This window comes from Lissotriton helveticus, chromosome 6 (genome assembly GCF_964261635.1).
Source record: "Lissotriton helveticus chromosome 6, aLisHel1.1, whole genome shotgun sequence".
Classification (NCBI taxonomy): domain Eukaryota; kingdom Metazoa; phylum Chordata; class Amphibia; order Caudata; family Salamandridae; genus Lissotriton; species Lissotriton helveticus.
In genome coordinates, this window is record NC_136067.1 from 1415037722 (window position 1) to 1415181900 (window position 144179).

General features: G+C 47.3%; 1 protein-coding gene across 1 annotated transcript; it reads right to left on the minus strand.

The window, feature by feature from the left end:
- Positions 1 to 16563: 16563 nt before the first annotated feature.
- Positions 16564 to 117668, minus strand: LOC144761773 (uncharacterized). Its single transcript, XM_078647018.1, has 7 exons — positions 117500 to 117668; positions 103259 to 103385; positions 88836 to 88946; positions 55890 to 55994; positions 55336 to 55446; positions 19140 to 19226; positions 16564 to 17817 (listed from the first exon to the last, which is right to left on the minus strand). Exons 1-7 carry the CDS (start codon positions 117521 to 117523, stop codon positions 17189 to 17191), a joined length of 1194 nt encoding a protein of 397 aa, XP_078503144.1. The 5' UTR covers positions 117524 to 117668; the 3' UTR covers positions 16564 to 17188.
- Positions 117669 to 144179: the final 26511 nt, after the last annotated feature.

Genomic DNA, 144179 nt, shown 5'->3' on the forward strand with positions numbered 1-144179 from the left:
GCTTGACTACGATCGATTGTTTTAGAGGCTATTGTCATGCTATGCCATAGAACATTTTAATCTCTGGGTTTGACTATGATTAGTAATGGTGTGCTGTTTTCCTATCATGCAGAATACGGCCCACACAAACAACTGCTCCTCATTGCATGCATTTTTCTACAAATTGCACCGTTGGTTCGAACATAAGATGTTTACGAGGCCGCTGATAAGCCCGTTTGAAACAGTTTTGTTTCCCTTGGTTTCCATGGCACCCTGTTATGACGTACTTCCATTCACATGTGTCCTCACATATCGATAGCATGGCGGTCCAAACAGTGATCACATATGGTGTGTCACATGACTCGCCAAGCCAATCAGCACGGCTTTTTCTGAACAACTGCGGTCTGAGCGGGCGGACCAATCAGTGACCACATTTGGTGTGCCACATGACCCGCCAAGCTAATCAACACGGCCCTTTTAAACAATTGCGGTCTGAGCCGCCGGTACCTCCCCAGTCGGTTCAGATACCGGCTTAGAAGTACCGACGGACACGTAAGCTTGCGGTGATTGTGTCTGTGATAGAGAGGCTCCAGGGTCGACTCTATCATCCATGTTTGTCATTTGTACACACTTGGCTTTACAGTCTCTCTGACAGGGGGATTTATTTATTTTAAAGTGACATGCTGCTCGTTGTTTGGTATGTTTGAACGCCGAACACGGGTGAACAAACACACGAGACATTAATATACTTCAACGTCTGGCTGTCACGAATCACGCTGTTTCCGTTTGCAATTAAACGGAGGTTTCAACACCATCTACGGCGTTCTTTTGAATAGGAAGGGGAAGTCCTGTTTGAATGTCCTTTTGAATATTAAATAGCTCCCACTGGGGGCATGTCACTGTGTAGGTGAGCTTTCATTGAAGAAAGGCATGTTATCGATTTTCGTTTACTTGCCCCTTATAGAGCGGTGCTTCACTCTACTCCTGAGCCACTACCAGGTGGGGTGAGGTCGTCACTTCTTACAAGTTATGGTAAGATTTATGCAATTTTCTTTCATTGGGCATATAATTTATATATCCTGAAATGTCAATCAACTACACTACGTGCATGAGTGATAAAAGTCAGCACTGGGGGCTTGACTACGCTAAGGCTTATATTCAATAGACCTAGCGATATTGTGTGTTTATGTATGTGTTGCAGCCTCTCCGGTACTTAACCTCTTTTTTCTGACTCTTTTAGTGAAATACATGACCAGTAAGAACAGACAAAACTCATCACCTAGAAATTGCAGGTGATCTCTGTACTCATCCCTATATCTGGTGTCTTATTGCCTTTTTTCACTTATTATTTCTTTTTATGATTGCAGTAGCAATATTTGTTGTTGGGTCCTGAAGAAAGCAAGGACAAACTTGTCCATCAATTGCTGAAACATGTCGACCTGGTACCATATCTAGACAGCTAATCTTTTCAAACTGTCTTAACAAATTTTTAATATTGGCGGAGTGAGTATCATCCGAATAAATTTTGTTCAGTACTCCCTCATCCAATTTTAACACACTTCTTCTTCTTATTTTTTCACTCGTTTTTTGCACTGCACCAAATCAGTCACATCACGCTTTACCACTCACTAGTTTCAGAGGAGTGGTACACCATACTACTTGTCATTTCAGTTAAGGGGACCATTTACCACCTTGGTTTCCTCTATTCTGAGAATAAAACATCAGGGTAGATGGTTTCGAAGGAATCCCAAATGATGAAGGGCGGTTCCGAATGGTGACTGATGGGTATCTTTGACCATCTGCTAGGGTGTCATTGATTACCATTCTTTGTAGTCAGTTAGAAAGTTCTGTTTTGAGCGGTTGCATACACTGTAAACTCACTTTTTCTATAGACCCTCTGGCACTCTTTTGTTGTTATGTATCTGTTGGGAATGTTCTCAGAGCTTGGTCTTTAAATATTCCCTTGGGTCCCATTTGATCGTAGTGTTGTTGTTGCCAACAGGTTATAAACAGATAAATAAAATTCACAATATGTATATATATACGTGGCTGTGGTTAAAAACTAACACTTCAGATTGCAAGCAGATTCCTGTGGCAGGAGTCTTACCTAATGCAGATGGAACCTGGAGCCCAAAGGGTACAAACGGGGCCTTGCAACAGGCGCTGAAACCACTGTGCTTTCTTTCGTATAGTAAGCAGAGCCTGAGAGTTGTAAGGTGCAAACAGATTCCCACCCACAGGTCTATCTCGCTGTGAGCGGAGGGCGTCTTGCAGGTCATTGCACTTCTCTGACACAAGCCCACAACCCTCCAAGCTAGCTTATTATGGACAGAGTATGAGTAACGGCCTATCTTAGAGGCTGCCAGGGATCCGCGTGTAGGTTGTCAGTGACCTGTATTCCTGCAGTGTGTCTTTAAAGCTGGCCATCGGGTGGTGTTACCTACTGTACTCTTTCCTTTGCAAAGGCAAAGATGGGGTAAACTGCCAGGTGTGGGCAGAGTCCAAGGAGTACCCAAGAAGCCCCCCTCCCCAAAAAATCTGTTATTCTCAAAAAGCGCCTTCCTTATTGATACGTCCTTACCCTGACTTCTAGTGCGAAAGTGATTCAGCACCCACGCTAATGTGCTGCATGGCTAAATACATATACCATTGCCAATGCTTGTCTGCCTTGTTTGTGCTTAGTGGTCAAGTCAAAACATTTTCACATCTGGCATCTTTCACCTTCTACCTGGAGGAATGGGGTGTTTTAGACTTTACCATTTTGGATGTCTCAGATTCGTTTTGTACCCTTTTATCTTTGATCGTTGAGGCTGTCGATGTTGACAACTTTCCTCTCTCTTCTTTATCTTGCTTTATGGATTCTTTACCTGTCAAGTGCCTCAGATTATAAGTTTCCACCCTGAGCGGTAAATCTTCCAACATCGAGGACTTCACTTCTTCTTTTGATGTTTTATCTTTGGTGACGGACACCTTAGGTGCAATTCACCAAGGCACTTATGTGTAGTAGTGCCCCCATAGTACTACTTCTCATACTCATAAATGCAGAGCTCAAGTGTTGATGCGTTGACCGGAGAGTGCAAGAGTGTACACATTTAGGTCTGGTTCTCTAGTGTAAATGTGGAAGTGACAAGGGGGAGTGGATGGGAAATAGGGATAGCTTCTTCAAATCATGAGAAGGGATGGGAAAATTAAGGAGTGTCACATGGAGAGTCATAACAATACAAACTCACAACTATGAAAGGGTAATTTCAATTCACAAATGTCATACCCACATTTACTCAAGCAATACTTTGGGACGAAAAGCTCAAATGTAATTCTGGAAAGACTTGGAGTAAGTCATAAAGTACGCAAGGTCACTTACAGCTGTTATAAGAGAATCACATGGAAATCAGTGGTAAAAGGAAATAACAATTCCAGAAGAAAAACTTAGACTTTCACTAAAAGAAAATTATAATATAAAATTTTTAAAATAATTTTACACATTGCAAACAATCAAACCAGTTAAGTTGTAAAAAGGTTAAAACTGTTTAAAAATGTAAAAAGTAAAACATATTTTTGACATTTCAGACATCTACACAAACTCTATTGTAAAAATTTAAGCATAACAGAAGAACTAGAAAACTTTTTAAACTAATGAGTAAAAAGTGACATCTCACATTCAACACCACTCTACACACTCACTCAAAGACATATCACGGTACTTTGCATGTCCTAAACACAAAGATAATGAAATAACACAATTGTAGCCGACATAGGTCTCCTCAACATCAACAGAGTGTGAATTGCAGTTAGGTGCTTCCACTTGTATTATTTTTCTCGGGTGACGCCCGTATGTGCATCCTCTCAGATTAATTTCCTAAGGTGGTGCTTGTTTCCCTATTGTTTTCAATTTGTAGTTCTGAAAGGCACAGGTGGGTATGGTCGCCTATGCAATGTCGTGCTACATTTGGGTGATTTACACCTAAAATAGGCCTGTGAAGTTAATAGTGAACCGCATCTAGGTGGAAATTTACAATATGTGTAGGCTTAAATGTACATGTGGAAAGATCTCCACCCGTAGATTTACCTTTCTGAACAGCGTTTTCTATGTTTGGAAGTAGTGTAGGGGTCAGGGAGTTTGGACGTCATCTCTGGAAGAGATGGCAAAATTGCCTTGGTAAACTACTGAGTGTCCTCTACCTTGGAATGGATGTATGACGTTACAACGCATACTTTTACAACGACTACCATTACAACGAATTTTTTACAACGCAAAAACTTTTACAACGCATACCATTACAACGCAGGATTTTACAACGCAAGTACCTTTACAACGCATACCATTACAACGTAAGTATTGGTAAGTATATAATATTTTTTAATATAAATTATTTTAAATTATTAAAATATAATTACATTTTATTTAATTTTATTTAATTAATTTAATTGAAATATAATTGTAATTTATTTTTACAAATTAACCCTGTATCCCAAAAACCCAAAACTGACCCTGAACCCTAAAAATATTTTTTTTAATTTAAATTAATTTAAATTATTAAAATATAATAATTTTGTATTTAATTACATTTAAATAATTTAATTTAAATATAATTTTATTTTATTTTTACAAATTAACCCTGTACCCCAAAAACCCAAAACTGTCCCTGAACCCTAAAAATACCCCTTTACCCAAAAACCCAAAACTGACCCTGAACCCTAAAAGTACCCCTTTACCCAAAAACCCAAAACTGACCCTGAACCCTAAAAATACCCCTTTACCCAAAAACCCAAAATTGACCCTGAACCCTAAAAATACCCCTTTACCCAAAAACTGAAAACTGACCCTGAACCCTAAAAATACCCCTTTACCCAAAAACCCAAAACTGACCCTGAACCCTAAAAATACCCCTTTACCCAAAAACTGAAAACTGACCCTGAACCCTAAAAATACCCCTTTACCCAAAAACTAAAAACTGACCCTGAACCCTAAAAATACCCCTTTACCCAAAAACTGAAAACTGACCCTGAACCCTAAAAATACCCCTTTACCCAAAAACTGAAAACTGACCCTGAACCCTAAAAATACCCCTTTACCCAAAAACTGAAAACTGACCCTGAACCCTAAAAATACCCCTTTACCCAAAAACTGAAAACTGACCCTAAACCCTAAAAATACCCCTTTACCCAAAAACTGAAAACTGACCCTGAACCCTAAAAATACCCCTTTACCCACAAACTGAAAACTGACCCTGAACCCTAAAAATACCCCTTTACCCAAAAACTGAAAACTGACCCTAAACCCTAAAAATACCCCTTTACCCAAAAACTGAAAACTGACCCTGAACCCTAAAAATACCCCTTTACCCAAAAACTGAAAACTGACCCTAAACCCTAAAAATACCCCTTTACCCAAAAACCCAAACATATAATATTTTAAAAATAATTATATACTTACCAATACTTACGTTGTAATGGTATGCGTTGTAAAGGTACTTGCGTTGTAAAATCCTGCATTGTAATGGTATGCGTTGTAAAAGTTTTTGCGTTGTAAAAATTTCGTTGTAATGGTAGTTCGTTGTAAAAGTTGCGTTGTAATGGTTGTTTCCCCCTTGGAATTCATGCCTTGTCCTCTCTGAGTCTCTACTGTCATCATGATATGCTTCTCTGCAGAGAAACCAATTTCCAACATCCTTGGACCTTTTTTATTAACTATGGACGTGTAGTTGATGTTCCATTTTTGACCAGAGAGCTACTATAATATTTGGCTATGGCCTTTGAAACAACTTAAGCTGTCTTGCCAGACTATTATTGCTCCAATACATAGTCTATGTAACCGGAGGGGCCAAGACACAGTGGACTTCATCCATTGGTCTGTTAATTGCCAGTCACATTTTGCCCCTCAAAGAATACGGAATTGAACAATGAGTCAGCCTACTTTACAAGCTGGCTCCATTCATTTTGAGTGACTGCAGAAAGCATGTGCACAGGTTGCACAGCCATTTACATACAGTTCCTTTATTTTCCTTGTTAAATCAGGTTTAAAGTGTACTTTTTTGTATCATTTATTTTTAAATTAACTTTAAATGCTAAATATGTATTTAGCCTGCAATTGTGGTGCCTAGTTAGATGGTGATTTATATTCCATCTCCTGGTTATAATTGCTTTTTGAAAGAGTTTAAGTTGTGTTGTAACACTGTAGCTGCCTGCAGTTTGAGTGCTTAGTACGTTTGTGATTTAATCTTGCCTGCTTCCCAAACAGTAATAATATTAATAATAAAATGCACAGCACAACTGAAAGTATTATTATTTTTAAAATTGCCACGTGTGAATGTTTTTTAACTTATTGCAAGCATGTGGGGGCAATATGTAGGTGGTAACATTTTTTTAGGTCTCGGCTAGACAGCCCTTGTGCTGTCTCTTCGAGACATGTTGTATATACTTTGTGGGCTTACAGCCTGTCCATAGGCTTCCCATTTGGAGACTCCATCGTCACTCTTCTATTCTCTCTTGAATTTACCATACCTCTTTGCTACAAGGTGCTTAGTACTTTACCGCCTTAGATTTAACTGCAGCTTATCACCAGATAAAGATGTATTCAGATTCCAAAAACGACAAAACTTTTAGAACACTGCATGGGACCTACTGCTTTGTGTGCATGTAATTTGGCTTAGTATCAGCCATTGCAGTTTTTCAGCGTGTAATGTACCCTATTTGTGGGAGTGTGCAAGGTGTCAAATCCTTTCAAGATGACATTCAGGTTTAAGGCGATAGTAAGAAGGCACACGATGGAAGGGACAGGAAGATCTTAAGTATATTGAGGGAGAATGTATTGAAACTTAAACTAAGTAGTTGGGAAAGGGAAATGGTCACTTATTATGCAACTTTTCAGAGCTCTCAGGTCTACACATAGCCTGACATCACCTGAATGTTTCTAATCTACAACAATGGGTGCCCATTCAGAGTTCAGAGAGAAATGTTCCAGTACTGGGTTCTTCCTCATCTCTGACTTCCAGCCATCGCACATGGCATCAGTTACCTGTTGTAGAACAAAATCACCAGCAACAACACTACTCTTCTCCTCTTGCAGCAAACATCCCTCTGTAACACTGTATACTTTCACTTGCTCATCTTTCTCCAGATCACCCTCCTCAACCAAGGAGCTGAGCCTCTAAAGGCAATCAGCAATTGTGTTCCTTAGACCTGGAACATAGTATACTTCGAAACAAAACTCCAGGAGACCCATGATCTATTTGCAGATGTGATGGAAATCATGTCAAGACCCTTCTTGTTGAGCACTTCAACTAACGGTTTGTGATCTGTACAAATTGTAAATTGCCTTCCCCACACAAAATGCTTACATCCCTTAATCAACCAACAGTCGTAGCGTACTTCACCTCCACGTAACGACCTGGAAATGTTCGTAAAGAGTCTAAGTACACTACCCCAGACTCCCTTCGCATTACAATGGCACCAAAGCCCTTCGTGCTAGTATCAGTCATTAAAAAGCATTTCTTGGAGGGATCAAAAAAACTTACATTAGCTGCATTCCCTAGTTCCCCTTTGATTTCTGTGAACTTCCTTTCTTAAGCAATCCCCTCATATTCATCGTTTTCTAAGCTAAATTCGGCAGTAGCTTTGCATGGAATTCCACCATACCTATTAATGATAACAGCTCATCCTTTTTTCTTCGGACTATGCAGACTCATTGTTATCAAGCAAGTCTTTCTTTGTGTAAACTCCTTCAGCATTAACTCCATGACCCAAGTACTCCATTTCCATCCCCCAAACCCAAAGAAAGATGCGGGGCTTCGACCCAGCTGGAACACACACACCCATCTTCCGGTGCCAGGATCGTACACACCAAGGCCAGGTATGGCCCTTCTTGTGCACACACACTGTGTGCACCACGGGCACACAAATATTTATGAGCACAGCCTATCTTTGGCGATATCTGTACCTTGAATTGCAATAAACTGTATTGTGCTGTGTAGCACTATCTTAAATTGAAATGTGTTGTGGTGTATTGCGTTATTGTATATGCTACTGCATTGCTTAGTATTATTTTGTATTTTTTGTATTAGAATTGCTTGAGTTATATTGGATTGCATTTAGAGTGGATTGCAGTGTGTCTAAGTGCATTGGCATGTTTTGTGTTCAGTTGCACGGCACAGCCTTATTTTGCATCGTTTATTGTATTGCATTGTACAGTTGTGTCTTGTATTGCCATGAATTGCAGCAGGTGCAATAAAATCGGGGTCCAGAACACACTACTATATTTTACTACCCAACAGCAGTCAAGGGCCATTTTTCTTTGCTTGTTTAGAAAATGAAAGTGGTCTGGCTACTTGTCCAAAAAGACATATCTCTTATTTCTCCGGCCCTCTTTCAGAAGTCTCTTTGTTCACTATGGAGGTATGAAATGCATTAAACAACCCTCTGTGGACGCTAAATCTTAATTTTTTTTTTACATCTTTAAGCCCTTATCCTCAGTTGCCAAACCCCTACTTGCTTTCAGTAGAAAACTGTATGAAACTGCTCAGGCTTCTTTGCTAATGGACCCTCAAACTTAAACTGAAAAACTGAATGTTTTTTGCCTCCAGCAGACATGCCCTTCATACCCCACATGCCTTCTGGGCCATCATACCCATGCCCTTTTTGGAAGTGGAAAAGCTAACTTTCCTCAATCTTCCAGACTACATAAAAAAGCCCTGGCATGGTCAGATCTTGAACAGTGGTGACCCTTGACCCGGTCACTCCACTACCGCACGGCCCCCATGTGCCCGGATTCTGCTGCCGCTGCCTGCTTGGCCCTCTTGCTGCCGCCTCTCCTTAGGGCCCCTGCTCTCCAGGCTTGCCCTCGCTCTCCAGGCTTGCCCTCGCTCTCCCCGCTCCGCTTTCCCGTTCTTTCCAACCCCCCCTCTGCTCCCCGCCGCTGCCCTTCTGCGGCCCCGCCCCCTTCTCCTGTCTCCCGCTCCCCATTCGCCGCCCCGCTCCCGCCTCCCAGCTGCTCCTCCCTCCCCCACCGCCATAAATGGCGGGGACCGCGCGGCACTGAGCTGCGACCCTTGACCCGGTCACTCCACTACCGCACGGCCCCCGTGTGCCCAGATTTTGCTGCCGCTGCCTGCTTGGCCCTCTTGCTGCCGCCTCTCCTTAGGGCCCCTGCTCTCCAGGCTTGCCCTCGCTCTCCAGGCTTGCCCTCGCTCTCCAGGCTTGCCCTCGCTCTCCCCCGCTCCGCTTTCCCGCTCTTTCCAACCCCCCCTCTGCTCCTCCCCTCTGCTCCTCACCGCTGCTCTCCTGCGGCCTTCTCCTGTCTCCCGCTCCCCATTTGCCGCCCCGCTCCCGCCTCCCAGCTGCCCCTCCCTCCCACTTTACCATAAATGGCGGGGACCGCGCGTACGCGCAGCGGGCGCACCGATTGTGCGCCAAAGGCAAGCCCGTCGACGCCCGTCGACGCCCGTCCACGCCTGGACCGCGCCCAGCGCCAGAACCCCTGGACCCCGCCAGAGCCAGCCAACCCGACTGAGCTACAACGCCGCCACCCTCCACGCACTCAACACCGGCCGACATCCAGCCTGCTACCAAGCCACCCCGAAACGCACCCACGGAGCCTTCACCTGCCACGCCTGCTTCACCTGCACTCGGTCCTGCACCGCGCCAGCCAAAACAGCCGCCAACAACAACCACCTCAAGTGCATCCTGCTCAACACCCGCTCCATCCACAGGCACGCCGTCGAACTATGGGTCCTCCTGGATAAAACGGCACCAGACGTCGCCTTCTTCACGGAAACCTGGATGAACGCCTCCTCAGCCCCCGACATCGCCATTGCCATCCCGGACGGCTACAAGATCATCCGGAGGGACCACGTCAACCAGACCGGAGGTGGCATCGCCATCGCCCACAGAAACACTATCCGCATCACGACCAACACCGACGACACCCTCGCCACCGCAGAGCACCTGCACTTCCAGATTCACACCGACCCCAAGACCACACTCGGAGGAACCCTCATCTACAGACCCCCGGGACGACGCTCACACTTCAGCAAAGCCATCGCAGACTTCATCAGCCCGCTCGCCCTCGCCTCCCCAGACTACATCCTCCTTGGAGACCTCAACTTCCACCTGGAGAACGACCAGGACAACAACACCACCGCCCTACTAGACAACCTCGCCAACCTCGGATTCAAGCAACTGGTCAACACCCCCACCCATTACGCCGGCCACACGCTCGACCCGTCTTCTCCTCCAGCAACCACATTTCCTTCAGCCACACCACCGAGCTCCACTGGACCGACCACAGCTGCGCACTCTTCAACTTCAGGAAAACAACGACCCACCACCACCCTCAACAAACCCCCCCGAAGATGCTGGAGCAAGATCACCACCGACCGACTCACCACCTCCTTGAGCCTAAACCCTCCCACCAACACCACGGACCCCATTGAAGGAGCCCGCAACCTCACACAGTGGATCACCGACTGCGCCGACACCCTTGCTCCACTGAAAAACCCTCCCAGCAACCTCAACAGCAAACAAGCCGCATGGTTCACCAACGATCTCAAAGACTCCAAGAAATCCTGCTGTGACCTCGAGAAAGCCTGGCGCCACAAACAGTCAACGGAAAACATGACATCCCTCAAGAACGCCACCCGCAAACACCACCAGCTGATCATCACCACCAAAAGGTCATCCTTCAGAGAACGACTGGACAACAACACCCACAACAGCAAGGAACTCTTCAACGTCGTGAAAGAGCTCTCCAACCCCAACAACAATGACATCACGCCTTCTCAAGATCTCTGCAACTCTCTGGCCACCTTTTTTCACCGTAAGATCGTCAACATACACAACAGCTTCGGCGCTCAGAACTCGTACCCCACCACCGAACCTACACCCCCCACCACCACCCTGTGCGCCTGGACTCAGGTCAGCACGGAAGATACCACCCACACTATGAACACCATCCACTCGGGCTCCCCAGCCGATCCCTGCCCACACCACATCTTCAACAAGGCCCACTCCATCATCGCACCCAAACTTCGGGACATCATCAACAACTCCTTCATATCCGCCCCCTTCCCGGAGAGCTGGAAGCACGCAGAGATCAGCGCCCTCCTGAAGAAACCCACCGCAGACCCCTCAGACCTCAAGAACTTCCGCCCCATCTCGCTCCTCCCCTTCCCTGCAAAAGTCATTGAGAAAACCGTCAACAAACAGCTGACAGCCTTCCTGGAGACGAACGGCTCCCTCGACCCATCGCAGTCCGGATTCCGAGCTAACCACAGCACCGAGACCGCCCTCATCGCGGCCACCGACGACATCCGGACCCTGCTGGACAATGGAGAAACCGCCGCACTCATCCTGCTCGACCTTTCGGCCGCGTTCGACACGGTCTGCCACCGCACCCTGACAACCCGCCTCCGCCACGCCAGGATCCAAGGAAAGGCCCTGGAATGGATCACTTCCTTCCTCTCCGACAGAACCCAAAGAGTCCGTCTCCCGCCCTTCCTCGCAGAAGCCACCAAGATCATCTGCGGCGTACCTCAAGGCTCCTCGCTCAGCCCCACCCTCTTCAACGTCTACATGAGCCCCCTCGCAGCCATCACACGCAAGCACAACCTCAACATCATCTCCTACGCCGACGATACCCAACTGATCCTCTCCCTCACCAACGACCCCACCTCCGCCAGAGCCAGCTTCCAGGACGGAATGAAAGACATCGCAGACTGGATGAAGCTCAGCCGCCTGAAACTGAACTCAGACAAGACGGAAGTCCTCATCCTCGGCCCATCCATCTCCGCCTGGGACGACTCCTGGTGGCCCCCTGCTCTGGGCCCCCCACCCAAACCCACGGACCACGCACGCAACCTGGGCTTCATCCTTGACTCCTCCCTCACGATGGCCAGGCAAGTAAACGCCATTACCTCCTCCTGCTTCAACACACTCTGCATGCTCCGTAAGATCTTCCGCTGGATCCCCACTGGAACCAGGAAAACGGTCACCCAGGCCCTTGTCACCAGCCGCCTGGACTACGGGAACGCCCTCTAAGCTGGGACCACCGCCAAACTACAGAAAAAACTCCAGCGCATCCAGAACGCCTCAGCACGACTAGTCTTGGACATCCCCCGACACAGCCACATCTCCGCCCACCTGAGGGACCTGCACTGGCTCCCCGTCAGCAAGAGGATCACGTTCAGACTCCTCACCCACGCACACAAGGCTCTCCACGACTTGGGCCCCGAATACCTCAACAACCGCCTCACGTTCTACACGCCAACCCGCCAGCTCCGCTCCGCCAGCCTCGCCCTCGCCACCATCCCACGGATCCGCAGAACCACCACCGGAGGAAGATCCTTCACCTACCTGGCGGCCAAGACCTGGAACACCCTCCCCACCCACCTACGACTCACCCAGGACCATCTCTCCTTCAGGAAGCAACTCAAGAACTGGCTATTCGAGCAGTAGCAGCGCCCCCCCCCAGCGCCTTGAGACCCTAGCGAGTGAGTAGCGCGCTTTACAAATGTTCTTGATTGATTGATGTAGAATAGCAGTCCCCGTGGCTCAATCATACCACTACACTCTACTCTGCACCGCACCACTCCACTCTATGCCATTTAACGCTACGCCTCTCTTCTCTAACGTGTCCCACTCTACTGCATGCCAATGCACTCCTCAACACCACTCCAATCTAGGCCACGCCGATCTACTCTACACAACTCCACTCTACGCCACTGTACTCTATGCCACTCTGCAACACTGCACTCCATGCCAATGCACTTTACTCTGTAAAACTCAACTTTATGACTGCAATATACGGGAATCCACTGTCCGCCACTCTAATCTACTCTGCACCACTGCACTCTACATCACTTTACTCTATGCCACTGTACACAATTGCACTCCACCCTGCACCACTCAACTCTATGCCCTTTCACTCTACTCTGAAACAATCTAGTCGATACAACACTGCACTCTACTCTAAACCACTCTATTCTTAACCAATGTACTCTATGCCTCTATTCTACTCCACTCTACACCACTGCACTCTGACACTACTCTGCAACACTGCACTCTCCGCTACTGAACTCTAATCCACTCCAGTCTGCGCTACTCCTGTCAATCAATCATGCAGTACTTGTATAGCCCTGCTTATTACCCGTGTGGGTATCCAGGCACTGGGCTGTGGGTTCACTTGGAGAGCCAGCTCTTGAGTCCCTTCCTGAAGTACGTCAGCTAGGTCAAAGTTTGGAGGTGGAGGGAGAAGACATCCCAGTACTTGGTAGCAAGGTGAGAAAAGCAGCATCCTACGGTGTGTCAGTGGCGGATGCGTGGTATCTGTGCGAGGTGAGCGGAGGTTTCTGGAGGGTTGGTGGATGTTCAGGCGGCGGTTCATGTATGCAAGTCCTTGGTCATGGAGGGCTTTGTAGGTATGGGTCAGCAGTTTAAATTGGCATCTTTCCTGGATTGGGAGGCAGTGGAGGTCTCTCAGGTGCTGGGCAATGTGGGTCCTTTTGAGGGCTCCACTGTATGCTAACTCCACTCTAAGCCACCCTACTCTGCGCCACTCTACTCTGTGCCACTTCACTCTGCAGCACTCCACTCTACTAAGCCCTACTCTAATCTACGCCACAGCATTCTATGATACCGCATTGTATGCCGTTGCACTCAATGCCAATAATTTTTAGATATACTGAATGCCAGCCACACTAGTGTACAATACAGCTAAAACATATTGGCAAAGCCACAGGCAAGGCATATTGGGTCTGCCAATGCTGGTCTTTTGTCGGCAGACGCTTGTTATAAAGAATGTACGTAATGTTGTTGCTAATACTTGTTTCTCATTGTTTTAAGCTTGATAAAACAACACGAATCACAGTCTTTAGATTTGTGATCTTTTGCCGCACAAAACATGCAAACAGAGTGTTCATCATTTTAAGCAAACTTTGTGCTGCAATTGGGAAATTTCATGAAAATACGAACATGCATCTTGTACAATGCAATGGAACAAATTCTCCGACCTGGTTAGAGCTCCTAAAAGCCTTATCATTCAATTAGTAGACATTGCCTCATAGCAATACGTGTTGAGTTCAAATCTTTACCAAATGTTGATGTCAACAGTTTTCCAACTTTCCACACAGCTATCAAAAACTATCTTCAAACCCTATGGCAGGAAAACAGAATCCAAAAGAAAGGCCACATTTTAGGGGACTGTGGGCTTCTGGCTGTCATAGAAAGCAATATTAACACTTATGGCCATCACCCAAAAGGAAAACTTTAAAGTAATACAATATTCAAGACCCATGCACTAAATGGCAGAAAATTCCACAGCATGTGGCTCTAGACGAGGTTCCAGCAACAAGAATTGTGTATTGTTAGACATTACAGTAACAAGATGTTTGCCGGGCATCAATCTGGCAGAGAAAGTGCTTTGAAACCTTCAATGTCATGACATCGGTCTTGAGGACACATGCTTTTCTGAGCAAGATCTTCACTTAATTGCATTTCCACAAACATATGTTGAGCTTAATTCATTTTGTACCCTTTTCTTGGGGGTGAACAATTATGCTGGATGGACTACAACAAAGTCTAATATGGAAGTGACCTGGCCACATAACGCTGGCAGTCATGGCCTATGATGCTCCAGTGGCCACAGAACGTTTCCTCCAATTTTTCAGTGACAATGCCCATTAGGATTAGACATTCAACCTGACTCTTTTCCCTTGAAATCATGAGTGTCAATGTAAGGTAACAAAGCCCATCTGCTTAGATTGATTTAAAGCCTGAAATGACGGACAGAGAAAAAGTCTTTCCCACGAATACCCGTGTTTAACTAAGTCTTAACCACCACAAGCTCCAATGATCTGCATAAATAAGTCACATCCTAAGGGTCTCTCTGGCAAGGTAAAACGCTTATACTCTGACGGACTGTTCTATACAATAGCAACATTTTCTCAAAATGGGAAATCTTGACTGCATATGAAGGATGGTCCTTGCAGTGCTAAAAAAAAGCCTAAAGCAGCATTGGTATTTCGTTAGGTCTAATCCAGCAAAAATATTCAATTGTCTAGCAGAGGGAGCCTGGAAACAGTGTCAGAAGAACTCATTCAGATCCTTTGCAAATCTAAGCTCTCCCAATGGAACTAAATCCAAATAGTTTTGTCTCTGTTTCATCAGTTACCAACATCTAAGTGAACAGGGACCAGAGGTTAACGTATTTTCCAGTTCCATAAAAACAGCAACTCAGCAATTAATTTTCTCTTCGTGTCAGGCAAAAGAGCAGGAAAGAGAGGGAAGGCCATCTTATTTTCATCTACATCAAATCTTTTGTCTAACACTGGAATTATTTTATCTGGAATAAAAAGTCCTGGGGAGGAAGGAGTGCCTACTGAGGACATTACAACGTCTCTATGTTCTCTTTCCTGTCTAAGTTAAGAGCAAATGTCAGGAAATATAAGAGTGAGAACATTCTGCTTCGGTGAGTAGTGACCTGTTGACTGTCACTTTCCATCATTGCTGCTCACATGCTGACACACACACAAACAAGTGCATTGCTCGAGATAAGAGTAAGAAAACTGACAGTAAATTCCCAGCCAATAAGTGGATTATTAAATATTATAATATTACTCAAAAAGTGATACCAGCCACCATTTTAACCAGCTAGGAAGTATGTATATGACACAAATATGCAAAATCATCATGTGTCTCTTTCCTGGCCTACAGAGTGAAGTGTTGTAATTTAGATCAAAACTCCTGCATTAAAAGAATCACAAAGACATAACATTTTTGAAATAATCTGTAAGGACACAAAATGAAAACAATCCTCTTATTATTTTTCCAGTATGACCTTTAGAGTTGTCTCTTTTGGTATCCACTGAGCCAGCAGACCTCGATTCTACTACCAAGAAAATGCACAGTAAATGATGAACTTACAATGGATCAGGATACAACAATATTTGCTGGGGCCCTTCAATGATTCCCTCACTATCACCATCCAACAGTTTCCTTCAACTCTCCACAGCCTGTCTCTCACATGTCTTTCATTTGTTTTATAGCACCTATCATACCAGTGTAGGGTGTTGGAGCACTTTACATAACACACAGATACAGAGACAATGAACCATACATGAGTAAATCGGTCTATAGAAAATGTTAGGAGACAAAGGGGGCTACAAGCTGTAGGATTCATGTCATCCATACTGGTAGGCATTTTTTTGAGAGTGCTTGGTCTGGAGAAGCACACACTCAGTATTCAGAACGTAACACAGTGGTTAGGGTTGGCTTTACTAATAAAATTGATCTTTATCCAAATAAACCCTTCTTAGCAACATTAGGATAATGAAAGACTCTGAAAAAAAACCCATAACTTCTAGCCTGTACCGAGTATTTTGCATGCAGCTCTTTGATGACAGTTCAAGGCTCACTGTGCTAGATTATGATTGAAACTTATGAACTGCACAGTAACAAAATGGTCTCTTTGCAAAAGCAGTAACCCACTGAGCTATGCACATAAAATACTGTTCTATGATCTGCATGATGCACATCCTTTGCAGCAGGCATATTAACCCTCTGTGCTACCTTACATGAATCAAAACTGCCAATAGATAAAACTTATCATGACACTTTTATTGTTGCTTGATAACTACTAGATATACAAGGAACTCTGCAGCGGGTGCTTTCAGAACTGCTGCACTGCTATAAAGCTAGCCCCCAGTAACAGAACTTGCCCCCCACATGTCCAATCTCCTGGGTAAATGCCCGATGCCTGGTACGGCCAGTCTGGCCTTGCTTAGTTTAAAAGAGTTCCTGAAAGGAACAGCATCATCTCATCAGAATCAGAGAAAGTTTCTTACCAGTTTAAATGTTTATGTGATTTGACAGAAAACAGATGAAGGGACATTCCATCACAATGGTTAGAAAATAATTGCACACTTAATAAATGAACATCTTGGGGACAGGGATAAGACCAAAGTAGTTATTAAGGTCAACACTAGTTTACTAACAATGTTTGTGTTTTCATCCAGGGTTTTCTCCTTGGTATCTTCTCCAACATATTCTCTACTGTACCAAAATATTTATGGTTTGAGCAAAATTCTTCTCATCCACAGTACATAGGCATCATTTTTATACAAATATTTGTTTATCGCTTTTACTGACCACTTTGCACACCGATGGTTTTCTCATGTTCACCAAATTTATGTTTTCCCTCCTGGATGTGCTGCACGTAATCTCAGGAAAAACGTGCCATTTTGGGTTTCTTTTCAGAATTTATATCATGCATTTTCTGGTGATTTCTAAGATTTCCTTTCAAACTAAACCATTTTCCACATTCTAAGCATTGATAGGGTCTTTCTCCTGAATGTGATCTCTGGTGCCTGATAAGATCTCCATTCTGAATGAAGCTTTTCTCACATTCTGTGCACTGAAAGGGTCTCTCTCCAGTATGTGTTCTTTGATGTCTAATAACACTTTTCTTTGCACTGAAGCTTTTTGGGCACTGATTACAGTAATATCGTGCACTTTTTTGCTCCATGTCAGGCTGATTTGGAAGATTATTCAAATATCTCTGATGATTATCATGTTCAGTAAATCTATCTTTTAACCCTACTGTGGCGTAATCCTTATTTGAAATGGAATCTGATGGACTACTGACATGAACAGCACTATGAGTCATTTTCTCTGCTCCTTGGTTCTGGTTGGTTCGTGACAACAGTTGCATTTTTCCTTTTATTTCTTTCTTAGAATTTTGATGCACTTTCATTGTTTTGTTTATCTGTACAAGATCCTTCGGTGGTGGGGTTTTTTCCGTAAATTCTCCAAAATGTTCTTGCTCTCTTATTCTGTTAATTGAAGTATTAGCTGTTGGATTGAAAAAATAAACATGGAATTAGTTTTTGACAGCTGTACTGCATATAGAAATACTGTTATTTTACATAAGGTTTTGCGGGAGCTAAAAATCACAAATGTGTTTCTCAGGTGGCTGTCACCACACCCACAAGAGATTGTCGGAAGTCCTGGAAGGGGTTTGTAGTATTTCAACCACAAGAAATGGTGTACATTTTGTACTTGCTATTTGGAGGGCATGGAACAACAATAAAATTAAGAGAAGGTGATAACTTAAGGAGGAGACTAGACCCACGTATTTACTACGAACATTAGCTGTCAAGGTAACCCAGTGGGAAAAGCCACCATAGCTGAGTGCTGTGTTTATTCTTAATGGTTCACGTTTGCATTCAGAAAGGAAGACCAGCTGTTTATCATTTGTGGTTGAAATTAACAATAACACTGAATTGAGTAAACATGTACTATCACATTTCCAAGAAATAGTGAAGTTTGTGGTGTACACACTTAATAAATAATCAATACTACATTGATAACTTCTGCAATTTCTGAAAAAAATAGCCTACTAGTCTCACAGTGATGAAGGAGTCTAGACATGTCTCCAACTACAGAAAAATAAAAAGAAGAAATCCATTTCTAGCTTCTTTCATTTATCGTGCATCCAGGCACAATTGTGTTTGTTATTTTCTTACTGCAAACAATCAAACCTATAGTCTCTAACATGGATCCCTTTTCTGCATTCAGGGTCAAAGCTTCATGGACAAGATTGATCACCTATTTACAAACGTCGTTATCAAGCTTTCAATCAAGCTAGGAACATGATATTATTTGCCCGATTATGAAACAACAAGTAATTTTTCAGCTACAGGTGATACCAAAACCAAACCCTCTTTTTCACACATTTCAGTTCAGTCTTTACATCTGGAGCAAAGCCGCTATGTGTACAACATATAGTCTTGCAAGTTACTCGCAATACAGATAAGGGATAAAGCCACCCTTGCATGCCCGCTGGGCCACCAGTGCTATTAGGACTAGGAATTCCTCATCAAAAGCCTTCACATAGTGCATTTTCACCACCTAGTGTGTATCCTTTCTTCACAAAAGATGTCACCATATTTAGAATGAGTTCTCCTACTCCTCTACAACTGACTACAGGCATTCAGAATAAAATAATGGAAATACTGACGGCAGAAGGATAGAAAGAAGCAAATGTAGTAGAAACATAGGAAGGTGTCAATGGTTTGCGAAAAGAACAAAAAGGAGGACAGAAAAAAGTTTAAACTTTGAAAATATTACCAGAGTTACCCCCTATACCAATCAGTGGCATAGTCCTCTCTCACCTTTGATTCTTCTCTTAGCAGGCAACTCCTCCTGGAAGTCTGTGGGCTTAAGGTTTACTGAAAACGCAGCTGCAGTTACTGATTCCCCTAATAAAAAAAATTAAAAAAACATAAATCATTGCAAACATTAACAAAACAGCCTGGTAATTAGAAGAACTGGCTATCCCTTTATAAAGAAAAATGTAATATTTTGAGGAAAGGAGGCATATAAAATGGTTTAAAGGGTTTCAAATGGTGCTACTCTTCTGTTGTGGGTGTGAGGCTGCGTAAATTCCCAAAATTGGACTCCTAATCAACAGAGAAAAGGGCCAGGATCAGTGAGGCACTTTGGTGCTGTTCAGTGTTGTAGAACATTATCTGTCAGATTGGGCATTATGAGACTGCATCAGGCTTAAAAACGTAACTTGCATAAAGATCTTTGCCACTAGAAATCCGCAAGACAAGAATTCAGGTGTCTTCCTCGAGCAGAGATTTAGATGACAAAGTGCAAGCTAAAACACCAATCGTACAACAAAGTTCCAATGATTAAGGTAGGAAAGCAAATTTATTTAAAAAAATACGCTTGAACGCGTTACGGAGCGGCATAACGTTTCACGCAAAATTACACGCAAATGTTGGCAAACAACCTCACACATGGATGTTGGCAAACCAACATAATGACATCTGATACAAACTATAGTAAAACAAAGACCATTGTAATGGTCAGACTAATTCTGGAAGCAGAATGAGCGGCACTTTATTTGATAATGTGATACATTTTGTTTCTTTCTTGAAGTAAATACAATGAGAAAAGTAACAGAATTTCTGTGGAAAAACATTTAATGGAGATTTTGCAACATTAAAATACTTTAGCAGATCGGTCCATCTTAATAATTTAGCTACTTGTTTGACGAATAAAGTAATAATAGTTCACACATCTAACCTGGGCATCGATTGAAATTCGAATCGCATATTATCAAGGCCATTATCACCGGTCTATCGGCAGTTTCCTGCCGGTAAAGCGTCGATAAACTACCGCAGCTTCCTTGATAATATGGCCCTTAGTCCTTTTCAATATTCCGCCAAGAAGATGCTTCGTCTCGCCCCACCCACTCTGGACCACTGTAGGCATTGTATGGATGTCTCGCTGAGTACAATGAGCTGTGGTAAGTGCAAGTTCCCCTTTACGGTACAGCCTGGGGAAAATCCCTTAGGGAAAAACTTGCATTCAAGTATAAAATTAGCACAATGTTTCTTACAATATTGCTCCTCTCTACCCAAACATAAATTCATGATCCTAGAATTTCGAAGTGACCATCAACCTTGCATTCAAGCGTAAAATTAGCCCAATGTTTCATACTAAATTGCTGCTCTCTACCTAAACATAAATTCTAGATACTAGAATTTCTGACTGACCATCAACCTGAAGCTTTTCGGTAGAAATTAGACTTACAGTACACTCAGCCCCAGATATTTTAGATGCCATTCCTCAAGACTATGTAATCTTGAGGTAAGACAGACTCAACCATAGGGGTGGAGGGATTGCGGTTATATTTAAACGGCACGTTAAATGCAGTCTCTCTGAAATAAAGATAGCGGGCTGCGAAGCGGCCCACTTCTCCCTGTCACACTCTGGTTGTTGCACCTTTGTTGGCTTTTTTATTCATCTTCCACCAGGCCCTGCCACACAGTTTATTACTGACTTAATGAATATTGTACCAGTTTATGCCCTAAGGCACTCGATTTTGCTCATCCTGGACGACCTTAATCTTCATTTTGATGATATAACTTGTGGATCTGCATCCTACCCTACGGAAGATCTTGGACTACTGCACTTCACACAACTGGCTCAATCCCCTACCCACTCAGAAAGGACCTACCCTGGATCACATTTTTTTACAACTCCTTTCAGGTGTTTTCAGCAGCCCCTGTGCCCAGTGCATGGTCTGACCACCTGATGCTTCCTATTGAAGTGCAGTTGAGTCCCTTCTGACTCTAGAGCTCAAAATGACCGCAATACTCAGAGATGGTCCTTCATTACACCTACCGCAGCCTTAAATTTAAGCCTTCCTTCATTGTCGAACTGTCCGCAGGCAGCCAAGGGCCAGGTAAGCACTTAGAACGCCTATGGCATAGGAATTACAACTTATCTCACAAAAGCAACAGAAAAGGTATCACAAAGCAATAAGACACACGCGTACTCAATTCTTTACTTAATGGATCAAGATGGCAAAACATTCCCCATAGGAAATCTTTTGGATAGTTAAGTCTCTTACTTCCTTAGAACGGGTCTCAAGCTATCACTCCCTCAGTAGGAAAGTGCAACAAATTGTGCAATTCTTGTCAGAAAAAAAAAAATCACAAAGTTCTATACAGCCTTCCAGGACAAAGCTAAGGACCATCCGTTCCCATTCTCATGGCCATCTGTTTCTACATGCTATGAGGCCTTTCTGAATATATCCAACTTATCTGGCAAAGAGACCCGGCTCTCCACCCGACCCTGCCTCAGCTGCCATAGTAGAGTGGGGAATGGAGGTGATTCTTCCGATGCTCTGTCAATTGCTTAACTTGTCTTTTACCACCGGGCAAGTCTCCTCTCAAAGGAAACATGCTACTGTGGTTCCAATTCTGAATAAGACCACTCAAGATCCATCTAAGCCAGATAATTTTAGACCTATCCACCTATTACCTTTCTTGGGTAGAATAGCAGAGAAACATGTCAACCGACAGCTGTTGAGGTATATCGAGGTAAATGCCTTGCAACATGAAACCCAATCTGGATTTAGACTTCATTTTAATACAGAATCAGCACTCTTAATGGCCTAAGAATTACTAAGACTTGTCGCTGAGGAGGGCAAGATGGCCACCCTGGTCATGCTAGACCTGAGTGCAGCTTTTGACACCATGTCCCATGGTCTTCTATTGGAACAAATGTGGAAGTACAGTGTTGAGGGTCAGGTAATCAAATAAGTGGCAGACTATCTCCCGGATCAAACATTTCAGGTGTCACTGCAGCCCTGTATCTCAGACATTATCGCACTGCATCGAGGATTACCGTAAGGTTCTTCCTTGAGTCTGACCAACTTAATCTATACATGTGCCCACTAGCTGATGTGATCGAGCGTCATGGCGAGAAGATTGAGCCGTACGCTGATGACACTCAGCTAATCATCACTCTGGTGCAGGACGAAGGCACTGCAGTGAATAATTTTAGAGCAAGTCTAGTGAATCTAGCAGAATGGATGGACACCAGCTGCCTGAAAATTAAAGCTGATGAGATGGAAGTCCTAGTTGTGGGGAAACAACCTTCGATATGGTCCTCGGGGTGTTGGCCAACCAATCTAGGTTCAGTACCAATGCCTAAGCCTAAAGTAAACAGTCTGGGCTCTGATTTGATCGTATCCTGGCCCGTGACAGACAAATAAATGACCTGGCTAGAACATGCTTTGGCATTCTAAAACTACTATGAAAAATCCTAGCACTCCTTTCCGGACCGGCAAGGAAGACAGTATTTCAGGCTCTCCTAGTATCAAGATTGCATTATTGTAATCTTGGCGCAGACTGACTGAAGAAAGGTCAGAGGGTCCAGAACACTGCTGCATGGATGCTGCTAAACATTCCCAGACACTCTCCTATGGGCGATGCCCTTTCTAAACTCCATTGGCTTCCTTTAAGGGAAAGAGTCTCATTTAAAGCTCTATGCTTCGGTCATAAAATTCTGCATCAAAGAGGTCCTCGCTACCTCTTTCCCTTGATCGAATGGTACCATCCAAATAGATGTCTTAGGTCCTGAAGGGCAACACTGACTGTGATCCCAAGATAAAACGACCAGGTCTGGGTGGTCGCTCATTTAAATATTTGACAGCAAAGCTGTGGAACTCCCTCCCTTCTGAGCTGAGATTAGAATGCTCGGAAACCATATTCCGAAAAAATCTTAAAACTTGGTTTTTAGACAACTATAATTGTTAAACTTCGTAATATGAGCACCGACCTCACCTTAGATTGTTTTCCACTCAGATGGTAAGTAGTGGAAGTGAAGTTTAGAGTAAGATTAGTATTGTGTGGCATGCATATTGTAAATAGTTAAATAAGTATGGTGTGAGAAGGTTTAAAATGTGCCATTGTTACAAGCCAGATTCCAGGAGGAGGGTGAGCACATGTGATTTTGCAGAACTCACGCTATGAACTGACAGCTGCAGGGTAACATTTTCAGTTTATACCATGTGTGGCTTTACAAACAGATGTTCTGTGTTGACTGTAAGGCAGTTTCTTGTCAAAATGGAGGCTGGCAGCAGATGATGCATATGTTTGGAACAATGTCCTTAGTACAATTTGGCTCACAATAATCTGTTGATGGGTTAGTATGCCCACTAGTACTTTATAAAGGTGTGCGTGTTGACTAGGTAGATAGTGGTAATTTCTACCTAGGACTTCACGGCCGTTGGTGTTGCTGGCCGGAGCCGTTGCGCTGTGGCGTAGGTGTCAGGACATCGAGGCAGATCCATCTGCTCCCCTTCGGCAGAGCGCCCAGCCTATCCTGGCTCTGCGGAGTGCAACGAGGTGCTACTGGAGGTGACCCCCGGGCCGGAAACACATCTACGCAAGGCCCCCGGCTCCGGGGCCTGTGTCGCAGACCTGCCGCGCCTGCCGGCACCTCCCTGCGGGGGTCGTCTCTCGGACCTCCGCTTGTAGCCGTGGCCCATGTCCTGCTCCTCCCCCCTTCCTTATTACAGTTTCTGCTGCCCGCCCGTATGGAAGTTGGGGGTGCTGCCCTGTGCCCACCATCAAGGAGCCTTGCTTCGCCTGCGGCCCCTGCTGCTCCATCTTCGAGGTACCTCGCCTGTGCCATCCATCTCGTTGCGGAACGGCGAGCACACCACCTGGACTTGCTCTGGGCCGGCTCCCCGTAAGTGACTACTGTTTTTCCTCCTAGCCTGGTAGTCCTCCGCCTCCCTCGAATAGACCCTGGCTTATGCTGCTTCTCCGCCTGGGCCCCGGTCAGCCCTCTCCACACGCCCGATAGCGGAGGTGTGGGGACAGAGGTGCCACATTCTATCGTTGCCGGCCTGGTCGACGAGACCTTCTCATTGGGTGACTACCTTGGGTGTGGCCTGCTTCTGCTTGTTTAGACCTGGAACCCGCGCTGGCCTGCATCCGCCTCCACTCTCACAGGACTTTGCTAAGTGCTGACCCAATGGCTGCCCCGCATGGCATGAATATATCGTAGCACTCGCCTGGGTGACTGTGCTCCGGTTTCTTGGCCAGAGATCTTCCTGCCTGCCCTTACTGTTCATTGGTCTTCTGGAACCCCGTTTCATTGGCCTGGGTACTTGTTGCCCTGGTCAGAACCTATGATCCTGTAGGGGAGGCAACGTCGTGGCTGTGGTGTGCCCTGCTCCAACCCACCTGGCCGTGCCCAACTGGGGAGATTGACAATCGCTGGTCGCCTGGTGCCTGACCCCTCTTCCCCCCCTTACTCCTATATTGTGGCCCGGGTGCGCTCGCTTGTTGTCACTGGGACTGCCCCATGAGGTCCACCTATTTCTGCGCCTGGGAGTGGCTGCCTCTACCTGTTTTTGCAACACACTGTTCTGCCCTCCCCCCCTTATGGCCTCCAACAGGGGACACAGGTCAATGACCCAGAAACAACTCACTAAATTCTCCTGGACTGCCAAAGGAGACGCTAAAGACATGATGCCGGAGGGAGTCCAGAAGACCGGACCGCCCTCACCTGCAGCCAAAACTTTGATGCTCGAGGATGTGATGGAGGCCATTGCGGGAGTACGTACTTCTCTTGAGACCCGAAGACTCTGTTAATATCGAAGACACCCTGCTGTGGGCGGACCTTCGCAAAATTGACTCCAAGGTCAAAGACGTGGAGGTTAAAACGACAGCCCTCATCGCTGACACCTCTACCCTCCAGCAGCAGGTGGCCCACCTCTAGAAACAGCAGCATCAGATGAGTGAACTCCTGGATGATTATGAAGGGCGGGCGCGACGAAACAATGTCCGCATCCTAGGTGTTCCGGAGCGCATGGAGGAGCCCGCTGCCGACCTCTTTGTGGAGGACCTCGTGGTGAAACACCTCCGGCCAAAACGACTCTCCAGTTTTTTCTCTATTGAGAGGGCCCATCGAATCCCGGGAGGTAGGCCGAAACCTGGTGCCCCCCCACGTCCGATCCTTGCCAGGGTCTTCAATTTCCGGGACAGGGATGCCATACTCCAGGCGGCCCAGACGAGTGCACCACTCCAAATTGACAATGCCGCCATAACATTCTTTCCGGACTTTACGACTAAAGTGCAGGCACGCCGTCGCAGCTCCCTGGAAGTCAAGAAGGCGATGCGGGATAAAAGAATAAAATATTCCATGCTATTTCCGACCAAGTTGAGAGTCGAGGCGGAGGGTAAGACCTGGTTTTTTCTCTCCCCGGAGGAGGCGTGGGAATGGATGGAGGGATGGCGTCCTGCAGGCCAGACCACAAGAGATCGTGGTGCCTCCGGATCGGGGGCGCATCTAGTCCACTCACCTGCGAGTCAGCGGCCGGATACGGAGGTGGATCAAGACAACGGACAGTGACTCCCGAGGCGGCATGCCCCGCTACATCTACACAGTCTCCACTGTTTTTGACGTTTGACACTTCCGCCGCAGCTCCGACTCTGATTTCTTTGGGGGCCTTCCCCCAATGTTGGTTCCTTGCACCTGCTCTCTCAAACTGCAGTGGGGCCTGTGCAGTAAGTTTATTGGACCTATGCTTGGTAATATTGTGAACACCTGGACTGGTATGTGTTTTCGGATTATTGTGATATACATCTTTGTATTCAGTATTGGCGAATGGCACGGTGGTTTTATCTGACGGGCACTCTGCCTAGTTGGGGAGTGGATAGTTTTGAATCCGCGGGCAGGGAGGCAGGGTGGGGGGGAAGGGGGGAACGGTGGGTGGAGGTTTTTGTTGTGGTTTTCTTGGTTTATGATTGTTTTTGGAAGCAAATTCTATCGCAGTTTTTAGTCCTATCTTCAATATTGTCTTTTATTCCTCCCAATTATTCGCTGAGTCCTCCTTGATTTTAGGCATATTAGACGTCACTGTCCGGCCTTTAGCCGTCCTTCACTATACGAACCACCATGACACAATCCCAAACTAGGGCGCTCACCCTTATGACGTGGAACGTTAATGGGCTTGGGAGCAAGGTGAAGAGAGGAGTGATGCTACAATATCTCAAGCATCATGCTCCTAACTTGGTGCTGCTTTAGGAGACGCACCTGATGGGTAACACCTGCCGGGCACTCCATCGAGGGGGCTACAACCTATTGGTTCACACTGGTTTCACCTCCGGCTCCCGTGGTACTGGCATTCTTGTCAAGAAAAACCTTCCCCTTACCTGTGAGAAGACATGGGCCGACTCCCTGGGTTGTTTTGCTGTGGTCGAGGCCATTTGGGAAGGGCGACGCTTAAATGTGGTCTCTGCCTACATCCCACCAGCACTGGGCAAAGATGCGCTGATGACCCTGGAACGACTTCTGTTAGATCTCCCCCAGGGTACATTAGTCATTGGTGGTGACTTTAATATGACGATGAACGATACGCTAGATAGGCGTCCCCAGCGTGACTCCCATAGGCAGGGCTCAGACCTGCTGGATTTTATTCAGGCAATAGGACTAGAGGACATATGGAGGACATTCCACCCGGACACTTCCTACTTCACACACTACTCAAATGCACACAATAGCATGTCCCGCATTGATTATATTTTTTGTCCCACGGCAGATATTGTTTTTTTCCGCAACCCAAAGGGACTTCCTCGGGGTATCTCAGACCATTCTCCGCTCACAGTGGAGCTTACCTATCACCGACAGGTGTCCCATGGACCAATAGTGATCAATCCATGGCTCCTGAAAATCCCTGACATTAAAGACAGCCTGCTGGAACACACAGAATATTACTTCACTGAAAACCTCGGTTCGGTCCAGTCTGCAGTCACGATCTGGGAAGCGTATAAAGCAGTTATCAAGGGGAGGGCACTGGCGCTTAAATCTGGATATCTACACAAACAAAACGAGCTACGGCTCCAGGCCGAAACTGATCTGCTCCGCTTGGAGTCAGACCTCAATGCTAACCCATCCGACGAGATGGCTGCCCGTCTCAGTTCTAAACAACGCGAGTATAAGGCATTGGCCTCGGAAAAGGCTCAAGCTAAGCTGTTGCGAACTCGCCACCTAGTCTATGAACTGGGAGATAGGGCAGGTAAAATGCTCGCTTGGCTTGAACGACGCAAACAGGGCTCCAGGTGGGTTCCTCTACTGATTCGCCCCGATGCCTCCAACGTCACTGACCGCAAGATATTGCCAAGGCCTTCGCGGACCACCTGGAACAGGTCTACTCCTCTAGGGTGTACTATTCAGCAGACGAATGCCGACTCCTTCTGGAGGAAATGCATCTACCTACTCTTTCCGACTTGGATAGAGACGGGTTGGACGCGGATCTCACGGTCGAGGAGATTGGGAACGCTCTGTTTGCTATAAATTCGGGCAAGGCTATGGGACCCAATGGCGTCCCCATATAATTTCTTAAGGGGATGGCCCAGGAGGTAATCCCCCATTTGAAGGCTATGTTTGAGGAAAGCCTCGATCGAGGCAGTCTACCACTGGACCAACGGTTTGCCTCCACAGCTGTGATCCATAAACCTAACAAACCGCCCACTGACTGCAGCTCCTATAGGCCGATTTCTCTTATAAACGCTGAAGTCAAGATTCTGGCCAAACTCCTGGCTACCAGACTCCTTAGAGTTCTTCCCTCCCTAGTTCATGACGACCAATCGGGATTCCTTCCAGGCCGCAACACAGCCTTAAACCTCCGCCTTTTGCACAACGTTCTTGGCAGGCAGCCCTACATACAAGAGGATGCCGCAATTTTATCCCTGGATGCCACACTAGCCTTTGATTCTATAGAGTGGTCGTACCTTTTTGAGGTCCTGAGGCTCTTTGGTTTCGGCCCAAATTTCATACAGTGGGTCCGACTGCTATACACTGATTTGTTAGGCCAAGTGCGAGTCAACGCCCACACCTCCAGGCAATTCCAGCTTCATAGAGGGACCAGACAGGGTTGCCCCCTCTCCCCTCTTTTGTTTGCACTTACACTAGAGCCCTTAGCCCACTGGATCCGGTCTGATGCCTCCATCAGGGGACTCAGGTGGAATGATGACACGATTGACAAAATCTCCTTATATGCAGATAATATCCTTGTTTATGTTTCTTCTCCCAGATCCTCCATTAATAGTTTATTGCATGTCATCACCAATTTTGGTAAATATTCTGGTTTTTCAATTAATTGGTCCAAATCGGTTCTGTATTGTTTGCATGGTCCTCCACCCGCCCTTCCGAAGGGATTTACAATCGCCATTGCCAAGGGTGGATTCAAGTATCTAGGCATTTTTGCTACTTCAGATCCCAAACTTTTCTACGAACATAACCTGAAAGGCCCATTGCAGAGACTCCATAGTGATGTATCTCACTGGCGTGCGCTGCTTTTATCCCTCCCAGGCAGAGCAGCTCTTTTTAAAATGTTGGCACTTCCGCACTTTTTATATGTCCTTCAAAATTCCCCTTTCCCGATTGCGGATTCCTATTTCCGTGCGCTGGAGGGGGATCTCCGACTTCTCCGATGGGATGGTAAGGCGCCTCGAATTGCCCTTCACAAACTCACTCAGGGATGGTACGATGGGGGCATTGCCCTGCCAAATATGCGCCTCTACTATTGGGCCACTCAACTGGTGGCCACCAACTCCTGGATTCATGGGTCGCCTATGAACCCGGCGTTCCACTTGGAACGCTACCAGACGGGACGAGAAGGGTACCTGGGTGCCTTGTATGGTAAATTCCCCCGAAGTCGCTACGTAGGGCCCATGTCACAAACAATAGCTCTTTGGCACCGTGCTACCAAGAGCCTGGGGTGGTCTGATGTGTTTACTAAAACTACCCCACTCTGGGCCTCACAGAAGCTAGGCTCCCTTTGCCGCCATAAAGGATTTGATAAATGGGACATGATCGGCATCTCCACTCTCGGTGACCTGATCCATAAAGGAAAACTACTGACTTTTGTTGACCTCCAGCAGCGGCACGCTCTTGCCCAGAGCGAGGCCTTCAGATACCTCCAAATTACACATGCTGTCCTCACGAACGTGACTGATCTTTCCTCCCTTCCAGAGGCCCTACCTCTTGAGGATAGGTTACTTTCAGAACCTCTCCAGACAAAGGCGATATCTTGCACTTACCGCAAGCTACGCAATAACATGCCAGACTCCTTCCAGTCCCTACGAGACAAGTGGCAGGGTGATGTAGGGCGCCTGGAGGATGACGAATGGCGATCGGCACTGATGTCCCCCAGGGAAACGGCGATTAATCACCGTTTCAGGTTGATTCAATTGAAGATCTTACACAGAGCCTTTATGTCTGCTCCTCTTCTGGCCAAAATAGGTAGGCGCCCTGACGATACCTGTCTTCGTGGCTGCGGCCTCACTGGCTCCTTTTGTCATGTTCTGTGGGAATGTCCTATAATTCAACAGCTTTGGGACAGGGCGACCCGCAAAATGACAGAGGCAATAGGGAAACCCATCCCCCTTTCCCCTAAAGAAGGGATCCTTAACATATGGGGTCCCACAGACCTCACAGAGGTGGAGCTCCAGTGGGTGGCCCTGGGTTTTTTATTGGTGAAACGAGCTATGGCAATGCAGTGGGGTGCCCCTCAGAGACCACTTCTGGTGGGGTGGGTGGCTGAAATGGACAGATGCATGCTGGCCGAGAAATCCGTATTTAAGATCAGGGGATGCCCCAAGAAATGGGACAAAAAGTGGGGGCACTAGAATGTATATAGAGGTGAGATCTGTACTTCCCCCACTGTTGATATTGCTATGGATAGGGCTGGCCCTCGACGTTGTGATGATCCTTAATGTATTATTCTTTCTATTTTGCCCATTATGCATAATTCTGTATTTTATGGGATGATTATTAGATGATGACTCTGCTTTTTGTTTTTCAATAAAATATTAAATAAAAAAAATAAAAAAATAAAGGTATCTTCCCATACAGGAACGGCAGGCTGCAGGAATGGAGGGGTTCAAATGATGGACCCATGAGTCTTGTGAAAACTATGTCAAGATTCTGCAGAGAGGCTAGAGGATTTTAAGTGGGTGTTACCCTTTTGAGTCCCAGCAATGAACGAGAAATGAGTGTTTCCAATTTTGCAGGTATGCTGCAACAAGGTTGGTGAAGATATATTGAAGTACACACAAAACCTGCATTTTGGAAGTGTGAAAGGTAGCAGACAATGTCTTGAACTCTGATCATAAAGGAATTTAGTTGTGTTTAGACGCAATAATGGACAACCTCTTCCACTCAGCTGTATAACATGCACATGTGGTAGGCTTATGAGCTTCATGAAGACAAACACTCATCAGGGAGGTTTAAGTAAACAATATCCAAGACCTGAGTGCCATATCGCTAGGTTGAGTTGCTTGTGGTCTGGGTGCCTGACTTACAGTTATGCTGTGTGAGAACATTTGACCTGAAAAGTAGTTTCTCGCAGGAACCAATGGACATCTCCAGGAGTATTGAGTACCAGGGCTGCACTGATCATGATCTGGCAACTAGGATAAGGGTCATTGACACCCGTCTCATATTCGTCATGAAGTATAGGATGAGTAGGAGAGGGAAAGCTAAGGCAAATATCTCTGTTCAGTCCATCCACAGTGCATTGCCTATGTACTTTTGATGTGGTACCTGGAGGCAAAGCATGGGCATTTTGCATTTACTAGGGTGGCTGGGGCTCCCCACAGTTGGAAGTATCTGTGGAAGACTTGCCAGTGGAGTTCCCACTAATGGACTTTTTAATACTGCTAAGCATGACTGCAAAGCCATCGACAACCCCCACTATGTACCCTGCTAACAGGTGCATCTTGTTGTGGATTCGCCAGTGCTAGATATCCTGTATTAGCACAGACAGCTGGCAGGGAGTGAGCTCCTACTGTTTTTGTACGTAATACACGGTCATCATGTTGTCAGTCATTATAAGGACAACCGTACGTCAGACAAGTTTGAAGAAGGCTTTGAGGGTTAGACGGATGACAAGTATTTCCAGGCTGTTGATGTGATGACCATAATGTTGAGTGGTCCAGGTACTTTGCCCAGTCATTTAGGAGTGATGAGTGCTCCACCCAGTGAGTGAAGCATAAGTAACGTGGGTCCCATGCTCTCCATGCCATTGTAGTAAAGCTAGCTTGGCTGACGAGGAGTGAAGCCCTGAAACCGGTCCCAGAATGCTTGTTTCTGGTCAACATTCTGTCCATTAATTGTTCTTTTTGCATTTGTCACCCAGAGTGGGACGGGTATGCCCAGACGTGGGTTCAGTGCTCTCCATGCCTGGGAGTTTGGGCTGGACTGTTCCCATAGGGAACAGCTTCAAGACTGAGTTGCACATGGCTTGGTTTATACTGGAATGTCATGAGGAGCAAAAAATGATGGATTTAGGCCCATATCTCTGTACCTGGATGAATGTTTGACATTGTTTAACATTCTGTCCATCAAATGTACTTTTTGCATTTACCACCCCAAGTAGGACGGGCATGCCGAGACGAGGGTCCTGTGCTCTCCATGCAATTGGATTCAAGACAGCCTGACTGCGGAGGGATGGAACCCATAAACTGGTCCCAGGATGCTTGTTTACGGTCCAGGGAGGCCCTGGCCTGACAGTTCAGGCTGGACTGTTCCAAGACTGATTTTCATATGGCTGGGTTTAAACTGGAATGGCATGGGGAGCAAAAAAACGATGGATTTAGGCCCAGATCTCTGTACTAGGGTGAATGTTTGACACTGTTTAACATTCTGTCCATCAATTGTTCTTTTTGCAATTGCCACCCAGTGAGTGATACCTTGGTCACCTGTTGAATTGGGTCCAAGAAAGTTCTACTGAGCAAAATGTTGTTGCTGTTCCACCATTTCTGAGCTTGTTAAATGCTGGACTTTATCAACACTAGATTGTCCTAATGACCCTTCACTTGGAGTGTACACAAGCAGTTTGGAGTGTGGCACAATTGCTATGCAAGAAGCCTACACACCTAATAGCTTCATTACAGTTCTTACAGTGAGTGGTCAAGCAGACTGTTAAAGGCTAGCGGTAACACATTGTTTGGAGAAGAAGGCTTGTTTACCAAAGCGGGCTCTGCCCCTGCCCTTCCTTTTGTTTCTATATTCACCCCTTGGGCATCCCATGTTTGTCTGCGACTCCTAAAAGAGCAGCTGTTTCTGTTGTTAGGGTTATGCCTGACCAGGAGGTGTGGTCTCAGCCCTGCCCCTAGATTGTTGTATGTGAAAGACTCCCCTTGAATTGACATTTTGTAGGGTACTCGTGAATTTTGCTATTTCAGAGTACTTTTTAATTTTTTCTAAAATCTCATCTACCGGGGGCCCAAAGGGGTGCTCGTCATAAAATGGGATCTTGAGAAGGTGCTATTGTACTTCCAGTTTAAACCCCGAAATACGTAACTCTACATGCTAATGCAACATAATGCTTAAATTAATTCCCCATGAAGCAATACCCACTGCTTCTAGTGTGCAACAGATGCTGTCATTTGAAGAAGTTTCCCCCCAGCTACAAGCTCTTTGCCCTCTTCTCATAGGTTTCTGGGACATGTTGCACCAGAGTCTCCATTTCCACAGTAAAATGTGAGTGTGAGTTGAAATTCTACATTGCAAAGCACAATAAATTATCTTACTCCAAGTCGAGAGCCCATTCCTGCTCCAAGTCTTGGTCGTGGTAGAGGTCCCCACCCATCGTAAGTTTAGAACAAAGTCCAAGGACATATCTTTCCACAAACATAAGAAGTGCAGATTGGAGTCCTCTCACCACTGCTACAAATCCAGGGAGATCTTCGTAGTCAGGACAAAAAGGCCTGATCAGCACCAGTTAGCTAACATTGACTCTATTCCACAGCTGGAGTAGGTGGGCCCTGAATTTCCTGGGTTATTCTAGACTCCACAGCAGGGAGGCAACACTGCAGTTTTACCAGACGAAACCCAGATCTTGTGGAATTCCTTTGGTGCCATGGATCCGCCAGGGTCCCCAACAGAACTTTTACTGGGAAGACCTGCCTCAGTTCTGACTGGCCGCATTAGACCTCTGCCCAGCTCACCACTGGAGCTGGGCCATGCCTCCACTTCTTTGCTAGAGGCCATGTGGGGTTTCAGCCAGGCTGGCAATGGATCCGGAAATTAGCTTGGCTAAATTTCAGCCAATGTCTTGCTATGAGATTACTAAAATACAGCCAGTTGTACTGGAGGATTCACCTGCTTTGCCTCAGCGCCAGTAACTTTGGTGACTTGAGGCCATATTTAGCTCAGACTCAGATAACATATAGGGCCCTCGGGATGTTCCACAGAGTGGAGATTGTGAGGAGCAGGCACACAATATGTTGCCCTTTCATTGTAATAATGATGGGACTATACTTAAACCTTCAAATGCTAGTGGGCTTGATAACTCGCCTGAGATGGAAACTGACTTCCCTTTGGGTCACCCTACTGAAGAACATGCCTACTTTGCTTGGTGGTATACAGGGTAGCAGAGGTGTTAGAATTACATTTGCTTATACCGGAAATCAAGTCTACTCTGCAAACTGAAATGTTGCAGCTGAACCCTGCAACTTTAGAGGTTGTACTGCCCTTCAATAAAGCCCTGACAGACATTTCAGCTCTGGTGTGGAAAAAGCCTTTTTTGGTGCTAATCATAATGTGTTCCATAGCTACGCATCAAAACGCCAGAAAAATTCTTGCAGAACAGGCTTTGGCTGGCAAGGTGATCCCCAGTGCATTTCCTGCTGCCCAATCCAATGGAAAGTCTAAGTGAATTGATGTGCTTGGCAAGAGGGCGTCTCTTCCATCAGTCTGGCATTATGATTGGTGAAGGCAATGTGCCTGTTGGGCAGATACATCTGTGCACTATGGGACATGGCGAGTGAGATCCTGCCCGCCCTTCCGGAGGAGTTGAGAAATAGCAGCACTCAAACAGTCCATGAAAAGGAGGAGGTATCCAAACATATTTTTATGGTCGGATACTATAGTTTGTGTAAGCAGTGCTGTGGGCACTGGTATGGTGACTCACAGACTCACATGGATGTGTGCCACAGGTTTCTCTGGGGGACATGCAAGCATCCCCCATGGATATTCTTTTTGACATCTCCAGGCTGTTTGGAGACAAGGTGAATTCAGCCCTGGAGTGGTTTAAGGACAGACGTTCTATGGCCTCCTTGGGTTGCCAGCTCCCTCATCAATGCTGGAAATTCAGGGGTACTCCATGGGCCTGACTTACTGCCAAAGGCAGTCATTTATGCATTTGCAGCAGCCAGTTCAGACCTTTCAGGGCTCCAGGGGACGTGGTGACAGTAAAGGGCAGAGACACCAACAATATGGCCAATGGGGGCAGAATATGCTTTACCTGACAAATGGAGTGTAGTTGCCTCAGATCAGTGGGTTCTGCATGTTGTCTATCATAATTACCACTTGTCTTTCTGCCTATCCCTAACTATAGTTACTCCCCCTATCACTCGACCTTCTGCAGAATGTTCCTCCTTCCTGGACAAAACGGTTCAATCATTGTTAGCTTAAAAGAGAAATGGAGAGTGCAGTAGAAAAGGAGAAGGACAAGAGGTGGTATTACTATTATTTCTTAGTGACAAACGATGATGGTTGGCTCAGGTCAAGTTTTGAACACCTTCCTTCGAAAGGGCAAGATTCAAGATGCAGACTCTGTCCCAAGTCCTCTCTGCCCTAAATCCTGGGGAACAGATGGGGACATTGAACCTAAAGGATGAGTACACTGATGTATGTGTCCTGCAGTCCCACAGACATTTCCTCTGTTTCGCTGTGATGATTTAACACTTTTAATTGGACGTCAGCTGAAATCCCCCTTCTGGCGAAAGAAGATCACTCACTGCTTAAAGAGGAATAGAGTGGTGGAAAAAGAGAGGGAAATAGGGTGCTATGGCCCTTATTTCTTGGTGATAAAAAATTACATTTGGCTCAGGTCATTTTTAGAACTTCTGTTCTTAATAACTTTCTTTCAAAAAGGCAAGTTCAAGATGATAACTCTGGCCCAAGTCCTTTCTGCCCTAGATCCTGGGGATTGCAGGGTGTCCTTGAACTTGCAGGATGCGTACATTCATGTACATGTCCTAGAGTGCCGGAAACATTGCCTCAGTTTCGCTCAGGTGAATCAACACTTTCAGTTCACCATACTGCCCTTTGGCCTCCTATCAGCTCACCAGAAGATTTATGAAGGTGATGACGGTGGTTGCAGCCGATCTTTGAAGATCAGGAGTGCCCATATTCCTGTAGCTCAATGACTGGCTGTTAAAAATGAGGGCAAACAGGAGTGCTGATATTTTTTAACCACCCACCCCCAGTCAAGACATCTGGGTTAAATCCATTGTTAGTTTGGACTCAGCCATATGCTATCAGTCTTGACCCTGCTCCCCATGTGAACAGTCCAGCCCAAGGTGCCAGTCCAGGTCCTCCGTGAACCGGAAACAGGTATCATAGGACTGGTTTTGGGCCCAAACTGGGGTGGCACGGTGAGCAAAAGAATGATGGATTTAACCCAGATCTCCTAACTGGAGGTGAGTGTTTGAAAGGTTTCAGCACTTTGTGCCTCATCTTGTTGTGTTTGCTATGTTAAAAACGACGCTCATCATGTTCAACTTCAGATGACCATCTCCCTCTTATATTCCCTGAGGTTCTCCATCAACAAACCACAATTCCTCCTTCAGGCAGTGCAGTAGATTCCCTTATAGGGATTGTTCTGGACATGGTGGCATTAAAGGCTTTCCACACCCACAGCGAATCAAGTCATCCAGAATATGATCCCAATGTTTCCGGGGCAGTCCTGTATTCCATTCCAGATGGTTCTGAGGCTTCTTTGTCACCTGCTGGTGCCTTATGACTGTTGCCACCTGTGGGCTCTATCTTTAATGGACAATGCAATCTGATGTGCTGCAGGCCCTTTTACCCTACCCCATCAAGAGCTCACAGTGGTGATAGGTGCACAAGTTTTGGCATGGAGATCACCTGGATGAGGTGGAGATGCCTCTAGAGGCATTGGAGCAGAGGGACCACATCAATATTCTGGAACTGTATGCCATCAATCTGGCATTCAAGGCCGTTTTACCTTTGACAAAGGGGAAACCTGTGCATGTTCTGACCGAGGGCACCACTAGACAAGCTGTTGCATGCTGTACCGCAACAAAAAAGGTGATGTGTGCTGGCATGTGCTGTATCTGGATGTCCTAAGTCTATGGCAATGAGTGGATCGTTAAGGAGTTTCCTTGACGGTCAACATCTGCCAGGGTGAATGGGCTCACTAGCCAATCATGAGTGGTGCCTTCACACGGGGTAGTTAATGGCACCTTCACCCATGAACAATACTCATTCTCAAGCCTTTTGAGCTCTAAATTTTCCTCAACAAGGCTCCATGGAGGATGCATTCTTCTTTCTGTGGAACTCTGGTCTTTTCCAAGTGTTCCCTTTTCTGCTGCTGCTTTCCCAGGTTCTCAAGACCAGGGTGGATGGTGATCAGCTTATCCAGACATGGCGATAATGCTCAATAGTCCTGGTACACTGACCTTCGGAGCATCTGCTCCAAATCAGTGAACCTCGTTGTGAGTAACTGCTCTGTTACAACAACAAGGCTGAGTGTGAGACCTAAACCTCCTTAATCTTGACCTCTATTCTTGGAGACTAAGCAGAGTCGGGTAAGAGAGTTTGATCTGCGGTGGTCAATGTCTCCTGCTCATCTTGCTGCTTGTTCATAAAGGCAATCTATTCTGGATGGTGGGCAAAGTTTGTATTCTGATTTGAAGACCATCGGGCCAAATAAGCTGCTTGCTAAATTCTCTAAGGTACTTCCTTTTGTCCTGCCTCTAGTCAGGCAAGATTTTGCTTTGGGTATCATTAACACTTATTTGTCCACCCTTTCTGCCTTTTCAGTTTACCTAATCAGAAGCTCTTTCTGCTAATGTCACTGTTAGTGATGTGTTTTTCAAAGGGCTTACATACATGTATCCACCTGCACCTTTTGTTATGCCGCAGTGGGACCTTAATTTGGTTCTTACCTTTTTGAAGTGAACATCTTTCAAATCTACGCAGAGCTGTTCCTTTAGACTATAAACTGTAACTGTCTTCCTCGTTGTGATTACTTCTGTATGCAGTGCCAGTAAATTGCAGGCTCTGTTGATGCAATCACCATATGACAGCTTCTTTCCGGACAAACTGGAGCTTTGGACTCTGGCATCGTTTTGACCAAAAGTGGTATCACCTTTCCATGTGGTCAGTCCATCATGATGCTTGCATTCTTCTCTCCACCGCATCCGTCTAAAAAGTACGATGCTGAACTTCTGCCTGGCAGCTACATGGCGGCCCGTCCACACTTTTACCAAGCATTACTGCCTTGAGGTATGGGCCTTCAGGGGGAAATAGTTTGCCTTCTTGGTCCTCCAGAACTTCTCAGTGGGAATTGCAATCCACAGACCCTCCAACTTCTGTACTGCTTTGATATCTAGTCAAAAGATGAGTAATCTGCGGCTAGAAGTATCTATCAGAAGAACAAGTCCATTACTTAAGGTAATGCTTTTTTCTGATGGATACTGTAACTTCAGATTCCTCAAGGACCCACTCTCCTCTAGTTCTGTGCAGTGGATTTCTAGGTCTTCATAAGGTTCCATTTCAGATTCTGCACATTATCACTGTTCTCAAAATGGCACATACACTCTGCATTTAAGGGCATAGAATGTTGTATTGTAAACTGATGTCAGTGCAAAGGGGATCGATATATGTCTCCTTGCTGCCTGTTTTGGAGGTGGCAAAAGCCAAAGTGGAAGCTGATAAGGCCCCTATCAGCACTCAGGAGCAATTGCTTTAAAGTTTACGTTCCAGTCTGGCACCCGAGGGAATTCAAATTGTGAGCAATCTGTGGCTGAAGTATCCAAGAGAAACAGTATTGCAAAGTTATCCTGTGCCTTGGGCACCCCCCAACATTTTGCTGACTGGTACTGGTGATAACTCACTGACTGACCCTGGGTCTGAATAACCAGGCCCAGGGCTATGCTGAAGACCCACTTAGAGTGAAAACACCTACATACACTAGGGTACACTATGGGTTATGGTACCCTTGGAATTGGCATGACCTCTCCAAAAAGGCCCTAGGACATAATAGGGCAGGGGGATTTAAATTAACTTTAAGTCAGGGCAGGGCAGTTTAGAGGTCAGCAGCCGTTTCTGTTCTTGCATGTGTGCACTGTTGGAGCCTGAGGTCAGTTTAAAAGCAGCCCTGTGTTGCAGGACTGCTTTTGTGTCCAAACTCGACTTTGGTGTTTGGGGCACTTAAACATTAATAAACTACATTATGTGGGCATATTAGGTGTCCTAGAGGGGGGGGGCAGGTATTTATAAGTAGGACCCCTATAAAATGAGTTTTATATGCCTCCTGGATTAAGTGACATTGCACATTTCACTCCCCACATTGTGATAAAGAGCTTCACAAAATTGAATGTTGTTCTAGGAGCACTGAGGAGGGAGGATCTGCAATATTGTTTATAAGCCTGCCACATAGGTTAACATGGCAAGAAGTTATTAACTAATAATTCCTGCTAGGAGAATCATCACATGACATTTAAGGACTTCCTAAATTGGTATTGATAAATCCAACAATATGGTATTGTTGAACTTCTCCCAAAATGTACAGACAAGAAGTTACAAGACCTTCTTGTCTGTAAGCCACAATTCAGCTTTCCACTGGTCTGTTCTGATTGGTAAGAGTTAAGTGGATTAGACAGGCTTCTTTGATGAGGTGATAAAGAACCCCTGGGGTTAGCCAGCTGTTCTGGGAGGGCAGGGTTCTGCCATGCAGGAATGCCAGAACAAGGGGAGGGGTCGTAAACCATATCCTTCAATGGAAGGATGAGTCAGGCAGAAGACACCAATTTCATTTACAACCCTCCTCTTTGAACCCAGCCAGATGCTAGGCTTAAGGAAGGAATGAGCAGGTGCAAGGGGAGAGACTATGGAGATTAGCCATCCTGGAGGAGTGTTTAGCCAGCTCTTCCTTCCCTGCTGAAAATTCTGACATATTGAATTTTGGACAAATAGTGCTTTCTAGGAGATCATTGTGCCACACTTTGGAGGAAGTGGTCATGCTACGGGATGTTGCCCTGCACCTCATTGGACCGGAGTGCTAACTTGCTTGACCCCAGAGAACACTGAATAAGTATCTGAGAGGGGCAGTGCGTCTCAGATCTGCAGCTTGAACCTTAAGAAAAAATAAGGGTCCATGCTGGTAGTTTGGATTTTGCACCAACCAGGACCTGCACTCTGGCTGACTGCGCCTGCTGCACAACCTGAAACTGCAGCCCTTTTCATCTAACTTGCTTCAATAGGACTAAGACTAAGACTAAGACTGGAATCCCTGCAAGATACAGAGCTCACCTGGACCATACCACAAAGAATTCTCAGCCTGGAGTACTACCAGTGGATTTGTAAGGGTTTTGTCCAAGTGGTTTTTGGGAACTGAAGTCCCAAACTTTCAAGGACCATCTTGAAGATTCCAGACCCTTGGATTGTGTTGTGGACACTTTGGAACCGCAAGAGGAATAAGTGGCATTCTTGCCAGTGGTAAATGTGTTTCTGCCACTACTCATAATCCCCATTCCAACAAACAGTGTTACAGTACAATTTATGTGGCCCTATTGGAAAGTTAAATACACCAATTGGGTGAAATCAATTTTACAAGACCACCTTAGGGGCAAGGCACACATGCTGCTGCACTGATTGGCATTCCTAATACCAGCAATAACAGTCTCCAGAAAAGGGTGAAAAATCCAGGATGATCACATAGAAAAAAAGAGACTTTGCTGCAGACATTGTTAATACTCACTCTAAAGATGGAGAGAACACAGAGGGTGAAAATGGCTGCCTTTGTGAAAAGAGCTAAGGTGTGTTCAAGGAAAGAGAACGTTTCTGATGAAGACCATCACAAGAAACACACAGAAATGAATAAACAAACTTGAGCAAAGCCATCAGGCCTAGCCTTTTATCTCTAAACTATCTTCTCTCTTGGTTGGTGAGTGTGTGTGTGTGTGTGGAGGGGATAAGACTGGTTCAATGTGAGAATGAGTCATTAGATTGATGAAAGGAAAGATAAACAAGTACATGGATGTGCAACAAGTGCATGGATGAATGACTGGACACATGCATCAATTGATGAGCTGGTAAGCAGCAGTGGAAATGGAGAGCAGTCCCTGCCAGTAATGAGACTACAGCAACCTCCAGCATCTTAGCTTCTGCTAGCCCAGCATTATCATTTTACCATTAATCCATCCATGTGCTCACTGATTGGCCACTTTAATTATGCACAGTCACCCAATCATCCATCTGCCCATATATTCACTCACAAATTAATCATCTATGCATTTCTTCAGTCATTCATCTTCTGTGCAACTAGTCATTGACTTATTGATCCATCAATTCAACACTTACCAGTCATTAGGATGAAAAAGGCTATGATGTGGAGAAAGGGGCTGCACATGGGCAATAAAAGCAGTGAGGTCAATAAGAGGATCATTGGGAGCAGAGGGAGACCAAAAGACCTGTGTAGAGCACCGTATGCCTCAGACATGTCCATATGGTTCCTCCAAAATTTTAAAAAATATTAGAGTCCAGTTTCCTCCAGAAATGGAAAGATGGAAACTCCCTAGGCGACGTCTATCCCGCTGGACTTAAACGTCTTTTGATGCATCAATCCAATTATGTATATCAACCAGAAGCAATATTTAAAAGAATAGATATTTATTCTGTATTTTCAAAATGTTTTTACAAATATTTGTACATAATCTGGTATCCTGGCTCACAAGGCCAGAGACAAGATACCAGCAGGGACCTGGCAATGCCAACACTGCCTCTCCCACGAGCATGCCACTACAACCTCTCAGTCTCCCATCACCCCATCTAAAGTTCACCAGCCCTGCAATTCCAAGCAACAGCCCCAGTGCCCACTCATGAGCGGGTACCTGACTTTCAACCCACAACATTGGTCTCGTTACCTGAAGCATCCAGACCCACTGAGCCCAATCTAGGACCTCTTCTGTGTGTCACTCTGGAGCACCAAAAGAAATGATGTGTCAATCAAAGTGGAGCAGAACAAAGCAAGCAGGCTTCCAAGCAGCCAAGCTATAAAACATTACCTCCTACCTAGGGCAAAACAAGGGCATATCATCACCCGACTTCACCCGTCACTGAGAGATGTAACTCTTCATAGAGAAAGAAGTGGTGGCTCATTCATCAGGAAGCTGGGGCTCTTCCCCACCAATTATGAACAGCAACCATTCACTTCTTCCCCTCCTGTGGCACAGCATTTGCTGCCTCCATATGCATTATGGGAACAGAACCCTTCCACATGCATAGTCAAAGTGTTTTTCAAATGTCACAATTAAGGAAGGAGTACATTTCTAGGCACACTGCTTAAAGGTGCTGTAAATAAAATTTTTATCTGAGCAGTATAACAACGGGATTTGCTGTTCCAAAAGGGCAAGATCAGAGGAAGGAAGGATAGATAGAAGAGTCATAAATAAAGCTGCTAGGCTGGTATTATAAATAAGATCTGGTAGAGGGAAAACAAAAACGGTGCTTAGAAATATGAACAAAGACATGTAAAACAGTGATAACAACCAGATTAACCTCTCCCATGCTCGTGACGAGACCAGCTCATCATGAGTCATGGTGGAGCTGTACTTATGACGAGCTGGTCTCGTCATAACGGCTGCGCTCCGCCCACGCGCAATTAATTCCCTGGCTGTTCGGGCAAATTAATCAGTGGGCGGGTTTGTGACGAGACCATCTCGCCATGAGTACAGCTCCACTGTGACTCATCACGAGTTGGTCTCGTCACGAGCACGCGGCGCTGCGCACGCCCCCCCGCACCGTGGGGGAATTCCCCCCGCAGGGAAAGGGTTAAGGTAGCAGAGATAAAGCAAGATGAAACCTAAACAGTATCCAGCAACAGTACCAAAAATAAAAACTGCAATATGGGCACACATGTATACTGAAACACAGGAAGTACTGTTAAAGGAGAAGTAGTACAGCCCAGAACAAAGAGGCCACTTTAGAGTAAAAAAACCCTATGCTATATTGCTTTTAATGAGAATGTGCAAAGGCTCCCCCAAGACTAAAGGTCTGAAATAGAATTTGGAAGGCAATTATCTTGTCCATCAAAAGAGGGGACTTATAACCTTTACCATTGCTGCAGAGATTTCTCAAATGAATCAGAGACATTTAGCAAGATGGAAGTCACTAGGGAAAAAAAACTTGTGCTAAAAAATACCCATTACTGCTGGTGGAATCATTGCCACCAAAAGGTAGCCACTTCTAATAGTCCTCAAAGGAGGGTGCTGATTGTCAGTGCACATGTATGTGGTCTCTCCAACATTCTCTGTGGTCATTCCCAGCATTTTCATGACACCATACTTGCCTATGTCTAAAATCTTTAAAGAAAAAGTGGTTCTGTCGGGTGAATAAATTGCTTTTGCGTGAAGGCTAGGTTAGCTCATAACAAAATATAATCAATAAAATGAGAAAACCTCTCTGACAACAAATATAGTTCAAAACTTTTATATGAAAAAGCAAAGTCACATTAAAACACCGGAATTACTTCATTCCATTTCAGTTTCAAATATAAGTGAAAGGTGACTATTAGTGAGCAAAGTGAATAGTGCAACAAATTTAGTGACACATATTTACAGTTATATACAAAGTTTGTACAGGGAAGAATGGACAGGGGGAAGACTTTTAGCGGTCAGAGTTCTAAGTTTATCAAGACAGGGGGGGGAGAGGGGTATTGAGCGACCGCGAGTGATTCAAGCCGGAATCCTGCTCCTGTGGAAAGCGTCCCTCCACGTCAGATTGACCTATTGGCCTTCCTACAGTGTGTGACTTTTTGCCTCCTGTGTATCCGAAAATCCACATAAATAAATAACCCCCCTCCCCTCATACCCCTCTCCCCCCCCTGTCTTGATAAAGATCCGCGTGACCACCAATCGGGGCACATCAGGATCGAAACGTCGACGCACAATATTGGTCAAGAACCCTCCGGGAACGGGCATAGTCATCATCTGTTTCCTTGGAGTACTAACTTAGAACTCTGACCGCTAAAAGTCTTCCCCCTGTCCATTCTTCCCTGTACAAACTTTGTATATAACTGTAAATATGTGTCACTAAATTTGTTGCACTATTCACTTTGCTCACTAATAGTCACCTTTCACTTATATTTGAAACTGAAATGGAATGAAGTAATTCCGGTGTTTTAATGTGACTTTGCTTTTTCATATAAAAGTTTTGAACTATATTTGTTGTCAGAGAGGTTTTCTCATTTTATTGATTATATTTTGTTATGAGCTAACCTAGCCTTCACGCAAAAGCAATTTATTCACCCGACAGAACCACTTTTTCTTTAAACATACATACCCAGGTTCTGAGGGACACAGGGTTACCCCTTCTTGGAAAAAAAAAAAATATATATGTCTAAAATCTGCCAGCATTTCCTTTATGGGCGTCCACAACTTATTTCCACCAGATGTAGTGGCTGATCTGCCACCAGGTCTGCCAGAGTTGAAGTTGAATATTGATGGAGAAGAAGGTGGAGCCAGAGTGTTGGAATAAAAAATGCTTTTTGACGAAGTTCTGCATGTATTGTACGACTTAAGTTAGCATTCGCTGCACCATTTTGTATTCAGTCGCCATTTTGAGCAATGATTAAACCTAACTTCGGTCTCACTCTGTCTGCCTCAGCAGAAAGCAGCTGTGATATTTTCTCTCGGATTTTTCCACGGTTAAGCTTTGCTGTGCTAATGAATAGACTGTTTTATCATCACATACCTTTCTCTCTAGATAGACCTGCTCCCACCCTTAGAGCGGCGAGCGCAGGCAGAGTAACCTTGACGCTGAGATAACATGTACCCGGTCCCGGGATTAAAACTCATCCTTCTGTATCTCCTTTGTTCACCAGCTACCAACTGGAAATTTACAGTCTGGGCGTGTCTTTAGTGATTCTGAAGATGTACATTATGTGTTACCATGTTGGCAGAGATCAGTCCTTCTGCAGCAATCTAAGGAGGCTGGTCAGACTGGACTCTACTCGAGTGTACTTCTAATAAATAACTTTGGTTTGTATTCTCTACTGTCTGACCGACTCATTCGTGAGGAAGGCAGAGAGGTGGTTGCGAGTGACCCGGGTGGCCCGAATCGGGGCACTTTCTTCATTTGGTGCCCGAACAGGGACTCCATCGGGTGACCCATCCTTACCCGCAGATGGGTGAGGAGGTGGGGGCCACGTCGGGTCTGACGGGTGGACCGGGGATCCCTGCACGAGAGTCTTAAACTCACAGCTGCCCCGTCTGTCTGACCGGGTGGTGCCTTGTCCAGTGATCATCCCGACTGGGGTCCTGAACGGCGAAACCCTTGGATCTGACCTTTTGGTTCGAAGAGTCGGCAGTGGAGAATAAACTTGTTTGACCTATGCGTACCAGGTGAGTTTGCTTTGGTTCTTTGTGGATGGCGCCATTTTGATTTGTATTTGACACGGTCTGAGGACCATCTTTAGACAAGCGCTTGAATTTGCTTCAGTTCTTTATGAACATGGTACCATTTTGATTTGTATTTGATGAGGTCTGAGGACTGACTTTAGTAAAGATATTTGCAAATATCTGCTCGGCATAAATAGTGAACTTGTTTTCTTTTGAAAAATGCTGTGCCTTAGTAAAATGTTTTGTTTGGGCTGTCGTTGCTGTTCTGCTGATGCTCAATTGAAAGAAAGTCAGCCAGCGCCTCCAGAAGGCACCCCGAATTTCGACATGTACGTAAAACATGGCCTTGGCCCTATTATGTTTAGTACCCTATGGCACAAATATACGAGGGACAATGCAGAGTTGCAGTGGCAGTTGACGGGCACTTTAGATGAACAGAAAATTAATTTTCTACAGGAAAAATTGTTTGCGAAAAGGAGTAGGCAGTCGATGTTTGATTCCATCAGAACATGGCAAAAGGAAGCTAAACAGAGATGAATAAACTCGGAGAAAGAGGCCCGGAAGGGGAGAATGCAGACATTGACTCAGGAAGCTGTAGCGCATGATTGAGAGAAAATAAAAAAGAGGAATAGAGTGTGCTGATAGGAATTTTCGATTACAATGTGAAAAGTCTTATGTTGCCCGAGAAGAAAATTATACATTTGAGGAGGAATTGTTAGATACTTGACCTCCACCTCCATATGCTCCGCAGGATATATACCCTGCCATGCCACAGCCTCAATTCTCCGTTCCTTCTGTCTCTGCTGCTTCTGTTTCTTCTGCTATTGATCAAGCTGTCTCGGCCACAGTGCCTCCTGCCCTTTCTTTGACTTCGCCTTCTGCGGCAACAATGACTGACAGTCTCCCTGCTATGGCTATTGTTTCGGCATCGCTCACGCCAGCCCTCACACCTACGACACAGTCATCAGCGACGTTGGTGCCTGTTACTTCTGTTGCTACTCCTTCCCTGTTCCCCCATCCGCCGACATTACTGAGCAGTGGAACGCTGGTATGTGGACTAGGGGACGGGGACTGGGCGACTGCTAGGGAGCGGATATTGATACGATCTGATGTGGGAGATGAAGAGAAAAGGGTGGTAGTTAATCAGTCTGCTCAGAGGGTTCGTAACCCCATTTACAGTGTGGAGGATGTGTGGAGCGTGATGAAGGATTATGAGCCGTTTGTGCAGAAGCATGCCCTTAAGCACATGTCGGCTACTTTGATTGGACTGTGGGAACAGTGTTTCAATGATGTAGCACCCCAGATTATTTAGGATATTAGGGACCATGTATATGCTGCTGATATGGCACCTGGTGAGGTTTTTGGTAATGTCGCAACGCTGGTCACTTATTGGAATAGGCTGCTTGAGTAGAGTCCTTGATACTAAGACAGTATCCAGTTTCCGATGAGGGAAGTCCACCCCATATATCACCCTGAACTACAGGAGCTATGGGATCAGCAAAATACTGTTATTAGACCGAGGGTAGAGGCCTGTTTCCAAGAACAATGGGTTTACACTCAGTGGAAAAGGAGTGAGGTTTTGTCCCTTTGGACACAGCTACTTGACCCTGGTAAAAATTCTACTGCATAATATAAGGAATTGACTAAGGCCGCTTCATTGAGAGTGATGACGCTTGCGGATATTGAAATGTTCTTTGGTAGACTGGTGCCCTTTGATATTTAGAGACAGGTACACACACAGGACCACGTTGTAGAATTCTGTGGTACCTGGGATCAGATTAAAGCATGGGACCAGGAGCGGAAGCGTGGGGAGAAGCCTAAGGCCAAGATACTAGTTTTGCCTGGTCAAATTATTACGTATATGCACTGTCTTATTCCGCCGAGGAGGGTAGATTGGGACAAGTTAGTGGCATGCCGTCACTCGGTTTGTAGGGGTGTTTTGGGATTTTAGCAAACAGGATTTGTCGGTGGAGGGAGGTGTCCGATTGTTCGTTAATAGATTTGTTACAAACCTGCTTTCTGAGATTGCAACTAGGTTACAGGCCTCGGAGAGCACTCCAATTCTGTTATATTGAGTATGGCACAGTATTATGAGCACAGGGAAAATGAGGAGAAGGTGGAGAAAAAGCATAAGGAATTGAAAACAAAGGTGCTGTTGCAGCAGTCTTCTAGGGGAAATGGTAGAGGACGTGGTGATTCGGACTGGCAGCTTCCACATACAAATTGGAATACTACGCCTGTAGGGTCGAATCAGTGTGTGTATTGTAAAGAGTAGGGACACTGGTGTAGCAAGTGTCCAGTGTTGTTGCAGAACGTCGTGGCCCCTAGAGGACGAGGTTCTCGTGGACGAGGTTGTGGATCTGGTGGACAGGAGGGAGCTCACCGTGGCGCAGCCTCACAGGATCGTCCCGACAGTAACTACTTTGATGACAATAGGGGCAGACAGAATTATCATGATGACTATGACATTGACGAGGTGACGGGACTGTCTCACAGCTAGGACAGCCAGAGACAGAGTGAGGGACCAGTTCAGATACCTGTAGATCAGCGCGGTCCTTATGTTACTGCAGATTCGCATAGCTCAGCTAAGGAATTTGTGGTGGATACCGGTGCAATGAATAGCTCTATCCCTCTTTCACTGATCCCGGAAGCAGCTCTGTCTGACCATAATAATGTTTTGGTAGAATTTTCTGGCGCACCGGTCATGAACCCCATTTCCAAACCACTTACGTGGACTATAGGTCCTTTTACTGTGGATTCAACATTTTTTTTTGTTACATCTAATTGTGGAAAAATTTGGATGGGCTTAGATTTATTAAAGAAGTTGCATGCAGCCATTTATTGTTCCCCGGAAGAAGTTTACATGACAATGGACCCGAATGTGGTCAGCACTAAGCAATGCCTGTCCAAAGATGCACTCTTCCCTGATGAATTGAAGGACGTGCCGCCCACGTTGTGGGCAACGGGTGACACAGACATAGGACTATTGCAGATACCTCCAGTTTCCATCAAAGTTAAAGATAATGCCATGTTGCCTCGTGTTCCTCAGTACAAGATACCGCAGGCAGGGAAGCGAGCCTTGTTGCAAATTATACAAGACTTGATTAAGTCTGGGGTTGTTGAAGAGACGACTGCAAATGTATGTAACCGCCCCATTCTTAAGAGGGCACCTTCAGGCTCCTCTGATGATCATCCGGATGTTTATCATATTGTGATTGACTAGCGCAAATTAATGAAATAGTAGTTCCTCAGTTCCCGTGGTCCCTGACATTACTGCCCTTTTGACGGGTATTCCTTCTACTGCTAAATTCTTTGCGTCATTGATCTAAAAAATGCATTCTTTAGTATCCCAATCGATCCAGATAGCAGGTACTTGTTCGGATTTACACTAGCTGGCAGAAGCTTTAGATTCTGTTGAGCTCCTCAGGGCTATACTGAGAACCCTAGTATATATTGTCAAGCTTTAAAAGCCAATTAGACTTCCTCACGCTTCCCTCAGGTTATTATTGCTCCAATATGTAGATGACAGTCTCATCGCTTCTGACACTGAAAAGGGTTGCAAAGACAGTACGGTTAAATTGTTGCTGCATTTGGCACACCACTGACATAAAGTGTCCCTTTACAAATGTCAATATTGTTGACAGGTCACCTACTGTCGAAGGAGGGTAGGAGATTGACACCTGAGCGCATCAGTACCATTGTTAAAATGCCTATCACCTTAAACTCTGAGGGAGTTGCGTGTTTTTATTGGCATTACTTCCTATTTTCCCCAATGGATCCCTATCTAACTACTCCTTACTAACAAAGCCTCTGCTAGCATTGACCACTAAAGATGTGCATGAACCCTTGCCTTGGACGCTTGAATGTCAGAAGTCTTTTGAGCAATTAAAAGTTTTGGTTTGCTCTGCGCCTGTGCTTGGTACGCCTGATTATGCAAAGCCGTTCGCGCTGTATGTACACGAGACGGCTGGGTGTGCGCTTTCTGTTTTAACACCGGCCTTTGGAGGTAAGCAACAGCTGTGTGCTTATTTTTCTGCTCTTCTTGACCCTGTCGCAAGAGCCCTCCCGAGCTGTCTAAGAGCGGTTGCGGCTGTCTTAATAAGACAATTAGCTGGACTTGTACTTGATACTGGTCTCACAGCCATGGTGCCCCATGCTGTGGATACCCTTTTGAATAAGACCAATACGCAGCACCTCACCAGTGCACGTCTGATCAGTTATGACTTAACTCTCTTTGCTCTGCATGTCACGATCAAAAGATGCTCTATTCTGAACCCAGCCACGTTGCTACCCCTCCCTTCTGAGAGTGAGGAAATTGACAGACATGATTGTATCTTCCGGACGGAGGAAGAGACGACACAACGGGTATATCTGACTGATGTTCCCTTATCTGATCCTCAAGGGGAACTATATGTTGATGGCTCTTGTTTTAAGTTACAATTACGGACAATGTGGGTAAGGGGAATGCCTTTGCAGACCAGATAGCTAAGGAGATGGTCCAAACAAAGATGAAAAGGATGTTTGTAGCAGGTCCTGCTAGGGGGTGCCCGAGGTCACCATGTTTGAGGATACGTTGGAAAATGTCAAGGAGACACAAAGTGAGGCAACGATTGAGGAATTGGCAATATGGAAGGAAAGCACAGCACATTTGGATGAGGAGGGGTGTTGGACTGATAAGTCAGGGAAACAGTGATGGATGCTACCAAATGCATATGTTCTTCCCGCATGGGCCAACTCATATCAGTGCTAAAGGTATTTGTAAGTTGTTAGACCCTGTATGGCAAAATTATAATATCCTGAAAACTGGTCCCATCTGATCAAATATTGTATGGTGTGCATGATGCACACTCCTGGAAAAGGTACCCCTACGCCACCTGGTAATTTTGCACCTCCCACTTTCCCTTTTGAGGTCCTTCAGATAGATTTCATAGGAATGGACCGAGTCAACAATTTGAAATATGTCTTAGTGGCTGTTTGTGCATTCAGTAAATGGGTTGAGGCTTACCCCACCAAAGAAAGTACAGCTGTAGCGACTGCAAAAGTACTCCTGAAGGAGTATTTTCCTTGCTTTGGCTTGCCCCGTTTCATTTGGAGTGATAACGGAAGTCACTTTAACGCGAGAGTCATTCGGTTAGTTTGTGAGGGACTACTTATCAGTCTGAAATTTCATGGTGCAAATCCCCCCCAGTTCGTAGGTTTGGTTGAGAAGTACAATGGTACTCTCAAACTGAAGCTGGCAAAGATTCAGGAGAGCACAGGGTTGCAGTGGCCAGATGCTTTACTATTAGCCCTTTTGTACACAAGAACAAAAGTGCATTCTAGAACAGAACTGTCACCCTACAAGGTCGTGTTTGGGTGCCCGGCAAATGTCTGGGGCCTCCTGTGTCCTCGTCGGTTTTCAGAAATTGAATATCCTGTTAGTGGACTATCTGTATGAGTTGAATAAAAGTTTGTGTTCGATTCACTAAGAGATCCAGGACTCTCTTCCAGCAGTACCCGAGGGCCCAGGACATGACATTCGGCCTGCTGATTATATATTGATCTGGAATTTTCAAAGAAAGAAGAACTTGGAGCTGAGGTGGAAGGGGCCAGTCCAGGTGCTCCTTGCCACCCGCACAGCAGTCAAAATTACCAGCGGAAAGAACTGGATTTGTAGTTCGCATTGCAGCAGAGTGCCTCTACCCTTACCCTGCGATCAGTGGGTCAACAAAGAAATCGGGGACTCGGAGTGGGAGCAATTACCACGATTTGTCCCCTTTTCAGATGCCTAGCTTACGTGGACCCAAACAGAGGCCAAGAACGATGAGGTACTAAATGCAGCTGTGCCCGTGGATATTAAGGTAATTCAAGAGCTCCCTTCTACTGGCCCCTCTGTGTCTGAGCCCATTTTTACTGACCCCTCTGTGCCTGGAGCAGCTAGGTACAATTTGCGCCCCCGACGGAGGAACAGTGCACCAAAGGAGAAGTCAGATTAGTAGGGATGGACTGCGCAAGTCAGGGAGTACCTTGCTTGTAGTTCCAACAGTAGTTTAGGGAAAGGCGAAATTGGTGTACTGTTCGGACATTGGACAGGATAGACCAAACATGATTCCCTGGATGGGGGTACGAAAACCTGGACAACGTTGGATTTCTTCAAGAGCTAGGATCGAACAGCTCCTCTACCGGGGCTCAAGAGCGCCAATGTTGATGAACAATAGGAGTCTACCAGTGAGGCTCTAATAGACACTGGGAACTCTTGTCTTTTGCTATTAGTCTTATTGCATTATTTTTTCTCTGGTTACACAATGTATCCGTTTGGACGGCCCATTACTAAGGAAGAACAGCCATTTGCACTTCCGGGCCCAGAGCGGGGTTGGTCCACAAAAAGCAAAATAGTTTACGCATCTATAATTGCAATTGCATTGATATCCGTATTAGGGATATCTTAGTTCTTGGAGGAAAAGTATCCTGTACGCTTTTTGATTGGGACAACTCCTGTTACCCTCCGAACATATGTTTGTTACTTTGGTACCTCACAAAGGAAAGCACCGAAAGTCTTATAAAGAAAATGTGTTTATACAAATGTTACATCAGGCTCATAATGCGTCTAACAAACCTAATTGTTAGGTGTGTGCAGGGCTACTTCCCTCAGTGACACATAATAGTGGGAACCTATTGTCCATGCCATTGTCCTATATAAGCAGTTGCGAGGGGTGGTTTGCATTTCGCAGTATGGTGCGTCCCAATCCCCAATTTGATATTCTAGAAAGAACTTGTGCTGATCCCGGCACCATGATACAGAGTGTACATTTCCAGCATGGTGCTTCAACAGGCCAAGAGCCGTTTGGTAGGTTGTTCCTAAGCTCCTGCATGCATGCGTACAAAGGGGTAAAGAATGGAACGTGGTCTCGAATGGAAATGACTGATTTCCTGGTGTTCAACAAGTCAGAGTATTTCCAGTCTTTCCAGGCTCGTAATGTTACTGAGGATACCGCTGTCAGTGGTCAACACAACAGCTAGTTTCTGTGTCCAAGGGACTGGGAAAATAGAGGTGGGGGAGAACAGATGCAACACAACATATAGGTTGAGAATGACTGATAGTCCACCCTTAATACCACCCCTTGATGTCTATTTTGTTTGTGGATCCCAAGGTTATGTCTGGCTCCCGGAGGGATGGTCAGGCAGGTGTTATCTATCTTTCCTCCCACCCCCGTGTATATAGCTCTGTCAAATTAGCATAAAGACCATCAGCTGCAGAGTCGGAGTGTACACTTGTTCCGAGTAAGAAAGGTTATTAACACAGAAGATATAGATCAGACAGAGACCACTTTGCAACCGTTTGAGGATGCCATGAAGGGAATAGTACCTTTTTGGGGCCCCATGTCCAACAGTCTTAACATTCGTCGGTTAACACAGGTTGTTGAAGGGGTGATAAATATACAACAGCTGGTATACTGACCAACATCACTGCTGAGCTCCAGGCTACCAGGCTCATTACCGTACAAAATTGGATGGTGTTAGACGTCATCCTTGCTGATCGTGGAGGGGCCTGTCGCGTTATTGGCAGTAGCTGCTGCGTGTACATCCCAAACCACGCCCCAATGTATATGCTGCCATACATAAGTTGCATAGGCTTTTATCTGACATACGCCAAGAAAATGGAACTTGGACCCTCTCCAGGTGGTTCTAGGGTATATTTACATCCTGGGGTTGGAAGATTCTTACCTTTATGGTGGTAATTGCTGGTATTATCCTCACCTGTTGTCTTTGCATACACTGCCTCCCTGCTTGTTGTGCCTATTGTGTGAACACTCTGACGCCTAAACGGAAAATAGCAGTAAATGACACTAATGCCACTATTATGATGATGCAGGATATCAATGGTCTCAAGTTAATTGATGAAGGTATTTTTGAATATTGACTATGTATATATCAGCTTGTAGTGGCACTATACATCTTCTGTATGAGGTTATTTGTTTTTAGGCAGTAACAAAATGCTTTAGCTCATGCTAAAAGGAGAGTCTGTTGGAATAAAAATGCTTTTAGCCAACGTTCTCTATGCATTGTACGACTAAAGTTAGCATTTGCTGCACCCGTTTGTATTCAGTCGCCATTTTGAGCCATCAAAACTAACTTCTGTCTCACTCTGTCTGCCTCAGCAGAAAGCAGCTGCAATATTTTCTCTTGTATTTCTCCAAGGTTAAGCTTTGCTGTGCTAATGAATAGACAGTTTTGTCATCACATACCTTTCTCTCTAGATTGGCCTGCTCCCACCCTTAGAGGAGCAGGCAGAGTAACCTTGATGCTGCAATAGCATGTACCTGGCCCAGGATTGCAACTCATCCTTCTGTGTTGCCTTTGTTCACCAGCTACCAACTGGAAATATCCAGTCTGGGTGTGTCTTTAGTAATTCTGAAGATGTACATTATGTGTTACCATGTTGGCAGAGGTCAGTCAGTCAGCAGCAATCTAAGGATGCTGGTCAGATCGGACTCCACTCAAGTGTACTTCTAATAAATAACTTTAGTTTGTATTCTCTACTGTCTGACCGATTTTTCATTTGTGAGGAAGGCTGAGAGGTGGTCGCGAGTGACCCCGGGTGGCCCTAATTGGGTCATTTCCTACAAGAGAAGCCTCTAATGGCTGCATATACGCCCCATAGGTTACACTAACAGGACACTGAAAGTATGGACAATTAATTTACCATTTTATGGCAGAGTCTCTATATTCACCCTCCGCAAAATTAAGTTATGGATTTAAAAAGACAGCCATGGCCTAGGGCTCCGGTCAATGCCTCCTGCCACAAAATAAACCATGAGTCAAAATAAAAATTACTGGTAGTCCAAGAGACTGAACCCTGAAAACAGGAAAGCAGTAAGCTGACTGACAATAGACTGCGCATAGTCTATCAGCTGGTTCGAATAAGCAGCACAACAAACTATGAAGGGAATTGCTTAATGAATTCTTCCTCTGAAGGGATCCTGCATACGAAAAAAAAGCAGAGCAATACAGTGACACACTTTAAGGACAGTGACACACTGTAAGATCATGTGGGGGGGAATAACCAGAATTATTAAAACACTGAAAAGCATAAATCTGGCTTATTGTAGGATCTCAAAGGGCAGTTGTCTAATATATTATGGAATAGTCACAGTCTGCTCCAGCAGAATAAATGGGATTTTTAATTTACTGAAAAAGACTACGGGAAACATCAAACTTACCAATAGACAGATATCTTGATAGGCAGAGTTAGATGAGGAGCTACTTGGAGGCTGGAATTAATCATTTGGATAGTATTTCTGCAACTAACTAGGATTATTAAAAGGTTATTTTCATGGAATGCAGAATACCTCTATACATCTGTTTTTTCTGGGTGGAATTCCGTGCAGAATTCCCAATTCTGTTGGAATTAATGCTCACATTTATCAACTGTCCTGAGCAGGTGGTAAATGTAAATAGTGTAGGGTGGGGCGAATGGTTGGGTTAGCAGATTGGAGTAAAGGTAACTGAGGAAATGGGAGCATGTGTCCTAGCAGTGGGGGGCATTATATGGTCCTTCTCTTTCCTTAGACGCAGTTTGGGCGGAGATGGGGTAACCAGGGCTGGGCTGCACTTGCAATCCATTCCTGCTGGTAGGATCGGTTCTGGTGTTCCAGTACCAAGAAAATCCAGATGCATGAACACCTTGCCCCTTATAATTGAGCCGAGTGGCATCCCATTCAGGAACACTTCTCTGTTCAACTCGTAATCAAGTTTCAAGTCTACTAAATATGTTATTTGAAATAAAAATAATTTTGGAGCATAACATGGTTTTTGAAGACACGCAGACTTCAGAGACGGGGAGAGTCACCTCTATTTTTCTACTTTATTGCAGGGCACGTTTTGCCTACCAGCCTGTATACCTGAAGCAAGATTACATATCAGAATGAGACTAAGCGTTGAATGGTCCAGCAAATAATTTCTTGTGGGCAGAGGATCTACACATGTGTGCCTAATGAATTTGCAGTATAAAAAGTGGGAAAGCTGGTGAGTTCAGTAAAGGTCGAAAAGGAAAACTGAAGTGGAAGGCAGAGAACTGTGTACAGTTCTAAAGCCATATGGCCCTTATATTATGTAACATTGTCACCAGATGCCGTTTTTCGGGCCAAAGGTCAGTTACATATGTATATAAAAAATCAAACACAAAAGAAGACATCTTAATTTTCCACTTCCTCTAACAAGAGTAAATAAAGTGCAATTATTTATCTTGATGTTCATATTATACAACATTCTCTAAGAATTGTGGGAACATTCTATACTAATTCAGCAGTTTTCCTCTTCACTCGTGCATTCTGAATACACTATTGTAGGTATAACGACAGGAGGAACATACCACATCTGGTATCCTCCTCTCTAGTCTTAGCACCATGTGATAGTAATAGCACAGTAAAATGTATAGGTCTGAAATGTGAAAATATTTACGCTACGTTCACTGGCTGAAAATGAGGCTAGAAGCAAACTAGCAGTGTTTCAATGTGTTTATTTTATCTGGTGACACTGAGATGAAAACCTAGCATACTTAATGAGGAAAAAAAGAGGTAATTTGAGTGCTGGGGCAACATTTTCCTAGAACCAGCGAACAGCGTTTACTGACCTGTAGGCAAAATAAAACTTTCAATTCCATTAGGTGATTGCTGTTCAAGTGGCTCAAAATCATCCTCTTCTTTGATGGGTAAAGAAACAACTGATGTGACAACTACTTGGTCTGTCAAAAGAACAAACAAATAAATCAATTAGTAGTCATTGAACAAATTAGGCCACCAGGAAACATCAAACTAGAAATCCATATAAATACACATTTATTAACAGTTACGATGGAAACAGCTCTTGAGATATTGCATATTTTAAAACACTCCATAACAGGAAGTGCCAAAGTAAGTGGGGAAGGAGGTACATGGAGGAGAGAGGGGTGTTACAAAATAAAGTCATAGGTGAGCTGTGATACCCTTCCTGTTCATTCACAATGCAATCACAGCAATGTAAAAACTCAAGGATGAATGTAACTGTGTAAGAAACAAAGCCACTGACTCTTACAGCAATGTAAGGTCTCTTTTATGTGTCTGTTGTTTGTACCTTTCCCACGATGGGCCGAGTTCAGTGATAATCCAATCAAAGCTGTGGGAAAACTCAAGGATGAAAATAACTTACCTATGCTAGCACTGGGGCTGCTCTCTCTCGTTTGATGATCCATCAAACATTCTGCGGACTTTGCTTCTCTCTTTGAGCAACCGTCAACAAACGGTGATGACAACCCTTGAAAACAGGTAGAAAATAATGATACATTTCAGAAAATTGAGTTTCATGGATTTTAAACAATGAGAAAAAAACAACTTTCAAAGAGCTATATCGTTCATAAGAGAAAGAGGCACGGAAACATTTTAATTTACTCCCTTATCACTTTCTTTTATTGCCTCAAATGAAAAAATTAAGGTAGCTACTGAGTTAAGCATACAATGAATACTTTGTGTAGAAAGTGGGTGAAGTCCATTCTGGCACAAAGTGGATTGAGACCATTGCTTCTTTTAGGAGGTTGGTGTAGGAAGCTGACTATTTGTGTTGTGCACCTAAGGGATACACTAGGCAAATAGTCCAGGTGGCGCTTATTGGTTAATGGGGGCTTTCTTTAAAAATCCCAAATGCTCGCTTTGTGGTAGTGTGGTTGAGCAATTTAGGATTATCAAAGGGGAGTGTTAGGCATTTGTTGCACACACACAGACAATAAATAAGGCACACACTGAATAAGAAAATCTGAGACCAATTAAAAAAATTAGATAGATTTTTATAATAATTTTCATTTCATTTATTTAGATACTTTATTCGGTTTTTAGTAGATAAAACCATAAAAGCAATATTACCACAAACAATACAATATATGGTTAAAACAGAGATCCAAGTCCCATCAGTTATACATATACAAAACAATGACATATAAAAAGTTAAGAAATATATTAAAAAAGACAAATATTGAGAAACAAAATATGAGATAGCAGTAGTTTGGCATATACTTAATTCATCCTACTTTTTCTAAATTTTATAGCTGATTTTAGGAAACCAATCAGGAATAAAGTGCTCTCAGGCTTCAGCAATTGTAAGTAACAGAGGGCTGGAATGACTTGAGTAAAGTTCTGTACTCTAAAAAGGGGCTTTAGAAAAGACCTCCGTGGTATCTCATATAGAGGGCATACAAATAAAAAGTGTACCAGGTCCTGCGGAGACACATTGTCGCAGCCGCAGGACGTTAACACTTGGCCCTTATGGCAACCGCTGGGGACGGCTAGTAGGAGGTGATAGTAGTCTAGCCAAAACCTAGTCAACAAGAAACGCTCATAGCCCGATATAGACCAAGTAAGGTAGGGCTCCAAACTGGGAGTAGTTTTCAACATAATATATTTGCGTACACTGGGTTTAACCAAATCAACCTCGTCACGATTCGATTGCTTTAGGGAGATAAAAGTTTTCTTCACAAAATCCACATCAGTATGTGCAATCGAATCTGGATTCATAAAGAGGCCAGGGCGCCCCAATGCAGAGAAGCAATCTTTTAGATATTTTAGCCATGGAATTTTAAGCATGTAATCTATGGTAAAACATCCTTTAAAAGCAGATGGTTTAGGACCAGATCTTTATTAAGCCAGCACTTAAGCCAAAAGACTAATGGCCGAAGTGCTATAGTGTAAATAATGAACAGGGTACCAGTTTCCTCATGGACTATTTGGTTGGGGGTTCCTGTTGGTACACACAGAAGTTGTTTTAGGAAATTATTCTCTACAACCCCTATACCATCAGCCACCACGTACCCCCATAGTTCCCTTCCATAACTGCCTATTGCAACACTTTTTGCGTTGTAGAGTTTTAAGAGGGCCTCAACCGGGCGCTTGCCCATTTTCTTGGCAAAGTTGAAGAGAGCAGCATTAGCCCTTGTGATTTCTCACCTTTTTCTTCTTTAGCAGTGGTCCCCAGTTTAGCAGGTCATCGACTAAGACTCCCAGGTAAGAGAATATCTTGGTCCTAGGTACCTTCTCTGTGTTGACCATAAACTGATACTGTTTCGTGGTATGCTTCCCCACCTGCATCGTGTAAGATTTACTATTGTTGATAGAAAGGTCACGAGCAGCCATGAAACTGTGGAAAGCGGTTAATAGGGACTGTAGGCCTGTGGCAGTTCTTGCTAGGAGGATGGCGTCGTCCGCGTATAGCAGAACTGGTAAGCCCCTTTCGCCGACATAAGGGTAATCGACTCCAGTGCTGATCAGGCACTCTTCTAGATCGTTAATGTATAAATTGAAAAGAAAGGGGGCCAAGATGCACCCCTGTCTTACACCTCTGTGGACACCAAAGTCCCTGGATACTTTAAGATCTTTTGAGTATCTTACATTGGCCCTTGTTTCCCGGTGTATGTCGCTCAGGAAGTTAACCAATGCTGGTTCGACCCCCATGACGCCCATGGACTCCCATAGCTTCGCCCGGTTAACGCAGTCGAATGCAGATGAGAGATCCATGAACGCCAAGTATATGGTGCCCTGCCTAGCTATGGTGTACTTCCCCAGGATTGTGTACAAGTTGATACATTGAGCCAGTGTGGAGTGCCGTGACCGGAACCCGTACTGTATACTAGAGATGACCCTGTTTGCATCGGCCCATGATGTCAGTCTATTCAAGATTACACCTCCCACAACCTTAACAACAGAGTCGATAAGCGATATCAGCTTGTAACTATTACGATCGCCTTTCTTGAATATTGGCACGATTGTTGAGGTGTCCCAGGACTTTGGACAGCCGTGTTCAGCAGCAGCGTTAACCACTGCGGTCAGAACCGGTGCCATAGTGATACCTTAGACTTAAAGAGATCCGGGGGCATACCATCAGGTCCGGGGGCTTTGTTACTTGTCAACCCTATGATACCTTTCTCTATCTCATTTGGTGTAAAGTGGGGGAAGGCTTGTACCTGGTCATCACTGTGTCTTTCTACCTGTGAGGTATTACTGCTAAAAATAGAAGTAAAATGTGATACCCAATCATCTTCAGTGATGTTAGTATCTACTGCCAGCTCCCTTCTCTAGCGAACAGTGGTCTATTGATAACTCCCCAGAAGCGCTCACTGTTACCCAAAACATTTGGATCAAGTAGTTCTTGCCAGACTTTATTCTTTAAGTCTACTTTTCGCTTTGGCAAAACCTTTTTATAGCTATGGCGTAGTGTCCGAATTAACTGCACATCCCTAGGGCTAGTCTTCAAGGCTGCCTTTAAGGCTTGGGCAGCTTTTGAGCAGGTCTGGTCGAACCATTTAGGGTCACTGTGCAGATTCCCCGCCACCGGGATAGTTAACATAAAGCCTACTTTAGTGGTGATCCCCTCAAAGGCTAACAAGATTTCAGTTGGACGGGATAAGGGACACACACACAACGTCAACTCTGAATCACAGGTTCTGTGTATCCCGTCATATAATTGAACAGAGTTAACGTTCGACCATTTAAGTCGGCGTCTTCCGTCTGTGCTTTTCAGTTCTCCCCGGGTTACCAATTTTTCCCGTCGGGCTAAAAGAATGCCATCAAAGAGGCTACATACTGGATTGTGGTCACTATAGGCACTGTCTTCGATTTTAAAACCCGATATGAAAGACTGAAAGCCATTGGAGAATAGAGTATGATCAATAAAGGACCCCCCAAAGCGCCCTTTAAAAGTTGGGACATGCTGAAAACTGCATTGGTCCACCACTGATAAGGCAGAGACCAAGTCAAACTCATTAATTAAATGGTTCAGCATGTCACCCCTACCTGAGTGCTCAAAATTGAGTCCTTCCATCCTGTGGCAACCCAGGGCTCCCATGGCTGTAAGCGTTGGGTTCCTGCATGGGTGCACATTGAAGTCTCCCATAATCAAAAGCCGGTGGGAATCCCTAGCGCAGTTTAATCTAATAAAATTACTCAGGTCATTAATCCTGGAAACACCTCTTGCGTTTACGGCGTTATAAAAATTAATTAAGAGCACATTTACATTTCCTTTTTTTATGGTCACTGCTTGAATATTAGTGTTGTCTGAGGTTATTGATTGGATAGCACAGTTCAGGGCCATGTCAATGTATATCACTAAACCCCCTTTTGCTCTACCACTGCTAGAACGTTGGGCCGGTACAAATAGAGTTTTATAACCTTCCAGGAATTAATCATTTTCCACCATCCAAGTCTCTTGGAGACAAATCACCGGGAAGGTCTTTATGAACTCTACCCATTTTGGATCTTCTACCTTCCCTGCCAACCCGGCTATATTCCATGTTATTATATTATGTGGCCTTAGACTGGGTTGGGCCACAGGGCAACTATCTTCTAGTCCCTCATCACAAATGATCGTGTTACCTCTGGCTATAATCTGGTCCGTCAGTCCTACCCCCATAGGATTTTTTATAATGGATGATAGCACGTCATTGAGGTCTGTGGTTGACTTTAGTCAATCACAGTCTCCTAGTGAGGACAGGGCTGAAAATCTATTGGACAATGGCATGATTGATTAGCCATGATGGACCTCCTGGGTATCATTCGGTGTCATGTGTGCAGAATGATGGTTAAAAAATTTTAATCTGTGATCAGGTCTAAAACCCTGCATAAGCCTAAGGGCTTGTGGACCGAAGTTGAAGTTATTCGGGGGAATAAGTTGGTAGAAAAAACCCAGGGGGAGCATCTGTATCCCAGTACTAGAATTGGACTTTCTTATATGATTTTCGCGAAATAGTTTCTCAACGATCAAGTGATCATTGAAATTCACGATTATGCAGTCTCCACCTCCTGGCTTCCTTAAGTTTCCAACCCAACCCACACGTCGCACCATTATAATGTTGCGACCAACTTCAGAGCCTGATGAGGTGTTGCCAGAAAGCCAATGCATTACCTTATTCCTAAGTTGGTATAAGGCCTCTGTGGAGCCTTGTGGAAGTGGTGGCACATTACCTAATATAACCACCAGAGGTGTGGATTGAGGGGGCAAATCGATTACCTCGGAATTTCGCTCATTGTTAATAATCTCACCACGGACATCACCACTAATACCCTGTGTGCCCTGTGATGGATTGTTTTCCCTTATCTTTGTAGTCTGCCTGTGTTTTATTATGCCCTCATTAACACAACTTAGCACACGCTACTGTGGCCCGGTACCAGTACACATCCCCTGGAAGTTGTTGTTACTTGTTTCTGGGGTAGTTTCAGAGTTGTGTGGGTCTTGCGTGGGTCCTGCTGCATGGTTGGATTGAGATGCTGGGGTTTGTGAAGTGCTAGCGCCAACCAGGTGGCAATGAGGGGACTGTTTCATGGCCTCGAGCCTGAGCTCTATCTCAGCTAGCTTCAACATGATTGGCGCTAACCTTTCATCCAACGCAGTGCTCAGAACTGATTTGAATGTATCCAGCAGATGTTTCTCACTACCTGGTGCGCCCCTTGCTATTACAGTGTGTGCCTGCTTTTCGTTGAGTTATTTTTTTTTGCTTGGCCTGTTGATGTCTTGCATTTTCTTTTAAGGCCACCAACACGACGACCAGTCCTGTTAGATAAAGGGGATAAGGACAGGCTGAAGTCATTTGGGTCCTCAGGTGATGGTGGTACAGGTCTCTTCCCACCTTTCCCCGAATTGGCAGCTATTGCCGGGCCCTTTTTACTAGCGATGACTATTTCAGGGTACAAAGAATGTGGTACCTCCTCCCCCACGGCTGTAGATCTAACTCCCGCCAGGTCCGGTCCCAAAGGTCCCCCGCTTGCCCCCCCACCATGTGAGCCATTTGGTGGTACATTGGTTTGCTCAACTAGATTGGATTTTTCCCTAAGATGTTGAAGACGACCCACCGGGGATCTGGAGAGGCGCCTATTCACCAACTCGATCTCCTTGTCAATGGCAGATGCTGCCTTAGTTAAGTAAGCTTCCATAGTTGTGACTGTCGACTTCATGACTGGGAGTGCCCCTGGTGGAACAGTCTGGGTCTTCTTGCGGACCATTATAGAAAAACTAATGGAACACGCCTGTTGGCTCAAAAAGGCACCCACACTACAGTGAGTAAACAGTTAAAACAAAGCTCTAGTGACTCAGTACCAACTGTAGTAAGGAAAACAAACCACAGAGTTTCTCAAACCGTGGTAAAAAACAAGGCAAAAACATACATAGCGTGGCCCGACGCAGCCACCTCTAACCCCTGTCTTGGATAAATCAAATAACCAGGTGTATCAGTGGGGATTTATTTGACAGTACCTTCTTAATGATGTGTCCGCTGAGTTGACAGTTAGGGGGGTGGCCCAGCCCGGCCTCTGCCGGCCCCGGACGGCCACAGACGGCCGCCCTTTGCCCGGGCTTAGCCCGCGCGCGTTCCCGCCTCGCGGGGGCTGTCCTCCGGTTAAATGCGCCTCCGGGCGCGGAAGTATCGTGGGCGACTTCCGCCGCTGTGCAGCCTGGGATGTGTAGTCCCCACCTCCGCTCAGCGGCCGCTAAGACTGGGACTGTGGCGGCGGGAGGGGGACTGAGAGCACCAGCAATCCCACCAGAAGAGCGTCTGCACCAGGGAGCAGTTAGGTTCGAGTGTAGAAGCCCCCGTACAGTGTCCTTGACCGCCCGCTCTGCCGGGGCTGTCCTCCGGTTAAATGCGCCTCCGGGCGCGGAAGTATCGTGGGCGACTTCCGCCGCTGTGCAGCCTGGGATGTGTAGTCCCCACCTCCGCTCAGCGGCCCCTAAGACTGGGACTGCGGCGGCGGGAGGGGGGACTGAGAGCACCAGCGACCCCACCAGAAGAGCGTCTGCACCAGGGAGCAGGTAGGTTCGAGTGTAGAAGCCCCCGTAGAGTGTCCCTGACCGCCCGCTCTGCCGGGGCTGTCCTCCGGTTAAATGCGCCTCCGGGCGCGGAAGTATCGTGGGCGACTTCCGCCGCTGTGCAGCTTGGGATGTGTAGTCCCCACCTCCGCTCAGCGGCCGCTAAGACTGGGACTGCGGCGGCGGGAGGGGAGACTGAGAGCACCAGCGACCCCACCAGAAGAGCTTCTGCACCAGGGAGCAGGTAGGTTCGAGTGTAGAAGCCCCCATAGAGTGTCCTTGACCGCCCGCTCTGCCGGGGCTGTCCTCCGGTTAAATGCGCCTCCGGGCGTGGAAGTATCGTGGGCGACTTCCGCCGCTGTGCAGCCTGGGATGTGTAGTCCCCACCTCCGCTCAGCGGCCGCTAAGACTGGGACTGCGGCGGCGGGAGGGGGGACTTAGAGCACTAGCGACCCCACCAGAAGAGCGTCTGCACCAGGGAGCAGGTAGGTTCGAGTGTAGAAGCACCCGTAGAGTTTCCTTAGACACAAAGATCTTTGAAATCGAGTAAGTACTTTTCGAGTTAGCGATTTTCAGAATGACAGAAAATACAGCTGTCAGATATGAGGCATAAGCCTTAAACACAGTAATGTTTTCCTATGGGAGAAACATACACTACCTAGATACACTTGCAATCAAGTTACAGGGTTGTTCTTCTGGACTAAAGGTAAGTAGGGGCCAAGGTCCTTAGAACCACCAGTAGTTTTGATTTACCTGCCCTGGAGTGTCCGGGTGCAGAAGTGGTGGTCGCAAGGGTAGCCTCAAAAGCTACTGCTGAAGTAATTGGGGAAACATGTAATAAGAAAAAGGATGCAATTGGGGACTGGGGAACCAGTTCGGCAGAACCCAAAGGGGAGGTTCGGCTGGCTCTTTAGGGTCTCTGTAGGAAGGGTGCACTGTTGGTAGGCTCGGGCTCAGGTGCAGAGCGGTTTTGTTCAGCAGATTGCTTGCGTTGGAGGCTCTCACTTCTTAGGTTGACCTGGAGATGGAGACAAAACAGGACAACTGGGCTAATCTCGACGATGGCCTCTCTGATGCTGATGTTCTATATCGTTAGGTCTGTCGCGGAGGTGTTGCCGTCCGGGCTGGACACTGAACAAGACCTGGTTGTTGCAAGAGCTCTGATACTCTGGATATTGGTGCTGAAGGGCTCCTGAAGGGTCTAGCGTCTCAAAATGCGCTAGAGAGATAGGGCTGACCTCAGGGGGCTTGAAGTACCTTCTCCTGGGCTGTTGCTGCATAGATGGACCAGAACGGTGAACTCAACTTTGCTGTTGGTGCCTGCAGGAAAGGGGCTCCTCCACTTCAAGGGGATGCTGGCTTGTTGGCGAAGGGCTGGCATCCCCTCCAAGGTTTAGGGAGGATGCACAGCTGAAGGACTAGTCGGATCTTTGACAGGAGCTATTAGGCAGGGTTTGGCACCAAAGTCCACAGCTACTCCACAATTCTCACGTCTTCAGCTCTTCTTTGTCAGTCTTCCTCTTTCAGGCAGACTGATCTAAGTTCCTGGTGTTATAGAACCACCTAAATACTAAATGTAGGGGCATTAAGGGGAGTGTAGGGTAGTGGCCAATGGGCTACTTACCCAAGGGTCACTACACCCCCTATATGACCACTTCCTGTGGGGAGAGGGCATAACCCTGTCCCAGAGTTCCTAATTCCACCAAAACCAAGCTGGTGGTACTCTTTTTCGTGAAGCACATCATGTAGTCCACCTTAGCGGTGTGACTAACCTGGAGGTGCAACACGCCTACTTGCTTGGCTAATTTCCCACAAGTCCTGGTGCCAAATGCGCCTCATGGCAGGGGGTGGCATTTTCCAGGTCTGGGAGAAGCGGAGGTCGCATCTCAAATGTGGCAGAGACTTTGGCGCCACTGGCCTTGATATAATAATAATAATAATAATCCACATTTGTATAGCGCACAATCACCCGTTAGGGTCTCTAGGCGCTCGGGGCCGTCGGGAAGATTAAGCAAGCTATTGCCCAGAGTCGCATGGTGCTGGGCTAACCTGCCGCTGGAGCTGGGGATCGAACCCTGATCCCCAGATTCCAGCGTCAGTCGCCCTGGCCGCGGCGCCACACCTCTCCCCTATATACTAAATCACTACCCATCCTGCTGTGGGAGTGTGAACACCTTCCTCCGGAGTCACCATTGTTTCTGGCCTCGGAGAGCGTTGGCTCTCTCCTGCAGGGGATCAGAAACTTGTCAGTTGTGGCAGGCTGGATGATACCCGTCAGCTAGCACACTAGATACTGTTTTTCAGAGGGCACCTCTAAGGTACCCTCTGGGTGCATGCCAAAATAAATCTAGTACTGGCAACAGTATGGATTCATTAAGACAAAGTACTTGATCCTAAACACCAGAGATTTCAATAAAGCCATCATGTAGCTGGGGAGCTCGTAATGACCACTTCCCGGTGCATGTACTTAGGATGGCTTAACTGTTCACGTGTAGCATCCAGTAATTGAAGTAGACAGCACGGGGCATAGCTGCTCATGCAGATATGCCCGCACGTGTATTATAATGCGCCCTGCCATAGGGCTACAAGGCCTGCTGTAAGGGTGACATACATATATTACTAGCAGTGACTTTGGTATGGCACACAGTGCATGTGCCATGTCGCGTTTTCACTCACGGTTTGCACCATTACATGCAGTCTGCAGTGGCAGCCTGCATTCTATTTGTAGAGAAGTCCCTTAGGGCGGTATAATACATTCTCGAGTCCTGAGGGACCCTCTTTAGTACCCAGCCTCTAAGTACCAGGGTTACCACTTACTAGGGACTTACAGGAGTGATGAAGTGTGTGCCAAATTGGTTGCAATTAGACCATTTTGCCTTATTTTTAAGGAAAGAGCACTGACACTGGGGCCTGTTGGAAGTGACTCAGTGCACATCAGTCGAAAAACATCAGTACCAGTGGCAAATAGTGGAGGTGACCAAGACAAAAAGGGGGATACAGTTGGGATACTATTTTTCTACTAGCATGTGCACTGCTTACATTTCTATGATGGGGACTACTTAATTTGAGCAACACAATACACCACATGACTACTCCTAACTATAATTCTAGTGATCTGACTTATAATTTTCCAAGGAATGAATAAGAATATACTTTGAGAGCCCAGTGAATATGAGCAGTAATAAGTCTGGTAGAAAACTCTATTTCTTAAAGACTTCATTTTCTATAAGGTGAATACTCTGGGTATTGGTGCTGAAGGGCTCCTGAAGGGTCTAGCGTCTCAAAATGCGCTAGAGAGATAGGGCTGACCTCAGGGGGCTTGAAGTACCTTCTCCTGGGCTGTTGCTGCATAGGTGGACCAGCAGAACGGTGAACTCAACTTTGCGGTTGGTGCCTGCAGGAAAGTGGCTCCTCCACTTCAATGGGATGCTGACTTGTTGGCGAAGGGCTGGCATCCCCTCCAAGGTTTAGGGAGGATGCACAGCTGAAGGACTAGTCGGATCTTTGACAGGCGCTATTAGGCAGGGTTTGGCACCAAAGTCCACAGCTACTCCACAATGTTCACGTCTTCAGCTCTTCTTTGTCAGTCTTCTTCTTTCAGGCAGACTGATCTAAGTTCCTGGTGTTATAGAACCACCTAAATACTAAATGTAGGGGCATTAAGGGGAGTGAAGGGTAGTGGCCAATGGGCTACTTACCCAAGGGTCACTACACCCCCTATATGACCACTTCCTGTGGGGAGAGGCATAACCCTGTGCCAGAGTTCCTAATTCCACCAAAACCAAGCTGGTGGTACTCTTTTTCGTGAAGCACATCAGGTAGTCCACCTTAGCGGTGTGACTAACCTGGAGGTGCAACACGCCTACTTGCTTGGCTAATTTCCCACAAGTCCTGATGCCAAATGCGCCTCATGGCAGGGGGTGGCATCTTCCAGGTCTGGGAGAAGCGGAGGTCGCATATCAAATGTGTCAGAGACTTTGGCGCCACTGGCCTTGATATACTAAATCACTACCCATCCTGCTGGGATGTATGACGGTATAACGCATACTTTTACTCCGCAGACCATTACAACGCGACTTTTACTCCGCATACCGTTACAACGCATAGCGCCTTGGGGCGCTGGATAGTGGTAAGTATAATTTACTATTCTAACTCCAGTCCCCGTGGACCCTAGGGAAGGTGTTGGATAGTAAATTATACTTATTCCCTATCCTAGAGCGCCCCCCAGCGCAATGCGTTGTAATGGTATGCGGAGTAATGGTCGCGTTGTAATGGGTCTGCGGAGTAAAAGATCCGTTGTAACGGGTGTATACCATCCTGCTGTGGGAGTGTGAACACCTTCCTCCGGAGTCACCATTGTTTCTGGCCTCGGAGAGCGTTGGCTCTCTCCTGCAGGGGATCAGAAACTTGTCAGTTGTGGCAGGCTGGATGATACCCGTCAGCTAGCACACTAGATACTGTTTTTCAGAGGGCACCTCTAAGGTACCCTCTGGGTGCATGCCAAAATAAATCTAGTACTGGCAACAGTATGGATTCATTAAGACAAAGTACTTGATCCTAAACACCAGAGATTTCAATAAAGCCATCATGTAGCTGGGGAGCTCGTAATGACCACTTCCCGGTGCATGTACTTAGGATGGCTTAACTGTTCACGTGTAGCATCCAGTAATTGAAGTAGACAGCACGGGGCATAGCTGCTCATGCAGATATGCCCGCACGTGTATTATAATGCGCCCTGCCATAGGGCTACAAGGCCTGCTGCAAGGGTGACATACATATATTACTAGCAGTGACTTTGGAATGGCACACAGTGCATGTGCCATGTCGCGTTTTCACTCACGGTTTGCACCATTACATGCAGTCTGCAGTGGCAGCCTGCATTCTATTTGTAGAGAAGTCCCTTAGGGCGGTATAATACATTCTCGAGTCCTGAGGGACCCTCTTTAGTACCCAGCCTCTAAGTACCAGGGTTACCACTTACTAGGGTCTTACAGGAGTGATGAAGTGTGTGCCAAATTGGTTACAATTAGACCATTTTGCCTTATTTTTAAGGAAAGAGCACTGACACTGGGGCCTGTTGGAAGTGACTCAGTGCACATCAGTCGAAAAACATCAGTACCAGTGGCAAAAAGTGGAGGTGACCAAGACAAAAAGGGGGATACAGTTGGGATACTATTTTTCTATTAGCACGTGCACTGCTTATATTTCTATGATGGGGACTACTTAATTTGAGCAACACAATACTCCACATGACTACTCCTAACTATAATTCTAGTGATCTGACTTCTAATTTTCCAAGGAATGAATAAGAATATACTTTGAGAGCCCAGTGAATATGAGCAGTAATAAGTCTGGTAGAAAACTCTATTTCTTAAAGACTTCATTTTCTATAAGGTGAATACTCTGGGTATTGGTGCTGAAGGGCTCCTGAAGGGTCTAGCGTCTCAAAATGCGCTAGAGAGATAGGGCTGACCTCAGGGGGCTTGAAGTACCTTCTCCTGGGCTGTTGCTGCATAGGTGGACCAGCAGAACGGTGAACTCAACTTTGCGGTTGGTGCCTGCAGGAAAGTGGCTCCTCCACTTCAAGGGGATGCTGACTTGTTTGGCGAAGGGCTGGCATCCCCTCCAAGGTTTAGGGAGGATGCACAGCTGAAGGACTAGTCGGATCTTTGACAGGCGCTATTAGGCAGGGTTTGGCACCAAAGTCCACAGCTACTCCACAATTTTCACGTCTTCAGCTCTTCTTTGTCAGTCTTCTTCTTTCAGGCAGACTGATCTAAGTTCCTGGTGTTATAGAACCACCTAAATACTAAATGTAGGGGCATTAAGGGGAGTGAAGGGTAGTGGCCAATGGGCTACTTACCCAAGGGTCACTACACCCCCTATATGACCACTTCCTGTGGGGAGAGGGCATAACCCTGTCCCAGAGTTCCTAATTCCACCAAAACCAAGCTGGTGGTACTCTTTTTCGTGAAGCACATCATGTAGTCCACCTTAGCGGTGTGACTAACCTGGAGGTGCAACACGCCTACTTGCTTGGCTAATTTCCCACAAGTCCTGGTGCCAAATGCGCCTCATGGCAGGGGGTGGCATTTTTCAGGTCTGGGAGAAGCGGAGGTCGCATCTCAAATGTGGCAGAGACTTTGGCGCCACTGGCCTTGATATACTAAATCACTACCCATCCTGCTGTGGGAGTGTGAACACCTTCCTCCGGAGTCACCATTGTTTCTGGCCTCGGAGAGCGTTGGCTCTCTCCTGCAGGGGATCAGAAACTTGTCAGTTGTGGCAGGCTGGATGATACCCGTCAGCTAGCACACTAGATACTGTTTTTCAGAGGGCACCTCTAAGGTACCCTCTGGGTGCATGCCAAAATAAATCTAGTACTGGCAACAGTATGGATTCATTAAGACAAAGTACTTGATCCTAAACACCAGAGATTTCAATAAAGCCATCATGTAGCTGGGGAGCTCGTAATGACCACTTCCCGGTGCATGTACTTAGGATGGCTTAACTGTTCACGTGTAGCATCCAGTAATTGAAGTAGACAGCACGGGGCATAGCTGCTCATGCAGATATGCCCGCACGTGTATTATAATGCGCCCTGCCATAGGGCTACAAGGCCTGCTGCAAGGGTGACATACATATATTACTAGCAGTGACTTTAGAATGGCACACAGTGCATGTGCCATGTCGCGTTTTCACTCACGGTTTGCACCATTACATGCAGTCTGCAGTGGCAGCCTGCATTCTATTTGTAGAGAAGTCCCTTAGGGCGGTATAATACATTCTCGAGTCCTGAGGGACCCTCTTTAGTACCCAGCCTCTAAGTACCAGGGTTACCACTTACTAGGGTCTTACAGGAGTGATGAAGTGTGTGCCAAATTGGTTACAATTAGACCATTTTGCCTTATTTTTAAGGAAAGAGCACTGACACTGGGGCCTGTTGGAAGTGACTCAGTGCACATCAGTCGAAAAACATCAGTACCAGTGGCAAAAAGTGGAGGTGACCAAGACAAAAAGGGGGATACAGTTGGGATACTATTTTTCTATTAGCACGTGCACTGCTTATATTTCTATGATGGGGACTACTTAATTTGAGCAACACAATACTCCACATGACTACTCCTAACTATAATTCTAGTGATCTGACTTCTAATTTTCCAAGGAATGAATAAGAATATACTTTGAGAGCCCAGTGAATATGAGCAGTAATAAGTCTGGTAGAAAACTCTATTTCTTAAAGACTTCATTTTCTATAAGGTGAATACTCTGGGTATTGGTGCTGAAGGGCTCCTGAAGGGTCTAGCGTCTCAAAATGCGCTAGAGAGATAGGGCTGACCTCAGGGGGCTTGAAGTACCTTCTCCTGGGCTGTTGCTGCATAGGTGGACCAGCAGAACGGTGAACTCAACTTTGCGGTTGGTGCCTGCAGGAAAGTGGCTCCTCCACTTCAAGGGGATGCTGACTTGTTTGGCGAAGGGCTGGCATCCCCTCCAAGGTTTAGGGAGGATGCACAGCTGAAGGACTAGTCGGATCTTTGACAGGCGCTATTAGGCAGGGTTTGGCACCAAAGTCCACAGCTACTCCACAATTTTCACGTCTTCAGCTCTTCTTTGTCAGTCTTCTTCTTTCAGGCAGACTGATCTAAGTTCCTGGTGTTATAGAACCACCTAAATACTAAATGTAGGGGCATTAAGGGGAGTGAAGGGTAGTGGCCAATGGGCTACTTACCCAAGGGTCACTACACCCCCTATATGACCACTTCCTGTGGGGAGAGGGCATAACCCTGTCCCAGAGTTCCTAATTCCACCAAAACCAAGCTGGTGGTACTCTTTTTCGTGAAGCACATCATGTAGTCCACCTTAGCGGTGTGACTAACCTGGAGGTGCAACACGCCTACTTGCTTGGCTAATTTCCCACAAGTCCTGGTGCCAAATGCGCCTCATGGCAGGGGGTGGCATTTTTCAGGTCTGGGAGAAGCGGAGGTCGCATCTCAAATGTGGCAGAGACTTTGGCGCCACTGGCCTTGATGTACTAAATCACTACCCATCCTGCTGTGGGAGTGTGAACACCTTCCTCCGGAGTCACCATTGTTTCTGGCCTCGGAGAGCGTTGGCTCTCTCCTGCAGGGGATCAGAAACTTGTCAGTTGTGGCAGGCTGGATGATACCCGTCAGCTAGCACACTAGATACTGTTTTTCAGAGGGCACCTCTAAGGTACCCTCTGGGTGCATGCCAAAATAAATCTAGTACTGGCAACAGTATGGATTCATTAAGACAAAGTACTTGATCCTAAACACCAGAGATTTCAATAAAGCCATCATGTAGCTGGGGAGCTCGTAATGACCACTTCCCGGTGCATGTACTTAGGATGGCTTAACTGTTCACGTGTAGCATCCAGTAATTGAAGTAGACAGCACGGGGCATAGCTGCTCATGCAGATATGCCCGCACGTGTATTATAATGCGCCCTGCCATAGGGCTACAAGGCCTGCTGTAAGGGTGACATACATATATTACTAGCAGTGACTTTGGTATGGCACACAGTGCATGTGCCATGTCGAGTTTTCACTCACGGTTTGCACCATTACATGCAGTCTGCAGTGGCAGCCTGCATTCTATTTGTAGAGAAGTCCCTTAGGGCGGTATAATACATTCTCGAGTCCTGAGGGACCCTCTTTAGTACCCAGCCTCTAAGTACCAGGGTTACCACTTACTAGGGACTTACAGGAGTGATGAAGTGTGTGCCAAATTGGTTACAATTAGACCATTTTGCCTTATTTTTAAGGAAAGAGCACTGACACTGGGGCCTGTTGGAAGTGACTCAGTGCACATCAGTCGAAAAACATCAGTACCAGTGGCAAATAGTGGAGGTGACCAAGACAAAAAGGGGGATACAGTTGGGATACTATTTTTCTACTAGCATGTGCACTGCTTACATTTCTATGATGGGGACTACTTAATTTGAGCAACACAATACACCACATGACTACTCCTAACTATAATTCTAGTGATCTGACTTATAATTTTCCAAGGAATGAATAAGAATATACTTTGAGAGCCCAGTGAATATGAGCAGTAATAAGTCTGGTAGAAAACTCTATTTCTTAAAGACTTCATTTTCTATAAGGTGAATACTCTGGGTATTGGTGCTGAAGGGCTCCTGAAGGGTCTAGCGTCTCAAAATGCGCTAGAGAGATAGGGCTGACCTCAGGGGGCTTGAAGTACCTTCTCCTGGGCTGTTGCTGCATAGGTGGACCAGCAGAACGGTGAACTCAACTTTGCGGTTGGTGCCTGCAGGAAAGTGGCTCCTCCACTTCAATGGGATGCTGACTTGTTGGCGAAGGGCTGGCATCCCCTCCAAGGTTTAGGGAGGATGCACAGCTGAAGGACTAGTCGGATCTTTGACAGGCGCTATTAGGCAGGGTTTGGCACCAAAGTCCACAGCTACTCCACAATGTTCACGTCTTCAGCTCTTCTTTGTCAGTCTTCTTCTTTCAGGCAGACTGATCTAAGTTCCTGGTGTTATAGAACCACCTAAATACTAAATGTAGGGGCATTAAGGGGAGTGAAGGGTAGTGGCCAATGGGCTACTTACCCAAGGGTCACTACACCCCCTATATGACCACTTCCTGTGGGGAGAGGCATAACCCTGTGCCAGAGTTCCTAATTCCACCAAAACCAAGCTGGTGGTACTCTTTTTCGTGAAGCACATCAGGTAGTCCACCTTAGCGGTGTGACTAACCTGGAGGTGCAACACGCCTACTTGCTTGGCTAATTTCCCACAAGTCCTGATGCCAAATGCGCCTCATGGCAGGGGGTGGCATCTTCCAGGTCTGGGAGAAGCGGAGGTCGCATATCAAATGTGTCAGAGACTTTGGCGCCACTGGCCTTGATATAGTAAATCACTACCCATCCTGCTGGGATGTATGACGTTATAACGCATACTTTTACTCCGCAGACCATTACAACGCGACTTTTACTCCGCATACCGTTACAACGCATAGCGCCTTGGGGCGCTGGATAGTGGTAAGTATAATTTACTATTCTAACTCCAGTCCCCGTGGACCCTAGGGAAGGTGTTGGATAGTAAATTATACTTATTCCCTATCCTAGAGCGCCCCCCAGCGCAATGCGTTGTAATGGTATGCGGAGTAATGGTCGCGTTGTAATGGGTCTGCAGAGTAAAAGATCCATTGTAACGGGTGTATACCATCCTGCTGTGGGAGTGTGAACACCTTCCTCCGGAGTCACCATTGTTTCTGGCCTCGGAGAGCGTTGGCTCTCTCCTGCAGGGGATCAGAAACTTGTCAGTTGTGGCAGGCTGGATGATACCCGTCAGCTAGCACACTAGATACTGTTTTTCAGAGGGCACCTCTAAGGTACCCTCTGGGTGCATGCCAAAATAAATCTAGTACTGGCAACAGTATGGATTCATTAAGACAAAGTACTTGATCCTAAACACCAGAGATTTCAATAAAGCCATCATGTAGCTGGGGAGCTCGTAATGACCACTTCCCGGTGCATGTACTTAGGATGGCTTAACTGTTCACGTGTAGCATCCAGTAATTGAAGTAGACAGCACGGGGCATAGCTGCTCATGCAGATATGCCCGTACGTGTATTATAATGCGCCCTGCCATAGGGCTACAAGGCCTGCTGCAAGGGTGACATACATATATTACTAGCAGTGACTTTGGTATGGCACACAGTGCATGTGCCATGTCGCGTTTTCACTCACGGTTTGCACCATTACATGCAGTCTGCAGTGGCAGCCTGCATTCTATTTGTAGAGAAGTCCCTTAGGGCGGTATAATACATTCTCGAGTCCTGAGGGACCCTCTTTAGTACCCAGCCTCTAAGTACCAGGGTTACCACTTACTAGGGTCTTACAGGAGTGATGAAGTGTGTGCCAAATTGGTTACAATTAGACCATTTTGCCTTATTTTTAAGGAAAGAGCACTGACACTGGGGCCTGTTGGAAGTGACTCAGTGCACATCAGTCGAAAAACATCAGTACCAGTGGCAAAAAGTGGAGGTGACCAAGACAAAAAGGGGGATACAGTTGGGATACTATTTTTCTATTAGCACGTGCACTGCTTATATTTCTATGATGGGAACTACTTAATTTGAGCAACACAATACTCCACATGACTACTCCTAACTATAATTCTAGTGATCTGACTTCTAATTTTCCAAGGAATGAATAAGAATATACTTTGAGAGCCCAGTGAATATGAGCAGTAATAAGTCTGGTAGAAAACTCTATTTCTTAAAGACTTCATTTTCTATAAGGTGAATACTCTGGGTATTGGTGCTGAAGGGCTCCTGAAGGGTCTAGCGTCTCAAAATGCGCTAGAGAGATAGGGCTGACCTGAGGGGGCTTGAAGTACCTTCTCCTGGGCTGTTGCTGCATAGGTGGACCAGCAGAACGGTGAACTCAACTTTGCGGTTGGTGCCTGCAGGAAAGTGGCTCCTCCACTTCAAGGGGATGCTGACTTGTTTGGCGAAGGGCTGGCATCCCCTCCAAGGTTTAGGGAGGATGCACAGCTGAAGGACTAGTCGGATCTTTGACAGGCGCTATTAGGCAGGGTTTGGCACCAAAGTCCACAGCTACTCCACAATTTTCACGTCTTCAGCTCTTCTTTGTCAGTCTTCTTCTTTCAGGCAGACTGATCTAAGTTCCTGGTGTTATAGAACCACCTAAATACTAAATGTAGGGGCATTAAGGGGAGTGAAGGGTAGTGGCCAATGGGCTACTTACCCAAGGGTCACTACACCCCCTATATGACCACTTCCTGTGGGGAGAGGGCATAACCCTGTGCCAGAGTTCCTAATTCCACCAAAACCAAGCTGGTGGTACTCTTTTTCGTGAAGCACATCAGGTAGTCCACCTTAGCGGTGTGACTAACCTGGAGGTGCAACACGCCTACTTGCTTGGCTAATTTCCCACAAGTCCTGATGCCAAATGCGCCTCATGGCAGGGGGTGGCATCTTCCAGGTCTGGGAGAAGCGGAGGTCGCATATCAAATGTGGCAGAGACTTTGGCGCCACTGGCCCTGATATACTAAATCACTACCCATCCTGCTGTGGGAGTGTGAACACCTTCCTCCGGAGTCACCATTGTTTCTGGCTTCGGAGAGCGTTGGCTCTCTCCTGCAGGGGATCAGAAACTTGTCAGTTGTGGCAGGCTGGATGATACCCGTCAGCTAGCACACTAGATACTGTTTTTCAGAGGGCACCTCGAAGGTACCCTCTGGGTGCATGGCAAAATAAATCTAGTACTGGCAACAGTATGGATTCATTAAGACAAAGTACTTGATCCTAAACACCAGCGATTTCAATAAAGCCATCATGTAGCTGGGGAGCTCGTAATGACCACTTCCCGGTGCATGTACTTAGGATGGCTTAACTGTTCACGTGTAGCATCCAGTAATTGAAGTAGACAACACGGGGCATAGCTGCTCATGCAGATATGCCCGCACGTGTAATATAATGCGCCCTGCCATAGGGCTACAAGGCCTGCTGTAAGGGTGACATACATATATTACTAGCAGTGACTTTGGTATGGCACACAGTGCATGTGCCATGTCGCATTTTCACTCACGGTTTGCACCATTACATGCAGTCTGCAGTGGTAGCCTGCATTCTATTTGTAGAGAAGTCCCTTAGGGCGGTATAATACATTCTCGAGTCCTGAGGGGCCCTCTTTAGTACCCAGCCTCTAAGTACCAGGGTTACCACTTACTAGGGTCTTACAGGAGAGATGAAGTGTGTGCCAAATTAGTTACAATTAGACCATTTTGCCTTATTTTTAAGGAAAGAGCACTGACACTGGGGCCTGTTGGAAGTGACTCAGTGCACATCAGTCGAAAAACATCAGTACCAGTGGCAAAAAGTGGAGGTGACCAAGACAAAAAGGGGGATACAGTTGGGATACTATTTTTCTATTAGCACGTGCACTGCTTACATTTCTATGATGGGGACTACTTAATTTGAGCAACACAATACTCCACATGACTACTCCTAACTATAATTCTAGTGATCTGACTTCTAATTTCCCAAGGAATGAATAAGAATATACTTTGAGAGCCCAGTGAATATGAGCAGTAATAAGTCTGATAGAAAACTCTATTTCTTAAAGACTTCATTTTCTATAAGGTGAATACTGCTCCAGATGTGTTGCTCCAAATGGGCTATAACCACACCCCACCCTGAATATCCCAACTTAAATTTTAATGAACAAGTCTACTTTCTGGCTTGCTCGGTGTTTTGTGCCCACAATTAACAATAGGGAGATATGAAGTAACGTGTGCTACCACTTCAGTTGCTGGCTGGGTGGCTAAGGCTTCATATCCAGTGCATTGGACAAGAACTAGGTCATGTAACCTGTGCAGGAAGGAATGGGAGAACAAAAGCTGACTTTTAAATGTGCACCAAAAAAGGAAAAAAGCTACCACACAGGCACATAGGACACAGCTGTTGAGCACTCACCACATATCAGGTCATGGGCAGCAAACACAAAACCACTATCAGCATGCCACCAAATAAACAAAAAACCTATACCATGCTCATCACATATGAGCACAGATTTTGAACAAAGCACACTCCAGCAGAGGGTCACAATACCACCCACTCCAATGCACTGATCATGCCTTTGAAACACACAGTCCATATCCACCAGCCAATCAAGAAAACTTTCTTACTGAGCAGGCCCACCAATACTATAAATATAAATAACCCAGCAAGACCCCTGAAATGTGGTCCTCAAATACTGAACAACACAAAAAGGTAAGCACACCTTATGCCATACTCCGCACATGCAAATCCAGACTCAGCACACAACACACCACGTTCATAACATATACTACCCAGCAGTGGGAGGTCAAGGTCATAAAACACATAGCCTAATGGTCTGCACTATATAGCCCATCTAGTACTAGTTTTTTAACCATGCAGTAGGGGGAGAAAAGAATTAAGAAACTAGCTTAGGTAATCTTCACTTTCTGACACATTTTTACTCTGCTTCTCGTTTCATTACATTAGGTGCAGGAAATAACATTATCTCCTTGCCTAAAAGAGCGTCCACCTTGTATAACCAGATTTCACCACAGTGAGAAAGGGGCCCAACGATGAAGCATGTCACCTCGGTGAGTGAGTGCACCTGTCCTTTTAGGGAAAGCCTTTAATTGAGGGCCACCCTCTTCTGATGCCAGTTCTCTGAAACCAATTAGGGATCCCAGGCAAACACAATCTCTGTTCCATAGATTGCAGTCAAAAAACCAGAGGAGATCACGCTCCGCGATTGGCATCATTTGTAGCTTTATAGATGTCATAAGGTGCTACACATAAATCATAATAGAATAAGTCAGAAGGAGGCCACATGGAGGTATTTAGACCTGGTGTTAATTGCAGAGTGATCAGGGACACTGGATGAAACTATGTCCGGAGTTAGAGGAACTAAACAGACTGTGTATGATAGAAATGGTCGGTTCAACCAGCACAAGAGGAAGCAAAGGGAATTAATAGCATGACTGCCTGTCTCACATTCTGTTGAACCTGCTCTACACCTAAAAGGCCACTAAATCTCCCTCCTTTTATGTATTAAGCACAAAGATGAGAAAGTGCAGCTTTGTCAGATAGGGAGGTGGTTAGCAGAAGACTTTGGATAACATGAAAAAGTGAAGAAAAGTTGCAGTCGGTGAGCAACAGTTATTGAAGGAGTAGGGTAGGTAACAGCGGGAACTGAGAGTCAGCAGTACGAGACACAGGTGAAGAAAAATCTGTGCTTTTTTTCTTCAACTTCATTATCAGACACCCGTTCAGGGGGTCACAGGGCAGACAGGGGTTACTGGACCATAACCATGGTGGCTGGTGTTGCTTGGCACTGGAGCTCTGGGGTCTGCCCTAGTATGGCTCTGGCCAACAACAACCTTTCTGCACCTAACTCTCAGGGCAGTGGGACAAAGGCCTCTCAGGGTGGTAGTGTGAGAAGAGAAATCACAGAACCCAACAGTCAACGAATAGACTGGTTAGTTTGATGGACGGCCCAGTGTTATCTTAAGTAATGAGAAGTATTTTAATGTCACAGCAAAAAGAAGTATGACGCATGCTAATAGTGTTCAATACAGGATTCAGTAATCTTGACTATGATTTAGCACTAGGCGCCCACGACCTCTAGTGCTCTCTTCTCCTGTCCTATAGAGCTTCAACAGGCCTGTAATATTTCAAGGGATAGAAAAGTACAGGTGAGAACAGCACAGGTGCCAGTTATCACCAGTAGGTCAGTTTGTGTGATCTTGAGCTAAAAGAGATCAAATTGCTAAGGCAAGATTCTAACTTTTTAAACTAGGCTTTGCAGTTCAAAACACTGCCTTACTCCTGTTAAGGCCTTGTTTTACTTCTTTGCAGGGGACACAGGTGTTGCAGCTTTGGTTGGTGATTGTTTGCTTCTCACAAGCTGAGTCCTTGGACGTAGCGTGGCACAGCAGACAGGGACCTTACTCTTCGATGGAGCAAGTCAAGTGCTTAGTACCTGATTGTTAGGTGCCTTTTACTGGCAGTTGCGGCTCCGGGCCAAGGAAGAGGGGTACTACTTCCTATAACGATGACTGATTCTCTTCAAACATAGCATGATGAGCAGCAGCACTAGTCTTTTCCAAAGAAATAAAGATGTGCCATACAGCACATATGACCACATGACCCTTCACATCTTGATCGATGGTGGTTGAGGTCCAAATAGTCCGGTTCTTCTGGTTGTTCCTCATACCGGGAACAAGGCTAGTCTTTTCCTCCTGGATTGTAACTCCTGCAGGGCCAGGCACTCTCCTTCTCTCTCTGAGCAAGCAGGCAGACTTCCAGGTGCTAGGCGCTCTCAGCTCTCCAGCAGGTTGTGCTGGTACATCCTACATCAGAACTTATATTAAATTGTAAATTTTTTTTCCCCTTGCCTCTGACATTGCCCAACAGTGCACTGGAGCAGGGGTTCAACAAGACTCTTGTATTGGCACTGATATAAGTGTAGCTGGGGGCTCCGTGGATGGGAGCAGAAAAAACCTAGACACAGGGGGCATCCAACAAGCGGCAAGCATTAAAATGTGCCCTACAGTTCACAGGATGGATCAACAGAGGTCATCAATGAGGCTAACAAAACATACAAGCACCCACAAGTCTCACAAGCACTGTGGCAGTAGTCACGAAAGAAGGCTTGGACAATGGTGCAGTAAATTGCTTCTTCTCGTTATCAGATGGGTCAGAATGGTCTATGGAGGGCTCAGACTCAGGGGAAGACTCCAGGGACAGTGTCCTCAGTAAATCAGGTGATATCCCTGAGGGCAGCATTCCATCAACAATCATGAAGTCCACAGGAATGGGCACGAGTCAAGCAAAAGCAGGAGCAGACTTAAAATGGGATTATTCAACAACAACGGCACAACTGTTAGGAGATGCCATCATAGACTCCCAGGACCCAATAGATCAGCATCCACTACCCTTGGTGGCCACGTGTCTATGCGTCATGGTGCACAGGGACGAGACCCGCTCCGATAGCCGTAGGGCCCGTGCGGCGACTAGCAATTTGCAAGGAAAGGATCGCATGGTGGCCAAAACATGCTCTGCTTTAGCAGAAAGGATGTCCAATCTGGAAAGTAGGGTCACTGCTTTGGAGAAGGATGCTGCTGCTGCCCGTGGACAAACAGAGGCTCATCTAGTTCAACTAATCGACATCCAGTGGAAACGGGAAGACCACGAAAATCAACAGCGTTAAAAAAATCTCCATGCCCTAAGGGTAAAGGAGGACAAAGAGGGGAATGACACAAGGCTGTTCTTGATCAACTTGTTCCAGAAGGCTCTTCCCGAGCTCAAGTGGTGGAACTGGGGCCAAGAGATCCAAAGAGCACATAGAATCCTTCTAATGAGGAAGCAGGTGAATATGGACATCAAGAAACCCTGGGCTATACTGGTATATATTGGGAATTTTGTCCTAAGACAGGAAACATTTGAAAAAGCATGCTTGGATTCGAAACTTACAGCAGATGAATGTTCTTTCTTCTTGAGACCGGAATTTTGTCATGTAACAATCGAAAGATGCTGGAGACTCAGGCAACTGATCAAACGGTTCCAGGATAAGGGGGCGCAGGCATTTTTGATGAATCTAGCTAGGCCTATAATCATATGGAATAATAAGGCATGGGTGTTTACATCTGAAATTAAAGCCAAGGAGTTCTTAGAGAGCAAGAGCTCATGGATTTATGACTTTGTGAATTTAAACTACTATATCTAGATCAGTGTGAGCCAATTAGCCCTGGGACTCGGGCCAATAAGTGACATGATGATACATTCTTCAGGTTCATTACTTATTTTTCTTACCTTTTCTTTGTTCTCCTTCTTCCTTTTCCCATGGATTTTTATGAATTCTATATTATTGCCCCCCTTCATCTTTTTTCTCCTTTTCTAAGTAGCAAATGGATTAGTTTGCAAAATGTGGTTTACCAACTTTTTTTTGTTGGTAGTAATAGGCTCTGGTGGTTAGACATAATGCGTGAACATCTTCAGTAGACCTAAGTTGGGCCTGTATGCTTCACATAGGGGAGGGGCGAGAACGAGGGGGTTTGTGAACTGGTTTGAGGGTGTGGAAGGGGAGGTGGGCAGGAAAGGGGGAGTAAAGAAAATTTAAAAAGATGGAGTAAAGGCAAGAGGTGTTGTGAGGCTTGGATTAGGCTGTTCACAATTAATTTGATTCTTGAATAAAGTAAGGTGGGGCAATATGAGGTGGCAGGGAGCAGAGTCTATTTTTCTTTGTTGAAATCTACTTCAATGTCAAATGATGCAGGCTAGTAAAATTCGTATATGTTCTGTTAATGATTGTGGGTTAAATGACCAACTTAAGAGGCAAAGCGTAGCAGCAGTATTAAGAACTCTGGGGCTTGATATTGTTTGTGACCAAGAAACTCATATTTCCTGCGGGGCAGTACTCCCCAGTCTTCACAGGTGTGCTGGTGGCTGCTGAGACCCTCATTGATCTGCGAGGGCTGTGAGCTCCGGGGCAAGTGCTGCACAGATCGAGGCGACACCTTGGAGGGACCTTGTCTCTGATTTTCCACGGTGGCGTTGTTGCCTTGAACTCGTGAAAGCACCACCAACCACGCGGACTTATGAAGAGGTGTTCCAGTCGCAGGCTCCACTTTGTTCCTCACATATCGCTGAGGCCCGGACATGGCTGGGTGTGCAGATTGTCCATAGTGACATCTGCAAGTGGGGGCATGTTTGGTGACTGACGCTGCGGATGAAGTGGCACGGGTGGAGACTTATGTGGACACTGGTGGTGGAGAGGGGAAGGGGGGAGAGTCCTGCCCCTTTGCAGTGGAGAGTTAACTTGTAGCACCTTCCGCACCAATGCTTGATGAAGGAGTGGATAATGGGAGCAGGCCAGAGACTGTGCCTGCACTGAGCTTTCTCACAGGCCGCATCGAGGAGAGGGGTTGACAACATGGGGTACCCCCACCAGGAGATCCCCACCAGCACCCCCCCACCCACCCTCCAGGGGCACAGTGTGACATCCTCCCCGCACTGCGGTTGACTGGAAAGCGCCCAGGGCAATGGGGAAGGCCAAACAATTGTGAGAAGGCAAAATGAACATATATACAAGGGCCGTGCACCCCCCTACCAACAGAGGAGCAGGAGGCTGACGCAGCCTCATACCCAACAACGCAGCGATTCAATCCTCCAGGGAGGCACTCGACAACAAGATAGACGAGGTTTGCTCTGAGGTTTTCCTCTTGCGCCAAAACATAACTATAGTCTCAGAGAGGGTGATGACGGCAGAGACCAGGCTCTTGGAGGTGGAAGACATGGTACACAGCCTTAAGAAAGGTAAGGAAGATACCCGCAAGACTAATGCGGACATCATGTCACGCCTGGAAGATGAGGAAAATTGAGCCCATGGAAATAATTTGTTTAATTTCTGGAAGAGGTGGATGACACTGATACCAACGAGTTCTTAACCAGCTGGCTGCTGACCACCTTCCACTCTGACAAGTTTGTATTAGAAAGGGCGCACAGGGCCCTTGGTGCGAGACAACCCCGAGAGTCTTGCCTCACCACATAATAGCAAAGTTTGTTAACTTTCTGGACTGAGAAATGATCCTCTGCGAGGCCCATCATAACGGAGACTTACACTACGGTAACTCCAAAATCATTGTGTTCCGACTACAGTCGAGAGGTTCAGTGTCAGCGATGCACGTTCCAGTCAGTGAAAACAAAACTGCGTGGCTTCCGACACCAGTACATGTTACTGTTTCCTGCTAAACTGAAGGTCTTATATCAAGATAGGGCCCTCTTCTTTCAGAAGCCAGAGGAGGCTTGGTCCTGGCTGAAGGAAAGGCCCAGATTCACGCTGCGGCCAGGTGCAGGGCCCAGCCAGCTGCTATCCAAGGATCCAGAGGCCCAAAGTGGGAGATCCCTGACTGGCCCCAAAGAAGCCCTGGGGACAAGTACTGTCCAAGACTTCCCCGTCTGGGTCCGGGGGGTGTGTGGGGGGGGGGGGGGTGAGGGGGGAGATTCATCCTTGGAGATGGAAAGTTTGCATCCCCCGGCCATCGAGATCGTGGCATTAGAGACAGATATGGTGGGCTAGGGTCACCAGTCGCAGATCTATGGCCTGGAAAGGGAGCATCCGAACTGCTGAAGTGGCATCTCAATTGCTGGGCACCTAAACAGTGAACAGAAGACAGCGGCCAATGGTACCCCCTCTTTGGGAGACCACAGCTGAATTTTGCCCTAGGACACCTGTCTACTCATATAGCTTATGGATTTAACGTGGAATGTGAATAGGTTGGGAAATAAAAACAAACGTGGGTTGGTAAAGACCTATACTAGACGCATTCAACCTTACATAGTCATGCTACAGGAGACACATTTAGGGGGCACTCAATGTCGTTTGCTGGGGAGACGAGTGTAAGTGGCTCTGGCACATTTGGGTTACACCTCCGGATCCAGGGGTGTTACAATACTGATAAAAAAATCACCCCCCTTCATGGTGACACATTGATGGACTGACCCACACGGTAAATATGTGGGAGTTAAGGGCACTTGGGCTAGGCAGGAACTTACTTTGAACTGTGTCTATGCATCTCCCAGTCTCCAGGCTCCCAAGCTGGCCAAAGTAGTAGATATCTTGCTGAAGACCCCAGCTCCCTACATATTTTAGGTGGGGACTTTAATGATGTGGTGCAACTATCGCTGGACCACTCCGAAACCCAGGGGGAAGCCCACAAGCTACCCGCAGGCCTGGTTTGTGGACACACTAGGGCTGTCCAACTTATGGAGATGTCAACATTCCCATACCGGACAATATTCTTATTTCTTCAAGGGTCACAGAATTTACTCCCACTTGGACTAGGTCTTCATGTTCGAAGGGGAGATGGGGAAGGTGTACCCAGCGTAGTATTTGGCGGAAGGTTTGACTATTCACCACTGCTTGTTCAACTGGGGGTGAAACCCAGATTTCTGGGAATAGGGTAGAAAATGAATGCTTTGGAGCTCTGAGATGAGGATCTGGATAGAGGCCTCCAGGTAGACACTTGATCACTTCTTCGCAGATAATAGGGACTTGGTCGACTCAAAAGGTATGTTATGGGAGGTGTAAAAACCCATCCTAAAAGATAGGGCACAAAACCTGAACGCTCAAAGAAAGAAGTGAGAGGTAGCAGAGCTGGAGCACCTTGAGCAACGAATCCTCTGCCTAAAGGAGAGATTGGGCCACTCTCCTGGCACCCTACTATATAGACAACTTGATGCCCTCAGCAAGGAATACCATGACCTGGCACAGGATAAGGCTTGACAGCAAAGGTTGATGACCCTACACCGTTTGTATGAAGTGGGGAACAAGGCTGGAAAACTTCTCTGCTGGCTTAGTAAAAGAAGAACATGAGGCAAGATGGGCAATGGAATTCAAGATGACGAAGGGGTTTCCCACACCATAGACGCCCAGATTGTCCAGGCCTTTGCCACTTATTATGGTTCATTTTACGAGGCCCACCCCTTGAGTGACCACACAGCCATCATGATTACTTAGACGGCATTCTGACCCTGGTTCCAGGGCTTGAGGTGGTTGTGCTGAAAAAGCCCTCCCTTGATCCCGAATGTTCTAAAAACTACAGACCTATCTCTCTGCTACCGTTCCCGGCCAAAATTGTAGAGTGGGCTGTTAGTATGACTCTCTCCTCCTATCTTGAACATCACAATCTGCTGGAAGAGGCCCAGTTTGGTTTTCGGCCAGCTCATGGGACCGAGACAGCCCTGTTGACCGTCATGGACGAGCTTCAGAAGTGGGCAGATAGGGGACAGGCAGCTGCACTGATTCTGCTTGACCTGTCTGCCGCCTTTGATATGGTCAACCATGGGATTCTGTTGAGAAGGCTGAGTGAGTGAGGGGTTAGGGGTTCCGCTCCTTCTTACAAGACAGACAGCAGGCCGTATCCCTCCCCCCCCCTTTTCAGTTCGCCTTTTCCAAGGTGCTGCATGGGGTGTCTCAGGGCTCAGCTATCAGCCCTATTCTTTTCAATGTGTACCTAAAACCTCTGATTGCTGTTGTTAAGGCGTATAATATCGATATCGTAAACTATGCAGACGATACTCAGTTGATCCTGTCATTTGAGGGTGAGGAGTCGACTACACTTTTCACAACTGTTTGCAGGACACGGCCCGCTGGCTGCAGGATAACTCGCCACAATTCAACGCAGGAAAGACTGAGGTGATCTTCTGTTCGGCTAACAGGATTTCTCCTCGTCTTCCTAGCAACTTTTGGCCTTCGAGTACTATGTCCTCAATTCAGCTGGCTGCCAGTGTCCGCAAAATGGGCATTATATTCGAAGGCAAGCTCACTCTGGAAAGTCAGGTGAAAAAAACTACTACCTCCTGCTTTGCGATCATCAGATCCCTCCGAAAAATGTTCCCACTACTTCCTTCCCAGGTGCGTGCACAAGTGGCCAGATGCACAATTCTCAGTACGCTTGACTACTGCAATGCTCTCCTGCTGGATTCTCCTAACTTCCTGTTGGACAGATTGCAAAGAATACAGTTGACAGCGGCTAAACTAGTATTAGGCTTGCCTAGAAGCTCCTCGGCATCTGCAGCCTTAGCTGAACTCCACTGGCTCCCCCTGAGACAGAGAGTACACTTTAAGTCTCTCTGCCTTGTTTTTAAAGCCCTTCACGGGATAGGACCTGTGCGTATGCGCAATAAATTCAACTGGTACACCCCGACAAGAACATTGAGCTCCTCTTCAGCTAGATTAGTCATGGTTCCTAGGTTTTGCAAAGTTCAGATCGGGGGGAGATCATTTGGGGTGGGAGCTGCAAAATTGTGGAATAGTCTCCCTTTGGAAATCAGGCAACTCAGAGAGATTCTTCCTTTTAGAAAAAGGGTAAAAACCAGGCTGTTTCCCCGGACGTAGTGGCCATTCCTGGTTTCTTGCACCCGCTCCCCCTTGAGCCACGTTGCCAGCGCCAGGATGCCTGCTAGGTGACAGCGCGCTTTACAAATTGAATAAATAAATAAATAAATAAATAAATAAATAAATAAGCCCTGGAGAGTGACTTTACCTTAGAGGAGGTGGAGGTAGCAGTCTCCAAATTCAGGATGAGCAAAAATCTGGGACCCAATGGCATTCCTGGCAAGTTTTTTAAATGCTATCTCGACATCATGGGACCCCACTTGTTGAATCTTTTTATAGAAACATAAGAGGCGGGAACTGTACCCCCAGACCTCCGGACTGCCACCATCACAGTCATTCACAAGGAGTGCAAACCTCATGACGGGTGTGCCTCCTATCGCCCAATCTCTCTTTTGAGCACTGAGGTGCAATCCTGGCAACCCTGCTGGCAACGAGTCTGCTCCAGGTCATAACACCCCTCATTCACAGGGATCAGTCGGGATTCATGCCGGGGCATTCCACCCAGCTAAAATTACGCTGTAGGGATGTATGACGTTACAACGCAGGCTATTACAACGCCTGCCTTTACAACGCGGTTTTTACATCGCAATCCATTACAACGCATAGTGCTTTTGGGTGTTGGATAGTGAATAGTTTAATTTACTATTCCAACTCCAGTCCCCGTGGACACTAGGGAAGGTTATTGGATAGTAAATTAACCTATTCCCTATCCTAGAGCGCCCCCCAGCGCAATGCGTTGTAATAGTTTGCGTTGTAATGACCGCGTTGTAGTGGAAGTGCGTTGTAAAGGTTTTGTTGTAAAGGTTGTTTACCACGCTGTACCCACAATTGAATGTCGGAGATTAAAAACTGACCAGCGCCTCATGACTTTTCGTCCCTTGAAGCCGCAGAAGCATTTGAAGCAGTCGATTGGCCATTTCTAGAATGCATGCTGGTCAAATTTGTATTCAGGCCTAAATGTAGGGACTGGGTATCGATATTTTTTCGCATACCAAGGGCAGCAGTCCATGTTAACAGGTTGTTGTCTTCGGAGTTTCCCCACTGGCACTGGGACACGGCAGGGATGCCCCCTCTCCTATTTGCCCTTATGGTAGAATCTCTGGCGTGCCGGGTTCTGATGCACCCAGGTATCTTTGGCATTCGGGCTACAGCCACTGAAGACGTAGAGAAGAAGATGTTCCTCTACGCAGACAATATTCTTCTGTGCATCACCAAGCCAATACCTAACATCCCTACTCCATTACACACTCTGGAAGAATATTGACGACATTCAGGATATAAAATAAACTGGGATATGTCCACTATATTCTCACCAGGACCGGTACAAGACTGGCCCCCCAGCCGGGTAAACTAGCGGTGGCCATTGAGGGTTTCAAATACCTTAGTATCTTTATTGCACACCATAGAGTCACCTGCTACGGCCAAAATCAAGGGAAGGTGGTGTAGAACTACCCGAAGGATGCGGAGAGATGGAGGAGCCTGCCCCTGTAGAGAATGGACAGGCAGCCCTCATTAAGATGATTATGTTACAACAATTATTGTATGCCCTTTAAGAAACATACTTCCCACTTCTGAGGAACACATTCACGAATATTAACGGGATGTGAGGCCTTTCCATTGGCAGGGTGGACATCTGAGGATAGCTCTGAGAAAACTGCAGCGCAACCCCTATAATGGTGGGATAGCCCTCCCTGGTGTAGAGGCCTACTATTGGAAGGCGGATCTGATACACACTAAAAAAGGATACTCTGATACATCATTCCTACCTACATTACCTCTATGGGGGAAGAGGCATGCAAGGCCTGCTCCCGGCCACCCAGGTGACCTTGGAGGTGTGGGACAGGGCAAGAAGGATGAATCGTTGGGCCCGGAAAATCACGAGGGCAACACCACTCTGGAAGGGGACACAGTTGGGCGAGATTGGCAAATTACAAGGCTTTGGGGCGTGGGATTTAATTGGAATCTCCACTATCGGGGATATCCTGGAGGGGAACTTAAAACCCTGGCAACGTTGTGTGCCGAATATAACTTGCATATGTTCAATTTTTTTAAGTATGCGCAATTGAGACATACCTGGATCACTGAGGGTCTACTCTGCACTTAGATCCCGGAGTATGCTCCACTGGAGGGGAGACTGCTGCAAGAAGCACTCACTAGGGGGGCATTTCTCTTTCTTATCGAACATTGAACAATGAAAAGTGGATTTGTATAGCTCAGCTTATCACCCAGGAGGGTATCCAGGTGCTGTCTATAGGCACAGGGAGATTAAATGACTTGCCCATAATCACAGGGTGTTGAGCCAACGCCGAGACTTGAACTTGGAACCCCAGCTCTGACCGTTAGTCCACATCCTCTCCCTTCAACAATAATATGCCTGATAATCTAAGCAATCTCAGAGACCACTGGGTGAGGGATGTGGGTACACTGGAAGACATTGACTGGGAGGCGGTACTCATGCAACCCAGGGAGGTCGCTTTCAAGTCCCGGTTGAGACTAATTCAATACAAAATCCTGCACAGGGTGTACTATGACAGGGTTAAACTACACACTCTGGGTAGAGTGACATCGCCAAAATGCCTCTGGTGTAATGATGATAGAGGGGATTTAATGCACACACTATGGCACACCCTTTTCCAAAGGAACTGTATCGCAATACTAGTGGAACTTGGCACGGTCCTGGAGGTTGTGCTTCAAGCTGAACCAAGATATGTCATATTGGGAATCCTAAACGATATAGACATTCCGCGGCCCCACCTTCTCTTCAGCTCTCCGGGCCTTGTGGTGGCAAAACAGGATGTGGTGCAGAGATGGGGAGTGGTGGAAGTCCTGAAGTATGGACCTTTACATGATGGCGGAGAAGGTAACACATGCAAGTAGGAGCTGCCCTCAAAAGTTCCGTAAAATATAAGGCCGGAGGATCAACTGTTATGGGCTTGATTTTGTTGATGGATGGGAAAACACACCACACATTTGATGAATGAGAATTATGAAGAGCCCAGGGACTGGGTGGCCAGCACACAAAACTGTGGCACTGGAGGGAAGAGTGTGAGAGCACACTTGTCTGCACTATGCTGATATGATTCCCATGTACTGCCTGCCGCAAGTGAAACTGCTGTGCTATGATTTACTTTAATTTATGTATGTGTCCTCTACACCACTGTTTTCGATGATTGATTTCCAATGTTGTTACATTGAAAATGGCAAAATAAAAAGGTATTTTTTAAAAAGTGCATGATTCTAAGAAACAAGTGTTTAAATATATAGGGCATATTGTTTGTTGCAATTCTGAAAGCCAGCAACACATTTCTGAAGTTTAATTGTGGGGTGGAAGTGAGAAGAAGTATTTAAAAGAAATTAGGAAATATTGTGCCTTATTCAGCAAAAGGCAGAGGTTCAGCAGTCGGTTAAGAAGAAATGATGCAATGAGTGAAGAAGCAAATGCCACAACATCAATTGTTCTCCTGTTGGCTCACCCTCACGCTTCTCTTTCCAGTGGGCCTAGCTTTACCATAATCTCTACTTTTAGAATTACAATACCAGTGGCAGCAGACCAACACTTTATCTACTATGTGGTGAGGCGCGCACACGTCACTCTTTCCTGTCCTACTCATTCTTGAATATTTGGCCTCCAGTTGTCCAGGTAATGAGAGTTAACTGTGGTACACTTAGTTGCATGTGGGCTTTACAGGGATGTGGTGCCACTGTGGGCCACACCTCCACACAATGATCAAACCTCCGATTTTACTGTAGTGGCGGAGGCATATAGGAAGACACTCAAGTCACAGTATACGTATGGTGCCTATGTCAAAAATAAATTGCAACATTTATGTCAAATTCCCACTAAAAGATTTTTGAATGCCTGACTTACCTGGGGAATGATAGGAATTTTGCCTTCTTTCACATTCCACATGATCCAAGGGCCACAGCTCTTCTTTTTCCTTTGCTGCCAAGGAAAAAACTGAAGCAGCAATAAGTGGACCTGTTATTAAAAATGAATACAAAATAATAAATTCTCAATTAGTTCTTCTGTAATAAGAAGACAGTACAGAATAGCTGACACTGAAGACGGTTATGTGGCAGAATTGAACTCCACAAAAGCACCTTATGTAATGGTCAAAAACACTGGTTGGGTTTATTCAAGACATAACCTATTTTGGATACCATGTGCACCAATGCATTTCAAGTCTAACAAACCACTGTGACTTTATCACAGGCAAACGAACGCTTGCTTTTCAGTTTGTCTCATGGTCACAAGTTAACCAGCATGTGCACTCAACAGCTCCATTTACTGATCCAAATACTCTGGAAATTAAAATAAAAAGACTTTCCCTAAAGCTCAGCATACAGGTCAATTCCATCCAAGTTTCATCAGTTTGGAGTTAGTGGAAGGTTCTCCCAACCGTGTGGCTTCATTATAGGTACAATGTGGTAAAGGCTTACTTTTGACTTGCATTTTTGCTCAGACTTTTCAAGAGCTTAGTTTAAGGTTGTGCAAAGCTCACATACCTTTTCCCAGGGCTAGATTGTAAATAGTTTATGCACTCTTTAAAGTTCACTAACCAAAGGCTCACTATGTGGCCCAACTGTGGAAAGGCTTACTCTTACCAAAAGCAGTCTATAAATCATGGTCAGCTTTCTGATATCAGACCAGGAAGGATATAAGTGGTTACATGTTAATTACTTTTTAGGTCTCACCTACCAGACAACACAAGATCTATTGTGAACTTACAGTGGGCTTACAACCCCCTTGTTGCTTACCACTGTTTGGATTTATTGCGACTCTTGCTTCTTATTTAAAGGCTTGCCTTCCCTCTTCTTGTGTATGTCCCTCCACGGAGTACAGCCTCTTTAGCGTTCTTTTAACTGTCTGACTTCTATCCTTCTACTTTTCACTTTTAGGGAACAACTTTTTTCATTTGGTTAATAACACCATTGTAGTCTGTGTGTTTTACAGCTCTCTCATGCGCTTTTTTTCTGTTGCCTGTGCTACTCTCTCCCTTGTACGTTGCTGGCTTTCATGGTTCTCATGGCAAAAATGCTTTTCCCCATGTGCGATATGTCGTTCCCTCCTTTGTGAGCTTTCCACCCGTCCACCATGTTGCTCTCCACCCTTCTGTGCTGCTTTTCTCCTCCTTTCACCAACTCCTCCATTGTGCAACACCCCGCAGTCCTTTTAATTTTTATTTTGTGCTTTCATGATTTTTTTTTTAATTATTATTAATAGATTCCAATGGCTCCTGTGTCATTCTGTAAGTGGACACATGCCTATTGACACAAGCGTGCACCAACAGTGCTCGCATCATTCTGCCTTTATAGCCTCTCATTTTTTTTTACAATGCTGAACAGCAGAAGCACACTGCATTGGCAAATCCAAATGATCCAAAATGCAAAACTTACTGGCTTTGCCTGTGATTGCTTTCTCAGAAAGAAGAAATTATTCATAGCTGCCAAGGTTTCAGATTGCTATGTGTGACATTTTCAAAATTTTAGAGTAATTATGAGTGACATTTCAACGATTTTGAGTGACATTTTCTCGCGAGCAAAATTAAGCAATGAAAAATGGGGAAACCTAAATATCGGAAATTACACCCATTTGAGCAACAAGAAACTCTAAGAAAATCTTACAACTGCTTCAGAAATGGAAGGGCACCACCAGACTAATAGCTGCCAAGTTTCAGACTTCTTGTGTGTGACATTAACATGGTTTAAGTGCACTTATGTGTGAGGTTCCAGGCTTTATATAATGTAACACTGTGTGTGAAACCTAATTGCTTTTAAAAGCACGCAGAAAAGTTCTTGCGAATTAAATATCAGAAATGACTCCACTTGGTACCACAGAAAACACATACGTGTACTACAGACATGAAATGTTGCACTTAAAAATGTTCCGGACATTAGTGTACTGTTGCTTTAAATATATAAGTTACATACAAAATGCAACAATGGCTGAACCGCGGAGATGAAGAAATCGATGAACTTACATTCCGCCTAGCCTGCAGTATTTCATTTTCAAAGCAGGTTCTGTTGACTCAAGTTGAGCTGGCCGCTAGTAATTTCTTACACTGATTGGCACCAGTGTGACCGCACGCTAGCACTATTATAGCACATTTTTATTCGAAGCTCACGCCATCCAGCCCTGGCATTCACTTACATTAGGTGAATGGCAATTCTGCCCGCTCCTCGCCATGGCCCCAATAACTCCAATGGCAAACGGACGCCGGCGGCCTGGCAATGATTCTGAGGCTCAGAGCAGTAGAGGCACACTACAGTGTGGCCTGGTGTGCTGTCTGGGCTGCTGCGGAACCACAGGGTGTGGGGTTCACGAAGCGTGGTCTCATAAGAGTATGCTACTCAGCGCGCGCGCTATGAAAAAAGCAAACCTTATTAAAAGCACAGAAAGCAAATCTTATTAAAAGCACAGAATACCTCGCTCTACAAGGACATGACTGGCAGCCGGCGTGCGGCACGCTTCCAGTCGAATCCCCGCCTTCCTGAACCCTCCGACCTCAATTCCTTCCAGAATCAACAGCCAGAACGTGAGGTGATCACATCCCCCCGCAGCGCGGCCACAGCCTGTACGCATGGCAACCACTGCTGAGGGCAGCAGGTTCTGCCCGGGTGTCGGTATTGAGCACAGGACTGCCTTGGCGACCGGGTGAAGTCAGGCCTGGCTGTAGTGAGTGACGGGGCGGAAATTTCAGTGCAGCCAGCAGGGCGGCTATTCAGATACATTGTAGCAGGCTACGGCAGCAGTGCACAAGGCAAGTTCATTAACTGTTTACTGCCTGAGCCTTTGGTGGTGGCAGCGGCTGGGCCGGCAAGTCTGCGGGAGCTGCATAGCCTGCATACAGGAGTCACAGGCACTGGCGCGCAAGGCTAGCAGCCTGGTTAGCAGTTTCAGCGCTGGTACAGAGTAAGTCAGTTGCACATTAAAAAGTGTGACAATGAATTTCAGTGCGGTGATGCGGAACACCACACTGAAATGCGTTAGTGTCACACCTAATGCATGATACTTGGCAGGCCTGATTATTGGACACATATTACATGAAAAATACCTTCTTTATTAACCTGATGCTGTGTTTTTCATGCATAACGTACCCAATACATTCTTGCTTTTTAGAAAGGAACTGGAAAAAGGCTGCATTGTTCTTTTGTGCAACAGAACTTACATTGATGACATTTTTAGGATGTTTTTTTTTGGGGCAAACATATTGGATTTGTCAGAGGTGTTCGACCCTTGAATTGTATTTGCATATGTACATTTTAGTGGTGGGAGTTTTTTTGCTATTTTGTGGGAAGGCTGTTATTTGATTATTGGAGTGTTCTGCACATGTTGTTGTTATTAGAAAATCGATTTGTGATGGAAGGTCAAGAAACCAGGGTGGGGTGGGCGGAGTCCAGCTGCATCGAAGATGGCCGGCTCCAGAAAAAGCTCCTGAGCCGCACAGCACTCTCCTGGAGAATAAGGCAGACCCAGGGCTCCCCACTACATGGCATGGGGTGATCATGGTGCCGGAGCATGGGGGGTGCAGTTTGCAATCCCCCCTGTAGGCCCTTGATGGAGCGAACTACTTAGACTGGGCCAAAGCAACTGGGCAGGGCCTACTTGCTCACTGACGGCCTGCCCTCCCGTAGCAAACAACAGACTACAGAAGTCAGATATTGGCTGGAGCAGAGGACCCGAGGTGAGTGGTCGTAGGGACAGCAGGCCGTGTGTGGCTGCAGCACCTTGACCCCGGGCCCTGACAGCCCCGGGGATACTGAATACATGAAAATACAGACCCGCTCAGCCTTCGAGACTGTGGCTATAGCAGCACAAGAGCACTGTTTTAACAGGAGGAGTCAATGCCTCGGTGTTAGGGTGGGCAACTTCAGTTGCTCCCTAGCCCCCACGCGAAGTACTTCTGGGTTGGCACTTAGAATATATGGCGCCATCGGCTGTCATGATTCTCCATGTGACCTCAACCCCCAGCAGTGAACATACCTATGACAACACATGGTGAGGCCCGGATACCGTCTTGTGAATCTGGGCAGGTGCATCTCCTTACCTCCAGCCGAGGAAGTTTACCTCTTTGGCTACAGCATAACCCGACTATCAGAAAGAGGCCTACACTGAATGCTTCATCCTATCTGGAGACATTGGCGCTATATACTACTCCGGATCTCTATTGAACATGTGTAAAATCTACCAGCCTGTTCTGCACAAAACTGGGCAGATTACGAAGTCTGATCCCAGTCCTATGAAGCTGTGGTGCCCAGTTGGCAAACCCCGGGAAAAAACATTTCAAGACCCTGCAGACACACTGCTCAGCAGGGGGTCTAGTATACAGGCTATATGCTACTCCAGATCTCTATTGAACGTGTGTAAAATCTACTAACTTGTTCTGCGAAAAACTGGGTGGATTACAGAGGTCTGATCCCAGTCCTATGCAGATGTGGTGCCCAGTCGGCAAACCCCGGCAGCCCCCTTAAAGACATTTAGAGACCCTGCATCACACCGCACGGCAGGGGGTCTAGTCTAAAGGAGGTCATCACCTGGTGATAACAATCTGTCTGTGGGCTTTAACTCTCACAGTCGGCATATCAGCTTTAATATAGGACCACACTTCGGAACCCAGGGACAGACTTCTGGCTCGTGGCCAGTGCACCTCTTCGTCCATAGTGATGAACCTCCAACTTTGCAGTGGTGGCATAACTTACCTTGCATTCAGTTGGTCCTATTCTGTGGACGGTGACTGCAATATAGACAGCTCTGTATACCTGCAGAAGTACACTAAGGGTACATCCAAATTTCTATCCTATTGCTAATTCAGAACCTCCGAGTGGATCTCCGGCATTAATTTCAATTCCCACCTCCCTAAGCCACGAGCATTCTCACACCCTCCTTTATTTTATTTTTTTTGTTTGAATATTTTTTTATTATCACACCCTCCTTTATGTCCTAAGTGAAAACTATGCTCCAGTGGTGGACGGAAAGTCGAAGGACACTGTGTCCACTGTGGCAGACATTACTTTAGAGAGCTCACAGACATCGAGTGAACCTTGGACTTGATGCTTGCGGACTCAAAGTCCATGGCTGCCGACCACAGATCCCTCATGTCTGACCTAAGTACTTTCCACCTGCGGCTCGATAACACGGATCACAGAGTGGTAGTTACAGACGATCGAGTAATAGTGGCACGTGCACAGAAAGATGACGAATGTTGAAGACCGCAGTCGCAGACATAATGTCCACTTCTTGGGTGAGTCAGAGAGGCTGAAGGTGAAAAACATGGACAGATTCCTACCTCCATTCATCTTGAAACTTACAGGCCTGACTTGAGTGCCATCACTGGAGTTATGAAATGCAAACAGGATCCAGATCAGGGGAGACGTGCATCAAAATAGCCCCGACCAAAAATCGCATGTTTTCTTCGACATAAGCATATCCATCAAGTTAACATAGCAGCTAAGAGACACAACAGCTTTTTTCTTTATAAGGGTGCAAATATTTACATGGCAACTGACTTCTTCTCTCCTCTGTAAACTTTTTATAGAACTTGAAGGCAATACTGTGCTGCAGCCGGAGTTTAATAAAGCGCTCATCAGACGTATTTTGAAACCAGACAAGAACCCTACTATTTGTGTAAGCTATCACCCAATATCAGTTATAAGTGCAGATATGAAGATACTCGCAAAGTACCAGCAACTTGTCATAAGAGGGTTATCCCGAGCTTGATTTATGACTACTAAGTAGGATCTGAGCCCAGTCGTCTTCTGTCCAATGGTACATGTGTAATGACCCGGATGATAAGCTATTGCTCATATTGGATGCCAAGGCTTTTTACCAGGTGCATGTTGAGCAGAAGGGGATAGGCCAGAATTTCCTGTAAATGTCAGATGGCTCAATACCTCCCCTAGGGCACAGAATGATTATGGAGGACATATTGTGGGTACCTTCCTGATCCTAGGGGGGGACAAGACAAGCATACCACTGTTGGAAATGGCAGTTTTATGGTTGGCTGAAGGGATGCCCCCAACCAGGCAGAACCACTGCTCCAGTCAAGGACGGGTGATTGCACTCGCTGTGTAACCAGTGCTTGGCCCTGAGAGGTCAGGTTCACTACAGAGGCAATGTATAAAGCAAAGGCACAGCAGCCACTCGCGATACATGCACTGAAGAGACTTCACACAGGATGTATGTAAAAACATTTATATTCAACACACATATTCAACCATTATAACATGACCATCGAAAACCTTTGGGCATTAAACACAATCGGAAATATTACTAGCAGTACCAGGACCACTCGAATGGATATGCTTTCAATAGTATGCACACTATGGACAGTTCCTAATCTAACTTTCACCTCCGAACTGAGTGAGAGCACCCTTGAGCGGTGCATGATACCAAAATTATGTACATACACAAAACATAAGAACAATTTTTAGCAGTACCACGAGCCGACACGACGCGGGAGAAACCCAATGTAAAACATTATTGTGCTTTTGGCACTAATCAACGTTTAAGGCGGCACCGTCGTGAATCACAGGCGGTCTGCGAACAATCACTCTCACACTCACTCTGCACCACTTTGCGGTGCAAAAGGTATCAGCCAGTCAGTATGGCATGCTCTTACATACACATACTCACTCAGTACCCTAATGCTGTACCACTGATACCTAGCAAGTATATTGTTCACCCTCTGCAGACGCCGAGGCCCATGCCTCCCTCCACCCTCAAGTTCACCCTCATTGTCATATACCACCGGATGGAAGATAAACAACCCCACCTCCCGGACACTGGGCCGCACGTGGCTGAAGTCACACTTAATCTGGGTCCCCAGGAAGCAGGTGGGAATATGTAAGAGTTTTAATTATGAGGTAGACGTAAACAAGGGAGAGGTTAGCAGCCACTGGGGAAGTTCAGCCACAGGTCTCAAAACACAAATGAGCTATGCAGTCTCTTGAACCGCTTCCGAACTGTCTCAGAAGAGTTTCTTCAACCCGGTTAATCTCTCTCGCTACTACCTAGTGCCAATCTGTCTTTGGGAGGGGCCAGGTGTGGAGAGGACAGTTGATCTGTCGAAAAGAGGGTGAACAAGGGAACAACCGATGAAAGGGGTGAAACACAGAGGAGCTCTCAGCAGGATGAGGCACCACGATCGGTACATGATGATCCAGGTAGTGCCCAGGCAATCAGGGCACAGTGACTGGGGCGCAAAGGGATTAGTCGCACCAGGCATTTGAGATTCCAAACAGGATGAGTTGCAAATTCCACACCTCCCTGGTAAAGAGGCACAATGAAGGTGCACGTCGAGTTTGGTTGCACCAGGTGATTCCGGTGACACAGCAAAGAGTTACAATTCCGTACCTCTCTAGAAGTGAGGCACATTGTCTGGTGCACAAGGATACAGGTTGCACTAGACCACTCTGATCGCACACTAACAGGCACAAGTTCAGCAGAGCCAAATGAGGTAGATAAGGCACTACTCCAGGTACACCCCACCTCTGAGGGTTGAACACTGTGAATGAATGAATGAATGAATGAATGAATCAGACAGAGAATGCAATGAGCATGCAGTCAGTGTGCCACATGAGAGAAATGCGGCACGACTGACGAAATCTGCCACACGGGGTCCCGCAACTGGTGAATCCACTCACCACCACTAGGCGCTTAGGAGTATTAAGGTCCCCGCTGTATGGGAACCATACGCCTCAGATGCGATAAAGATTACTGGGGCTCCGCACTAATCAATTCCATCTCCAGACACAAGTCAAGTCCACTCTACCAGTTTGGATTTAGTAGCCGAAGTGGGCACTTGAGACGACACAGCTCTCCAGATGTCACAGGTAGATGGTGTAGGTCCCTCGTCGGAGATCTTTGGTGTCCCTGAAATCTCAAGGAAAACAGGAGGTCCACCATTGGGCGCTTGGAGAACACATCTCAAAGAGTCACACTTCAGCAGGTCCTCGGCCCAGGCCAGTCTCTATTTGGACAGTTATCCTTGTGCACAACAGAGTCCTCTGACAGTGTGCACCTCACAGTCTGGGTTCTCCCTTGACGCTGTTTCCACAAGCATATCTGACCTTTTGCTGGAGGATGGCACCCGTAGTTATATTGCTGTGTGTCTTTGAAGTTAGGAGGTTTAGGGGTTTTCTTTTTTAACCAAAATTGTCTCACCTAAACTGTAGGCCTGTCTGCCGTGGGGCACTGGAATGCAGATCTAACACCTAGATTCATCATCGGCATGTTTTGTGAGTCTGTAATAGCGATTATTAAGGAATCGCTATTACAGACTCGCAAAACGGGATTCTTGTAGAAATCGCAATATTAATTGCGATTCCTACAGCTTCCTTATTTGCGATTAGCTAATTGCTAATCGCAAATAAGGAATAACTCCCCATTCATTCCTATGGGCCTAAAGGCCCATAGGAATGAATGGGAAGACATATCAATGAGCGATTCGCTATTAGCGAATCGCATGTTGAGTTTGCGATTTCAAGGGTGCAGGGGTGTCCAAAGGACACCCTGTTGCACCCCTGAAATGATATTGGATGCTGGTGTTACGCACACACATGTCCCAAGGACATGTGTGTGTGTAACATACAACTTAGAAAAATGCACTTAAGTGCATTTTTCTAAGTTTCCGCTATTTACCACGAGGTTTGACTTCGTGGTAAATAGCGGGCCGAAATTGCGAATTCGCAATTTTTAAATGTTTCATGAATTGCATTTAAGGAATCTCAAATAGAGATTCCTTAAATGCAATTCCGCACAAATTTGCGAATTCTATCATTGCGATTTTTGCATTCGGGATGATGAATCCCAAATGCAAAAATTGCGCTCGCAAATGGCCTGATTCTCAGAATCTGGCCCTTTGCGAGCCGATTTTGGCTTCATGAATCTACCTGTTAATCTTTAGTGGGGCAATGATCTGGCCTCTAGAGGCGAAGTTTCACAACCTCTATCTTCAATCTATCGCATTCGGCCCTCAAATGGCAGAGGTCTGCTATACCCTTGGGAAGCCCATGCTTTATGGCTGTTGATTGGAGAATGCACAGATGTGCTCACCCCTAACCCCTGGAGTCCACTGAAGCTAGAAACCATGGTCTCCGAGACTCTTGAAGCATAGAAATGTCCACATTCTATCAGTATCGTAATAAAGGGGTTAGGCCCTGTAAACGACACCTACTAGACAGGGCCTGTCAATACTTAGAACAACAAATTATGTAGTCAGCACCTTTATCTCTGTATATTACTTAAACAGAAGCAGACCATAAACTAATTTCTTTGGTCTGTAGTATTTATTTACTAATTATATTTTGAAAAAATAGTTATTGTTCATTTACAATCAGAACATGGGAAACACGTTATTCTTCCCACATTTAAAGATAAAGTCAACTCATATTGTGAAAAAAACTGTTACAAAAGACATGATACAAATGACAAAAATAATTTACAAGAAAAGTGTGAGCTCTTAGACCAGTCATGATTTCAAAAAAGAAGAAGGAACCATATTGGGAATTAATTCACCATTTTATACATTCATTATAAGGTTGCTGCCAGAGGGAACACTATTTAAACTCATAGGGAAAGTTTTATTCAAATTAACGACTATTTCCAAAGAGTAGATTTTAATATGTTGGATGTGGCCCCCTGGTTGAGAAGAAACAATTAGTAAATAAATACTACAGACCAAAGAAATTAGTTTATGGTCTGCTTCTGTTTGCGATATTATTAGCGATAAAGGTGATTACTAGATAATTTGTTGTTTTAAATATATTCTATAAGTGGCATTTCTAAGCGAATTATGCCAAAACCCATGTTACCAATGGAAAGGGTTTGGTACTGTGAATCAATTGATATGAAACATCTTGAGGCAGCACCACTGCAATCCACCATTGCAGCGCTAAGTATTGTCACCCATTTCCCCATATTAACTTATGGGCAGAGCAGGCTTCATAGGTAGTGAACATACACGTAGGTATTCATCACTACCTCGAGGTACATGTGCTATTGCACACCCTGTCCAGCGATGGCAGGAGGGACACATAGCTCCCATCACCCGTGGTGCCAATGCACCCGTCCAAGTCTGCACATCAGACTGGACAGAGGTTTAACCAATATGCGTGTCTGTGCGCACACAATAACCTGCCTTGGCAGGAGGCAGATGGGATCATGGGCACAGGCAAGCTGCTCATGAGTTTACCGACGCTACCTATCAGTGCACACCCACCGGTCTGCAATAACAAATCAGCCCATGTTTCAGAACATGAAATCAGCGCCATTCCCCAAACGGATCGGAAAGGCATGTGCACTTTCCCACCCTAGTTGTGGCTGAGGCCACATAAGAAAGCCCAGGTGGATAAGGCAAATAGGTTTCGGTAACTACTACCTGATGAGTATCAGGTCCAACACCTGCTGTCACACTAGATGTTCCATCTGGCCCTAGAGCCTTTGGCAGTTGCTATCCGTCAGTCCACTCACATACGGGGCGTTAATATGCCAGTGGCCAATTGCAAAATGTTGCTTTATGTTACTGACCCTGAGTGACACGGAATCCTTTATTTCACACCTTGTTATAAATGGGGGTCTTTAGTTGGCAGAGTTAGGTACCTTTGTCCAAATAGGGACCCTTGATACTAGTCAGGTTAAGGGGGATACACATCTAAAATAACTCCTGCTCACCCCCTTGGTAGCTTGGCACGAGCAGACAGGCTTATCTCAGAGGCAGTGTGTAAAGCATTTGTGAACACATACAATAATACAGTGAAACCCTACAAATGGGCACCACACAGTAAACTTTATCTAAACCAAAACAAGACCAAACGACAAAAACCCAAAATACAGTATTAAAAATAAGGTTTTCAAATGGTAGGATTAGTTCAGTTCAATGCAAGTTGTAAATGTGACACTTGTCTCACAAAGTACCTGGGATGCCTAACGCAAATCAAACAAAATGGCCGCAGGGAAGGTGATGCGTTGGCTCCTTACATGTTGGGAAGGTGATGCGTCGGTTCCTTGCTTCGGGGGAGGTGATGCGTCGGTTCCTTACTGCAGGGGAGGTGATGCATCGGTTCCCTACAAGAAAGGAGGTGATGCGTCGTTTTCTTACTGCATGGGGAGTTGATGTGTCTGTTTCTTACTGCTTCCCCCAACAATGCGACAGTCTTGGCGCTTCAATGCTATACATCAATCCGGTACGATGCGTGGTTTCGTGCAGCCGCACAGCAGGCTTGCGTCGGGAACGATGCGGGAAACTCAGACTTCAGAGATCGTTGCACTCGATGCTTCGTGTGGCGATTTCTCGAGCCGTGTCTAGCGCTGTGACGGTTACTTCGGCGTCGGAAACAGAAATGGATGCGACACGATTCTTTGATGTTGCGTCGTTTTTCCAGCTCCCCGCGACAAACAGTCTCTAGAGGTCCTAAACAGCAGCATACAGGTTGGAATTTCCAGCAAGGAAATCAGGGGAGCTGGTGATGACGTCTTTGTGTCCCTGAGACTTCAGAACAGGAGGCAAGCTCAGTTTCAACCCCTTGGAGATCTTTTCTTTAAGCAGGTGACAAAGCAAACAGCAAACTGGCAGATGCATCAAAGTAAATACCGGGTGCAAATGGGCAGATTCTCAGAATCTGCACCTTTGCTCCCAGTATTTTTGCATTTGGGATGCATCATCCCAAATGCAAAAATCACAATTTAAGGAATCTCTAAATTGAGATTCCTTAAATTGCAATTGCATTTAAGGAATCCCAAATTGAGATTCCTTAAATGCAATGCATGTAAGTAAAAAAAATAGCGAATTCGCTAATAGGGGGAGCAAATTACCATGAAGTTGAACTTCATGGTAATTTGCTAAAACTTTGATAAAAGCACTTTTGTGCATTTTTCAAAGCTTCATGTTGCGCACACACATGCCCTTAGGGCATGTGTGTGTGCAACATATGTGCATAGATCAATTTCAGGGGTGCAACAGGGTGTCATTTTGACACCCTTGCACCCTTGAAATTGCATGAGCAATTTGCGAGTACATACTGGTACTCACTAATTGCTCATGCAATCTCCAATACATTCCTATGGGCCTGTAGGCCCATAGGAATGAATGGGACAGCATTCCTTAATTGCAACTAGCAATTTGCGAGTAGCAATTAAGGAATGTTAAGGAATCGGTATTTTAATTGCGATTCCTACATGCATAGGCTTTTGCTATTCCTAAATAGCGATTCCTTAAAAATCGCTATTTAGGAATAGTAAAAGGCTACGTTGATGCATCTGCCAGCAAGTCCTTTTTCCCCTTTCCTTGGCAGCATGCAGCCACTGCAGGCCAACCCCAGACAGCAAACAGCACAGGGGCAGTATTCCTCCTCAGCTTATCCGGCTCTTCTCCTTGGCAAAGGTTCCTCTTGATTTCCCAGAAGTGATCTAAAACTCTGAGGTCTGGGCCACTCTTTTTATACACCTAAATCCTTTGTTCTCTGAAGGCACAGAGTGTCTGTACTCAGCCAAAACCAGTTCTGTGGGGCACTTTGCAAGTGCACAGCATTCTCCATTGTCAGTGTGAGCCCTGGCTCCAGACACACCACAAAGGGGCGGAGCCGTCATTGTGGAAGGTAGGCACAGTTCTATTCAGGTGAAGGTGCTACTCCACCCACCACACCAAATGCAGACCAGGCCTATTCAGGCCAGCCCTGACTTATCAGACTACTGGAGACGCTGTCCCTCGCTAGTTTGTGTATTGCATGTCTCCAGCCAGACATGCAATACACAAACCTAGCAGAGGCACACTGGATGGTTAGGCAAGAAAATACCTACTTTCTAAAAGTGGTATTTTCAAACACGGGATGTAAAAATCACCCTCACTATAAGATGCACTTTAACATTCTGAGTTCAGGCATATTAAACTTTACTTTTCCAGCTTGTTCCTAGGGTCAGTTATGTTTATAAGATGTTATAAACAAACACCCTATTCTGTACTACGGGAACAGATAGCCTTGCAATAGTGAAAAACGAAATTGGCAGTATTTCACTATCAGGACATGCCACACACATCAGGACATGTCCTATCTTTCACATACAATGCACTCTGCCCACAGGGGTAACTTGGGCCTACCTTAGGGGTGACTAATATGTAGAAAAGGGAAGGTTTAGGGACAGGCAAGTGTGTGCACTTGCCAAGTCAACATGGCAGTCCCAGACTGCACACAGTCTCTGCAATGGCAGGTCTGAGCCACATTTTACAAGCTGCTTCCGTGGGTGGCACAATCAGAGCTGCAAGCCCACCAGCAGCATTTGATTTACAGGCCCTGGGCACACATGGTGCACAGTACTAGGGTCTGACAGGTAAATCAAATAACCAATCATGGAATCACTAATCCAAACAACAATTTACAAAAAGGGAGCACTTGCACTTTGGCACTGAACAGCAGTTGCAAAGTGCCCAAAGCATCTAGACCAGCAAAAACAAAGGAGGCAATAGCAAAAATGGAAGGGAGACTCACGCCAATGGTACCAAGTCTAACACACCTCATGTCAGTAATTGATGCCTTTATGTTTTTCCAGGCATGAAATAAACTAGATAATGAGTGAGGTTCTACAACTGATGAGTTGTGGCCAGCGGTCTACGCTTGATTACTATGGCTTTACATGGAAGGCCTAGGGCCATAAAACATCTTGGCCTACTGGTCAACAGGGGTCTGGACAACATGATAGCTGATAATATACAAACTGATGGGAAGATATGTGCAGAAGGCAGAGTGAAAAGCGTAAAGTTTAGAGTAGTACAAAAAGTTCTAGATATGGACAGTGACAGATGAGGTACAGTTTTTTCAGCAGATGAGCAATGGGTGTGGAAGTGGCTGTGCACATGCTCCGTCTGTTAGAAATTCGCAAGTGTATGGACAGAACTGGTTAGCAATGGAGGAAGCAGGGGAGGAACCCCGGTGACAGTATTTGGAAAAGTCACGTATTGGAGACTGGGTATGGTAAGACAGAGAAGAAGTGCAAATGATTTCCATCCACAGAGAGAAATTTGAAAAGCAAATCAGTCTAACTGTTTTTGTGGTGCCTTTATAAGTATGTGTATGCATCCCTTTCACGGCCAATCCAAAATTTGGTTTTGAAGTATTAGACCATGATGAAGTATTTTCATTTGATTTTTGAACATTTACAGTAAGGCAATTTGATTTCTTTTTAATTCATGTTTTGACAATACAGTGTGATCTCACAGTTCTTAAAGTTGAACTAAAAAACAGACTTATTGTTCTGAAGAATTCACCCCCTCTAAATAAAGACAGGCAGTGCATACTTACCCATTGAAGTCAAAGCTTGGTGAATTTCCTTCATCACATTATTGTAAAGTTCCTGCTGCCATTCATGTAGAAGCTTCCACTCCTGGACAGTGAAGCAGGCAGCCACATCATGGAAAGTAACTGGGGCCTGTAAGATCAAACGTTTAAGAAAGTGTCAGTAAATTCATACAGTGACTTCATCCATTTTGATAGTCATATTAAAATGTGGTAAGTTTTCTTCTCATCGCCATTTTCATTTTTTTTAACATGTGATAACTGTTAGGGATTTGCGTGAAAAAAGACCAAGGCTTACTTCACAATAGGAACGCGTACCTAGTGAATGCAGAACAATAAACAATGTAAAAATGTGTTATCTTCATTGCTTGGCAGTCAGTTCTAAAATGTATAAACAAATGATTGATAATACAATATCTGAATGTACTCATGTGTGTACTCTTCAATAGGAATTGATTTTTTCAAGAACTGAGATAGTAGTAGTCTATGCAAGTAAGCCCCTCCTCACTCAGGATCCTTATGCCTCCACAAAAAAAGCAAAGAGGAGGTCAAAAATTGCTTATTTTAAACACTTTGATGAATGCACAGTAAAATGTCTGATAATTCATCACTATGTGTACTATTTTCTTTGCCCCGGAAACTGGTGCCGCATCACTGCAGTTTCCTGGAACATGGACCAGGCATATCCACTGGTGCAATGGTTCACCAACTGCAACAACATCATGATGCAATTCTCCTGCATCACATAAGTTTTGTTCTCAATCATCAAAATTAAAGGATTTGGCCAGTGGTGAAACTTAAAAATCAGATAGAAGATGCTGGACAATTCTCAAGCTACCTCCTTAATCTTAGAAATCTAATGTCCCTAAGTAGTCCCTGGGAGTATACAATTTGCAGCAGGACTGAAGAGAAATGGTGGGTAACATTGTCTGAACAGGTACACGCTTAGTCATCTTTATTCTAAGACTACTGCATCAATTCAGTCTTGTTTTTCCACTGGAATGATAGTGTATCAAAACTGGTGAAGTCAACGGCAGGAACATCAGCAGTACTGTGTCAGTTTATAGTTTATCCACATTTGAAAGTGTTCATAACTACATAACAATTCAGCACAGAGAGTTTGGGCCAGATGGATGAAAGTGAGGAACAGCGATTTCCTAACTGCAATTCCTTGCAATTGGCAATAAGGAAAGCGTATGACAAATGTTGTTTCCTTAGCAATTCCTAATGCGTCGGAAACAGACATATGTATCTCATGAATATTAATAAGGTAGGTTGCAATCTACAACCCACTAGGAATCGCAGTCATCACAGGGATATTGGCTTGCTTGGGTCAGCAGACTACCATGTCTGTTATTGCTTTTAAATAAAGGAAGAGAGTTTTTAAGAGTTGGCTGTGGTCTTATTTTTTAGACCATTCTCAAAAGGGAAGGGATCTAATGGGTACTACTTCCTATTTGCGAATGGATTAACACCAACTTTCAACTGGCGGTAAATTGCAAATGCTTTGAGACAGCATTTCGCCCGCAAAACATACATACATAGCATTCAAACTTGGTATTAAAAAAGGACACCCTAAACACGCGCCTTCCAAACACAGATTGGCAAAATCCAAATTGCGATTCGCCAACAAGTTACAGCCCAAAAAGTATTTTTGTGGGTGCAAACGGCCCGGTTCTGTGAATCGGGCCGTTTGAGACCTCAAAATGCCTTGTACATGTAGCCCTTTGTTTAGAATTTAGCTGGAGCACTTCGCAAAGAAAAAACAGGATTTTAAAAATGATAATGTTACAGACTTAAATGTTCCATTAAGAAGTCATCAAAATGAGAATAGTATGACTGGTCAGGTATAAGTCCAGAATCGAAGGATGTAATGAAATAACCTGCTGCAAGCATAATAGAACATGTTGCATTGTGGCTCTCATCTTTATTTCTCTTGACATTAAATGGAAAACATCAGAAATCTGAATGAATGAATGAATGCAATTAACAGAGTTCAGCTGCCACCCACATAAAGGGTTACTGATGTGAAAGATGTCCAAGAGAAAAGGAATGATCAAATCAGCCACTTTTTAAGATGTTATCTTAAATGAAGGATAGTGGGGCCAGCATAAAGTTGCAGAGCCAATGGCATTCCAGTAAATGACAGCAAAAAAAAAAAAAATACATAAAGAACCACCACCACCCAATTGAGTCTTTTTGATGTGTGGAACTTTGACTAAATAAGATAAACAGAAGCAGACCAGAGATTTCTGTCAGGTAAATAGGTGGAAATGTGACTAGAGGTAAACTCAGGACTGTTTGTTTGGAATGCACAATGACAAATGCACAACTCTTAGAATATAGATCATTCGGTAACAAGAAACCAGGAGAGGTTTTAGAACTGCCAGAGACAGAAGGTCAGGGGGAAAATAAAGTCACAGTGATTTGTGACTTTAGAGAACAAAGACTTTTTAGGTATAAAATGCTTCGCTGGAACCTTATTCAAGTGTGCTCCTTCTGGATGTCAAGACGAAACTCTGTCCGAGTGAACAGAGAAAAGGACTTTGAAACTTTCACCAAGCTTGCTGAAGAAACTACCCGAGGGCCTGAATCGAGAGCGCCTCCTGCTGAAGTCTCAGGGACATTAGACTTCACCCCGCCAGCCGTCAGAATCCCTGTGTGAGGAATTCTACTTGCAGGTGGGGCCTCCGTCGAGTAATCCGGAGCCTCTAGTTCTACTGTGAGGAGAGAGAGTTGCAGCCAATGAGAGCCCACCTTAATTTGAACCTTCGGTACCTTCAGTGAATCTGTGTGGGCCGCTGCAACTAAGAGAGAGTTGCCGCCGCTGAGAGCCCGCCTTAATTTGCACCTTCGGAACCTTTGCTGAACCTGTGTGGGCCGCCGCAGCTAAGAGAGAGCTGTAGCCGCTGAGTGCCCACCATTGTGCCAGCCTGGTCGAGATCATCATTAGTCCTGTGGGCCGCCGCAGCTAAGAGAGAACTGCTGCCACTGAGTGCCCGCACCTTTGCCAACTTTGCATCATCGTGATTTGTCCTGTGGGCCGCCGCAGCTAAGAGAGAGCTGCTGACGGTGAGTGCCCGCACCTTTGCCAACTTTACATCATCGTAATTTGTCCTATGGGCCGCCGCAGCTAAGAGAGAGCTGTTGCCGCGGAGAGCCCGCACTCTTTTGCCAACGTCGCATCATCGTGATTTGTCCTGTGGGCCGCCGCAGCTAAGAGAGAGCTGCTGCCGCAGAGTGCCCGCACCTTGGCCAACTTTGCATCATCGTGATTTTTCCTGCGGGCCGCCGCAGCTAAGAGAGAGCTGCTGCCGCTGTGTGCCCGCACCTTTTCCAACTTTGCATCATCGTAATTTGTCCTGTGGGCCGTCGCAGCTAAGGGAGAGCTGCCGCCGCTGTGTGCCCGGTTCACCATTGTTGAAGATTGTCACTATCGTCTCGTGGACCACCCCAGCTAAGAGAGAGCTGCTGCCGCTGTGAGCCCACCACGGAGTTGCACGACGAGAGTCATCGCCATCACCAGCCGGGGCCGCCGCAGCCGCAGCCGCGTGCTGCTGCCGCTGAGAGCCCGCCTGTCCCCGAGTGCCCGAATCCTTGTCGGTATACGCTGCGGACAACTGCAGCCAAGACCTGTGGTCGCTGGGAGTCCGTCTGTCACTGTCTCTGCTTCTTCGAGAAGCTGTGCGCTGAGTCCCCCTCCAACGGCAGGAATCTGGTGCGCAAAGGGTCACGTAGGCCCCGGCCTTGAACTCAGTCAATTTCACGTCCTGGTGAATACGTTATTGCATCTTTAAGTCCCTACTGATTTACGTACCTTGTAGTTTATAAGAACGCTTTGAGAGTCTGGAGTTAAACTTTAGATAAAGATACTATTTTTCTATACCTACTTGACTTGTGTCCTTTAGTGGTGTTGTTAGTGCCTTATTGTGCATAGTCATAAATGCTTCGCACACTGCCTCTGAGATAGGCCTAACTGCTTGTGCCACGTTACCACAGGGTTGAACTGGGGTTGTCAAAAGGGGTAGCCCACTTGCCCTGACTTAGGAAGAAGGGTCCCTATTTGGACATTGGCGCCAGCCATTGCCAATCAGAGACCCCCATTTCTAACACTGATGATACACAACTCTCTTGAAAAGGCGTGAGAATCAATGCTGGTCACTTGGGTAAGGGCCCATGCAATTACTAAGGCTAACATGGATAGAATTAATCTCAGATCAGTTTTCAGCATGGATAAGTCTCACATGAATAGAAGAATACATAATTTAAAGATGGAGGACCGTACAACCATCTTCTAGAGAGATCCTTCCAGTGGCCATGTTTGTAGAGTCAGGGAAACATATAGATACAAATGTTTGCACCATCATGTAACCCACCATGCACAAAACACTGAAATAGCACTGCACTTGGAAATGGTTGACTGCACCGTCTCAGGGAGGAATTCAGCAGGAGTCCTCCTTGCTGATTAAGCAATCAGTTTTAGGAGTCCTCATGAATCTATAGCACAGGCGACGTGAAGCAAAAGTGCTAGGAAAGAAATTCACCAAAAGTTTCAGGCCTCCTTACAGGAGACATAGTATTAGCAGGCTCAAAAATGATTTGAAGTCAAGGAATGTGCCCCCTAAGAATAGTAAAGGCTAAGATTGAGCAGGAACTGTGGTTGGAGAGGATTCAGGACTCATTCACAGAAGCCCATTTCACCAATTTTATCATGGGCGTCAGATTATTTGGTGTTCGCTGCACTGTTTTCCTGAGAGCGAATCAGTCAACTGGCTGGATCAAGTAACAGTGACCAGTGTCCTACACCTTCATCAACGAGCAGGCTGCCGCTGTGAGAGACCCAGGAGTGGGAGTGCTGATGGCAAAAGTGGACATTGAGCTTACTTTCAAACTCCGACCGATACACTCAAGACAGCTTACATTTACTGTATTTTTAATGTGACAATGAAATATATTGATAAATGCATGCCTACACACTGTGCTTGCGAAGGAGGAGGGAAAAAAAGGGGGGGGGAGGGGAGACTAAGAAGGACTACGTACACGCTGGCGTAACCAGAGGTGTAAATGTAACACCTGTGGGCATCCCTTTTGTTGGATGTAATTGCCTCACACACCCCGAAGGATGTCATGCTTCATCATTGGCGGTTGCTCCTCGTCGGGGGGCGGTGCAATCCCCGACGGGCACACCTCAAAGAGGGGCACTTTGGCGGAGATCTTTTGTATCCAACTGCCCTATGGTGAAGTGTGGGTGTGTGGGCGGGGAGGCAACTGAGTCTGAGGTGAAGGTTAAAATGCAGTAAGAGGTACCGGAAACAATTTTATTCTGGTGGTCCCCCTATTGCAGTTAAAATCGTGAAAGTAAGCTCACTCAGTGTCACCTCGTTAAGTAGAGTGACCTATGTGGAGCTATGAAAAACAACAAGTGGTCAACATGTTTCTCGCAAACGGATAAATATCCTGCGATTCATCAGGACCTTAAAAAGTGAAAAATAATAAGAAAATTAACTCAATAACATGCTAATGTCATGTATATGGTGTGGTATGGGTATGCAGTTTACCTCCATAGAAAGTCCTATGCCTAGAATATGAGAAAGAAAGCAAATGCACATTAGTAATACATTTCTCATTAGAAACAGCAAGGATTTATCAACGCCAGAATGTGAATACAATGCGGCATGCTTGGGGCAGTGTGGGGAATTGTCACTACCTCACCATGCCAGGTGGTTTCAGCGTGCAGTGTGGTGTGCACACACACTCTAAAACTATATCGGTGAGGGGGTAGAGAATTTAAAAACAATTATAATAAAAACAGCAGGCAACTATACACACACCATGTTGACTCAAAGTGGCATCATGTCTCAAGAGTGTGCGAGTGGCGACATCTATCATTCAGTGTGTGCTATCAAACCTAAAAGGCTCATGTTGTCATTAAGTAATTAGCACCGGACTCACCTAAGGGTAAAGGGCTAAATACCACATGAGTGATCGGCGGGTCAGTACATCGGGGGAAGCCTTCAGACTTGGCTAGAAAATAGACATGTTACAACAGGGGTGAGAAAGAACGTAGGTGAGTCCGGTGCTAATTACTTAATGACAACATGAGCCTTTTAGGTTTGATAGCACACACTGAATGATAGATGTCGCCACTCGCACACTCTTGAGACATGATGCCACTTTGAGTCAACATGGTGTGTGTATAGTTGCCTGCTGTTTTTATTATAATTGTTTTTAAATTCTCTACCCCCTCACCGATATAGTTTTAGAGTGTGTGTGCACACCACACTGCACGCTGAAACCACCTGGCATGGTGAGGTAGTGACAATTCCCCACACTGCCCCAAGCATGCCGCATTGTATTCACATTCTGGCGTTGATAAATCCTTGCTGTTTCTAATGAGAAATGTATTACTAATGTGCATTTGCTTTCTTTCTCATATTCTAGGCATAGGACTTTCTATGGAGGTAAACTGCATACCCATACCACACCATATACATGACATTAGCATGTTATTGAGTTAATTTTCTTATTATTTTTCACTTTTTAAGGTCCTGATGAATCGCAGGATATTTATCCGTTTGCGAGAAACATGTTGACCACTTGTTGTTTTTCATAGCTCCACATAGGTCACTCTACTTAACGAGGTGACACTGAGTGAGCTTACTTTCACGATTTTAACTGCAATAGGGGGACCACCAGAATAAAATTGTTTCCGGTACCTCTTACTGCATTTTAACCTTCACCTCAGACTCAGTTGCCTCCCCGCCCACACACCCACACTTCACCATAGGGCAGTTGGATACAAAAGATCTCCGCCAAAGTGCCCCTCTTTGAGGTGTGCCCGTCGGGGATTGCACCGCCCCCCCGACGAGGAGCAACCGCCAATGATGAAGCATGACATCCTTCGGGGTGTGTGAGGCAATTACATCCAACAAAAGGGATGCCCACAGGTGTTACATTTACACCTCTGGTTACGCCAGCGTGTACGTAGTCCTTCTTAGTCTCCCCTCCCCCCCCCTTTTTTCCCTCCTCCTTCGCAGGAACAGTTCAGCCCTCCCACTTTGTTAGTGCAGACCACCCGCGGACACATGCTGTAACTGGACCTTCCACTCACCCTTAGTGGTAATTAGTGTCCGTTGATCCATTGATCTCTCTCTCCCCCCTTTTGATAAATATATTTGCACGGTGCACACCGTGGGAGTCTCATACCGGTGGGTTAGTTTTGACATATCCCCCATTTAGCAACCCTGTAATTACTAGGTTGTTGCTCACTACTCACACCCCCATTTGGGGTTGTATCCTTTTTCTCCATCCCCCCTTTCAAACCCTAGCACGGCTCATAATCCCTTCCACAATGGAGGGACAGGGCTTGAGCTTCGGCGAGGAAGATGCAGCAGCAATTATGAGAACACCATCACTTTTCGGCATTGACGTTGAGCCAAGCTCTGTGAGCAACTCAACTGAGTGGCAAACACTATCTGATCTCAAACGAGAATGGATTAGAGTTACCATACATGGGACAATGATGGCGGAATATTTCAAGGCCAAGATTGCCCCCAACGGTTTGATCGTTAAAAACTTTCCAAGAATCTTTTGGGAGGACGGACAATTTAAGATCGAGTGGTCCCAGGTGTCCTGGAAGTGCACCCATGACCTATTGATTCTGATCGTTAATACTGCCAAGCGACTGGCTGACGCTCTACTAGTTCGCATTCAAGCAGCAGAGGCAGCATTAAAGAATGCGGTACCCAATCCCGGGTTTAAAACCAAATTGGCTGATTTAAATAAAGAAATTGCAGATCACAGAGAATATCTTATGAATCTGAAAGTGGCGAAGCTACAAAAAGACATTAAAAAATTCTCTAAAGAAAAAGTCTATCCCTATCTGAAGGATGACTATGTTCCACCTGGAACTAGCTATAACTCGGATTCGAGTGCAGCTTCGTCAAGAAGAGGATCGAACAGTGGCTCTGACAGTAGCGAAAACAATGACCCCCAACAAATGCCACCTAAACCTAAAAGGGGTAGAGGCCGTGGGCAAAACAATTTTCAAAACTACCCATACCAAGGACAACAAATGGGCCCCCCCTTTTGTCAGTTTCCACAATTTCCACACTTTCAACCGCCACTAGCCCCACAATATCCTCCGTTCTATGCAACCCAAAATACCTCACACCCTCCTTTTTTAGGCAGAGGTTGGGGCAGAGGGCGAGGGCGAAAAAGAGGGAACGCGCCAGAAAAGAAAGTACAGTGGGAGGACAACCGCCCACAGGGGATGGACACGAGGACCACGACCCGATCAGGACCAAAATGAGTCTGGTGGTCAACCTGTCAAACCGTGTACTAACTGAAGATGAGGAACAGGTCCTCCAAAAAGGGTTAGGCTTTGTTCCAACCCCTAGGACAGACCCCTTCCAACAAACAAGAGAAATCAAGTCACTCTTTAGGAAAATAAGGCTTAAAGCTTTCTTTGAGGGAAAACCCCCCGAACCCACGGAGGACTCGGGTCTACGCAACCCTTCAACCTTTACACCTCACAATGGGATGGTACCTAATGAAGTCTTGACCTTTGAGCAAACTGTCCTCAAGGAGATAAACCAACTTGACAAACATCCGCACCCTTCTAACATCACCAGTAAAGAGATGATGGTCCTTAAATCACTGGCAAACGATCCCCTCATCACCATCAAACAGGCGGATAAGGGTGGAGCAACTGTTCTGATGAACACTGCAGATTATGATCTGGAATGCATCAGACAATTGAATGATCGCAGATATTACACACCCATTGCCTGCGACCCTACTAGACGCCTACAAACCATCATAACAGGCTTAGTAATGGGAGCGGAAAATGAGGAATGGATCTCTAAAAAAGAGGCAGAGTTCTTGATGAAACGGGACCCCCGGGTACCCTACTTCGACGTCCTGCCAAAGATTCACAAAGGGACCCACCCTGTACCAGGTAGACCCATCGTGTCTGGGATCAATTCAGTCCTGGAGCCACTCTCACAATTCTGTGACCATTTCTTGCAGCCTCTGGTGAAAAGTATCCCCTCGTACATCCAGGACACCACAGATGTGTTGCGTCTGTTGAATTCCATACAGGACACTACACGAATCGATCTCTTAATTACTCTAGATGTGGAGGCCCTCTATACCAATATTCCTCAGAGGGCCACCCTAGAAGTAATAGAGGAAAGATTGGGACTTGAGGCATGGAACTCCAATACACCACAGACCTTCATCATGGAGTGTGCCACCTTGGCACTTACCGAAAAAAATTTCGAATACAAGGGGCAGTACTACCATCAGACCCAGGGGACATCTATGGGCAGCACCTTTGCCCCATCGGTGGCCTGTCTTTACATGGCAGAGTTTGAAGATAAACATATTCATCATCAATCCAATCCCTTCCGAGAGAACATCTTGATGTGGAAGCGTTTCATAGACGACATCTTGATACTCTGGACAGGTCCACTGACCTCCCCTGCTGAGTTCCTTGGGTGGGTCAACACTTTGAACCCATTCCTGCACTTCACCATGTCTTCATCTCAGAGAGAAATTGCTTTTCTTGACCTCACCATCAAACTGGAAGGAGGGTCCCTCAAGACGACTATGTACAGGAAGCCCACAGACCGGAATAGTCTGCTCCATTTTCAGAGTCACCATCCCAGGGCCTTACGTTCTAATCTACCATTCGGACAATTTCTCCGGATTAGACGTAATTGTAGCGAGGTATCTGACTACAAGAAGGAATCCACTCTCCTATCCAGGAACCTACTGGACAGAGGGTACCCTCCAAGTGATGTCTATAAAGCCAAAAAGCGGGCTCGGAACAATAACCGAGAAGCACTACTTGAGAGACATGAGACCGCACCGGTTGAGGACCAGGTTATCACCTGTGTCACCACCTTTACTCCCCTGTCTAACCAAATCAGGAACACTATTAAACGTCACTGGGGGATCCTCAATACAGGTGACCTGACTTTAGAACAACCGAGGTTTGCGTTCAAGAGATCGCAGAACCTGAAGGATATCCTGATCAGCACTAGGCCTAAAACAACCATAAAAGAGACTCAACAAACTCTTTGGCATCTACCACCAGTCACGGGCCACTACCCGTGTGGCTCCTGTGTTGTGTGCAGGCTCACCTCGATACAAAAAACCATCAAGCTATCTGAGACCTTCACTTGGGAACTGAGGCACCACACCAACTGCAACACAACACATTGCATTTATCTGTTGACCTGTCCCTGTAAGTTGCAATATATTGGGATGACCACCCGCCCAGTAAAAACACGCATTATTGAACATCGCAGCAACTTTCGCTGCAAAAAGACCCATACTAAAATGTGCAAACATTATGTGGAGTCCAATCACAACGCGGACTCTATGACATGGGTGGTTCTGGAATCCAGTCCAAATTGCCCTAAAAATGCTCTTTTTCGGAAGGAGCAGAGATGGGTCCACCGACTTTCTACTGATAGCCGGGGGCTAAATGAAGACATCCCGTGGCATTCACTGTGAATCCACACTAACCTCCTGGATTTGGTCTGTTAGGCATCCTATTAACCTCCTTGGTTAACTCCCCCTGGTCGAACCCACCCTGGTACACACGGTTTACACCCTACTGCTGGTGTGTCTTAGACCATCTACATGGGACATCATTACCACTTCATACTGGTTAAATCACGTGACCCTATGGCCCCCCACCGGGCATATAAATTAATATTACAATCACTACATACTAGTTGGAAATCACGTGACCTATCAGCCCCTTACCGTGTACGTTTATACATCATTTATGAATACTGAAAAACCAATTAGAAGTTTGACCTGGACTTCTATCAATTCTGCTTTTAAATTCAAGATTAGCTGACATTTAATGCTTCCCGGAATTAGTCATGATCTACCTGTAATTACTAATTTCTGTCCCCATGTAACCGATAGAACTAACCCTCAAATGCCAGCCTTCCACATGAACTACACGGCCCATTTGACCACTACATCATGGCCGACCCATCAACCGCCAGAGTCACGTGATTTTGGCGGGAGGCGGGGCCCTGATCGAAACCCCCGATCCAGGCTCCATTTAAAACAAACTCCACGAGTGCTACACCATCTATCCGGGCTCGGCGGAGATGGGTAGGTGATCCCTCGCGGACACGGGCAGAGCAAGGTAAGAGGCGGACCGGGTCTGTGCCATCACGCTTTGAGGTATGACGGGTTGCAGGCGATAATACCGGCTGCCTTCAATCATTGTGCAGCGCTTCCGTTTTTTACAAACGGTACGTAGACACCGCTCCTTGTTGTCCAGACCTCCGTTGCAGTATGTCTATTTTCCAGCAAGGCCATCACCGACCTCCTGGATTACTTTGCCAGCGCGTCCATTTATTAAAATTAATTTAATGTGAACTAAGATTCCTCCGCCTTTTAAGATGTGGGCGCACCTTGAGACCTGACCAGGTGGAGGCTAAACACCGGCTTCCTGTCTCTTTTTCGCCTATCCTTGTGCCAAGATTCTCACCGCGCTGTGACGTTTCACCATTAAATAAATTAAAAATAAATACATCTGAACACAGTGGTTTGTCTTTACAGACCTCAGGTGTAACATGACTACTTCCCAGCTTAGTCAATACCGGTACCTGTAATCTTGTGCAGCGCCTCCACTTCATATTCTGAACCATGCGAAGCGTTCTTTCTCACCCCTGTTGTAACATGTCTATTTTCTAGCCAAGTCTGAAGGCTTCCCCCGATGTACTGACCCGCCGATCACTCATGTGGTATTTAGCCCTTTACCCTTAGGTGAGTCCGGTGCTAATTACTTAATGACAACATGAGCCTTTTAGGTTTGATAGCACACACTGAATGATAGATGTCGCCACTCGCACACTCTTGAGACATGATGCCACTTTGAGTCAACATGGTGTGTGTATAGTTGCCTGCTGTTTTTATTATAATTGTTTTTAAATTCTCTACCCCCTCACCGATATAGTTTTAGAGTGTGTGTGCACACCACACTGCACGCTGAAACCACCTGGCATGGTGAGGTAGTGACAATTCCCCACACTGCCCCAAGCATGCCGCATTGTATTCACATTCTGGCGTTGATAAATCCTTGCTGTTTCTAATGAGAAATGTATTACTAATGTGCATTTGCTTTCTTTCTCATATTCTAGGCATAGGACTTTCTATGGAGGTAAACTGCATACCCATACCACACCATATACATGACATTAGCATGTTATTGAGTTAATTTTCTTATTATTTTTCACTTTTTAAGGTCCTGATGAATCGCAGGATATTTATCCGTTTGCGAGAAACATGTTGACCACTTGTTGTTTTTCATAGCTCCACATAGGTCACTCTACTTAACGAGGTGACACTGAGTGAGCTTACTTTCACGATTTTAACTGCAATAGGGGGACCACCAGAATAAAATTGTTTCTGGTACCTCTTACTGCATTTTAACCTTCACCTCAGACTCAGTTGCCTCCCCGCCCACACACCCACACTTCACCATAGGGCAGTTGGATACAAAAGATCTCCGCCAAAGTGCCCCTCTTTGAGGTGTGCCCGTCGGGGATTGCACCGCCCCCCCGACGAGGAGCAACCGCCAATGATGAAGCATGACATCCTTCGGGGTGTGTGAGGCAATTACATCCAACAAAAGGGATGCCCACAGGTGTTACATTTACACCTCTGGTTACGCCAGCGTGTACGTAGTCCTTCTTAGTCTCCCCTCCCCCCCCCTTTTTTCCCTCCTCCTTCGCAGGAACAGTTCAGCCCTCCCACTTTGTTAGTGCAGACCACCCGCGGACACATGCTGTAACTGGACCTTCCACTCACCCTTAGTGGTAATTAGTGTCCGTTGATCCATTGATCTCTCTCTCCCCCCTTTTGATAAATACACACTGTGCTTCTCCTGTGTATATTTGGACATGTTTGACACAATTTAAAGTGGCTCTTGCGCATAGTACATCAGAGGGAGAGTATGCGGCACTGCCTCAATGACTCCTTGTCTGTGGGTCACCCACATAGTGGGGAACTTGCAACAGTACTGAGGGCATTTCATTCCTTAAGATCTTAGGTATCTCCCTAGGGAAGGAAAAGACATTGGATCAAGTAAAGATCCTTACATTATCAGGAACTGAAACTGAGTCAGAGGCTGAACACGATGCTCACCATTAAAGAGACACTTTCTGGAATAAAGGGCGAGAAAAGGTTAGCCTGTAATAACTGGGAAAACTGAATTAATCACCATGTGAGATTGGGTGCGGATACTAAGCGGGATCTGAGAATATGGACCTATTTTAGATGACTTCAGAGCACACTTATTTGGAAGGTGGTTTGGGCCAACACGAACCTGATGGCACAGTTCACAATTGCCTCGAGTGAAGACTTTGGGTAAATATTGGGCAATGCTTGGTGAGCGTGGAGTTGGGTCACTCATGGGGGCATTAGAGCTTAACAAAAAACATCACTCTACCAGCACTTGTTCCCATCATCACAGGTTGTTATGCAAACACACTACAGTGCAATCTTCTTCTGCCTGCATCACCGAACCCCATTTACGGTAATGTCCTTGTTTTCCAGGTGATGTCTTCTACAGGCACGGAACGTGCCTACAGCACTAAACACAGACACCGAAAAAAAAAATGAATGAATCTGTGTGGCACTTAATCAGGAAATCTTAAGATGTGTTTCCGAATGTTCCCCCCCAAAAAAATCTGCTCACAACAGATAATGCACAGACTAAATAAATAACTCCGACTGGGGAGCGGAAAATCTGAAACTAAAACTAACCCAGGTGAACCTTACTAAAAATGGCTAAATGTAACTGTTTTCAGCTGTAAACAAATGGGTGTATGTTGTTTTTTTTTATCTGCTTCTGCCACCCGTTAAAGTAACAGGGGAATGCTGACCTCTTCATGCCATGGAAATAAATGTGAAACATTACAGACTTAAGAATGAAACCACTAAAATCAGCTCTTTCACAACAATTCCAACACTAAAACACAACATCGTCTTTTTAAGCACGTTTTAACATTCCGCGTCCACGTTACCACTGTTGCACTTTCCTTTCAATACACAGCGGATTCACGTTGCAGGAACCGCATAACAGTTCTGCATACAGTGCTGCGGAGTACATTGTTGTGGACCATTTATTTCTAAATACCAGTTACAAATAGCTTCAGAAACACCAATTTTTCTACAAAAACATGTGCACATTAAAATATATGTACTCACGTTGCGCGAATCACGCCGAAACATTCCTCTGCGGAGCAACACTCAATTTTCCACGTGAAAATGTGAGAGATTTTTACTAGGCAGCTTAGAACACAGCTCAGTTCCTACCCGTAAACAAAACTGCCAGAATCGGCCACAGCACATGCCGTAAACACGAGACACTACTCACTAGCGCATGGTCCACTATTTGTCCTATTGCGCATGCTCACGGAAGCATTACTACGTAGGGTTCTGTTGTGGCCAGTGGCCACAGATAGGAGCTAGTGACCAGATACATGTGCGCCAGGGAATGCGAACGCATACATGCTGTATGCCGAGCTCTCACTGGTCTCACTTATTCATACTTATTGTACGCTACTAGCTTCACGTCATGAAAATAATAACTTATGTCCATAGCGCTTAGCACAAGTCCCCAACATTAATATTTGTAACAATTAACATACCCAATTTCGTACGACATTCCGTGAAGTGATATCACGTTCATTTTATTTATTTATTTATTTTATTTATTTAACGCATTTTTATGAAGCTCGGACTTTAACCGAAGGTGGCAGAGCACTGTACAATAGAACCAGTTAGGTTACATGAGAGAACTGTTACAAAAATGGAACAAACAAAAATAGCATGCCATAGAATCAAAACAACGCAGGCAAAAGGAACAGAATATCAAACAAAGCAAGCACAGAATGTACCCCAAAAAAATAAATATATATGATAAATTTACAATGACTAAAGAACTCACTGGAGAAAAATAGCAGGCCATTGAATCAAAACAACGCAGGCAAAATGACTAAAGAACTTCCTGGCGGGGTCTGAGAAGGAGGGCATTCGTTCTGAAAGTGTCTTTGGAATAGAAGAGATTTGAGGTCTGCTTTGAAGATCTGAATGGAGGTGATGACATAGAGCAAAGGAGGAAGCGAGTTCCAGATTCTCACCGCATTACCTGAGAACGATTGCGCTATCAATTTTTCCCTTTTGAAGGAGGGGGGCTCAAGCAGGAACTTTCCTGCATTCCGAGAAGGTCTTGAGCCTCCAGACAATTTCAGTTTATTCGCCAGATAGCGAGGGGAGGAAGAGTGCAAAGCTTTGTGGGTGATGCACGCTGTTTGGTAAATAGCTCTAGGCTCGATGGGAAGCCATCGGAGAGAAGACAGGACAGGAGTGATGTGGTCACTTCGTTTGGACCCTGAAATGAAGCAAGCTGCTTAATGGAGGGCAGATTTGGGGGGGGGGGGACAAGTGAGATTTGGGAAGGCCAGTCAGAAGAGAATTACAATAATCCAGTCTAGAGAGAACTAGAGATTGGACCAAGGTTTTTAGGTCATTCTCAGGGAAGAACCGACGAATCCCCCATAGAAGGCGCAGCTGATAACGTGCGCTCTTGGCAATGGAATTGATGTGTGAGATTAGGTTGAGTCTTTTGTCAAGTATGACACCTAAGGATTTATTTAGCGCAGTCAACAATGCGGCCCCCGGAGAAAGCAGGTCGGCAGACCAGTCTTTTCCCCGGGGTTTTCGCGCGATAGTTAGGACAGGCAGGAAGTAATTAGGGGGTTAGGTCAGGGGTGGGAGTGGTTAGGAGGCTATTTAGGGGGACAGGAAGGGGAAGGACTTCCTCTTCCTGTCCCCGGTGCCTCAGGGAAAGAAGCTAGTTTTAGGAGCTGTGCAGTGTTTAGGTAGGCGGAGGGTTAATTTAAGGAGTTGGCCGTCGCTACTGGTGCTCCAGAGCGACGTTTAGGCAGGTTTCACTGGTGGTTAGGCAGGCGGGCTGACATTTAAACAGTTTTACAGTGTGTCGCCCCTGGTGTCCCGGTGCGATGCGCGCGGTGCCGTGTCTCACGCATCTCGCGGACGGGTCGAGGGTTGCCAAATCTCACGCATCTCGTGACGGGTCGAAATTGAGGGTGCCAAACCTCACGCATCTCGTGGACAGCCTCAAAGCTCTGAATTCATTATGTCAGTGCCTGATGCAGAAGCGGTGAGGGCTGCGCTCCTTGTGCTTGGCCGGGCTGGGAGGACGGACCTCCTCCAGCCCGGTGTACTGGACCAGGCGTGGGTCGGGATGACCCGCACGCCCCGGTCAGCGTCGGTGGGGGTGGCTGCGGCTGTCGCAGCGTGCATGGATGAGCCCGCGGGGGCTCGGGACGGCGCGGCTAAGAAGGGGAGGGACAAGAAACAGCAGGAGGCACCCAAGAAAGGGGGGAGGCGGCTGAGCCTCCCGGCCAAGATCGAAGCCAGGGATGCGGGGCCCGGTGAGGTAGAAGGGGCCGGAGGGGCAGGGAAGGCTTCGCTGGCATTACTTGCCGGGGGGTCGGGGAGCATGGGACAGCTGGTGGGGTATGATGAGAGTAGTGAGGGCAGCGGGGGGGAGGACCTGGGTGAGTGGGAGGTCTGGGGGGGAGGAGGGGTTCACCATCCTGGAGCAGCCGGTCGACCTCTCTGGGGGTCGGAAAGGGGTTGTTAAGCAGCAGTGTTCCAAGGGCAAGGGCCCTCTAAAGGCGCAGCAGCAGAGTGGGGCCGGGGGTGCAGCGGCACCCACGCCAGGGGGGGAGGCCTGGGGGAGCCTGGGCGGTCTTCCCTGTACGACAGGTGGGAGCACATGACCGAGGAGGAGAGAGCCCGCGACCAGCGTCGCGTCATTGCCGAGTATGAGAGGGAGTGGCAGCGTTTGAACGTGGCCAGGGAGGCAAAGGCGGGTGGGGTGCTCAAGGGCGATGGGGCCCAGGCACCTGCGCGGGGCAGGGGGCTAGCTGGCGGCAGAGGCAAAGGGGCCACTGGGGCCCAGAGCAGTGGGTCTGGGTGGAAGGTTCAGGGACTGCCGTGACGGATCAGAGACCTGTTGGCACCGGGGCCTCTCCGAGCGCATACGGCTCGGGGGGGCGGGGGTGGGACCAAGGCGGCGGGGTCAGCTGGCAGAAGCCGGGGTGGGCCGGCGGGGCGCAAAACGGCCTCCAAACGCCGGGACGAAGAAGCAGGGGGGTCCGCGGCGGCCTGCCCTCCATCGAGGGAGCGGGCACCGGCGATGCTGGAATGCGAGTTTATGCCTGGAGTGAAAGGGAAGGGTGCCAAGAGAGTGGTGACGGAAGTGGTGCCGCTGGATGTTCAGGATGAGTGGTTGGATTATGAGGATGAGGAGGATGAGTTGAAAGAGGGTGAGTTGCGTGAGTCTGAATGTGTGGGCAAGGCTAGGGTGGCATCTGCCACGGTTGGTGTTTCCCATGAGGCAAGGGATGGCGCCAGTCGGGCCAGCAAAGGGACCATGAAGCCGGCGGACGCACGGCAATGGGAGATGGACGCTCCTGCAACCTTGTCAGGTGAGGGCGCTTGGTGGAACGCATGGACAGATGGGGGAAAGGAGGGAGGAAGAAGCCCTGCCGGTCAGTGGGTGATGGGTCTGTGCGGGCGAGGTCCCCTGTTGGGGTGGAGCCGGTGGCGGCTGTTGGGGGGAAGCAGGACGGCCAGTGCGCAAACTGACAAAGTGGAGGACTTGGGGGGTACAGAGGATGGAGTTGAGAAGCTCCGGAAGAAATTGCCATATATGGGGTTGGCGATGCCCCTGGGTTCGCATTTGTCCGACAAGACGAAGGGGAAGACAAGACGAAGGGGAAGATCTGGAGGCACGAATATGTGGATGTGTTTAAGCTGCTGCATAGAGAGATTCAGGTGAAGGAAGGGTCTAAGGAGGAGGAGTGGGAGTTGACTAGGCGGCCGAGGGTGCCGGTAACGATGGAGAATTGGACGTCGGCTTTCTTGATTTACGCGAGCATCTATTGCGAGAAGCATGGGGATCGGGCGATTGCTCTGTTCAAGTATATGGACGTGATCAGGAAGGCGCAGCTGCATTTCGGGGGTTTTGCATGGCTGAGCTACGATGAGGAGTTTAGGGCCAGGGTCAGTGTTAATCCGGACAAGCCGTGGGGGGAGGTGGACCAGGAACTCTGGGTTCAATGGATGTCTTCGACGCAGGCGGCGGCTTCCACTCATACGGCTAGCGGTCTTCCGGTTACTTATCGGTCTTTTCAGTCGCGCTCCGCCCAGTCTGGGGCGGGTAGTCAAGGAGGTTCCGGTGGTCTGGGGAACCAGGCTGTGTGGTCAGGGGCAGCGGGGCAACAGTACAAGCCAGTGCCTTCAGGGGCCTGTTGTGGGTTCAATAAAGGTTTCTGCAACCGCCCCTCTTGTAAGTTCAAGCATGAGTGTTCAAAGTGCGGGGGGCGGCTACTCAGTGCCTCACGTTGGCTTCGCCGTCGGAGCAGTGGAAACTTGCCAGGGGTAGGGGGCAGCCTGGGCCGAAGGGCCCATACTCCGGTTAAGGTGGAGGCCATGTGTCCATGGCTCTCCCGGTACCCTGATAAGGAAGCGGCATTGCGTTTGTATTGGGGTTTCATGGAAGGTTTTCGGATTGGATATCAGGGGCCGAGGGAGAGGCGTTGGGCGGAGAACTTGCGGTCCGCTAAGGAGTTGCCGGAGGTGGTGGCGCGTAAATTGGAGAAGGAGGTTTCGGAGGGCAGGATTGCGGGTCCTTTTGCAGATTGGCCGATGTCGGATCTCATTGTTTCACCTCTTGAAGTGGTGCCCAAAAAAGGGCCTGGGGAGTTTCGATTGATTCATCACTTGTCCTGGCCGGAAGGAGGGTCTGTGAATGATTTTATTGCGGGATTGGACCCTAGAGTGCTGTATGCGTCGGTGGATGATGCCATAGGCTTGGTGAGGTCCTGTGGGGTGGGGGCTGAGTTGGCCAAGTGTGACATCAAGTCGGCCTTTCGCCTTCTCCCCATTCATCCGGCAGATTTCCCCTTGTAGGGCATGCAGTTTGACGGGTCCATCTTCGTGGACATGGTTCTGCCGATGGGTTGTGCGATTTCCTGCGCGCTTTTCGAGACTTTCAGCTCCTTTTTGCAGTGGGCCTTTGTGGACCGCAGTGGGCACCGGCTGGTGTCCCACTATTTGGATGACTTTCTGTTTGTGGGCGCGGGTCGCTCTGGCGCATGTGGGGAGGCTTTGCAGCAGTTTCAGTTGTTGGCGCAGGATTTTGGGGTGCCATTGGCACTGGAGAAGATGGAAGGGCCTAGTTGCTGCTTGACTTTCCTTGGGATTGAGTTGGACTCGGTGGCTTGGCAGGCGCGTTTACCGGTACGGAAAGTGGCCGAGATGCAGGACGCTTTGAGAGGTGCGATTGAGGTCCGGAAGCTCGAGTTGAGGTCTGTGCAGCGCTTGCTGGGGTTGTTGACCTTTGCTTGCAGGGTGGTGAGGGCCGGGAGGACATTTTGTAGGAGGCTCGGCATGGCCATGTCGGGGGCGGCCCTCCCGCACCACAGGATCAGGATCACGCTGGGGGTCCGGTCGGACTTGCGAGTGTGGCTGGTTTTCCTGGAGGACTTCAATGGTGTGTCCTTGGATTTTGCGCATGACAGGATGGTGTGGCAGGTCCAACTCTACTCGGACGCGGCGGGCACAGCTGGTTTCGGGATTTTCTGGGACGGCCGCTGGTGTGCAGAACAGTGGCCAGCTCATTGGTTGCAGCAGGGCAGGAGCATTGCGTTTTTGGAGTTTTTCCCCTTGTTGGTTGCTTTGCTGATGTGGGGCCCGGAGTTCAGGAACAGGTCAGTGTTGTTTCACGTGGACAATATGACTGTAGTGGACTTGGTGAACAACCAAAAGGCGAGGGACCTGCGAGTGCTGCGCTTGCTGCGAAGTTTCATGCTGCTGTGTCTGCGTTTCAATGTGCTTTTCCGCGCGCAACATGTGCCTGGCGTGAGTAACGAAATTGCGGATGCGTTATCTCGTTCGCAGTGACAGCGCTTCATTGAGATGGCGCCGGGAGCGGAAGCTTACAAGACCAAGGTGCCGGAGGGTATCTGGGCCTGGGGGGAGTGAAAGTGGTTGGGTTGGTTGAGAGGTCGATAGCGGAGTCCACTAGGCGGGTGTACAGGTTGGCATGGGCTGAGTTCGGGTCCTTGGTGGGGGGAGAGATGGGAGTGGGACGGTTGTCCAGGGAGGAGTGTGAGCGTGGGGTGGTGCGATTTGTGTTGGATTGCATGGATAAGGGGCTGTCACAAACGACGACGATTGCTGGCAAGTTGGCGGGAGTATCTTTCTACAGCATGGTGTATTTGGGTTTTGATCCGGCTAGGACGGATCTGCTGAGCCGAATGTTGAAGGGTTGGGGTCGGGTGAGGGCGGAAATGGGTGGGGGGGAACTGCCGCGTGAGGCGGTCACGTTTGATTTGTTGGAGCAGGTTTTGAGGGAGTTGCCTTTCTGTTGTTATGATGGGGAAGAGGTGGCGCTATTTCGCCTATGCATGATTTGGATGTTTTTTGGTGCATTTCGGGTGTCGGAGTTGCTTGGGACACGTGGTGCGCCGGGTCGGATGTTTGCGGATGTGCGTGTTGATGGGGTTCGTTTGGGCATATGGTTGGGACGTTCCAAGACAGACCAGTTGGGTCGGGGCAAGTGGGTATGGTTGTCGGAGAGTGGGTGTGAGGGTGTGTGCCCGGTGCAAGAGTGGATGGGGTTTTGTGGTCGAGTGCGGAGGTTGGAAGGGGAGATTTTTGTGCATGCGTCAAGGAAGCGCTTGACGTCCTCTCAGTTGCTGGCGGTTCTGCGGATGGCGTTGCGGAGGCGGGGCAGGGACCCGGCGCGTTTTGGCACGCACTTGTTTTGGATTGGGGCGGCCACAGCAGCGGCGGGTTTGGGTTGGTCGTGGGAAGAGATCCGGAGGATTGGTCGATGGCGGTCGCGGTGCTGCGAGCGTTATGTGCGTAAATGAAGGGGTGGGGCGTGCTGCTTGGCCGGCTGCACTGTTTGTTGTTGTTTTTCTTGTTCTGCTGGGGTACTAATCTCTTTCTCTTCGTAGGTTGTGTTCGTGGGCCAGGGGCCAAGACGGTCACCTGGGTCGTTGGGCACTCTTTTGTGCACTGGGGTGAGAAATACGCTGCCAGGCGGGTGTACGGCCGTAACCTGGGCCTGAGGAGCAGCCATCATGAAGTACAATGGTGGGGTAAGAGCGGAATGCGTTGGGGAGAACTGCTACCATGGCTCACAAGGAAAGTGTCGCAGCTGGGCTGCCTGGACATGCTCATCATCCACTTGGGAGAGAATGACTTGGTGAGGCAATCGGGGGTGTCACTTTTGCATTTGATGCAGAGGGATTTGGAAGCGATGAAGCGCAATCTGGCTGGCGCCTGTATTGTGTGGACAGAGTTTGTTCCACGAAGGATTTGGAGGGGTGCACTCAAACCTGCGGCTGTGGAAAAGCCCCGCAGGAAACTGAACCGGGCGATGAGACTTTTTTGTGCGGATAAGGGTATCAAAGTGCTGGCTCATGTCGGGCTTCAGCTGGAGCAGCCACTTCTTTTCCGAGATGACGGCGTGCACCTTTCTCACATGGGGAATGCTTTCTACCTGATGGAGTTGCGGGACCTGATTAGCCATCTGTGGAATGAATCGATCTGGTGTAAGAGAGACTGAGTTCGAAGGGTGCACGCTTGGTGGGGCAGGTAACCGCCCTCCGGGGGTTCCCTGGGTGGCGGGAACTGGGAGGGGTGGGGAGTCCATGACGGGCAGAATCACCCTTTCAGGGAGGGGGTTACAGGTGCAGGATGGGGGGAATGGTAGACGGGAGTGCGATGGATGGAGATGACGGAGGAGTTGGAAAGTGAAAGGGGAAAGTGAGTGAGATGCAAAGAGGTCATGGTGTGAATTGGGAGTGGCTGGTGGAGCACGTGAGTGGATGATGGGGTGAATGGCAGGATGTTGGGGGGCTTGTTCAAGTTAATGATGTTATGTTTATTGCTGAATGTCATGCCTGTCCTAATAAATGGCCTTTTTACGCTAACTGATGCGTGGAGTGGTTATTGCGCGATGCGGCCCCCGGGGAAAGCAGGTCGGCAGAACAGTCTTTTCCCCGGGGGGGTTCGCGCGATAGTTAGGACAGGCAGGAAGTAGTTAGGGGGTTAGGTCAGGGGTGGGAGGGGTTAGGAGGCTATTTAGGGGGACAGGAAGGGGAAGGACTTCCTCTTCCTGTCCCCGGTGCCTCAGGGAAAGAAGTTAGTTTTACCACCCACCCACCCTACAGCTGAAAAAGGGGACGTGGGTGTTTTTGTTGTAGTTGCCAAGTTGGGCAATGTGCCAGTTTAGGACAGGATGGCAAGATAGGGGTGTTGACAGGAACTGGGAGGGGTGGGGAGTCCATGACGGGCAGAATCACCCTTTCAGGGAGGGGGTTACAGGTGCAGGATGGGGGGAGTAGTAGACGGGAGTGCGATGGATGGAGATGACGGAGGAGTTGGAAAGTGAAAGGGGAAAGTGAGTGAGATGCAAAGAGGTCATGGTGTGAATTGGGAGTGGCTGGTGGAGCACGTGAGTGGATGATGGGGTGAATGGCAGGATGTTGGGGGGATTGTTCAAGTTAATGATGTTATGTTTATTGCTGAATGTCATGCCTGTCCTAATAAATGGCCTTTTACGCTAACTGATGCGTGGAGTGGTTATTGCGCGATGACGGGTTTACTGTTGAGTAAATTCAACTGATCCATCCAGGATTGAACAGAAGGCGGGGAGAGAGAGCTAGATAAGAGGAGGAATTCCGTTTTGAAGGGATTGAGAATGAGTTGGTGAACTAACATCCAGTTGTGAATAGAGTTGAGAGTAGAGTTGAGTAGTGAGAGATCATGAGAGGAAGACACCTTGAAATAGAATTGGGTGTCATCCGCAGAGAGATTGTAGAGGATTCCAGATTTGCTTAGGAGGTTCCCTAATGGTTCCAGATAGAGATTAAACAGAGTGGGAGCAAGGATAGAATCTTGAGGGACGCCTTGGCCAACCACCAGTGGGGAAGAGAGACTGTTTGCAATCTTGATCATTTTTGGATCTGTTCGAGAGGAATGAGGCAAACCATTTGAGTACTGTGCCTTCCACGCCCATTCTCTGTTGAAGAGTGTTAAGGAGGGTGTTGTGATTAACAGTGTCAAAGGCTGCAGAGAGGTCAAGAAGAATCAGAAGGCTCGATTCCCCCGAATCGAGTATATGCAGCGCATCATCGTTCACTCGCAGTAGGGCTGTTTCAGTGCTGCAATTTTGAATAAAGCCAGACTGGAACATGTGTTGGGAAAGTTGTTTGGCAATGCATTTTTCTGTCATCTTTGAAAGAAAAGGGAGATTGGTGATGGGGGGGAAGTTATTGAGGTCATTTGCATCTGCAGAGTTTTTTTTTACAAGGGGGGTAACCTGTCCTGTTTTGAGGACAACTGGGAGGGAACCTTGACTGAGGAAGAGATTAACTAGCCTGGTCCAATGGGAGAGAGTATTGGTATAGAAATCAATGGCGATGACACTGGGTATGGGGTCAGAAGAATGGTTGAAGGGTTTGGTTTCGAGGATGCATTTGAGGAGATCATCTTCCGTGATGGCAGCAAAGTTCTGCCAAGTGACTAAGGAAATTCGCTCCTCAAGGGGGGTGGGGTGGGTGACCTGTTCCACCAGAGATTCTACCTTTTGATCAAAGACTATAGCGATCTCAGTTGCTTTCTTTAAAACATCCTCAGGTTTGATGGTTTGGGGAGAACAATTTGGGTTTTTGATGAGGTCCAAAAGGTTTTGGGTCTGTTTTTAGCTGAATCGAGGAGGGATCTAAAATGTGATGTTTTTTCCTGGAAGATGTACTTGTGGTATTTGGATCTTGCTGAACGTAAAAGAGAGAGATTGGGGGTGGATGGAGATTGTCTCCATTGTTTCTCCAAGATTCTAAGGTTTTTCCTTTCGTCATAGAGAGTTTTATTGAACTAAGGAGCTGATGGGGTGGATCTTTTCCTTTTACTTTGGAGTGGAGCAACCTTGTTTATTTCGACTGCAAGGATTGAGAGGCAATGGGGAGTGAGATCATTGACATCCGTATTGGGGTCTAGACTAGGAAGTGAATGCATATCAAAATCACATAGAGTCCCAAGATCAATGTTTTTTTGTGTTGCGTAACCAAGTAGAGGCTCTTTTATGTTGGCCGAGAGTTAAAATGTGCGAGAGGTGAAAACGGAAGGGAATGAGGAAATGGTCTGATCAGTCTACACGGATGGGGGGAGCAGTGGTAAGCTGGTCTGATTTAGAAATAACAAGGTCCAAAATTGAGCCCTTGGCGTGTGTAATTTCCGAGCAGTGTTGGACAAGATCGTTAGCTGAGAGAAAGGTTGCAAGCTTGTAGACAGCCGAGTCTTCCACAAAGCCCCAGTGGAGATTGAAATCACCTAGGAAGATCTGCTTGTCGCTTTGTGAATATTGGTCACTAATGAAATCGATAAGTTCCTCCATGAAGGAAGAGCAATTACCAGGCGGGTGGTAGATGGCATGGAACCTGAATGGTGAGCCATGATAAACTTAGAGTTCTAGGGAAAGGCATTCAAAAGTGCAAAAGAGGATGGTGGGAAAGGCTTTAATTTGAAAGGAGTTTCTGAAGATAATCGCAACACCTCCCCTGATCTTATCTGTTCTGTCGTTTCTGAGGATAGAGTAGTCAGTAGGTATCGAAAGATCAAATTAAATGTGAGAGGAGTTATTAAACTAGGTCTCCGTGAGGAAAAGCATGTCGAGATTGTGTTGGGTGATAGTGTCAGAGGTTTCCAGAGTGTGTTTGGTTGCAGATCTGCAGTTATGGAGCATACAGTGTAGCTCTGACGCAACTGTTTTGGTGACGTGAGTGCCTGGACTGATAAGGGGGATAGGGATTGAATTCTTCAATGAGGGTGCCCTTTGAGGGGGAGGCTGGTAAATTCTGGAGGAAGCGATGGTCTGAATGGTAAATTGAGTAGAATTGTTAGGAGAGGCGAGTGGAGGGGGATTGACGTTGATAGTCTTGTAGCTAGCCAGTAAGTTGGTGATGTCTCTGGAGGACAGACTGTGGTTGGCTTTATTGGGGCGCAGGAGCAAGGAACTCCTCGGGAGGTTATTCGGGGATGGGGATATCTTAGTACATAAGAGTGAAATGGATGTTTCAAGCTAGGAAATGGAAGAGATGAGAGAATCAAGTTTAGTTTCCAGAGAGTTGTGAGCTAAGCACGGAGTGAAGGGTGGATCAATGGTTAAGGGAGGGAGTGGCCTAGGCGAAGGAGGACAGGGGGAAGTGGGAGACCGGGGAGAGTGTTGGGGTGCGAGGGTCGAAGGTGGGGGAGGAAGTGAAGTAGGCGAAGGAGGACAGTGGGCTGTGGGGGACTGGGGAGAGAGATATGATTCAAGGGTCTGAGGGGGGAAAGATGGGGATAGAAAGAGTGGATGGAGTTACAGTGATATTTTTACTGGTGTTGAGCAGAGGTGAAGAATAGATGGGGAGAAGAGAGAGGGTGCATGCCAGGTACCATGGGTAATGAAAGGTGAATGTAGGGGTACAGGCACCAGGCAGAGTGGGGGGGTTGAGCTAAATCAAAGTTGTGGAAGGAGTGAAGGACTGTGCGGTCAAGGGAGGGAAGAGGGAGGAATTACCAAGAGGGGAAACAGGGTTGTGAAGCATAGGGGAGAGTGTAAGTTGTGGAGAGATGGGAGGTGTAAGGTCAGTGGGAGGGAAGATGATGGAATTACAAATAGGGGAGGCAGGGATGTGAGGCATAGGAGGGGGGGTGAAGGTTGTAGAGAGGTGGGAGGTGTAAGAACAGAGTTGAAGGTACGAGGAAATGGAAAGAGTGGAAAGGGGTGAGGAGAAGAGGGGAGGGAGGGTAAGGCAAGTTGATCGGAAGTTCAGATCGTAAGAAAGGTGGATTAAATAGGGGGGAAATGGGGAGGAATAGGGAAGTTAGGGGGTGGGAGAAGGCAGTGGAATAATGGGGAGATGCAGGATGTAGAGGTGAAGTGGGGTGTAAAGCAGACGAGGTAAGGGGGAGGTCCAGTTGGGAAGGGGGCATAATGGGAGGGGAGGGAACAAGAGAACAGGGGATAAGGGGTAGACCTGTGATTCCCGGGAGAGGGGTCTGAAGGAATGTGTGGGGGTCCCTCCCATGACCTCCTCCTAGGAACAACCTCATGATCACACTGTAAAAGTGTCCCATATCTACGCTACCTTATGGTGAGTCATCATCATCATCTTTCTTTATTCGGTTTCATGATCAGCAAACCATAAAAGCACAATATAAATACCAAGGTAAAATAGTAAGATACAAAATGTACACTATCAGGAACAGGCATAAGCAATTTCATGGTTCGTCAGTTATATACAGGATGCATCTAAAATACACGTTTGGTAAAAACAATAAAAGAAGAAGCTACAATACATTACAATCATTAAAATCACTAACCCATTCCACACAATGATGGCTCAGCAAGAACACATGGCCCAGGGTCATTGTGGGAAATAACATGCCTAATCACAACTCGCTCTAATTGTCATGGCCGATTTAAAAAAACTTAAAAAACATGACCTCAGCCACAGCTGAGAAGCACCGCTTCTGATCACACCGCTGACAGGCGCTCACTGTGGAACGCTCGCAGTGGTGACATTCTAAGTGATTATACAGCCCGTTAGCTACGATACATTCTTCATACTCCGTATGGATTAATATTTACGGAGACACGTTTCACTAGCAGCATAACCATACGAGGATAGAAAACCAACACAGTGGTAAAGCCAGTCACATAACAGAAAATACAGTAGTAAGCTCCGCAGCGCTCAATGGGAGGGTGGAGGTAAAATTTCGAGGGATGAACTTCAAATATTTGAACAAACATTATTCACTTTTCAGATGTTCCCCTGATGAAGGCATTGTATATGCCGAAATGCATTGGGAATATAACGATGAAAAATAAGAATGTAAAGAAATATTGCAATTGAAAAAGCGATTATGGCATTTTACAAGGAAACCAATTGATGTGACATAAAACATTGACAATAAAAAGCCATTCTTCCAAACAAAGGAAAAACTATTTATTTATTCAAGTACAAAGAAACATTAGAATGAGTTCAGCTGGATACACAGCATATGATCCAGTGCCCTGGGAGACAGCTCAAAAGGTCCTTTGAACTGCAACTATTAGCCATATAGCATACACGCCGGAGTGGGGAGTGATTCCCAGGCAAGCACAGAAAACTATAGAAGTCAGTCGCTTAAACCAGGCAGTGCACTTCCATCACTAGTAATTGACATTCTAAGTGATGTCACCACAGAGTGTTCCACGGCGTACAGGGGGACAGGGGCGATGGGTGGCTGTTAAGGGACGATACCACACATCCCCCTTCCCTAGACAACAAAGTAAATGATCAGGGATGTAACAGTAAAATAACATTAATAACCTACATACTCACGTATTGTTCCAGATGTCTGGGACGTTTAACCACTCTCTGGCTGGTTCTACTAACAGGGTGGGATACCTCAGAACGCTCCCTAACAGGCAGTTCTCCACGCACATGTGTTTCGTCTACCCTCCCTTTCCCAAGGTTAGTGTCTACACAGGGAGGGCGGTATTTCACTACTCTTCCCAGATTTCAGATCTTCCCCTCTTGAGTTTTCACAGCATTTCTAAATAGTTTTATGATCTTGGTGGGTTTGCTAAACTCGGACCAACTTGCTCTGCCTGTGGGCGCTTTGATTTTTATGTCATCCCCTACCTTGAACCCTGCCTCTTGTGTGGAATGTAATTTATCAAATGTTTCTTTCCTCTCTATCATGGCCTTGTGCTGTCTTTCTAACCCTTTAGACTCCCTGGAGTGATCAGTCCATCCTTTGTGCCAACCCATCCATCCCGGTGAGAGCTTTGTATTCGGCCTTCTCGCCCGGAGCAATTCAAAAGGGGTGGCCCCTGTTGTTTGGTGTGGAGTCAAACTGTAGGCCTTGAGACGCCTCACAATTTCCTCTCTCCAATTCAGTCCACTGGTTTTCGCTAACTGGATGCTTTACTTGAGGGTCTTGTTGAACCGCTCGACCATCCCATTAGTCTCAGGGTGGTAAAGTGCACATCGTTTGTGCTTGTTAGAAATGGGATCCCTGGCTGGCTAAGGCTTGCGCCAAAGCCAGGCAGATACCACCATTCCCAAGCCAGGGTAAGGAAGTCACCCGCCAAGACAACCCCTGCTCACCCCTTGGTAGCTTGGCACGAGCAGTCAGGCCTGTCTCAGAGGCGATGTGTAAAGCATTTGCTCACGCACCCACCAGCAACAACATCCAGGGCCCCACACAAAAGGAACTCCACACAAGGTATATGTAAAAATAGCCTTTTTATTGAAAACACATTAGATAGGAACACTCACTTTACAATGTGCCAACAGGCACGGGCAGAATTTACAGGGGATTATGTACAGGACAGGGCCACGGGCACCACTGTCAGGATTATGCATTTAGTAGAACTAACATCTAGTACATATAGCAACTAGAAGCCTCACACATGATGCATAGAATATGCAGAAGGGAAGGACAAGGTACATAATGCATCAGAAGCACCTTCAGAGGTGCAGTACAGAATACTTCTCAGGAATCACATTAGCATGAACTCATAACTCTCTCCAGGCCAACTGGCCTCTCTGGGGCTAGGACGCCCTAAGTCGCAATGTCTGGACAGGCTGGAGGTAGCCAAGAACAAAACCTAAACGTGGCAGCTGCCCATGAAGTGCTGGGCAGCTGTAGATGATGGGGCCAACGTGGGAACCTCGCAGGCTCTGAACAACTGAGGGGGTGAGTGGGAGCGGCCCTCTGACTGCTGGGCTACTCTACCACAGAAGGAACAATGCCCCGATTACGCTGGGGTCCCTCACGGGGGACCCGAGAACAACTGGGGCGCGATGAGGGGCCTCGCCGGCTCTGACATAAATATGCCCCCACGAGCCTCGTGGGCTCCTGAACATCTGTGGAGCCATGAACATCTCGGGCTCGTAACGCAAGGTGGGTGGTTGGTGGAGTCCCTCTCGGGGGACTCAGCATTCAGTGAGGCCCCACGGACCTCTTAGCACTCGCACTGGAGGGGAAGGGCGGGCACCGGCAATGTGCCCCGATGCCCCTCCTCTCCTTCAATGCACTCACCAGGTCGTCTTGGTGTTCTGCGGAGGCTCTCTCTCCTGGGCGGCGGGGCTTTCCTCCTGACAACGGAGCCCCGCCTGCACCTTCCGCCACCTCTCTCCTCGCTGCTGGGCTCTCCTTTGGGCAGCGCGGGGATCTCCACGACACCGGAGCCCCGCCTGCGCCTGCAGCCACTCAGCTCCTTGCGCCGCGGTCCCGAGGGCGGGACTTCCGAGTTTCTCGAGGGCGCTTCCGGGTCGTCGCAGGCAGTGCGGCGGCCCGGCGGGGGGGACAGGGCAGCGAATGCCGTGTGGGCACCGGCTTGGCAAACGCTCTCAGCGCTAGGGCAGAAATGAAGCGCTCCCAAGTGCTAGAAGGAAATAAACAGCGCTCCCAAGCGCTAGGCAGAGGAAACGCGCTCTCAAGCGCTAGGGGCCAAAGGAGAGCGCTCCCAGGCGCTAGGGCAAACAGAAAGCAACAAAGTCCTTCAGGGGTCCAGGACCTCAGCAGACCAGGGGCTGGGCAGGGCCCAGGGAGGCAAGCCTTCCCCTGGGCCCAAGCAGCAGCACGCCCCTGGTAGATTCGAGTTGGGAACAAGAACATTTTGTCAGGAGACACAGCCCCTTTTTATACATTGAAATCCTTTGTCTAAAGGTGCAGGGTGGGGGAGAAACCAGTCGCAGCTGGTTTTGGGAGTACTTTGTTTTCCCCAGCCACCCTTTCCATTCACCAGGCAGGCTAGGGTCATCAGTCGCACCACAGGGGGCGGAGCCAGCATTGTGTGGGAAAAGCCCAGCCCTATTCAGGACCCAGGTGCAGCCCCTCCCTCACATCAGCATGCTAATCTCTCCATTCACCACCGGGGCAGACCCACACAGACTCCTGGAGTCAGGCTCCCCAGCCAGCTTCAGCCAATCACGCACCAGCATACTTACTGCACACGCACACCCATGTCTAGAAGTGGCACTTCCACACTAGACACATACATGCCGCATACATCATCTCGCAGCATTCAATCACACGAGTCCGCACATACCAGACTCGAGCCTGCACCCCCCACGCATCAGGAACTACCAGGGACACACACATTCCCCATGCATTCCTATGGGAGGGCAGGCCTCTCTCACCACACGCACTCGGAGTGGGAATCACCATCCCCAGGTCACATATAACAAGCAAAAACTTCAGGGGTGAACCTGCCAGAAGCGCCAAGTCCAACACAACCCCCTTCCAGCCAAAACGCAGGGCAGACCAATCACCACAGTGATGGACTTCCCCTCTTTGGGCGATAGAACACGGACGCGGGCCCGCACTGCAGGGACACCCTCCGGTTCTACGCCACATTGATCCATAAGACACGCACAGACTTAAAAAAAAAAAAAAAACACAGGCCCAACCAGGCTACCCCACTGGTACTCCTTAGTTGTCCCCGGCTAGGACCAGGCCCTAGGCCACCCAGATACCACTGGTCCATGCCAATCCAGAGTGGGGGGTGGTAACCCCTGGCATACAATAGCCATTCTTCACGTCCTTTCCCAGTGTAGTTCCAAACTACCACTGCTCCTTCAACCTAGGGTCCACACCCTCAGGCTGGGCAGAGGTCACGGGCAAGAATGCCTCACCCTACCTCTACTTCTGGGGTTCCGCACTCTCCCAGGAGAAGCACCCTCCAGAACACAACTCTCCCACCAGTCCAGGAACTCTCTCCCTCCACTGATCTACCACCTGGGATCCAAATTCACTGGATGCACAGGGGTCTGTCTTCCTCTGACCCCCTTCCAGAGTTCCGTACCTCTCCTACTGTAGAACAGGGCCCCTCCACTTAAGATGCGCCCCACCTGTGTTCACAGGGGTACCCCTAGAAGACAAACCGGCCAGGGCACTGGCTACAGTCGCCCTGCCGTCCAGATCCGGAAACACCGGCTACTGGCTCCCCAACCGAGGGACGTACCCTTGGGTCAGATGCCTGGCGCACCAGGACTTCTACAAGATGAAAACAAAATCTAAGACTTTCTCTCCTCCTTCAGCAGTAAGGCAACCACTGCAGGTCAATCCCCCATACAGCTTACCCGGTTCCTCCTCTTCAGGCAGGAGTTCCTTCTTGTACTTCAGGACACTACGTACAGTTGCCCTGGCGTCCAGATCCGGAAACACCAGCTACTGGCTCCCCAACCGAGGGACGTACCCTTGGGTCATATGCCTGGCGCACTAGGACTTCTTGTAAGGAAGACACATGACGCATAAAACACATTCAGCAGTGTAAAGAAGACACATGATGCATCAAACACATTCAGCGGTGTAAGGAAGGACACATGACGCATAAAACACATTCAGCGGTGTAAAGAAGACACATGATGCATCAAACACATTCAGCAGTGTAAGGAAGGACACATGACGCATAAAACACATTCAGCGGTGTAAAGAAGACACATGATGCATCAAACACATTCAGCGGTGTAAGGAAGGACACATGGCGCATAAAACACATTCAGCGGTGTAAAGAAGACACATGATGCATAAAACACATTCAGCGGTGTAAGGAAGGAGACATGACGCATAAAACACATTCAGCGGTGTAAGGAAGACACATGATGCATAAAACACATTCAGCGGTGTAGGTAGGACACATGACGCATAAAACACATTCAGCGGTGTAAAGAAGACACATGATGCATTAAACACATTCAGCGGTGTAGGTAGGACACACTTATCGTTGATTCAGCAAGCTCCCCATCTCAGAGAACTTACACCCAATTATTCAGCAAGCTCCCCATCTCAGAGAACTTACACCCAATTATTCAGCAAGCTCCCCATCTCAGAGAACTTACACTCAATTATTCAGCAAGCTCCCCATCTCAGAGAACTTACACCCAAGTATTCAGCAAGCTCCCCATCTCAGAGAACTTACACCACTTGTCCTGTGTAACCCAACATTCATCCAAGCACCCTCCCCTGACTGGTAAGACAGTTTCTACCGCCCCTGATTTCTCAACCTGACCACACGTGACACAGGTACCATTACTCCAGGAAAGGGACAGGAAACACATACACTGGACACAATTTCGCTGCCACCACTGGATCCAACCCTTCTGGTGAATCCAGAAAACACACTGCATTTAGGGGGATGATCTACCCTCCCGAGCTAGGGACACCTAACTCACAGTGCACAAGAAACACATTTCCACAGAAACTGACATTTTTAGCAAATTTAAAAACAATAATCCCCTTTCCATGTGACCATCTAAAATGCAGAGTTTTGTAGTGAGGCCAGTTATCGCTGTGGTACTGCGCAAACACAAGTCCAAATCCCACCGCAGCCACCAATGTTAGAAATGGGATCCCTGGCTGGCTAAGGCTTGCGCCAAAGCTAGGCAGAAACCACCATTCCCAAGCCAGGGTAAGGAAGTCACCCGCCAAGACAACCCCTGCTCACCCCCTTGGTAGCTTGGCACGAGCAGTCAGGCCTATCTCAGAGGCGATGTGTAAAGCATTTGCGCACGCACCCACCAGCAACAACATCCAGGGCCCCCCACAAAAGGAACTCCACACAAGGTATATGTAAAAATAGCCTTTGTATTGAAAACACATTAGATAGGAACACTCACTTTACAATGTGCCAACAGGCACGGGCAGAATTTACAGGGGATTATGTACAGGACAGGGCCACGGGCACCACTGTCAGGATTATGCATTTAGTAGAACTAACATGTAGAACATATAGCAACTAGAAGCCTCACACATGATGCATAGAATATTCAGAAGGGAAGGACAAGGCACATAACACATCAGAAGCACCTTCAGAGGTGCAGTACAGAATACTTCTCAGGAATCACATTAGCATGAACTCATAACTCTCTCCAGGCCAACTAGCCTCTCTGGGGCTAGGACGCCCTATGTCGCAATGTCAGGACAGGCTGCAGGTAGCCAAGAACAAAACCTAAACGTGGCAGCTGCCCACTAAGTGCTGGGCAGCTGTAGATGATGGGGCCAACGTGGGAACCTCGCAGGCTCTGAACAACTTAGGGGGAGAGTGGGAGCGGCCCTCTGACTGCTGGGCTACTCTACCACAGAAGGAACAATGCCCCGATTACGTGGGGTCCCTCACGGGGGACCCGAGAACAACTAGGGCGTGATGAGGGGCCTCTCCGGCTCTGACATAAATATGCCCCCACGAGCCTCATGGGCTCATGAACTTCTGTGGGGCCATGAGCCTCTCGGGCTCGTAACGCAAGGTGGGTGGTTGGTGGAGTCCCTCTCGGGGGACTCGACATCCAGTGAGGCCCCACGGGCCTCTTAGCACTCGCACTGGAGTGGAAGGGCGGGCACCGGCAATGTGCCCCGACGCCCCTCCTCTCCTTCAATGCACTCACCGGGTCGTCTCGGTGCTCTGCGGCGGCTCTCTCTCCTGGGCGGCGGAGCTCTCCTCCTGACAACGGAGCCCCGCCTGCACCTTCCGCCGCCTGTCTCCTCGCTGCTGGGCTCTCCTTTGGGCAGCACGGGGATCTCCACGACACCGGAGCCCCGCCTGCGCCTGCAGCCACTCTGCTCCTTGCGCTGCGGTCCCGAGGGTGGGACTTCCGGGTTTCTCGAGGGCGCTTCTGGGTCATCGCAGGCAGCGCGGCTGCCCGGCGGGGGGGATAGGGCAGCGAATGCTGGGTGGGCACCGGCTTGTTTAAAATCACCAATAAATCGAGGTGGGCACTCGATAGGCTCAGCAATCCTGGGCAAATGCCGGGTGGGCACCGGCTTGGCAAACAAAGCGCTCTCAGCGCTAGGGCAGAAATTAAACGCTCCCAAGCGCTAGAAGGAAATCAACAGCGCTCCCAAGCGCTAGGCAGAGGAAAAGCGCTCTCAAGCGCTAGGGGCCAAAGGAGAGCGCTCCCAGGCGCTAGGGCAAACAGAAAGCAACAAAGTCCTTCAGGGGTCCAGGACCTCAGCAGTCCAGGGGCTGGGCAGGGCCCAGGGAGGCACGCCTTCCCCTGGGCCCAAGCAGCAGCACGCCGCTGGTAGATTCGAGTTGGGAACAAGAACATTTTCTCAGGAGACACATCCCTTTTTATACATTAAAATCCTTAGTCTAAAGGTGCAGGGTCGGGAGATACCAGTCGCAGCTGGTTTTGGGAGTACTTTGTTTTCCCCAGCCACCCTTTCCATTCACCAGGCAGGCTAGGGTCATCAGTCGCACCACAGGGGGCAGAGCCAGCATTGTGTTGGAAAAGCCCAGCCCTATTCAGGACCCAGGTGCAGCCCCTCCCTCACATCAGCATGCTAATCTCTCCATTCACCACCGGGGCAGACCCACACAGACTACTGGAGCCAGGCTCCCCAGCCAGCTTCAGCCAATCACGCGCCAGCATACTTACTGCACACGCACACCCATGTCTAGAAGTGGCACTTCTACACTAGACACATACACGCCGCATACATCATCTCGCAGCATTCAATCACACGAGTCCGCACATACCAGACTCGAGCCTGAACCCCCACGCATCAGGAACTACCAGGGACACACACATTCCCCATGCATTCCTATGGGAGGGCAGGCCTCTCTCACCACACACACTCAGAGTGGGAATCACCAGCCCCAGGTCACATATAACAAGCAAAAACTTCAGGGGTGAACCTGCCAGAAGGGCCAAGTCCAACAGTGCTTAATCCCATACTTCACCAGGAAGTCTCTCATTTCTTTTGAAGATAGTTGCACTCCGTTGTCCGTCAACAGGCTACTGGGTAGGCCTTCTCTGAGAAATAGTTCCTGCAGGAACTCTATGACCGCCTTCGTAGTGATCTCAGGAACCACCTTCACCTCTGGCCATCTCGAATAGAGTTCCATGAGTACCAAAATATACGGCGTGCGTATCTCTCCTGTCAGTGGGCCTATTATGTCCAAAGCTACTTCATCCCACGGCCCTGAAGGGGCGGTCTGCACAGAAGAGGAGGTGTATGCTGTTTCAAAACTTTGTCGCTAATCGTACATGGAATACAGTCTCTAACTTTCCTTTCAATCATTTGGTCCATGCACGGCCACTAGTAGTCTTCCCGCATCCTCTGTTTTGTCTTAGTGATGCCCAGATGTCCGTCATGAGCTTAATCTACCAGCTGTTCTCTCACGGTGTTGGGGGCAATCAGCCTAGTTCCACGAAACAGACATTCGTCAATGACCAACAGTTCTTCTCTGACCATCCAGAATGGGCGTATGGATTCGTCACGTTTGTCCTCATGTTTCCACTTCCCTTTTACTCTCTCGCACACTCTCATAAGCAGGACATCTGCTCTAAGAGCCTCTTTCCAAGATTCTTCTCCGATGGCCCCTTGGGTAATCACACAAACATTTTCTGTTTTGAAGTCATCCTTGTCTTCGCTGTCCTTCTCGCAAATTTCATCTTCTTCCTTCTCTTCTAATAGGCACGAGAGGAAGTCGGCTGCTAGGTTCCTTGCTCCAGGCACATATTCAACGCAGAACGTTTATTCCTAGAGGTTTACTACCCAACGGATGATCCTGCTTGAAATTGCGTCAAGCCCCTTCCTGCTGAATACTTCAACCAAAGGCTTGTGGTCTGTCCGTAGAAAGAACTTAGTTCCCCAGATGAAATCTCTGAACTTGTTCATGGCCCAGTTTACTGCTAAAGCTTCTTTTTTGATTACTGAGTAGTTGATCTCGGACTTCCTCAGAGACCTCGAGGTGAAGGCTATTGTCTCTTCCCCAGACGCTCCTACTTGTGTGAGGACTGCTCCAAGCCCTTTCGAGCTCGCATCGGTTGTTACCACAGTCTTCCTATTGGGTATGAATGCCTTGAGGCTGGGTGCTTCTGCAAGTGCTGTCTTCACGTCCTCGAACTCCCTCTGGCACTCCTTATCCCAATCAAACACTACATATTTTTTGAGTAATTTGCGTATGGCGTATGTCCTTCCCGCAAAGTTCCGCACAAATTTGCTGTAAAATTCCAGCATTCCCATAAATGATTTAATTTCATCCTTGTTCTTTGGTGGCATCAAGTTGGTTATGGTGTTTTGGAGTTCGGCATTCGGTCGGATACCACCAGGTGTCACTTTGTGTCCCAGGAAATCTAGTTCTTTGCAACCAATCCTACACTTTTCCCTCTTTACTGTGAGTCCTTGTTTTCTGAATCTCGCCAATACCTGTCTCAGCCTTGCGTTGTGTTGCTTGTTATCCGCTGCGACACCAACACATCATCTTGATAGCACAAGACACCATGTATGTCCTTCAGGATACCACCCATGATCCTCTGGAATACAGCTGCAGCCGATACCAGCCCAAAGGGCATTCTTTTGAATTTGAACGCCCCCATGGGCGTCACGAACACTGTAAGTTCCTGCGAGTCTTCGTGGAGTTTGATTTGGAAGTAGGCCGACGTCAGATCCAAGGTTCAATCAATCAATCAATCATACCATTTGTATAGCGCACTACTCACCCGGGAGGGTCTGAAGGCGCTGGGGGAGGGGGTACGCTACTGCTCGAACAGCCAGGTCTTGAGTTGTTTTCTGAAGGTGAGATGGTCCTTGGTCAGCCGAAGGTGGATGGGGAGGGAGTTCCACGTCTTGGCAGCCAGGTAAGAGAAGGATCTTCCTCCGGCGGTTGCTCTTCGGATGCGTGGTACGGCTGCGAGGGCAAGGCTGGTGGACCGTAGCTGGCGGGTGGGCGTGTAGAAGGTCAGGCGGTCGTTGAGGTACTTGGGGCCCAGGTCGTGGAGAGATTTGTGTGCGTGGGTGAGGAGCCGGAACGTGATCCTCTTGTCGACGGGGAGCCAGTGCAGGTTCCTCAGGTGGCTGGAGATGTGGCTGCGTCGGGGGACATCCAGGATGAGTCGGGCTGAGGCGTTCTGGATGCACTGGAGTCTTTTCTGTAGCTTAGCTGTGGTTCCGGCGTAGAGGGCGTTTCCGTAGTCCAGACGGCTGGTGACGAGTGCCTGGGTGACAGTCTTCCTGGTCTCGGTCGGGATCCAGCGGAAGATCTTGCGAAGCATACGCAGGGTGTTGAAGCACGATGAGGAGACGGCGTTGACTTGTCTGGTCATCGAGAGGGAGGAGTCCAGGATGAAGCCCAGGTTGCGTGCGTGGTCGGTTGGCTTGGGTGCGGTGCCCAGGGCTGGGGGCCACCAAGAGTCGTCCCAGGCGGAGGGCGAGGATCCCAGGATGAGGACTTCCGTCTTGTCCGTGTTCAGTTTCAGGCGGCTGTCCTTCATCCACTTGGCGACGTCTTTCATCCCTTCATGTAGGCAGGTTCTGGTGGTGTCGGGGTCTCTGGTGAGGGAGAGGATCAGCTGGGTGTCGTCGGCGTAAGAGATGATGTTGAGGTTGTGCTGGCGTGCGATGGCTGCAAGAGGTCTCATGTAGACGTTGAAGAGGGTGGGGCTGAGTGAAGATCCTTGCGGGACGCCGCAGATGACTTCGGTGGCCTCGGAGCGAAACGGGGGGAGGCGGACTCTTTGTGTTCTTCCAGTGAGGAACGAGATGGTCCACTCCAGTGCCTTCTCTTGGATACCGATGTTGTTGAGGCGCTGGACTAGGGTGCGGTGGCAGACAGTGTCGAACGCAGCGGAGAGGTCCAGGAGGATGAGGGCCACTGTTTCTCCTTTGTCGAGCAGGGTCCGGATGTCGTCGGTGGCTGCGATGAGGGCGGTCTTGGTGCTGAGGTTGGCTCTGAATCCGGACTGCGAGGGGTCGAGGGATCCGTTCGTCTCGAGGAAGGCGGTCAGCTGTCTGTTGACGATCTTCTCGATGACTTTAGCAGGAAAAGGGAGGAGCGAGATGGGGCGGAAGTTCTTGAGGTCGGTGGGGTCCGCTGTAGGTTTCTTCAGGAGGGCGCTGAGCTCGGCGTGCTTCCAGCTCTCCGGGAAGGTGGCGGTGTTGAATGAGGTGTTGATGATGTTCCGGAGTTGGGGTGCGATGGTGGAGTCGGCCTTGTTGAAGACGTGGTGTGGGCAGGGGTCGGTCGGTGATCCGGAGTGGATGGTGTTCATCATGCGGGCTGTGTCTTCGGTGGTCACCGTGGTCCAGGTGCGGAGGGTGGCGGTGGGGGGTGTTGGTTCGACGGTTGGGTGCGTGGGTGGTGCGCCGAAGCTGTTGTGGATGTCGGCGATCTTGCGGTGGAAGAACGAGGCGAGGGAGTCGCAGAGGTCTTGTGACAGAATGATGTCGTTGGTGCCGGTGCTGGGGTTGGAGAACTCCTTGACGATGGTGAAGAGCTCTTTGCTGTCGTGGGCGTTGTTGTCCAGTCGTTCCTTCAGGGATATCTTCTTGGTGGTGCGGATGAGTTGGTGGTGCTTGCAGGTCGCGTGTTTGAGGGCGGTCAGGTTGTCGGTGGTCCGGTCGAGGCGCCAGGCTTTCTCGAGGGTGCGGCAGGCCTTCTTGGAGTCCTTGAGTTCGTCGGTGAACCAGGATGCTTTCTTGCTTCTGGGTCTGCTGGGCGGGTTCTTTAGTGGCGCGAGGTCGTCGGCGCAGGCGGTCAGCCACTGTGTGAAGTTGCGAGCTGCTTCGTTGGGGTCAGTTGTGTAGGCGGGTGGGCTCTGGTTGAGGGAGGTGGTGAGCTGGTCCGCGGTGATCTTGCTCCAGTTCCTGTGAGGTATCTGTTGCGGGTGGTGGTGGGTCGTGGATCTTTTGAAGCTGAAGTGGACGCAGCTGTGGTCGGTCCAGTGGAGTCCGGTGGCTTGGCTGAAGGTGATGTCCTTGCTGGAAGAGAAGACGGGATCAAGCGTGTGGCCGTCGTAGTGGGTGGGGGTGTTGGCCAATTGCTTGAGTCCGAGGTTGGCGAGGTTTTCCAGCAGGGCGGTGGTGTTGCGGTCCTTGTTGTTCTCCAGGTGGAAGTTGAGTTTCCCTAGTAGGATGTAGTCAGCGGAGGGGAGGGCGTGTGGGCTGATGAAGTCCGCGATGTCTTCGCTGAATTGTGTGCGTGGTCCCGGGGGTCTGTAGACGAGGGTGCCTCTGAGGGTCGTCTTAGGGTCGGTGTGAATCTGGAAGTGGAGGTGCTCGGCGGTGGCGAAGGTGTCGTTGGAGTCGGTCGTGATGCGGATGGTGTTCTTGTGGACGATGGCGATGCCTCCTCCGGTCTGGTTGATGCGGTCCCTCCTGATGATCTTGTACCCGTCCGGGATGGCGATGGCGATGTCGGGTGCAGAGGAGGCGTTCATCCAGGTCTCCGTGAGGAAGGCGACGTCCGGTGATGTAGCGTCGAGGAGGTTCCAGAGTTCCACGGCGTGTCTGTGGACGGAGCGGGTGTTGAGCAGGATGCATTTGAGGTGGTTGCTGCTGGTGTTTGTCTTGGCGGGTGCGGGACAGGTTCGGAGGCAGGTGAACTTGCAGGTACAGCAGGTGAAGGGTCCGTAGGTGCGTCTCGGGGTGGCTCGGCAGCAGGCGTGGGCCCGGCCGGCGTTGAGTGCGTTGAGAGTGGCGGCATCGTAGGACAGTCGGGTCGTCTTGCATCGGCGGGGTCCAGGCACGGACGGGCGCAGACAGGCTTACCGCACCTTCGGCGCTCAATCGGTGCTCCCGCTGCGCGCGTCCGCTGCGCGGTCGCTCCGGGGGCGTCATAAGTAATGCGCCGGGAGGGCGGGTCACCTGGGTGGCGGGAGCGGGGCGGCCAGTGGGCAGGGGGGGCGGAGTCGGCTGGAGGACAGTGGCGGGAAAGGAGGGCCGAGGGCGGCTCAGCGGCTGCTGGGTCGTCCGGCGGCTGAAGGAGACCCACAGGTAGGGGGAGAGCAGCAGAAGGGGGGAAAAGGGTACAGAAGGCAAAGGGGGCACAGGGGAAGGTGAATACAGGAGGCAGAAGACCAACAGGCAAGGGGCAAATAGGCGGAAAAAACGGAGGCAGCAAGAGGGGGGGAAAAACACAGAGGCAACGCAGTCAGCAGGCAGCGCACTGGAGGTCAGCGGGCAGGAGCAGCGGTCGCCCCCTACCCCTGCACTCTGGCCCCTTAAGTAATGCGCCGGGAGGGCGGGTCACCTGGGTGGCGGGAGCGGGGCGGCCAGTGGGCAGGGGGGATGGAGTCGGCTGGAGGACAGTGGCCGGAAAGGAGGGCCGAGGGCGGCTCAGCGGCTGCTGGGTCGTCCGGCGGCTGGAGGAGACCCACAGGTAGGGGGAGAGCAGCAGAAGTGGGAAAAAGGATATAGAAGGCAAAGGGGGCACAGGGGAAGGTGAATACAGGAGGCAGAAGACCAACAGGCAAGGGGCAAATAGGCGGAAAAAACGGAGGCAGCAAGAGGGGGGGAAAAACACAGAGGCAACGCAGTCAGCAGGCAGCGCACTGGAGGTCAGCGGGCAGAAGCAGCGGTGGGTGGGGGCGACCTCGCCTGGAGCAGGCTCAGCGGTCGCTCCCTACCCCTGCACTCTGGCCCCTTAAGTAATGCGCCGGGAGGGCGGGTCACCTGGGGGGCGGGAGCGGGGCGGCCAGTGGGCAGGGGGGGCGGAGTCGGCTGGAGGACAGGGGTGGGAAAGGAGGGCCGAGGGTTGAAAACACTTTCACACCTTCCAACATGCTCATCATTTGTGTGATGTTTGGCAGTGGGAATTTGTCGACCACAACCTCCTTGTTCAGTGCCCTGAGGTCAATGCATAGGCGGACCGATCCATCTTTTTTCCTGGCTGCGATGATGGGCGCCAGCCATTCCGTCGCCTCCACTGGCTCTATGACTCCTTGGCTGCATAGTTTTTCAAGTTCAGCTCTAACTGCTTCCTGGATAGCTATGGGAAGGTTTCTGACTTTGG

What these genes read in the sequence shown, in the direction of transcription:
- LOC144761773 (XM_078647018.1), bottom strand. Translation starts at nt 117,523, where the DNA reads ATGTTTCGGCGTGATTCGCGCAAC. An exon ending in TTCGGCGTGATTCGCGCAAC is followed by an intron (nt 103,386 to 117,499) that starts GTGAGTACATAT and finishes TTGATCTTACAG; the next exon opens with GCCCCAGTTACTTTCCATGA. An exon ending in AAGTTTTATTTTGCCTACAG is followed by an intron (nt 19,227 to 55,335) that starts GTCAGTAAACGC and finishes TTTTTTTATTAG; the next exon opens with GGGAATCAGTAACTGCAGCT.